Source organism: Cinclus cinclus, chromosome 12 (assembly GCF_963662255.1).
Source record: "Cinclus cinclus chromosome 12, bCinCin1.1, whole genome shotgun sequence".
Classification (NCBI taxonomy): Eukaryota; Metazoa; Chordata; class Aves; order Passeriformes; family Cinclidae; genus Cinclus; species Cinclus cinclus.
The window spans coordinates 12,006,827-12,150,343 of NC_085057.1; the positions used below are offsets into that span (position 1 = coordinate 12,006,827).

The 143,517-nt window shown below is 47.1% G+C and overlaps 3 protein-coding genes across 6 annotated transcripts; 1 reads left to right on the forward strand and 2 right to left on the reverse strand.

The window, feature by feature from the left end:
• Positions 1-9,085: 9,085 nt before the first annotated feature.
• Positions 9,086-18,187, reverse strand: ABHD6 (abhydrolase domain containing 6, acylglycerol lipase). The gene is made up of 8 exons (XM_062500692.1): positions 18,066-18,187; positions 14,613-14,769; positions 14,104-14,217; positions 13,722-13,854; positions 12,323-12,480; positions 11,465-11,519; positions 10,921-11,021; positions 9,086-10,211 (listed from the first exon to the last, which is right to left on the reverse strand). The coding sequence occupies exons 1-8, from the start codon at positions 18,182-18,184 to the stop codon at positions 10,035-10,037; spliced, it is 1,014 nt and encodes a 337-aa protein (XP_062356676.1). The 5' UTR covers positions 18,185-18,187; the 3' UTR covers positions 9,086-10,034.
• A 12,282-nt stretch (positions 18,188-30,469) lies between these two features.
• Positions 30,470-36,105, forward strand: DNASE1L3 (deoxyribonuclease 1 like 3). The gene is made up of 8 exons (XM_062500685.1): positions 30,470-30,625; positions 32,061-32,149; positions 32,781-32,873; positions 33,189-33,301; positions 33,814-33,926; positions 34,244-34,401; positions 35,249-35,345; positions 35,569-36,105. Exons 1-8 carry the CDS (start codon positions 30,488-30,490, stop codon positions 35,683-35,685), a joined length of 918 nt encoding a protein of 305 aa, XP_062356669.1. The 5' UTR covers positions 30,470-30,487; the 3' UTR covers positions 35,686-36,105.
• Positions 36,106-46,744: 10,639 nt separating this feature from the next.
• Positions 46,745-116,528, reverse strand: FLNB (filamin B). Of its 4 annotated transcripts, XM_062501006.1 has the most exons (47): positions 116,180-116,486; positions 92,517-92,765; positions 91,428-91,525; positions 90,404-90,551; positions 87,152-87,270; positions 86,342-86,419; positions 85,405-85,567; positions 83,943-84,140; positions 82,117-82,254; positions 80,854-80,980; positions 80,189-80,325; positions 79,629-79,822; positions 79,203-79,316; positions 78,549-78,692; positions 78,087-78,210; positions 77,673-77,833; positions 77,041-77,131; positions 76,633-76,802; positions 74,493-74,610; positions 73,503-73,765; positions 72,287-72,884; positions 71,895-72,068; positions 71,354-71,516; positions 70,808-70,968; positions 70,004-70,171; positions 69,314-69,403; positions 68,408-68,531; positions 67,982-68,138; positions 66,244-66,433; positions 64,171-64,418; positions 62,332-62,406; positions 61,524-61,626; positions 60,497-60,637; positions 58,839-58,967; positions 58,206-58,379; positions 57,894-58,052; positions 57,318-57,521; positions 56,570-56,722; positions 56,135-56,257; positions 55,293-55,559; positions 54,916-55,053; positions 54,710-54,825; positions 52,761-52,893; positions 51,587-51,763; positions 49,034-49,252; positions 47,884-48,087; positions 46,745-47,157 (listed from the first exon to the last, which is right to left on the reverse strand). In XM_062501006.1, the coding sequence occupies exons 1-47, from the start codon at positions 116,469-116,471 to the stop codon at positions 46,970-46,972; spliced, it is 7,902 nt and encodes a 2,633-aa protein (XP_062356990.1). In that variant the 5' UTR covers positions 116,472-116,486; the 3' UTR covers positions 46,745-46,969. The 4 variants fall into 4 exon arrangements, with proteins under 4 accessions (XP_062356990.1, XP_062356988.1, XP_062356989.1 ...); XM_062501004.1 differs by lacking the exon at positions 69,314-69,403 and having other exon boundaries at positions 116,180-116,528; XM_062501005.1 differs by lacking the exons at positions 62,332-62,406; positions 69,314-69,403 and having other exon boundaries at positions 116,180-116,528.
• Positions 116,529-143,517: the final 26,989 nt, after the last annotated feature.

Genomic DNA, 143,517 nt, shown 5'->3' on the forward strand with positions numbered 1-143,517 from the left:
TCCCAGCATGGCTATGCCCTCACTAGGACAGGATGCTGTCACTGCACATACTTCTTAGAAGGTGGTTGCAAACCAAGAGCTCCAGTTTGGCAACATCAAACTGCCAAAACCATTCCTTCAATTACAGAGTCCTGACATTGGGCTGAGTGGCATCTAAAAATATCAAAAATACCAACTCACCCTTTAAGGCAGCATTTAGCAGAGAGAGCCACCAGAAGAAACCAAAGCAACAACAAGGGAGGCTTTTTCCATTGGGAAAGCTCATGGAGTCACCATGTTCTCCTCCAAAATGCTCCAGTGAAACCATAGCTTTGGAGGGGGTCAGACAGCTTCTCTATGGCTGCCTATTCCCTTTGCTTCATCTCCCTGCATTGACCCTGGGGCACAGGGTCCCAGCAGGGTCTGGGAAAAGTGAGAGGATGCCAGAGGTCCGGCCAGACTCATCCCACAGGGTGCCAGTGCCTGTAGTGCTTATATCTTATATTTGCTTTTAAATTTTGTATTTCCTTTCTGATTATGCAGAGGTGATGATATGACTGTGTTTGGCCACATCTGGAATGATTTCAGCAACAATTGCCTCAGGCGGTGGTGACATGTGTCATACGGGACCAGGCCCACAGCTGAGACAGGGTAAAGCAGTGGGCAGTTGCAAATAAAGTTTCAAAAAGGCTATTTCTGGGCAACGGTAACACTACATGGTGCCAGTCAGCACAGCCTGTGGCAACAGAATTGCTTTGCAAGTGCATGGGAAGGTTTAATGGTCAAAACTTGGTTATGCTGAAGGCACACTGGCAGGGCTGCAGGGGGATGGGTGTCCAGCACCATGTCTTGGGGTTTGTCAGTTCTGGCATGGGACCTGGAATTACTTTGGGGCAGATCTCTGAAGGAGATGATGATCATTAAGGATGGGAGGTGGTGCAGAGCCTGGAAATGGGGAACCAGGTGGTGACAAAGCTGGAAGAGTCATTCCAGTTGCAGCAGTGGTCCCAAGAGACTAATCCCCACCCACAATGACTAAATCTTACACAAACTGCTTCTGATTTCCCCAAAAGAGCTCTGAGAACCTTATTACTGCTGGTATTTGGGAGGGAAACAGGGAGGCCCAGCTCTCACCACCCACCAACCTTTGTCCCTCCACAAAGGGAAGGGGACAGGACACCAGCTTTGACCACAAACATGCTGCAGAGGAACACCAGTGTCACATCCATCCCTGCAGCCTGGGACTCAAAGGCACATCCCAGGAGAGATCCTGGTTGTGGTTCGGCTTTTGATTTATGGCAGCTCTTATCAAGAAATCTTGCTGTGCTCTTTATAATGGGGAAGACACAAATAGGACTGTAGAAAGGTTCCTGCCACTCTTTCAGTCCCTCCCAGCACCACCATTGAGAGGCTGGCACTTTCCAGGGCTCCTCTCACACTTGTCTCCCCAAGAGTTTCTGCTCTCCAAAGCAGTGGGATGTTCCCATCCCAGGAGCTGGCTGATGCCACTGCAGTAGTTTGTTTCATTTCCTGGGTATCCCTCAGTTTCTTGAAGCAACACAAATAACTCCAGCTGAACCCACTGGCACAGTCAATAACCTTCTTGTTTATAGGAGCAACTCACAGCCCCCGTGCTGACACACACAGTTTTAAATACATGGTCCCGCCTGCGCAGCCCTGAGCAGGCAGGAGGGTGGTGCCTGGGCACACTGCCTGTCAGCCCTTGGTGGCCTTTTGCCCACCAGCCTCCCTCGGTCATCAGGACAAGATACGGGGCTCCCTGCTACCCTGCCTGGCACGGGATTGCACTCAGGAATCTGGAGCTGACCCTTGAGCTGATCTTTGGCAGGCACCTTGCTCATTCAATTAAAGGCAAACCCAGAGAGAGCAGTGTCCCGGAGTTGTGATGAAGTCAAGTGACAAGTGTTTGGTTTGTGATGTGCCCGGCACAAGGGCACAGTCACCTGGCTCCCGCAGACCTTAGCAATGACCTAAATAACAGCATGAAAAAACTTTTTGCAGGCAGCTACTCACTGGAGCTGCATTTCACTGGTGAGCTACTGGCATGGTGGGAAGGGCTGGAGGCAGTGAGAGGAGAGCATTCCTTCCCCACAGCATCCATCCAAGAGCAAGAGGCCAAGGAGAACACCTGTCCCATTTCACAGCCCCTCAGTGCCAGCCACACACGGGTCACTCTGCAGCTGGTGATGCCACCAGCTCTTGGTGTCCAGCGCATGGAGATGGGGAGAAGGTTTCCCTGTACCCCACTGGTGACAGAGCACCTCAGCCCAAGAATGGCACACATGCCAATGGAACCATTAGCATGTGGGCTTCATCCCTCAAGGGCCAGGGTGCCAGGTTCCTGCCAGCATTAACAGCCTCTCCAGGGCTTGTTTTTCCAAATGCTGTCCATGCCCTGATGCCCTGTGAACCATGGACAACATGTCAGCTGTACATCTCTTGCCCTGGACCCTGGATTTTGCAACTTTTCCCTGTTTTGCCCCTACACATCACAAACAGCTTCACTTTGGAAGCCTCAATGCCTCCACCCTACATCTCCGTGCCTACCCTGGGAACCACAAGCAGAAACACAGTGGAATCGGGGGTACACACAGAGAAAATGCCTGAAATCCAGTAAATACGGGTTTTGCTAGAAAGGTGCTGGTTAGACTACAGTGCTGTGCCTTACTCCTGTCCCCAGCTTCACCCCAGGACCAGCGAGGAGAGGACCAAACTGGAAGTGGGGAGTAGGGAAGTAGCATTTGGCACATTCCAGAGCAGAGTGGAGCTTACATCTCAGTTCTGTCTGGCCAGGAGCCTGAAGCCCCATGGTCAGGGCTCACATGGGGCTGTACACAAGTGGGATGAGATCAGCTGTCCCTTGCCTCCAGCACAAGGTCTGGAGCAGGGGCACCAGTACCCAAAGCCCAGGGCCCTGTGCAGGGGATGGGTGAGTGGGCTCATTCATACCCAGGGCTGAACAATTACATAAGACACACATGCAGGCTGCCAGGCAAAACTGTACCAGATGTATGCTGGAACCAGGATCCCAGTTCCAGAGCCAGTGGGACTGGGGAGCTGTGCTCAGGGGAAGCCAGGGCTGGGCAGGTGAAGGCACCTGGGGTTGGGCACAGGGAGCTCCTGGGGCAGGACCCAGCACTTCAGGGCAGGCTAGGCAAGGTTCATGCCCCCTCTCAGCCTGTACTATTTAAATTCCTTGTTTGTGAAAGCAAGACCCAAAACAAGCAAATAAATATTAACTGAAAAAACAAAAGCCCTGACAAATCTCCCAAAAATTCTCTACGTAGGCTGTGCAGCAGTTGCACAACAGGAAGAAGCTGTTGATCCCATTTCTGTGTGCTGGCGCCGCTCTGGCCTCCACCCAGAGCTGCCTGCTTGGGCTTCAAACACAGCTAAACCAAAGTCAGGCAGTGAGACAGAGAATACTGCCAGGTAACCAGGTGTGTCTCCCACTAACTGAGGCCAGGTTGGTAGCTGTTGAGCATTGCAGGGGAAATTGCAGGAGCCCTTCTGACCCAGCTCTCTGGTTGCTTGGATAGGAACTGCTGGCAGGGGAGTGGATTCTGAAGAGAAATGCAGGGAGGAGAGGAGAATATTGCATGGGCTCTCCCAAGCCATGTGGGATGGGAGGCCTGACATAATTTCTCCAAGGACAAAGAGGGTAGATACATACCCCCACCTCCTCCAGCCTCCCTAGAATGGGATGCATGAACTGACACTACTCCCAGCAGTGGAGGTCTGACCCATCACCACCTCTTTTCTTCTTTCACATCCCTCATGTCACCCCACCTCTGAGCCAGAACTCAAGACCAACATTTGTGATCTGGCAACAGCATCCCCAGGAGCACAGGGGTTTGCTTGCAGGCCAAATTGAGGCTTTTGAAAAACAGGTTAATTATTTAACTCCTCAGAGGACTGACTTGCCCTTAAACTTCAAAGTCTGATCATCTTATGGAAGGAGAGAATTTGACCCCAAGAGCACAAAGTCCCAAGCATGAGACAAGAGTGCTGGGCTTGGCCCTTGGATGGGTAACATATGGCTTGGGGATGCATGCAGGACCCAGCTCCCATAGAGACCAGACCCTGCCCGGACATCAGCCCCAAGCCACGAGCTGAACCCCATCTGGGCGCAGTTTGGAGCAGGGGGTGCAGCATTACTGCTCTCTCTGGTCCCCTCGGAGTGCGGCAGCAGCTCCCCATGCTGGTCCCTTGCTGCCACCTGGTGCCATCTCACCACAAGTGCTGGGGAGCTGGGATGTTGAAAAGCACCTGTGAGGTCCCCATTCTCAACATCCATGGTCTCAGGCAACCCCATGTCCTCCAGCCTTCACCTGGATCTGCAAACAAGCCAGTGACCGCTCCTGCCTACAGGGTCAAAGGCAGGACTCCAAATATTTCCCAACTTCATAGACACCACCAAGGGTTATTTACGTTGAGGCAAATATGTTCCAGGCATTTGATCCGGTCTCCATGGCATCCCTGAACAGCTTGGGAATGGATGTAAAAGCACCTAGAAATGGTCAGGGCAGTCAATAACAAGAATTAGTCATGTTACTCCAAATCAATTTTCTTTTGCAATAGGGCAACAGGGCCCGGAAGCAGAAAGAGCAGCAAGGACTGTATTTCTTTAGTAGGGTTTTTGTTCAGCAAGACTGTATCATTCCCACTGGGGAAAAAAAGAAACTCAATATTAACTCAAAACACAAGATGGCTGCAAAACATGCAGCAAAATTCTTTTCATTAGTTACCCGTGGTTCCCTGTGGCAGGGGAGGAGGCAGTAGGTTATTCTCCACAGCTCCATCTGTGCCTCAGCTGAGGGTGCCCCAAAGGGATGTGCTGGAGGACTGTGGTAGAATACAGATGATCTTGGCAAATAGACAAAAAAAAGGGGTGGGCAAAGGAGGATGTAGTTTTGGAAAGGCTTATGCAGTATTCTGCTTCCAGGTATTAATAACCAGTGTGCAAAAGCAGGTTGGGGATCAAGGTCGCAGGAAAGGGTGACTCAGACTGAGCCACCTCATTTGGGGTGGTGGAAGGGTTGTTTATTTATTTTAAACTGAACTGGCTGGGGTGTTTGCCCTTAAAACACTGTTACAAGATACCCGCTGTTTGAACCCAGAAAAGTCTAAGCCTGGATCTTGTGCCCAGCTGCCTGCATTATCCCTCCAGGTACAAGAGCAGCTGGCATAGCCTGCAGGATTTTATTCTGGACACAGGAGATCTGTGAACACCAAAGAGGGAGCTGCAGGGAGCTGTGAACACTCTTACAGCATCCCATGGGAACAGGGGAAGTTATAAGCTTAAATTTCAATACAGTTTCAGGCTATTCATTAGGATGCCCTCTGAACCGATCAGCTCCTGGGGAACTGTGGTAGAGTGTCCAAGACCAGTGGGAACATTCAGGGCTCATGCAGAAGATTGATCTAACGATGGCTGGAAAGTCTCTGAAGATTTCTCCCAGCACTACATTACCACTGTCCCATGAAATAGCTCTGGAGCAGCATGGGCTGCTCCCTCAGTGCACAGACACTGACCTGGTACTCAAGCTCTCCTGGGCATTCCCAATGCTTGGGTGGCAAAGGCAGAGGCCATGGCAGACCTGAGTGAAGCGTCCCCTGCAGCTGAATGTTCCTTGAGAAGACTTTGTGTTATCCAAGCAGGAATGCAGGTCACCTCCACAGAGATGACTCAGAGCCCAGGCCAAGGAACGCTCTACAAACCCACGGGAAGCACAAATCCCAGAAACTGTTACCAGAAACCTGCCCGCTCACCCAGCACTCCTGTGCAGCTTTCCCAGAACAGAACAAAACAAAACAAATAAAATCAACAGAGCAGCACACCAGGGTGTGTGTCCTGCTCTCCAGAGCGAAACGGAGGTTTCTGGGAAAGAGTGGGATTCTGACGGAGGTGAGATGGCACTGTTTGCTGTGTGCCTGACTCCTGGCAGCCGCCAGTCACCTTGTCACAGCACCCTGCTCGTGGCTATTTGCTCCCACCACAGACCTGGATGCTCAGCAGCAAAACGGCTTGTTCAGAGGCAGTATTTGATTATTTTATTTTCAAGCCAGCCCTGTAGTGTTTTGCAGCCTCTTTTCAGGATATAGTGAAACAGCCTTAGCAAGAGTCATATCAGCCTAGGAGCCTGTCTTCTCACGAAAGGGAAAGGAGGTTCGCTCTCCGAGTCCGGAGCTGCGGGCAGAGGCAGCAGACAGGCAGCGCTGTGGGGCTGGCAATGGCAGGGAGAAGTCACCGATAGAAGAGGCTCAGCGAGTGCTTAATGAACAATCCCAAGCCGCCCTCAAGAGGCTCCTGCTTGGAAAACGGCCTCCCAGAAGGAAAAACAACCAAACCCGAGCCCCCTGCCTGACCCTGTATGTTTTTCTTGCGTTCGCTGCAAGTATCAGCTGGAGGGTCCTGGCAGGGCACCCATCGTGTCACAGCCACAGGCAGCACAGGGAACAGGTGCCTCCATCACTACAGGAACAGGGGTTGGGGCTCTATAGTGGGTGAGGGGAGCCGTGCTTCAGGGCACTCTCATCCAGGCTTCCATGGAAAAATAATGTGTCTGAGAGGACTGTGACACACATTGAGTCAACGAGAGGTTCAGCTGAGTGGTGGCCTGGCAGAGTGGGGAATGCCCACGACAGCACCCAAACCATAGTGCCAGACCTCCTGAGCATCACTCTGCCCTTCAGAGGATGCTCTGTGCAGACCTGCACTGCTGAAACCCTCTCATAAAGCAGAAAATGCTAATTAATCTTTCCTAGGGAAAAAGGCTGAAAAGACTTTTATTTCCACTGCAGACAAGCACACCTGTCTGCAGCTGTGTGGAACAGAACCCATCCCAGGTTTCCCTGAAGGTCCATGTTTCAAGGCCATCACATTTTCCTTTTCAACATCAACTGGGCACACACCAAGTACCCAGGTACTTGGCTGCCACCAGCTCTGTTCCTCCTGCTTCCCATGGCACTCCAGGAGCAGGTACCACCACGGACTTAGATGCTCAGCAGCAAAACAGCTTGCTCAGAGGCAGTATTAGATTTATTTCAAGCCAGCCCTATTTTGTTTTGGAGACTCTTTTCAGGATACAGTGCAACAGCCTTATCAAGACCTACAACAACCAAGGGCCTTTGTGAACCCTTACCTCCATGAGCCTCATGACCCAGCCCAGCACCAGAACAGGCCTGGTTTAGCCCCATGGGTACAAGGAAAGCAGTACTTATACATGGGGCAACAAATCTAAAGTGTACCCCCTCTCTCCTGACACACCAGGCTGCTCAGGCCCAGGTTCCCTGGGCTTGCCACAACTGGCATCCAGTAATTTCCTCATGATTCCATCAGTTCTGCCCTCAAGACACAAAAACCCACCAGGAGGAGCTCTAGCCTCTGCCCCTTCCCATAACCAGCCTGGAGTGAAAGAGCTTACCTGGATGGTGACCAGAGTTCATTGGAGGGTCAGTGCCAAGGGGACAGCAGCCAAAACCAAGGGAGAAAGCCGTGTTTGATGTGGGGCTTTTTTCTGGCTCCTAGCAGGAAATGAGGGTTAATGGGAGCAGCAGCCAGGTGTGTTTGCAGGTGCAGGCAGCTAACATCCCTGCTGGGCAGTAGGCTCAGCTGCTGTGGGGCCAGTCTGGGCCCCCTCCGATATAGACCTGAGGGGTTTTATTGCTGAGCTACAAGAAGCTGCAACATGTGATGCAGATGCCCTGAAGCAGCACAACCTCAGCCCCTACTGGTGGGGAGAAGCCCCCACCCACTTCTGTGCTGTGATCATTAGGGCCACCTTGATCCATGCATCACTGCAGCAGTGGCAGGGCACAGGTAGGGAGATCAGAAACCAGGAAGATGCTCCTCAGCACTCCCTGCAGCTCCTCTTGCAAATAATGCAGCTGCTGAGCCTCAAGAACCTTCTGGGGAAAGGAGAAATGAAAATACTTTTGCCTGTAAATTGAAGTAATGCTACTCCTAGCACAGTATATGAATTTAGGGATTTAGTAAGACTTGCAATAATAGATGAAATTGATATTTAACATGCTTGCAAGGGTTTTAAGAGGAATATTGGTGCTTAAAACCTATTTCCCTTGTCCCTTGAGGTTTTATTTTCCTTCTTGAGTGTTTGGTACCAACTCCTCCTAATAAAATGAAAAAAAGGAAAATGTGTGTTGCCATTGAAGAAATGAGACTTGAGCCTTCTGGATCTTTGATGTCTCTCCTTCCATTACGAAATATTCCTTGAGCCAAAACCTGCATCTCCCAGAAATGTGGGGAGGAAAGAAGCAGCAGACCAAGACCCCTGTATCATCCCACACCACGGCCACCTTCTTCAAAGGAAGAAAAAGTCACTGCACCATGGACTCCTTAAATCACTAGATTTTAATAGCCATATAAATCCTTTGCATACAGCAATCTGTGGCATGAGAAACCATATAGATACTGAACAATTTTTTCTGGCTTTTACCACATAAAGCTATCAGCAATTTTGGTTTTAAATCAACTCCTGTAGTAGAAACAATAACCAAGCAATTAACAGCAAATTTCTAGTTTTCTAAAAGAACAATGTGTCTTCTCTTAAAAAGACCCAAGAAGCTGACAGGGAGTTTCAGATGTATGTACAGATCTGGGTAGCTCAGGAAGCTGTCAGCACCACAAGTCTGTGTTCCCAGTCAGGGATGGGGGGGGGGATGACACTCTAACAGCACTCACTGTCACCTCCTGAGGAGGGCTGGGGGTGGCTGAGGGGTGACAGCCACCTGCTGCTTTGCCTTTGAGGCACCACACACCACCTTGCCCTCCAGCACCCACTGGTCCTGCCTGACACCGGGACCAGCACTTTGTCCCTGGGACAGGCAGTGAGGGACCACACCTGGAGAGGTGCAGGATCCATCCCTGAACATCACCTTGCAGGCTGTAAAGTGCAGATTGCCTGTATTACTTGTTTCTACCTAGACCTTCCCTTGGTCAGGAGTTGTAATCATGGAGAGGATGCAGAAGTACATTGTACCTTTCCCCACCACTGCCCAGCACCTTGTGGGTGAGCTGGCCCCTCCTCATCATTCCCTGTGCTGGTCAAACACACAGCCCCCTCCCACCCCTCATGCCTGTTCCAGTGGCATTGGCTTTTGCAGAATTCACAGAATTCATTAAGAAAATCATTATTTACATCCAGGTGTTCAGCAGCACGATGTGATAGAGGAGCTGAGACAAGAGTTCACCCAAGGTGGCTGAATCACATCCTGGCCATGGGCTTATTGCTGACTCAGGCTCAGGGGCCAAATCACCCCGGGCAGTTCCCATTGCCCCAGGTCCACAGCGGTGGCAAAGCTGCTGCCTGCACCCCATTGTCCCTGGCTGTGTTCACCCTCAGGTAGAACCAACCCTGGGCAAGGTTCTGCACAGACACCACACCCTGGGCAATGTTAAGGCATTACAAATACACAGGAGCTATTCAGAGATTTAGAAAACCCACTCAGAGTGTAAACATTTTTTTTCACATACAGTCATTGGACTTCCACACATGAAGTTTTCTGCTGTTTTCTGCATAAATAATGAAATAAGGAGCTACACAAAAAGCACTCAAGCAGATGCCTGGAGCACTTGGGGGTTCTCTTACAGCACAACAGCATGCAACACGATAGACTCAAAGTAGTAAAAATATTGTAAAGTCTCAGTCCAGGATTTGAGATATCTTCCTACATTTCATATATAGTTTAGGTAAATGCCATGAACAACTACGTGCTGGTAACCCAGGTAAGATGAATGGCTGTGTGATGAGCACTGGGTGATTTCAGCTCATTTCTACCTTACCTCTAAGTAGAAAAGGGAGATACTCTGCTTCTGTTCCTGCATCTATGGAGGTTGCTCAGTGACCCCAGGTTGCTGAGCCAGTGGTGCTATAGGTTTAGGTATCAGTGATTCTGCCTTCCTCAGGGACTTTGGCACATTGACCCCAATTCGTACAAGATCCCTGAGAACGTATCAAAGCTGCAGTACTTAACAATTTAACCTGGCATGGGCACTCGGCTCCCTGCCATGCTCATGCCTGCTTCTTGTTGTTGTCTATGCCGTGCAGCAGCGCCAGGAACTCCAGGATGAGGTTGGCTGTCTTGCGGGGCCGCTCCACCACCACGGAGTGCCCACAGTTCTCCAGGATGTACACATGGCAGTCTGGAATAGCTCCTGCTAAAACACTGGCACCAGAAACATCCAGGACCTGGACAGCAGGGAGAAAAACAGTCACTGCCACAGTCAGAGATGGGGTTTGCTGGATGCTGCAGAAACCCTGCTGGGGTCCGACTGAGACGTGGAGCAGGGATGCAGACACAGTCCTTGTGATGCCAGTGCCCTGCCTGGGGACAGGGCAGGGAGGCTGCATAGTCCCAGTCTCAGCATGCAGCAGGGAACTCTCTTGTATGCTTTGGCTGCTGTCTCAATGCAAAGGTATCATTGCAAGCAAACACTTGCATTTTTGCATTTACAGAACTCTCTGCATGCCTGCAGCTTGCTTCCTCCCACATCTTCCCTCCTAATCCTGCCTCTGAAACAAGCCCTAGGATTTTGCCTCAAAGCCTGCCCACAAAGAGCATGTCTCTTCTCAGTTGCCAGGACAACCCTCTTTGCTCACACTTTATTCTTCTTCCCAGCCCTTGCCTGTTTCAGTGCCAACACCCACCCCCCCACCTGCCCCCTAGCAGTCCCCAGCACTGGCAGTGCCCTCTCCTCCCTCTGGAAAGCTGGCCGTCAGCTTTCTGCCCATCACCCTGCTGAGCCCCTGTGTCTAACCCACTGGGGACCCAGACACACGTGCCAGCTCCCTGCAGAGCAGTGCAGAGCTCAGCAGCACAGCCCCCACCCTGCCCCCGTGGCTGGGCACAGGCAGAGACAGAGACAGGTCTGTGGGGCGTGTGCAGGGGGCTGCCTACCTGGTCCTGCTTTCCCCAGATGACCTGTGTTGGTGCTTTGATCTTGCTCATGTTCTCATGGAGAGAGTTCCTGGACTTTTCATCCACAATTTCTAAAAACACTAGTGGAGCAAGAGGAGAGTCAGTCCTACAGGGAGATGTTTTGCATCCCCTTCTCAAAGGGGGCCCCTGTGGGCCAGTCCTGCTAGAATCACCCCACTGGGAAACGCATGAAGAGATGATGGGCTGTCTTTGCCCTGCCACCAAGCCCTTAGAGAGGCCCTCAGCCAAACCACCTCCTCTTAGGCACCTGTTAACCCAGATGGAAGGGCGAGGGTGAAGCAGCAACACTGTCACCAGTGGGGGTGGCAGCGCATTTCTGCCAGTGACCAAGGTGTGTCCCCAAATCTGTTAATGACATTGCTCTCTCCCACCCTCAGCAAGACAGCATAGGATGCTGGGGCCCACCCATGTGCTGGGGACACAGGGGCTGGGAACATCTTGTCCCCGCACCCCGGGGATCCTGCTGGAAAGCCAGGTGAGGAGGCTGCCCCCCTGCACTTACGTTTCCGGTAGAATTCATTGTGTGGAATGCGAACATCAACGAGGCCCTGGAGGATCTGCAGGGAGAGCAGAGCAGAGCTGCTGGAGGGGACCCATGCCCTGCACAAGGCTGAGCATGCCCAAGAGCACTCAAGAGCAGTCCTTGTCTCCCCAGCAAGTCTGGCCCCAGCATAAGCTTCTTCCTAAGCACGTGGGGCTGTTGAAACCATGCTTAAGCAACATATATTTCAGCAACAAATAATATTGTCTTTTGTGGTGCAGACCCGATTTCTGCCCCTGGCCAGCAGCCACCTCAGTCATGACTGAACTTTTCTTCCTTATTGTATTATTTTGGCAAAAACACAAAAGGTCTTGGCATTAGCTTACATATTTTTCTGACTCTCCAATCTACTCACTCCAGACTTCCTAAGGAAAACTAGTTTAGTAGTCAGCCCCTGACCAAATTCCTCTCGCTTGACAATGATGCAATTAGCATTTCCATCACTTCTACTTAAAAAGCAGCAAACAATTCCCCCCCACATCAGACAACCACTGCCTTAGTTATTTAATGCTTCCTGTCAGCCATATTTACTAAAAATCCCTTCTACATCTCAGCCTGCTGCCAAAAACTTCACGGGAGGAGAAGTTCCAGCACAGATTGCCAGAGAGCTTGGAAAGGAGGATTTGAAAGGAAAGTGCTGGAAAAAATGCTGGGAGTGGGGCTGGGTGTGTCTCACCTGGGTGATGGCAGGGTTGGCAGCTCTAGCTCTACTCCCAGCATTGCCCCAGTTGCCACCATGGAGGTGCAGGGAGAAGCAAACCTGCTCACCACCTCCAAGCCTCCCTTTTCCAGCTGCCATAACCAGAGTTGGTTTCTCACCTGCTGTGGCACCTTGAAGCGAACGTAGGAGCAAAGCTTCAGCATGTCTGCCATCTCCTCGGGTGTGGAGGGGATTAAAGGGATCCTGTCAATGCATTTGGACTCTTGCAGCTCCCGGAGCTGCTTAATGAACTTGCTGTCAGTGGTACTTAGCAGGCCTGGGTGAAATGAGAACGGGTGAACAAGCTGAAACCCAAATGAGATCCCCTCAAACAGCCCAAATAAAAAAAAAAATCCTTGTACTGACTTCCCTCATCCCTGCCTCTGGCTTCCTGCTTGCTCAGTCTTTAAAAAGATTTTATTAAAAGTGGAAGAAAACATCTGTATATACAGCCACACCAATATGCATCCAGAGATACCCAGCCTCCCTCCTGCTCCAGAGCTTGGCACGACCAACCCCACAGGCTGGCATGGCACGAGGTGTAGGCATGCATAACTACTTCTAGAAAAGTTACAGTGCTTATTTTTTACATGGTCATCAGATGCAAACACTAGTGCCCAGGCTGCCACTGCAGAGGATTGGACAGAAAATTTCAGCAGCCCCATCTGCATGCACTACTGAGGAAAATTTCCCCAGCAACTTAATCCTAAACCTTTCTGCAGCCCCCACACAGAGGTTTCATATCCAGAAACAGCCAGAGAGGCAGTCGGAACTTCTCCCGGGGGGAGTGGGAGCCCGACGCCCCCAGAGCCTGGTAGCTAGGTAACATTTGCTTTGTTTCATTCCTTAGTGCTTATTTGGAGCAGCTTTCCTTGTGTGGGAGGGGAAAGGAGCTGCTATGACAACTGGGATGCAGCAAAGCCTCCCTGACAGAGAAGCTCCCTGTCCGCTCTGCCTCCTGCAACATGGCGCGCCCAGGTTTCCCTGAGCCCCCTGTCCGGGGGTGCTGGGGATGGAGGGGATAGAGGGGACACCCTGCTGACCTGTGCCCAGCCCTGAAGTGCTCTTTCCACTCAAGGCACCCAAAGGTGGGAGGTCAGAGCTCTCCAGCTCCCAAAGCCCCTGGCCTTCATCACACCAAGGCTTTCAGGAGGTCAGAATGGGGAAGCTATTCCTGTTGCAGTCTTGATTCCCTCTCCTGAGCTGATAGGCTGCAGACATGCTGTGTAAAATGCCTGCCATCCCAAGGGAAAAGGCATTTTCCTCCAGGGCAGAACTTGTCCCATTGGCCCTAGTCCTGACTCTAACCAAAGCACAGTGGGGCAAACGCCAAACCGCTGGAGAAGGGTAGTCTGCACAAAGCTGGGATTTTCTCTTGTGCCTTTCCAGACATTTCCAGAGTGTAAATACAAATTATTTCTACATGCTTTGCACTACACTGTGCTGCCTCCAGCGACACCCTGGGCTTTTGCACCGGGCTCTGCTTGCCCTCTGTCTCATCTCCCCTGCCTTGCCCACCTGCAGGGCAGATGAGGGTCAAGCTGCAAATATCTTCTGGGTACAAAGCAGCGTAGACACCAGCAACGTTTCCTCCCATGGAAGTGCCAACCAGATGAAAGGGCTTTTTGTTCAGCTTGATGCACTCCACGAACTGGCAGAGAGCAGAAGGAGCGTTGTTAGAAGAGAGGAAACAACAGCATGGGGTCAGGTCATTAGAGAAGTTCAAATCAAAAGCCTGAGGCTGCTGGCTCTGGTTGCCTGGGCAGGGAGGGAGTGAGGCCACATAAGGCAGACTCACGGGGCTTAGCATCCCTCATGTCCCCAAGTCCCTTGAATCCCCACATCCCCCACGGCCCTACATCCCTCTGCAGAGGTGATGTGATGCTGGAGCTTTCTTTACCTGGTGTATTCTCTTAGCTTGCCCACTAATGGAGTAATCATCCAAGTCCGAGCGGGTCGTGCCCTCGTGCCCAGGCATATCCACACATATCAAGTGCAGGTTCTTTGGCAGGAACTGAAGAAACAAACCAGGGTGGTTACAGAGCAGGGAAACTGCTGCAAAGCCCAGGGATGGCAAGTGGGGAGTCTGTGTGGGGGTCACTCTCCTCCTGGTAGCCCAGGTTGCTCGTGCACCAGGCTAAGTCAGCTCATGTACCAAGGATGACATGATGAGACAGCATGGCCAAGACTTTCTTCCCATGGAGGCAGCAGGTGTGTACTGCTCTTCCCCTGCAGCTCTGCATGTTATAGGGATGAAGGGATGCAACAAGCAATGGGCATGGAGTTAAGCAGCATGTTCCTAGCATGTTCCAGCATTCATTCCATCCTATGCATGCAACCACTGGGCCCCCCACACTGCCCCCAAGCCCAGGACCATCAGTTCTCAGTAAGGAGCAACATGATACCCACCTTGACTATGGACAGCCACATGTCTTTGTGGGCTGAGAATCCATGTAGCATCAGGATGGACGGTCGGTATCCAGGTCTTCCTCTATAGGAATAACAAAACTGATAGTCATCGTAGTTTGCATATCTAACCTGCATGCCCAAGGCTCGGCGCCAGTACCTGGAAACAAGGAGAAAACACCGGTGAGAAAGACAAGACCAGGGCCCAGCCAGGATATAAGCCAGGTGACAAGTCTGAAGGCAGCCACAGATTTGTTGGCTCACTAAGACCAATTAGGTTGGGCTCTCACTGGTGCCATAATGGGACTACTGGGACTAACCCTGTGCATCTGGTCCCTGGACAGGGGTAGTACTAACTGCTGGCTGCACTGCAGATGGTTTGTGGAGACACTCTGTTTGTTAAAAGCTTTTAAAAGGTACCCTAAATTAATCATTTAGCAATCAAAATGGGCAAAAATAACAATGTTAAAAGAGAAAAATACCCAAAAGCTGGTATGAGGACACAGACTCAAGAGAGAGGGGCAGCACACATAGCAAGGCAGCGCACAGGATGGGCAGGCCAATGGAGACAGTTCTCCCAGGTGGATAAGGTGGATCTGTCACAGGGTTATTTGGACACAGTCCTGCATCAATGGGAGTACATCACCCCCACAGACAAGCACATCAGTTCCCAGCCAAAACAACCATGTCACCTTGGAGCACCACAGAAACTCAATTCCCATGGAACAACTAGACAGCCTTTAAAAATGTATTTATACGCACACAAAGGACTGGAGTGGGCCAACCTTACACTGGGTTTAGCACCCCAGAAGGTAGCAGGCTAACCCCAAAGCTGTTCCTCTAAAAGCAGAGGCAGACAGCTCCTGCCAACATATGCTTGCATCCTGCTCAGAGGATGCAGCAAAACTGCTGGCCAGAAGGACCTGAACAAAGATTATCGGTGACACTTTGGACACATGATGTGTACGTGCAGCCCAAGGCAGAGAATGGGTTTTCTTTGTCTGTGTTTCCGCTGTGCTCAGGTATAACCCTTGTCAGGACAAGTACTGGGCTACTCCTGGTGGCCGAGACACCGGCAAGAACTTTTATATGCTGTATCAGAGTTTATTTAAGACACAAGAGCAAGGTCACCAACACTTCAGGACTGTCATACCTCTCTGCCCACTCAAAGCTTATGCATAGTGAAATCCTCTTTTAGCATAATCTCTTTTTTGAGGGAGTTAGCGGGACTTAAGCAGCATCTCAGCTCTGTGCTGGTCCTACAAGGAGAGGTGAATTTCTCCCTAATAAGTGTCTTAAGAGTTCCTTGCCTCAAAGGCACTGGTGTGAACTACCAATGGGCAAGATGATAACATTTTTAGCAACTGATCCTAATGGATCAATTCAGTAGAAGGCAAAATAATCTGTGCAAAGCTGAACTGATCCCTCACAAGGTGCTAACTCACTTAGTGGCAGCAGCTAAACTAATTAACCCCTATGGCAGCACGGGCAGAGCGGATGCAGGGCTGGGGTCAGTGGGGCAGCCCTGGATATCCTGCTAGGCAGGAAGGCGCATTAGTGGCAGGGAAAGCAGTGAGGCTGTGGGTGAGGGGGGCCCAGCATGACCCTTGACTGCACCAGCTGAGGACACACAGACTGGCAGTGAGGAGAAGGAGGGAGCAGGGAATTATGGAACAACGGAGAAGCTTTCCCTGGGACCTCCCAGGAACAATGCCACATTGCTGCACTGGAGCTGCATGGTGCTGAAAGAGGAGAGCAACACGGCATGCTGCCTGCATCTCTCCTGCCTCTGCTGATGGGGAAACACAGTAATTTCACCCCTCAAAAAACCCAGCTTGGAAATAAGCCAATAGAAGATTAAGGGCAGACCCACACTTCTTGTCCACTGTTCCTAAGAAAAGAGGTGCCCATTACACACAGTGCATTGCAATTACTCCTGCAAGAAGCCCATACTGACAGAAATGCTGGAAGAGAGGGAGATGGGGGGAACCACACCCTTCAAAAAAGACAATCCTGACCCCTACTCACATGCTCCCTCCCTCACCCAAACACAGACCAACCTACCTACAGTGCATTTTCACTCAGCTCCTTATCTGCAACCCCAGAAGAACAAAGGCAACAGGGCATTCTCTGCCTTCCACTCAGCCTGGCTCCTCCAAGCTCCCAGCATCAGACCCTGCACCTCCTTTGCCCTGTCCTGCCACCCCTGCCTGTGGCTGCTGAAGGCTTCGCCCAGACCACACTCAATCAACAGTGCTTTTCCAGGGATCCTCCTCAGAACCTCAGTCTATCAGGGTCCTCCCTGACTTCCACCATCTCCTCACATATCCAGAGAAACAAACCACTTTAACTGTCAAACCCAATACCACCCAGACACCCATGTGGCAGCAGAAGGCTGTGACACTGCCTGCTCTCCTTTGCAGAGTGATGATCCCATCACTGGGGTTTTCATCCCATGCTCCCTCCTCTCTCAGATGCTGTGAATAAAAGGCTGCTAATTAAAGTGCCTTCAGAAACAGGCTTCATCCCATTGTTGCACCTGTGTGCTGTGATGGACAAACAGGTTCCTCTTGCTGGAGGTCACCTGGATTTGGAAACACCCCTGAGCTAAACTGCAGGAGCCACCCTCTACCAGCGGCACATGAGAGCAGCCTGACATGCTGCCTGATCTGCCTGTATGCTGCTGCCTGCTCCATGCTGGGGGATGAGACTGCCCTGACTTCTGAAGGGAGTTATTCCAGCTTTTCCCTGCAACAAACCCAGAGAGGAAAGCTGCCAGTGGGCTTATCACCAATTTCCAGGGGCAAAGGAAGACTGAAGGATTTAGTCCTTGCCTCCTGGTATCAGAAAGAAGATTCAAGGGGATAGGGAAAAGCATCCCTTCATCTTCTCTGATGCTCCATTCCAGAAGAAAAAGAGAGGATGAGAAAAGCCTCATCCATAACTACTAGTGAGGGGAAAACACTACTACTGCTGAGCAGGCTGTCAGCTGGGATGGAGCATGTGAGCCCAGGTACACCTACACCACAGCCACATTGAAGAGGTGGGAGTCCACCAGACTGCCATGACTGCCAGGCCAGGCTGCACCAGCAGTGCTTTTCCCAGTTGCAGTCCAGTTCTTGGGAAAAGCAACCCGAAGTGGTTTGGAGAGGTCTTGCAAGCTGGCACTGCAGTGGCAGCCTGGCCAACTGCCCCTTGGCTCAGTCAAACCCCCGGGACAGCAAGAGGCCTGACAGACATAGCAGCAAAATGCAATAGGAAAATGCCATTTTCTTCTCCCAGGCATGCTTACAGCTGCACACAGCTGGCATGGCCCTGGAGGACCTCAGGTCACCTGCTGTTATTGCCATCAGGGGCAGGAAGATCCAGCTCTGTTCACACCACTGTGCCCTGTGTGTGTGGGGGGGTACAGGTTCCCCCCCACCACTCTGGCAGAAGTGGGGCTCATGCACTCACCAGTAGTAGATGCGGATGAGCGCCGAGGGCCAGAGGAGGAATGAGGCCACGAAGGCCAGGATGGGGATAGCCAGGGTGCCACCAGCGATGACAAACATGTTCAGCATATCCAGGTCCATGCTGCTCTTCACTACTCAGCTTCACCTGCCTGCATTTAGGGAAAGTTCTGAGGTTAAGCACATGAAATTATGACAAGTCATTGCTAAATGAGAACTCTGCTGCCAGATGAGGAGGAAAGCAGCTCTGCAAGAGGCAGATATCACTCAGGAGCACAGCAAAGTCTCCTTCAGTTTTAAAACCCACATATTTCTTCTGGCTCCTTAATGGATCTAATTACTGCAATGTTATCCTCTCCGGAAAGCACATCTCAAACGGGCAACGAGCCTTCTAAGAGGCACGGAAGTTGTCCAGGGTGACATGGCCCTTGGGACACTTTGCAGACACAGGAAGCACAGCCCCCCAAGGGATGCAGGCAGCCTTTCCCCACCATGAGTGCAGGCAGCCTTTCCCCCAATAGGTGCAGGCAGTGCCAGCTTCAGGCAGGCTCCACGCTTCTTTTTGGAGGCAGGGGTCCAGCTCTGTCTCCTTCGTCTCCCCCTGCCTGATTCCAAATCCCCAGCACACAACCACTGACCTAGAACTGATGGGTTGAGCCCAGCTCTCATTACTGCTCTACACAGGCACCAGCTAATCAAGGAAGCAGAGCCTATTAATGGACTCGGGAACAGAAGGAAACTACTTGGCAGGGCACGCTTTGATGTCCAGCCCTTATCAGAAACAAATTTATCCCCACCCCCATATCCTCACTTCTGCTCCACATTTTGCACTTGCTGTGGACAAGAGGTCCCCATCCCTGCTCTGAAGCATCCTTCAGACAAGTCTCAGGGACAGCAGGGTGGAGGACACTGGGAGCAAGGGCAAGCTCTTGCACAATGTCATATTTGTCCCTGAAATCTTCCTACCACAGGAAGCTGGGATGTATTTTTCTCATTAAGAGATTAAATGCTGCCACACACACATGTCTAATTCCCTCTGATAACCAACTCATGGCTCCCCCTTTCCTTGGCACTTTTGTCCCATATTCGTAAAATGAAACATCCTCACTGCCTGCTCTCCCACCAACCACTCACCCCCCATCACCACCTCCACATTTCTCCGTGTCAGGACAGCCGGATTTTTCACAGCTTCCTGCAAGACTCCCAGTGGTGTGTGTGTGTGTGTGTGTGTGTGTGTGTGTGTGTGGTATGTGATGCCATGAAACAGGAACGCAATCACCACAGTCCCAGCCTCCCGCCCCCAGACGCTGTCACATTGGATCACATTGGACCCCCATGTTAAACACAAGCCAGAGAAAAGGTTTACAGAACCTCTGAAGCATCAGACAGATTTGCCCTCTTCCCCCAGGGAAAATAGGAAGAACTGAAATTTGAGGAATACTGTAAATATTTCCACCAGGCACCTCCTTAACAAAGCTAAACCTCATTTCCGTCTTCAAACCTCAACAACGCGTCGTTACTCATTTAATTAGCATTTTGTAGAAAGATCCTTGATCTCAGCATGGCTTGTTCATAGATAAACGCTTTATGCAACCGATAAACCTTATCCATACGAGCAGGGCTGCGAGGGAGCCCACCACAGCGCCCTCACTGCCTTTTGTTATGTCACTGAAATAGGGCATAAATCAAGCATGGTAAATCGCCATTGTTGCCATTGGTGACCCGTAACGAGAGAAGGCTGCGGGAAGCCAAAAGCGGGATGGTGAAAGCCCCCGTGCTTCCTTGCACGCGGTCACCACCTCTGCCTCCACCTCCTCACCATTTTTAGAAAGCTAAACGAGGAGAAAGCCTTTAAAAAGCCCGGCTTACCTTGCAGAATTCCCCACCTCCTCTCGGCACAAGTCCTGCTCGCTGTGGGCAGCGACAATGTCTGAAAACACTGTCAGAAGAGGAAAAACAACAAGGTCAAAATCGCAGTCCTGCCGTCACTCTTCCCTTCGGGCTTGGCGGCCCGGTGAGTTGGGGGTATTTAAACCATCAGCTTCCCTCCAAGACGTCTCATATTCACCTTCGGAACGACCTCTCCCCTATTTACGTAAATACAGCCTTTTGTACAATAAAGGCCGCTGAGTGCACTTGTTCCAAGCAGGAGCAAAGTGCAAGCTGCCATCGGGAGGGAGCGGGAGCGGCGGGGAGAGCCGAGCCCAGCCGCGCCGGGCAGGGCTGTGCGGACCCAGCGCCGCGGGCTCATGCTCGCCCTTCAGGTGATTACTGCTATTAGAACAAAGCCAGCTAAGCTGCTTGTCATCCCCCTCCTCTTTGTCTTAAAGGTTCTTTTCCAAGCGCTCTCCGTGCCCCCCCCCCCCCCCCCCCCCCGAGCCTTCCCTGTGTGAGGCAGGCTGAAGCGGAGCGCAGCCGCAGGAAATTACAGGGGTGGCAGCAAAACGCTGGCCTGAACTCGCTGGCTGGCAGATTTTGGCTGTGAAAGTCACGGGGGACGATCGGTATGAGCACCGGAGCCACTCGGCGTGAGTTCTGGGGGCTGCTTCAAGCCAGAAAATCCCTGAGAGCTGCCCTTGTCCCTGCCGCAGATCCGGGGGCAGTCGGGGGCTGCTGTCCCCATCACGCCGCAGGATTTTGGCAGGGCCACGGCAGCAGCCCCGGTGCCAGCCACGCACACCCGGCAAGTCCCGCTCAGGGCCCCGCTGGTGCCTGGGGGGTTAAGGATGCTCGGGGAGCTCCATGGTGCTTCCCAACCTCCTTCTGCGTGGGCAGAGCATTCTCACTGATTTCCTTGGCTAGCTCTGGTGAAGGAAAATGACACCAGGCTCAGCCACACAGTCAGGGGCAGCCACCATCACCACAGTCTTCAGCACCCCCAGCCCAATAAAGCCACCCCTGCACCCATCAGTGCTGCAGGGACACCGACTCCCCAAAGCCTCGTGGGAGCATCCACAGTGGTGATGCCCTGCAATGGTGCCTTGTCCATCAGGGAATGATAACCCTCCCTGCTGCAATGAGACCAGGTACCATCGCCCCAGGCTCTGGCATTGTCCTTTGCTACCAGCTAGAGAGTTGCTTTTGGAGTTGCTGTGGGTTTAAAAATAAAACAAGTCCTCCAGTAACAGCCGTATGTCTTCCCACCACAGCTCATCCATCATTCTGAGGTGCCCTCTGACCAAGAGTCACACAGCAAGTGGCCCCAAGTGTTGCTTCTCAGAAGGATCTCCACATACTTCATAAATGAACTTGCAAGCATCAGCTAGACAGCTCTGATAAATGATGTGTGATCACGGTGGTGATAACACCGAGCACGCTGCACACATGGCAGGGCATTGGATACCAAACCAGGAGCACTGGTTCCCGTACTGGCAACAAACAATAACCCCCACAGCCTGCATCCCACCTGGGAGGATCCCAAAACAAGGCACCCCAGGTAAGGGGATAGTCCCAGGAGAGATGCTAAGGGGAGGCTCCATATCACCATTTGTTTGCTACTTCCTCCCCTGTGTCAAATTCAAGTAAGGGTCTCAACACCTGCAAAGAGAGGGGCCTATAGGTGGAAGGGGTCTGTGGGTCACTACAGAGGACAGCATGTTGGGGACACTCCCAAGGCCATGGGACAAAAGTATTTTTCCTCTTTCAAGCTCAGTGTGTCACTCCAGGGAGGCTGGGGAAGACCCAAGAATGCAGGTCAGGTGTATCTTTAATTTTTTTCCAAGCCCCACAAGAGAGGTAGCAGCAGCAGCAGCACAAAACCCACCCCAAGGCAGAACAGCCTTGGGTTGGAAGAGGAAACTGGCAGCAGAGGGACTGGGCTGCCCTGAGGAAGGCCAGGCAGGGATTTTAGAAAACAAGAGTCACATGTATGCCATCACTGCCAACATTCAGGAACAAAGGCTGTATTGGGCTACGCTCCTCAGGACTGGGCTGCGTAACTGCTATTGCACCCAGGGTTTTGTTCAGCCTACCTGCACCCAGAGCAGTCCACGTGTCACTGATCACTGAATAGCTGAAAGCTAAGCAGCACGTTTAGGCATATGATAAATTTTTTAAGATCTGTAAAAAAAATCCCATCAACCAAGTTTAAGATTCCATTGCAGAAATGGGGGGCTTTGAGGGACCTCAGTAAGTGAGGTGTTCCCCCCCCCCCCCCCAGAAGCCTTGACTCACACCATTAACCATGTAAAAAGAAAAACCCAAAACACGCAAGTGAACCCTTTCCCCTGGAAACTCCCTCACCCTTGTATCATCTGCAGCCAGAAAAATATTATTGACTATAAATGATGACATAACAACTGTTATGATTCCCCAGTGGTGTAGTTTGCTATGGGATCCTTTAGGTGCTAATCACAGTGAAGCTGTAATTTAATATCTATTAATATTTGAAAGGTCTCTGTCTATCAGTCAGCCAGCTCTCAATCTTATTATGGTCTCCAGTGAGCCAACAGTAGGAAATGTGCCCTTTCACCTTAATTAGATGGCAGGAATGTGATCATTATTTCTGCAGCAGCGTTTCACAAAACTTACATCTCTGAGCCATTTGTGTCTGTGCAACACAGCTCCAACTCAAGCCAGAGAATGTGGGCTTGTCCCTGACCCTGCTGCTGCAACCCAGGCTGGGAATATGCAGAGACAAGCTATCAGCATCACTGCCAGCCGGCCTGGGGACAAGGTGGATGAAAAGCATGACCCAAGCAGGCTGTGCTGCCAGTCAGCTGCTGGTTTAGATATTCATAACGTGCCCATCCTCCTTCCGGCCCCCGTCTCCATCCTCATCCTGCCGCACACGCACTCAGCAGAGCATGCACGGCACATCTGATGTCACGAGTGCGCTCGGACTCAGCCGTCTCCTGGGGAGGGGGTAGGAAAGAGTTGGGCAAGGATGAGGTAGGGGTATCCGGGGACCACATCTCGGCCCCTTCTTCCAGCACACAGCCCCCCCCCCACCCTCCCCCAAAGCATCTTCCTCCCGCAAAATGACAGCATCCTCCGAACAGCAGCGGCTGAGACCGTAGAATCCTTTACAGTCGTAAAACGGTTTGCTTTGGAAGGGACCTTAAAAATCGTCTTGTTCCAACCCCATCGCCACTAAATCATTAACTGTAGGGGCAGGGGGAGAAATTAAAGGCAAATTAATTTAATCTTTGAATATATATTTTAATGCTTTTCTTGGATTTCGTCTTTGGTCGCGATCTTCTGTCCTCCCCCAGCGATATCACAGTTGGGACTGGGGAGACCCACACGCCGGAACGGCCCCCGCTCCTCTCCCTTCCCCCCCGGTCCTGTCATTGCCACCGTCAGCCCCTCATGCCGCCCCCCCCCCCCCCCGCCTCTCACCGTGCCGAGCCGAGCCGTGCCAAGCCGTGCCAAGCCGTGCCGAGCCGTTTCGGGCCGCGATGGCAGCGCCGGGAGCGGAACGCGGCGGCTCCGCTGCGCCCTCCCCCCGCGCCGTGCGGCTCCGCGGGGCGCCGCGGAGAGGCGGGGATGCAGCTCCGCGGGGCGGGATGCCGGGGGGGAGAGGCGGGACACAGCTGGGGTGAGAGGGAGACGAGAGAGGGGCGACAGCGAGGGTCACAACGGGGTGCGAGCGGGGATGTGATGGGGCTGCCTCGCCGAAGCGACGGGGGGAGACGCGAGTGCAAGATGGCTACAACAGGGGGATGCCGGCGGAGATGCAAGGGGGGATGCGATGAGGCTGCAAAAGCAGTGCTGGGGAGAAGTAATGGGGCTTCCATGGGGATTGCAACAGAGGTGGAAAGGGGAATGCAGTGGGGCAATTCAGTGGAGCTCTGATGGAAATTCGACGGGGTTAAAGTAGGGGATGCAACTGGGCTGCAGTGGAAGGGCAAGCGGTATATAAGGTACAACACGGATGATAGGGGACAATGTGCGAGTACAAGAGGGGACGCAGAATGGCAACAGAGGGATGTGGGGTGACTTTAGTGGGCGTGTAAGGGAGGGGAGCAAGTGGGCTGCAGGGGGTGGGCAGTTACACCAGGGTTAGGGTAAACCTAACCCTGGGATGATTATTCACCCCACCAAGGCAGCGTGCAGTCACTTGTTAGGATTGCAAACAGCGTCATCATGTGAAATGTAAAAGAGGGTATTGCAAGGGACACAAAGCAGGGAGCCAAGAAGGATGCAATGAGAATACAGAACTCTTACAAAGTGATTGCCATGGGGGTGGGACAGGGATAAAAAAGGGAATGTGATATGACAGCAACAGGGTTACAACAAGGAGACCCAAGGGTGGATACAACCTTGTTAAGGGGATGCAATACAATTGCCACAGAACTGCAAAGGAAAGTGCAGTGCTACACCCCACATAGAAACCTCACAGCCTGTTGCATGAGGCCTGGGAACAAGCTTGGGGTGGGGGACTGCTGTTTCCAGGTCTGGGGAGGGCTGTGATAAGGGATGTTCCCATGGAAAGGAAACAGAGGTTGAAATCAGAGCATCTCACTTATAAAAATCGTATTTCAGGTGTAAAAATAAGTCTGTCGCTTGGGTTACAAATCTTTTACCTTCCCAACAGATGTTGGGAATTGAAATGCTGCTCTCAGGAGCTGCACTTCAGCTTGCATTTTAAAATCTGCTCAAAATTTTGTTAAAATTGCCAACGGAATCCTTTTGCTATAAACAAATTTACTTTCATTCTCCCTGGGTCAAATATCAGGCTGGTGTGTACCTTTAAAATATGCCTGAAAATGATGAGAAAACTTAATTAATTTGGAAATTAGTCCAGCTCCCGAGTAAATGCTAATTGGGTCAAATCCTCACTGCACCTGTGGTCTGAAATAGGCTGTCCCTTTGGTCTGGCAGGCTGGGGAAGGTGAGATAATTGGGGTAAAGTATTTTCCAGGTCAGAGTTTACTACAATAACCATAAGCTTTTGATAACATGAACTGTCAGGAGAGATTTATAACAAAAATCCAGGAGGTATAGGTGGCCCGTTGAAGTTGAGACAGCCTGTTTTGGGTTTTCTTTCTCAGTCAAGCTGGGCTAAACAAAGCTGAGCTGCTGCTAAGGTGACCTAAGTAGAATGGGAGGTATTTCACAAGCCTTCCAGCATGGTTTGCAGTCAGAGTTGTTGGTTCATCTTTCTCCTGCACGGCCCCAGGCTCCCACGGGACACCTGCAGGGCAGTGCTGACGAACCAAGGGATGGATTACCCACCCGATGGGTATTCCAAGCCACCTGGTGGGAATGTCCCTGGATACAGACATAGCAAATGATGGCGCTTAAAATAGAGAAGCTGAAGCAGAGACCTGCGGCGGTTTTGTGTCGAAACATGGCATGAGCTAAGCTCATGCAAGCTCAGTGTGCAGCCACAGGGAAGAGTCATTGAGAGTCTCTTTTGGTGGTGATGGGCTCCTCTGATCCAGTCACAGCTTCAGCAGGTCACAGCCCTGCTGAGGGAGGCTCTGCATGCCCCTATCACTTTGCCAGGCAGGGGCTGAGGCTGCTCTTCTGTGCCAGCACAGTGGAGGAGACCTTGGGCATTCGAGATGGCACGGGGGGGATCAGTGGGGAGAGGGCAGGGCACAGCTGGGCTCCCTGAGCCCACAGAGAGCTGATGAGCCTCGGGCTTCAGAGGAAGCCCCAGCAGCTGTGTGGGCACCTCCTTAGGACCCTGCAAGGCCATGTTTGGGGTGGTCGCAATGTGGTGAGTCCAAATTAAAAGCCAGTGCCTGCACTGACCTGCCCCATGAGTTTGTTTCTTTTCTCAGCCCACAGACAACTCATCACACAGCTGTGGCAGCTGGTGGGGACTGAGTCACCCCTGTGTCACCCTCTGAGGCTGCTGGCATTTCAGAACCCAGCGCTGGCTATGCCGGCCCTCAGCCGAAAATTACTTATTCCTAATGTCAGCATCAGGAGCTGGGCTTCTCACAGGCACAGGAGCACAACTTTGATCCTGTGAGCAGGACAGACAACAACCACAGTGAGAAACAAAACTTATCTCTAAATCAGAGCAACCACACGATAAAAAAAACATTAAAAAAAATCGGAATTAGCTGTCGCATGGCCCCAGAAACCAGGACATAAGACTTTTATGTAAACAGTCTTGTTTTCCATAGGAAGGTGGAAGTTCTGGCTGTACCCTGTCCAGGATAGCTGTGGAGAACTCTGGTTTCTGCCTCACCAAGCCAAGAAGCAGCATTGCTCCACTAGGTGAAAGGTTTCCATGTTATTTTCCCCTACTCGGTGATAGATCCCCAGGGCAGGTGCTGAAGCTGTTTGCAATCACAACAAGTGACTGCACGCTGCCTTGGTGGGGTGAATAATCTTGCCAGGGTGCCTTGTCCCCATCTATTTCCACTGGCACAGTGATAGCTGGGGCATGATACATGAGCAATGCCCAGGGCACTGTGGCCATGGGAGAGAGCTGTGCCCCAGAGCCCACCATGGGAGCTGCTACTGGGGAAGGCCTTGCCATGCCCTGAGCAGTGCCACTTTAATAACGTAGAGCTTCCAAAACTCACCCTACAGGACAGGGGTAAAATCTCGCCTCACCTCGGTTTGCAAACAGCAGCTCTGGCTGAGCTCAGGGGTAAAAAACTCCTCTGGGCACCACCTTGAGCAGCCACCCTGTCATTCTTCAAGAGCTTCATTGCACAAACTGGGACAAACACAGGAGCAATGCTCCTGTCTTTTAAAACATTATAAAGCAAGACCTACTTGCCTAATAACAACTACTCAAAGTTAATGCATATATTATATGCATTTTAATTACATCTTTTACTGCTAACAATATGGGTGTACTTATTGGCACAAAAAACTTATTTGGTGGCTTTAATATCTTTATAGAGGATTAACTTCAAAGCCTCGTCTTGCCATGTATCAAAGCCTGTATTTCAGATTACCTCCTGCTCTCCTGCAGCTCAACTAAGCAGCCTCCTTCAAGAAAATGAAAACATCATGAGGCCTTTTCCTTGGACTGCCTTGTAGTGGGCAGACTGTCATACTTCAAACCACTAGCTGAACAATACTGACATAATTAAGTTGAAAAAGAAAACCCCATCAGAGTCCTGGACCAGTAAAGGAATTGTGCCTTGACAGTAATTAATTAAGTAGAACACTTACCTTCCAGAATCATAAATAAAAATTGAGTGTAAAATATTTGATTCAAAACATTCCACATATCTTGCCCACCAAATACTTTTTTCCTGCATTGCACTGAAATGCCAGAGAATCACATCAGAACAACTACTGCCATTATATTGACACTGAAACCACTTCCCAAATAACCAATATGGTCTGCAGCCCAGCTATGAACTTCAGCAATAAAAAATGGCTCAAGTGCTTTGCTACTTATTAACTTGAAAGTCCAGGAGACTGACAAAATACTCTGCCTGATGGTTGTGGTAAGGACACCAAGAGCCCAAAGGTAATTTCATTTGCCCAAAGGAACCTTTTTTTATGGTGATGGCATCTTCGGGGCTGGCCCTTCCTGGACCTCTCCCTGAAGTAGCAGACATTGACAGAGCAGCAATTTGTGTAGAAATGGTAACAATTAAGAAACGAGCAACAGTTCAAAGCCTGTTAGGTAGAAGAGCAGGCACCTTGTCCAGAGAACAGAGCTGCGGTGGCAACTGGGGAGCACCAGCCTGGGGGCGTTGGTTCCCACACTGCCCTTCACACCAACCTCACCTCTGCCCATGCTTCCCCTGGTTCCCTGGAGCCAATCTTGTCTTTGGGGAAGCAGGCTACTGGGGATGTCAAATGGGGTAGCAGGGACACCCCAGAAGACTGGGGCTCAGGTAGACCAGGCCAGTCTTTGCACCCCTTGTTGAAAGGGCACAGCAGCTCTGGTGTCCCCAGCAGTGCCAAACCCCTGACCAGCACACAGACACCACATCTTTCCTACAGAGAAGAAATGAAGTTTCAGCCAAGCCCCAAGCACCCCATGGGTGCTCCCCACTCATGGAACGGGAATCCCGTGAGTCATTGCTGCCCTTCAAGCCCAGAATAGGCTTCCTCTGCCAGAGCAGAGGGGATGTGGGCTGGACCAGCAGTGCCTCCCTGCAACCCTCCCAGGGAGGCACAGGAAACCTCAGAGATCCTCTCAGTCCATCTCTGCCAACAAAAACAATTTTGTAGGTTCCCTACAGGCAGCCAGGGCTGCAGCCAAAAGGAAGCAGCTGTGCCTGAAGGGAGAGGAGAAACTCCCACATGGCTGCAGGACCCTCACACCCCTGCCCCGTGGGGACCCTAAGCAGGCTTGTGCTACAGGGACACATCTCTCACCCCATCTATCCCACTGCACCTTCTGGGGAGCGGGAAGAAGAGGGCAGGCTGAGTTGCTGCTCCAGAGGTAGTGACAGACCAGCCACAGCCTCCATGAACCCAGGACAGGCTATCAGTAAAGCTTCTCCAGAGGGCCCTGGGCATTGCCTTCTCACTGCTCAGAGCTCTTGTCTAAATTGGTTTCTGCCCCTACCCTCAGAGTCCTCAGATGCCCCCAGTCCCCTGGGACCAGGGAGAGGCTGAGGAGGGGATTTACTAATGAATATTCCGTAGGTGCTGCTCAGCTGGAGAGGGTGTCCCTCCCCTGGCATCATTCCAGGTAGGGACAAGAGCTGTGCTGGTTTCACCAGCAGCTTGTTGTGCAAGAGCAGGGCAGCCCTGAACTGTCACTGTTCATCAGGCATGTTTTATGATCTGATAAGGAGCAAAGAGGACATTTACAGGAAGTGCAGTAATCAGGGAGTAAAGTGCTGCAGAAAGGAACATGAGCTGGCTGTGCCACCCCCTACGGGTTGACTGGCTGCTGTTTGTCCCCCTGATAATGCCTGGGGTAACTGGAGGAGAAAGGGGGAACTGATAAGCCAGGAGCCCTGAAGATAAACACAGCACTGACAGCCATGGCTCAGGGTCAGAGCCTTCATGGGCACCACAACAAACACTTGCTCTTTGATGCCAGGGCAGCCAAAACAAGCCTGATTTTGGGGAGAGCTCTGGGTTTAGACTCTGACCCTGAAGCTGCAGCTGCTGTTGCAAGTGCTTGGCTCAGGCACCACTTTTAGCAAGGCTGAGCTGGAGATTTACACCCCTCCAAGGCTGTCACTTTCCCTCCCCTCTCTCTTTATTAGTTTCTTCCAGAGCCTGTCCTGCCTGGGAACAGCTCATGGAAGACCCAGAGCAGAGGAAGCACCACCTAAGCCCTGTTATTTTGGAGGATCACCTGCCCACTGCCCAGGTAGCTGTGTTGGTTGGTAAACACTGGAGTGGTGTGGTGACACATCCCTTGCTGGCAGCCAGCGCTCCAAATTCCAGTAATGCCAAAAGGGATTTGTGGTGCCTATTCCAATGCCTGCAGCACATTCACTGGAGAACTTACTTCCCCAGCAAGCCTAGACCCCACTGCTTTTTGCTGTGCCATGTCTTTGGGAGCTTTTCCATGTGCTGTCCTTTGTGCTGTCTCCATCTGAACCTGTGCAGGTGGTCCAGTGTTGGCAGCCGTGTCCTGGTGCCTCTGGATCTAGACCTGCTTGAGCAGCAGGGTTCAGGCAGGCTGGGTGTTCCTGGAGAAAGGAAGGAGGATATGAAAGCACCCTGTAAGCATGGGGAGAAAACTTCAAGACACTTAAACATGTCATTTAGCATGAAGTCTTGTTACAACTCCTGCCTTCATAACTCAATTGAGGACCAACAAATGTGTCTCTGGCTGAGGGCTGACACATGGTGGAGGATTAATGGGGTGTGGGGGGGATGATTTCCCTGCAAAAGCCACCTCAGTAGATCAAGCCATCTCACCTGCAGCATCTTCACTCAGGTGTTGTTTTAGCCAAATTCGTGTGTCCCCTTCCAGCACACAGCACCAGCCAGACTCTCATGCACAAACCAGGACTCCTGTGCTGGGGACACTTGGCCAGGAGTTTGAAGGGTGGTGCTGGGGTATCATGTATCTTACTGTGGCTGCCTGGCAGTCCCTGGTGTCCTCCAGAAATCCCAATCTTCCCCCTGCTGCTTCCCAGACCACCACCCACCCCATTCACCCCATCCACCCCATCCACCTCCTGGTCTTGACCACTGGCCTGGAATGGCCCAGGGAGCCTGGTCCCAGTTTAGCATGGCCCAGAGTGGTCCCAGCTAGTGCCCAGTCATGGCAAGCATTCCACAGGTGATGTCTCCCTGTAGGGAGGGATGCTGGGTTCTGGTGGAGCCATCGCTCTGCCAGGATTCAGAGGTTGGCTCAGAAGAGCCTGTTTTCCCCTCAGGCAGAAGTTCAAAGTCTCCATACTGCTTTGTGCTGGGAGATGGAAGTGAGGGAAAGGAGGAAATGGTGATTCCTGTTCATGACTGACACAGCTGGCTGCTCAGTTTGACCTCCCAACCAGCCCTGGAGGGACGGATACATAAACACACACACATACATATTTATAGGCACGCTTGCAGCAACTCATTTTGGCCAGGTCCATGAAGATGCTGCTCTTCTTCTTACTTTCACTCTTCCATTTCAACCCATCTCTGAGCCTAAAAATCTGCTCCTTCAATGTGAGGTCTTTTGGAGAAACTAAAATAGCCAGACCTGAAGTCATCGATGCTGTTGTAAAGGTATGTTTGTTTGCCTGGATGAGAGAGAACTGAGCTTTCTAGGGTTTCTTAGATGCACTTTGCTTATCTTTCACAGTTAAATATCAAGTTAAAAAAAAGAGCTTATTATTTTTTAAAATTGTATTCTTATAGGAAAAATCAGCCTGTGGTTGAACAGCATGTATGTTGTTATTTTAGCGTTCATGGGAATATAACAGAAAAACTATTTGCTGTTTCCTTTGGAAATTGTGTTACAAAAGGAGGAAAACCCCAATGCACAGTAAAAATAATTTTAACTTTGAATCCACAAAGCTTTTTTTGTGGTACATTATTCACCTTCCTTATGTGCTAGTTATTCTCAAATATTCTTGTTAAATTAAACCTATTCCCATGACAGCAAATAGCATCTGTCATATTAGAGTCTGGTAGAAATTTGAAAAACCCAATTACCAATTTCTGTAAGCAAACCCTCATCATCAGGTGGCCTCTGCAAAAGCTGAAGATAACCTTGGTTTTAAAAAAAAAAAAACACCTTTTAGACTTGTAACTTTGCAAATGCCCTCCAAGATGCCACAGTGAGGAGGACATGGGGCTTGGTGTCAGTGAGGTGGCTGTGTGTGCAGAATGGCACCAATGAGGAATGGTCATATGGTTGGGTTGTATTCCTTTTATTGCAAACTGGCAGAGAAGAGTGGTTTGCTTAGCTTTGCACTCCCAAACCGTTCTTCCTGTACTGTCATCATTGTGGGCAATATATGCTAAATTTTGGGATTCCTTAGATAACTAAGTAAGTTTCAGGGCATAAAGAGGTTTTGTTGTTTGTTTTTTTTTTTTCTTTTTTTCCTGACAGAAATCACACCCAAAGTTTAAAGAGTAATGAAACCAGGGGCAGAGAATGTTGGGCTTTGGGTGAGCTGGACTTTCCCACGGGGAATCCCAGCAGTAACTGTGCCAGCTGAACCTTCAGTTCCTCTGAGTGTGCAGTCCCTTGGTGTTGGGACCCTGTTTTCAGACAAGGTGTTTGGGCTTCAGGGGCTATTTCAGAGGAATCTGCAACAAGCAGAGACAGGTGAATGCTTGTCATGGGGAAGGAGTGGTGGGGGGCAGAGGCAGCACCCCAGCAGTGGGGGTGATGGTGGAATCAGGCTCACAGGAGGGGCTTTTGCTGCCTCTTCCCCTCTACACTTCCTTTTCAGGGTCAGGGGCCCAAGTTTTTCACTAAATTTGAAACTATTCTGCTCCCGGGTTCCCTCTCCCAGTTCCTGCTGGAGCGTGCAGCAACTCAGAAAGCGGAAAAGTTTTGTTCCAGCCCCTGCTACCCTCCCACGGTCCCAGGCTGCAGCCACTTCTTTCACAAAGGACTTCCCCCCATGCCTGTAACCACTTCTTTCTAACCCCTTCCTAATCCCCTAAAACCAGGCATGTGCAAACTTCCTCCTACTCCTTCCCATTGCAGATCGTTTTCCGCTGTGACATCATGCTGCTGATGGAAATAAAGGACAGCAAGAACCGTGTTTGTCCTCTCCTGGTGGAGAAGCTCACCAGGTAGGGTGGCCATGGGCAAATGGACAATTACTGGGAAAGCTGCTTGGCAAGAGTCTGTGCTTTTCTCTGTGACACTTTCCTGGGGCAAAATCTAAGGATCTGGGCTCTGTCCCAGTGTCAAGGAAGGACCAGACTCTGGTAGCCTCTCTGAGGGACTGGAGCAAAGGCAGTTCCAGATCAGTGTAGAACACATTTTTAAAATCAGTATAACCAAGTTAAATTCAATTTGCTACAGAGAAGTTCCCGAAGGAGAAAAGAAGTAAGGGGAAACACCTTCACCCGGCTGGCATCAGGCTGCAGCAGGACAGCCACTTTCCTGCAGGGTCTGGAACTGTATTAGATTAGGGATTGCTTGCCTGGACAATCCAGACATCCAGAGGAAATAGAAGTGTTCAGCTGGCTGGACATGATACCCAGCTGAAGGAGAGACAGAGGCTGCAATGAGCAGGGAGAGGGTGAAGAGCAAGGGATAGAGCAAGGGTCCAGCTCCTGAGAAGGGTTTAGTGTCTGTATGCACTTGACTCTGAGGTCAGGCAGGCAATGCCCAAACCACAGGGCACAGGCAAAATTATCTCGCTCTCAGCCCCTTGTGAGTGCAGAAATAAACTCAGGAACATCACTTTCCTCCCAGCCAGCTGAAGGGGCCAAAGGAGGAATACAGGTGCGTGGCCAGTGAGAGGCTGGGAAGGAACAGCTACAAGGAGCAGTATGCCTTCATCTACAGGTGGGTGAGCCCTCTTTGCCAACAAGCCAGCCCCTCCCTGTGGCCTCTGGGGCACAGACCCGGAGATGGGCTGGACATGGTGGTGGCTTTGCTGTGAGGGAGCTGGAGAAGTGCAGCCTGTGCAGGTGGGCTGGGCTGTGCCTGGATGTGGGGATAATCCCAGTGTGTGTGTGTGTGTATCCATCCCAGTCTATGGCCTGGGGTCCAGGTCAGAGCATGGAGTCAGTGTTAGACGTGTACCAGTGAGCCACAAGTGTGATATCCCCTGTTTTATGTATATGTTCATATATATATGACCTGTTCTTTCTGCTGCAGGCAAAATCAGGTATCAGTGGCACAAACCTACCAGTACCCTGACACCCAGCCTGGGGATGAGGATGTCTTCTCCAGAGAGCCCTTTGCCATCTGGTGGCAGTCTCCCAAAACCGGTGAGGTGTTTCATTGTCCCACTGTGAGTCAGCACAGCAGCTCTGGCTAGACCCGAGCACATCAGAGGGCAGGCTTGAGAGGCTGCATCCAAACCCCACACTGCTTTTCCTTACAAGAGCAGCATTTTCCCTTCAGGGCTGCTGCCTCTGGGGAATGCCACAGCCCTGCACATGCCCCGCTGGGAAAGCCTCTGCTGCTGCCATGGGCGGTGGGCTGGTGGACGCGTTCCATGCTGGTGGATGCGTTCCATGCTGCTGGCATAACCTGGGAGCAGTTACTGTGTGGGTGCTGGACCAGGATTTGCCTGCACTGGCACAGCTCCTCAGGCCCAGATGAATGCCTGGACAGAGTCACTGTGCAACCAGAGAGATTACCCTGGTCTACAGTCAGAGCAGAATCTGTTTCTTCCTCAGAAAAAAAACCCCCTGCTTACAAGTCAGTCTCTGTTTCTTTGTGACTCATTCTCTGTTTAACCATTACATTTTTCCTGTTCTTCTGCCTTGTTTTGAAGCTGTCAGTGAATTTGCTATTATCCCTCTGCACACCACACCAGGCACAGCAGTGCGGGAGATTGATGAGCTCTATGATGTGTATTTAGATGTCAAACAGCGCTGGAAAACCGAGGTTGGTTGCCACATCTGCGTCACTAACAGGGCTTTGGTACTGAGTCACTGGCCATGTTATTCACTGTTTAGAGCTGAAAACCTTAAACCCTTTGATAATATGCCCCAAGTTTTGAGTATCTCTTTGGTTTATTTTCACTGAGTTCTCCACATTTTATACAGTAAACTTGATCACCTAATAAACTATTATTAACATGCTCTGATGTGCCCAGCAGAAAGGAGAAGCCCCACTACATCCATGGACCATAAAAATCCTCATTGGTCTTCTTTAAAAAAGCTGTACTCATGATTACATGTGGAAACCCTCCTACCTTCCAGAACTTCATCTTCATGGGGGACTTCAATGCAGGGTGTAGCTATGTTCCCCGAAAACAGTGGAAGAACATCCGTCTGAGGACTTCCTCTGAATTCCTCTGGCTAATTGGTGACAAAAATGACACAACTGTGAAGAACAGTACCAGGTGCCCATACGACAGGTAAAGGGCTCACTGCAAACCACCCACTGGATATAACTGTCTGAGAGAAAAATTGTATCAAAAGGTGTCAGTGACCAGCAGAGGAAACAAACCTCCAGGAAGCCATCAGAGATAAAAGAGTGTCCAGGGGAAATGTGATCCAAATGCTTCTAGGCAGGAGCACAAAGCCCTTTGCAGACCAGACTGGGCAGGATTTACACAGAACCAGCCACTGCTGTGGCTCAGGTGGGGATGGATGACAGGACAGGAGACAGCCAGCAGCACTTCTCATCTGCAGGAAGCCCTGCAAACTCCTGGCAGGAGTGTTTGGAGCCTTCTCCATGCCAGCTTTGTACCATGGCTTTTTGCTCTTATGATTGTCATTTGGATTGACAAATGCACAGCAAGGTTCTGTGACACCTCACCTTGCCCTGGACATGTGGCAAGTCCTGCTGCCACTGCAGTTCCCTTTACAGCGACAAGAATACATCAGCTGTTGGAGCCCAGAGTCCTCTTGAAGGATGAGTTTCTGGGTCTGAGCAGGACTTCACTGGTACTCCAATCCTTGTTCTATGATTTTTGTATCCAAAGCAGGGCTTTGAAATTTGCAGCATTGTTGGGTGGGTTTAGGCAGAAGTCATTTAATGTTGGCTTCCAAGGTCAGTGCACACTAAAATATTTATGTGCCTCGCAGCCAAGGAGGCACCTAAAGGAGCTGACATCTTTGGGTGGGCACTCCATGGGTAAGGACAAACCACACATAGCTGTGATTTCATCAGAGCCATCCCTCTGGCCACCAGCTCAGTGCAGTGTGATTGCCACAGGTCAGGCACCCCATCACAGCACCCCATCTCCTTGCTCCTTGCAGGATTGTGGTCAGTGGACAGAAGCTCATCCAGACTGTGGTGCCACACTCTGTCAACATCTTTGATTTCCAGGAGGAATTTCAGATGACTGAGGAGCAGGTAGGCACAGCACAGCCTCTGCAGCAGCAGGGAAGGGCTAATGTGGGAGCACAGAGCCAGCAGTGCCCAGACAGTGCTGAACACACCCCTGGCTGTAAAACCAGGTCACTGGTGACCATCACTCCCAAACTGATGCAATGCTCACAATGCCACCTCCCCACATCCAGGCAGGGCTTGGAGAGAGTGAGGGTGGCTCCCAACCCTCTGTGCTGTTGTCTTACAGGCTCTGGGAGTAAGCGACCATTTCCCGGTAGAATTCGAGTTAAAAGAAAAAGGCGACTTTTTCAACTGGCTGAGATCAAAGTTTTCAAGGAAGAGGAGACCAAAGAAGAGCCACTGATTGAGGTCATGAGCACCAGGTCCTCCTACATGGCATGGAAATACACAGATGCCAGCAGATCTTGTAGAAGTCTGGTGTAGAAGTATTCACAGCAAGTGCAATTGCTTCCAATGTTTTTACCCAATTTAGTGGGTAAAACCCCCCAAATACTACGCTAAATTTCAAATATTTTGAGTGAGAAGGCAAATTAAAACTTCACGCTGCTTTTTCTTCATTGTATATGGAAATAAATCAGCTAGAAGCAGCACACTGTACTTACTGTACTGATCACAAATGTAAGGAGCTACTGCAGTTCTAAAATATTTCTGTGTGCTTTACCTGTAACACCTGAAGGGCAGGGAGCTCCACATGCTACCGTGGGCTCTGGAGCTCTGCCATTCCTCTTCAGGGGCAGAAGGATTAAAAAGACCTTTTGCATGATGTGTGTGTCTCTGTGTGTGTGCTTATGCTTCAGAGCTGCAACCAGTGGACATGAGACTGTGCCTGGCAGTTTGCAATGTAGAATATTGCGGAATTCAGAGTATTTCTCTGTGAGGTGTTTAAATTGGTCACAGCATCCAGGGATTTGGGGAAGACAGAAAGAAAAGACAGAGGGACAGGCAGTAAGAGCCCCTTTTCTGCACTGCCCCAGCTCAGGGCAGCAGGAAGCTGATGGTTCTCACCCCTGCCCACCTGCAGACCTCAGGTGAGACATCCTAGGGATCCCAGGTGACACTGCTGCCAACAGAGTGCCATAAAATTCACATCAAAATCTGATTTCAGCATCCTGACATGGAAGTGAACTGCATCTCCCCTCAAAAAAAAAAAATCTCCATGGCAGCCCAAATCCTCTGATGAACCAGACTTTAATGGTGATTATTTAATGTAATGGTGCAGCAATCTCTTTTCCTAGCTCAGCCCACAGGCTGTATTTAGTGCAAATCAAACCCTGTTACACAGATGGCATCTGGGGAGTGGGAATAATCCAACTGTTAGTAGAGACAAATATTAATCTCCCTTCATCAGTGCACCCCAGGTTGCCTGCTGAAGGGGCAGGGAGAGCTGGTGAGTGAGAGGCTTTGTGGGGAGGAAAACAGTTTGGCCTTTGTGAAACCAACTGTTCAGGGAGAAGAATTTGAGGAAAGAAACTAAATCAAGAGAAAATTATCCCAGGAGGTCGTGTGCAAGGCAGACAACAAATCCTCCAACTTTTGGTAGCAATTAAACTGGAAATGATACATTTCGTATGCTCCCTCACACTGCAGTCAACACAAAGAAAAAAGCCTGATTTAGAACAAATATTTACATTGGGATTTTTATAGAGATGCCACTGTCTGACTGACATCAGTGATGGTTCACATGAAGGCTGAAATCTCTGGCCTCACATCTTGCTTCTATGTAAGCACTTTCAGTCCCCTGGCTTTCAGAAAGGAGCAGTGCACGGAGAAAGAAATCACCCTCCAGAAAGGCAATAATGGATACTGTCATGAAAAATATGCAATTACAACTAAGTTTTGCTGGAAATATTTATCCTTATTTGCAATATTTGGTATAGCCATTTATCCAGCCCTTGAAAATAAGAGATGTGGCCAGAGAGCAGCCTTGGGAGTGATGTCAGTAGTTTCACAGCAGTGTGCTGGGTTTGGCTGGAATAAAGTGAGTTTTCTTCACAGTAGTTGCATGGAGCTGTCTTGGATTTGTGCTGAAAACAGTGTTGATAACACAGTGATGTTTTGTTGCTGCTGTGCAGCAGTTACACAAACTCAAGACATTTTCTGTCTCTCAGCCCACCAGCGAGTTGGCAGGGGATGCACAAGAAACTGGGAGGAGATGCAGAGGATTCCCACTGACCCAGGGGATATCCCCTACCACATGGAGTCCTGCTCAGCACTTAAACCTTGGGGAAGAAGAAGGGTTCATCTTGTAGAGATGCTGAGCTTCTGACCAACAGAGAGACACCTTAATGGATGAGACAGAGATGGCAGAGACAGCATCTGCACTCATGCTGTACGTTAGATAGGGGGTGGGAGGTGTCCCAAACTCCTGCTGTCAGCACAGTCTGTCTCTCTAGATATTCATTAGACAATATTATAATTACATCCTAAAATATTTAACAGTTCATGTCATCTCTAGATTTCCTCCCCTGGGGATCATTACCCAGCTGTCCCAACTGCAAAGGGGATTCTAAGTTGTTCCAGCCTGCAGGAGCCTAAATATATTCTGCAGCCAGAACAAAGTTTCTCTTTTTGATGAATAAGGCTTCTTGAGCTTTATTTATGATCAAACAGAAGTTTTTCACTGGGAATCCAGAATTCCTGGAGAGACTTTGTCTCATGCAAGCCAGATCTCAGATCATGGCTGGGAGAGAAACAAAGAAGCTCTTCAGAAGCAGAAAACTGTTTCCTCCCCAGCAGCCCTGCTCAGGTGAGAACACAGAGTAGAGAGGGTTCAGCTGAACAAAAAGTGCTTAAACCCCAATCTCTCAGGCTGGGGTCCTGGGGAAGCCCTTTTCCAATGCGTGCTATTGGAGGCATCCTCACCTCCTGCAGACCCAAGGTCTCCACTGCCCCACAGAGACACCTCCCCAGCCTACAGAAGGTCCCTCTGCCCCTCACCCCTGACACCTCTCTGCCTGTACCACAGAGTGAGACTCTTTGGCCCAGAGCAAGGCTCTGCCTACCTCCTTTGGCCTCTTCTGAGTTACTGCCAGCAATGAGGACACAGGAGAGCTGGTACAGGACCCCACAGGGACCCACCTGGCTTCTTCTTTCACAGTCTGTACCTAATCTCCAGTCTAAACTTCCCCTGATGCATCTTGAGGCTGTTTCCTCATCCTGTCACTTATTACCTGGGAGAAAAGACCAACCCCACCTGGCTACACTCTCCTGTCAGGTGTTGTGGAGTGATAAGGTACCCCTTGAGCCTCCTTTTCTCCAGGCTAAACACCCCACCTGTCTCAGCTACTCCTCATAAAACTTGTGCCCCAGACCAGATGTACACACGTGCAGATGTTTGGCCACATAAAGATGTGCAGCAAACAACTGAGCTGCAGCCCCCAGAAGGGCTGTGTTACGCTGTCACACGGCAGGGCTGGTAGCACTGACAGCAAAATCAAAGGCGGAAATATCAAAGAGTACCAGTGTGATACCAGCATCTGGCCCAAGCTTGGCTGTGTCACAGCTCCCTCACCCTCTGGAGGGAATGTGGGAAGCACTCGTGCCCCAGGCTGCAGCTGGCCACTCCTGACCAAGCATCTGCCACGGAAAAGGACCACGAGTGGAGCAGGGGCTTCCTGGGGCATGAGTGCTCTTGTGGCACTCTAGGGGAGCTTCTTGTAGAGCCCCTGTAGTCCAGAGCTCAGTGGTCCTACAGGGGTTTTCTCTGCCAAGCTTTCTCCTGCCACTAGTCAAAAGAAAAGCAATTTTAAAAAACACTTTCAGCCCCTCCATCTATGGATCGCCGAAAGCGCCTGAGAGCTCCCATCAGCTCCTGGCCCAGAATAACGCGTTGTTCCTGGCTCTAGGTTCCTGCCCAGCGGAGCAAGCACATCCCAGCCATTATCAGGGCCCCCTCTAGTGGTACCGCTATCCAGAGGTCCCCTCCAGTGGCACTGCTGTACATCCCAGCTATCCAGAGATCCCCTCCAGTGGCACTGCTGTACATCCCAGCTATCCAGAGATCCCCTCCAGTGGCACTGCTGTCCATCCCAGTTATCCAGAGATCCCCTCCAGTGGCACTGCTGTCCATCCCAGCTATCCAGAGATCCCCTCCAGTGGTACTGCTGTCCATCCCAGCTATCCAGAGATCCCCTCCAGTGGCACTGCTGTACATCCCAGTTATCCAGAGATCCCCTCCAGTGGCACTGCTGTCCATCCCAGCTATCCAGAGATCCCCTCCAGTGGCACTGCTGTCCATCCCAGTTATCCAGAGATCCCCTCCAGTGGCACTGCTGTCCATCCCAGTTATCCAGAGATCCCCTCCAGTGGCACTGCTGTCCATCCCAGCTATCCAGAGATCCCCTCCAATGGTACTGCTGTACATCCCAGTTATCCGGAGATCCCCTCCAGTGGCACTGCTGTACATCCCAGTTATCCAGAGATCCCCTCCAGTGGCACTGCTGTCCATCCCAGCTATCCAGAGATCCCCTCCAATGGTACTGCTGTACATCCCAGTTATCCGGAGATCCCCTCCAGTGGCACTGCTGTCCATCCCAGCTATCCAGAGATCCCCTCCAGTGGCACTGCTGTACATCCCAGTTATCCAGAGATCCCCTCCAGTGGCACTGCTGTACATCCCAGTTATCCAGAGATCCCCTCTAGTGGTACTGCTGTACATCCCAGCTATCCAGAGATCCCCTCCAGTGGCACTGCTGTCCATCCCAGCTATCCAGAGATCCCCTCCAGTGGTACTGCTGTACATCCCAGTTATCCGGAGATCCCCTCCAGTGGCACTGCTGTCCATCCCAGCTATCCAGAGATCCCCTCCAGTGGTACTGCTGTACATCCCAGCTATCCAGAGATCCCCTCCAGTGGTACTGCTGTCCATCCCAGCTATCCAGAGATCCCCTCCAGTGGTACTGCTGTACATCCCAGCTCTCTGGGCATCCCTTCTAGTGGCACGGCCTGTCCCAGCTCTCCAGGGATCCCCGTGGAATTCACACCCAGACCCCCCCCAGCATGGCCAACAAACTCAGCCGTGGCAAGGAAAAGGAATTTCACCCTCCTCAGCTTGGAGCTCATGGATCTGCATCCCCACATGTTCTCTTCACTCACTGCAGACAGCCCATGGCTGACCCCAAGGAGTCCCCGGGCCCGCTGGTTTTCTAAATGAGTTTTGCAATTAAAAGGGAGCACTTGGTTGGCTTGAAGTCTGGTTATTCGTTGCCCACTGTTATTTAACTGGGAAATGTGATGTGATGACCCTCACGAGGCAGCCGCAGCTCCCAGGCCCAGGTGCTGGCACGTTACAGGGCACATCCACCCCCTGGACCCCTTGGTGTCCCTGCCATACATGCACCAGAACAAGGGCAGCTGGCTTGGTCCAGCAGTGACCACAGCCTTTCCTGCCTGTCCAGCCCCTTGGGATATCTTCTAGTGTCTGTGCTTTTGCTCTTTGGTGGTTTGCACCTGGTTTTGAGAAAGATGTGAAACTGTTGTGTCACCAGTGCCACCAATCCCGTTTCCAAACTGCAATCAATTCAGATCAGAGGCTCTTTCTGCAACCACAGAATCAGAATACCCTGAGTTGAAAGGGACTCACAAAAACAATTGAATCCAACTCCTGATCCTGTACAAAACAACCCCAAAATTCACATTGTGTGTTTGAGAACATTGTCCAAAGTTTTGTGAACTGTGAGAGGCTTGGGGCCATGACCACTTGCCTGGGGAGCCTCCTCCTGTGTTCATCCACCCTCTGGGTAAAAAAAACTTTTCCTAACATCCAGCCTTAACCTTCCTGAGCTGGGTTTAGCCCATGTTCCTCTCCATCATCCTGAGGGTTCAGGGACACAACCTCTGCCCTCTCACCTGGTATAAAACCACAAGCGCCCTTTCTCTGAGGGCTGCTTTTCCAGCCAGTATGAAAAACAAGGTTAAATACTTTGTGTGTCATTTTAAATATAGAGTCTCTGCTGTCACTGTTGCAGGGGTAATTTTCTGGTAGAGAGAAGACAGATTTATAAGAATTAATTTCCATATTGGCAAAGTAACAAAAAACCTTCCCTGAAAAGCTCTGCAAATGCTGGCATTGAGATATGAAGGCTTTCTGTGCCTCTCTGCTGGGAGGACAGCCTGACCCCAGCCACTTCTGGGGAAGCCAGATGCAAAATCACACACCCCCCAAACAAAACACCCAAGTTGGACATTACTGTCAGAAGGAAATATCCACCCTAGCAAGGCCAGCTCCTCCATGGGGCCCAAAGGACCCAGGCTTCCAGCTCAGCAGGGATGTAAATATTTGCAGTACCAAGGTCCTGCAGAAAGGCAGCTCAGCACAGGAAAGAGCTGTCAAACATACCTCTGGGTCCTGCTAGATCATATTTTCCTATTATTTTTTTTTTAAATCATATATACTAGCCTTTCATTCATGTCATTTAAAGAATGTGCTTTAAATTTCAGTCAAATTAACAGCGACAGGAGCTATAAATTCAACCTGATTTAGTGACAATATTTCTTCTAAACATGCAATATAAATTCACAACTATGCAAATTAACTCTGAAAGTCTGAGAAATTCTGAAAAGCCATTTAAAAGCGTCTTTTCAGGAGGCCCTGGGGAAACAGCCCCACACAAGAGGGGGGACTGGCAGCAGGGCTGTTTTGATAACCTTCAGTGAAAGGGACCTGAGAATATTAACCATTACTGAAGGCTGTGGAGGAAAAAAATGCTGTAGCCCTCCCTGCTGCTTTTCCAGCTCAGATGGTGCTGTGAAGATATAGGACCTGGGATGCCATGTCTTCATAACCTGAGATATCATAGGAATATCTCTAAGTTACTGCAACACAAGGAAAAATTACTTTTAAACCCAAACATTTTGTTTAGAGGAGTTTGATGCTGAAATGTTCAGTGGGTTTAGTCACAGCAAGGCTGTGCATGTTCTGCACTGCTGCTGTCAGCAGCAAAATTCCAAACACTCCTTTCTGCTGCTCTGGATGCAGACAGGAGATGTAATAAATAAGGAAAAAAACCCCCAAGAAATAGAAGATCCTCCAAGCCAGCTGGCACAAAGAACAGATAAACACCTGGGGATACTTCCAGCAGCTTTGCAAGGCCCCATTCCTTGGGTGCCAGAGCTGTCCCTGACCTGGCAGAGGACAAACTGGGCAACCAATTTAATTTGGCTCATGGGAGAGTATGGCACAGCCAGCTGTCTTAATAACAAATGGTTTGGAAAGTCTTTTCTCAAAGAAATAAAAAACACTGTGTAAAAAAGCATTGTGCCATCCCCTGAATTAAATTTCATGCAACTCCATCCCAGTTTCTGTCAAGTGATGTCTGTAACCATTTTGGATAGGCCTTTCCATGTTATTTATACATAGTTTCTTCCCTTTTTTATTCAGGTGAAAAAAGTGCATCGTCTATACTGCAAGTACATCTCAGCGTGGAGTAAAAAAAATTAATTAGAAAAAAAAATCAAGTAAGTTTAAAACAAACAAATGCAGAAGCTAAAAGTGAGTAGAGAAAAAAAGCAGTTTCTGGATTACAAATTTCATAACGTCACTTTCAACAGACAATTAGAGGGAAGAGTAATTACAGGGTTTGCACAATCTGACCAAACCCAGAGCCCTGCTAAGCAGCAGCCCCAGCACCCACATTGTCAATGTGCCTGGCTGATGTCAGAGCAGGTCAGGGCTTTTTGGGGGTGAAGGGAGATCCAGCTTGAACACACAAAAATGCTCTGTACAGGCCCAGGCCTGGAGACTGCAGTCACATGGACAAAAAAAGTTAAGTATACTGGAACATCTTTACATATTTTTTATATATATATATATATATATATATATGTACACACACACACACAGGTATATATATAATGATTCAAGGATTAATTATATAAAGATTTAAAGTATATATTAATTGTGTAAAGATAAAAGAATTTTAATTATTAAAATAAATAGTATATTTTAATAATTTAAATACTATTAAATATTTAAAACAATTAAAGTTACTAAAATAATTTAAATGCATACATTTAATTTATTAGAGATACAACTGCACAAGGCAAAATGCAATTCTCAGTTTTGCATGCAACACCCCAGTATCTGAGGTATTTGCCATGCTGGCTGCAGAGATGGCTGTCAGAAACACAGAGCCAAGGCCCTGGACAGCCAGAGGGGCCTGAAGAGGGAACTCCAACAGCTCCCCAAACCAAAGGAGAAGGCCAGTGGGCACCCAGTAAGATCCCACAGTATGGCAGGAACAAGCACAGCCCAGGGCCAGGGATGGCTGCAGGGCAGACTTGAGCTGTAGGATGAGAAGAACAGGCCTGAGCGTACGGCTTGTGAGGAGCTCCAGGACATCATCACCAAACACCCCTTCTCTTTGCCATTGAGATGTGCATGCATCCCACCAATACCAGGCACGGGGCAGGAAAGCTCTGGGGTTCCCATCCCGTGGTAACTGCTGCGCTGCAGGGACTTACCCTCCACCACCCACCACAACACCCAGTGAACCTCCCAGATGTGCCATGGGTCCCAGCATGTGCTCCCATGGGGCAGTGCCCTGCTCTGGGTCACTGCTCAGCAGCAGGCAGGGCTCCAGCTGGCTGCCAGGGCACTGCCAGATCTAGTGCAGGGCTCGCAGGACAGCTTGGGCCAGCTAAGGAAAGATGAAGGTCCCAGTGGGACTCACAGGTACTAAGTGGCTAAATCCTACTGCAAACCACCACCAAGGAGAGAGACTATAAACAAAGAAAAAGAACTTAAGTTCAACCAAACTGGTAGAAAACCACTTCTATACCTAAAAGCAAAAAGCTGATGCCAGTTCTCTTTCTGCACTGAAGAAAGTGCATCTTGCACCACTGCAATACAGTCTGCCCAGCAGGAGGCACTGGGACACCAGTAACCCGTACACCACACCGCAGCCCCACACGGCCTGCTGAAGCAGCCATGGCACTTAGAAACTTTTGTCGAGGTGCCAAAAGCAGAGAGGAATGTCCACAAAAGCACTGATCTGTGCCCAGCACAGTCAGTCAGTCCTCAGCTGGCAGAGCTGCTGGAGGTAGCTGAATGTTGTTGCCCAAAATCAATCCTGCCAAGAAGCTCTTCTTGTCACCACCACTGGGTGCTTGCTGTCCTTAGGTAATTTTTGTGGCCACTCCTCAGCTGTCAGTGCTCAGGCCAGGGAGAATTGGTCACTTGAAGCAGAGCTCAGTTTTCACTGGAAGTAACCCCAGCCACAGTAGCAACCGGGGCCCATCAACTTCACAGACAGCTCCTGCTAATTTCAGGCAGTGTCATTAAATCAAGACAAGGGGCAACAGGCAGGAGAAAGCCAGACAAGCACAGGGTGGACTGGGACATAGGAGTTACACAGGTGAGATGCTCAAGGTTTACTCACACCAACAGCCATATCCAGGTTTGTTTTTAAAAACATTGAATAGGAGGCTCATGCTGATATACCTACCACAAGGCTAATGAAACACAGTAAACTATAAAAAGGAAATAATCTGATAAGCCTAGGGCAGGAAAGTCCTTGGCAGCCACTGCATCTCAGGTTTCGGCGGAGCTTTCAGCAGGAGAGTGTTTGGGAAAACATCTGCTGGTTTCTATGGCTGTGAGCCTGGAGGGGCTGGCCCCAGGTGTAGGGAGACACCTTCTGCAAACAACCCCAGGGATGCCAGGGGGAGCAGCGGGGGCCAGGAGTGCTCTGGGATCACAGCCCAGATGGCAGCTCCAGGGACACAGCACTGCCCCGGTGCCTGGGCTCTGCACAGGGGCAAACCTGCACAGCTGTGTAATGCTCCATCCACACCGTGCCCACTGCACCCTGAACATTTACACCATACAGCTTAAACTTCTGCCGTTTTTTTTTTTTTTTAAGGGGAAAACCAAAAAAGTTTCAGGGGAAAAAATTAATTGTGTTGAGGTTCTGCCCAAATTTTCAGGGCTACCTGCACAGCCCACAGGCTATTTGGTCTGCCTGAAACTGCTGTGTGAAGCTCCAGTCTGAACTTTACTGACTACATATGAAAAGAATCCGATGTTGTTTTTAACATGCACATTTTAATGAAGCAAACATTTCTATTTAATAAGTTATAAGATACAATTTTACAAACCTGCATTTTAATCCAGTTTATTTTGTTTTTACTTTCTAGTTTACAATGTAGTGAGCATTTCACATTAAGGCACAAAAAAAGCACAGTAAAAAAACCCCAACCTTCTTTTTTTCCCAGTAACTGTGCTGGAGAGTAGTACATCCACACATGATTACAGAAACGTAAGCATGGACTTCTCCCAAGGGACAATGACATGTCAACAGGTTTTCAACAAATCCTACCTTCTCTAAACTGCAGAGTTTGAGCTCATCAGGAGAGTTTACTAAAGCTCCAGCAGCTGACAGCAATTCAGATATGCACCTGGGAAGTAGTACAGAGTAATCTGGGACAAACAGACAAATCACAAGGAAGTTTCCACTCCCTAACCCTCAGCAGCAACGCCTGTTGCAGCACGAAGGGAATTTCAGGAGAGATGAGTTTGCTTCAGGCATGTCCTTGGACTCAGACACAAGAGAACACCTTGCACCAAAGAGGGGTTTGTTCATTGGTATTGCTATTATTGGTATTGCTATTACTGGTAACTTCACAGACCCACCACCCTGTGTCCCACTGCAGATGTGGGTATCAGGATGGCTTCTTTGCCCTGTCTCAGACACTGGCCTGGCCTGCAGCCTCCAGGCAAACCAGTAGTCATCTTCTCAACACACTGTGGTGCTCTGGACTGCAGCGACTCTGGGTCACACAGGTGACAGCCATGCCTGGCTTGGCAAGTTCAGGGGCTTTACTTAACCCACCCAACCCAGGGCTTGTTCCTAAATCAAAAAGGGTGTGGGGGGTGTTACCTGTAAAGTTACAGAAACATCACCAGCATCCCAAGCTCGTTAAAAACCGCATTACTAGCATCATGGCCAAAACGCTACCTGTCTCTAGAGTTACAAAGCATTAACATAGAGAGGCTGAAAGCTTACAGGAAGTAATTTTCAGTCTGCTTTTGGTTTGCTATAAAAGATAAACTTTTTCTAAATGTAAACCATTAGCAAAGCATTTTCAGAAACATTTTAAATTTGAGTGGTAAAGCTACTTATAATAGCTTTTTATAATGTTGAGTATTAAAACTGATCAAGTATACAAAGGCACCTATTATAGTACCAGTTTTACCTCATTTCTTTACAGAAAAGAATTTGAACTGGGGACAGCCCAAGTCATATTCCATAACTAAAATGTAAAGTCTCCAGTCAAATAAAATCAGTAGTTAAGATACCCAATTACAAAGACAAATTCCAGTTTTCAATTAACACCTTAAGTCTTCAACATCCGCAAGGGAAATTAGTGTCTAGTCATCCACATGATTCTCCAAACATTAACAGTGACCCAGACAGTACTACAAAGGTACAATTTGAGGAGATATTAAATAAATTGACATTAGGTTGGTAAGTAGGATAAAAGTGAAATGCTTGTAAAAACAGTTAGAGTTTATGTCTGACTATTGAAGTGTGAGACGTGCATATCTAGAAACTGCATTTTGCAACATGACTGCACTCAGTACAACTCTACATCTGAACTGCACACGCAGAGACCACCTGAGAGCGCATTTAGGGAACGGTGACATGGAAGGGACTCCCAGGAATGTGCTCATCACCCCACTTCACTGCCAGGACATAGTCCCCCCTTTCCTTGACAACATAAGTGACATTGTACTGATGGCTGCCCAAATGCTTGATGGACACCTCTTCACATGGTATTGTAGGTCCGTGGACGCCAACTAACAGCATGTTGGAACCTATGGCAAAACACACAACTGTTAATACCCCTGAGCTTAAACAAGGCAGCATGGTTGCACCATAATATATTGGCTCTTTAACAAATGGATTCTGTTATTTTAATTGACAGAGTGGTATCTGAGCCACACCTCAGATTAATTTGGTACAAGAAGGAATTTTATATTAAAAGCTTTCAACCTCTTAGAGGTGACAGTTTATCTGTGCAATTTGCCAGACCTGACAGGTTACCACTATCTAACTACAGGCTACCACTAAGTAGAGCACAGGAGCCATCAATGCTGCTTGTGAAAACAAGCTGATACTGCTTTACAAGTACTTCATCAGAAGTTAATAGCAGGGGCCAGTGGACACAGCTGGCCTCTAATCCACCCACGAGAGTTCCCAGATGATGATGATGAGCATGAAAGGTTACAGGAACACTGTGCATTGCATGCTACAATGCACCACAAGGGTTGCTTAAGTTCAGCAACCTGTTTGTTCTCATGCCATAACCCTGTGGTTCTTTCAGGTGCACCTGGCTCAGACGAAGCCAGGAGAGGAATTAGCATCTTTACAGCCTCTGTATTAGGACTGACTTGGTGAGCACTGTATAGTATTTAGCATTTTTCTTTAGTACCAAATCATTACCTTAAGCTCTGAATTTTAACTCTCCAAGTTGGTTTGGGGAAAAAATTGCCCGGCTAAACCACCGACCCTGAACATCCATCTGGTTCCTGTATCCATACCTGCTTTGCTGCAGTCCACAGAGAAGGAGCTTTTCTGACCCACAAAAGCCTTTGAGAGTCCTGCTCCCCGGGAAACCACTTTGCTGGCATCCGAGGTGGATTTGGGAATGGCGCTATAGCAAGTTTCAGTTGATGACCTTGTCACTGACTCTACCAGGATGGAAGAGGTTTCATTGGCACTGCCTGGACTAACCAGTCGCTGCCCTGGAAACAGAAAAGGTTTCTGACATTCAGATTCACCCCATCTGAAAAGCATTCACAAGGTTTTGAAACCCTCCTAATGACTAGCATGCATTCTGCATCCAAAAGGCATTTTTGGAGAGGAGCAATTTCCTACTTGGGTATTTAAGCTGACATCTTCCAGCACAGCTGGCAACAATCCCATCCCAGAGCCCTCAAGTGGCTAAAGGACCACAGGAACTTCAGGATTCATTAAGCAAAGCGGGTTGCTTAAGAAGAGTTAATTGTGCTCCAATCACCAAATGCCAAAAATGAGTTGGCAGAAAAGCAGGTGCAATTTTGCAATAACCCATTTTGAAAGCAGAGCATGTCCCAGCCTGGGGGAGCGCAGTCCCTGCCACCCTCTCCCAAGAACATCACCACGCTATGGGCACCACAAGAGGGTTCACAAACTCAGGGGGAGGAGTAGAGATGGGCTTCAGCCTGTGCTTAAACACAGTGCTGGAAAGAGAACAAGCTTCCTTAAACCAGCCTTCCTCACTTCACCTAGGAGCCTCCCAGACATTACTGACCTTTGGCTAGGTGATACCTTCACCAAAATGAGACCAAGAGAGGCAACAAATACTACAGGTGAGCAGGTTTCAGGCTTTGAGGGTGGAGGGGAAATGGGAAAGTAAGTCATATTTCCCTGTGACCCATGCAAGACCCTAGCACTAGATCAGCAGTTAATATTACCCCTTAAAAGCTCTTTTATGGCCCATCACTGAGTCAAGCTGCCAAGCTCCCTGACTACTGCTTTTGTAGCTGCTCCCGAGACCCCTCACACAGGCTTTGGAGGTGATGGGGAGAAATGTTTTGCTTCTCATGGTTTTGGGCATCTAGACCAGAACACCACATTGTCTTGGGAGGAGGTCTTGCTGAATGACATGACCTGCTTCAGGCACGGAGTAAATACTAGTTAGCTTTTTACCTGTAACCTTTGCCTTGAAAGGGCTGCCCACTATGTGGTTAGGTCCACCATATTTAACTCCAATTAAATAGTTTCCTGGAGCCATGGGTGTGTACATGACTTTGTAACCTTCTGGAGTTTCCTGGCAGTCCATTTTCACCTTTGATGGCCCTTCAATTGTAACAGAGAGGGTACCTGGACCAGCCTTGGTCGTGTTAATGAAAAACTCCGACTGCAGTCCTAGAAAGACGTAGCACAGTGAGACACACTCTTCCTCACACCCGATGTTACGCACGCAGCCTCAGGCATTAAATAAGGGGTCATTCGGCACAAGATCAGTCTGCCCAGGGCTGCAGGCAGGGAGGGACACCACATCCACCCCTTGCACAGGCCAGCCCCAAATGGAGCTCTGCACTCCTGGCAGCCTCCCCAGCTTCATCCTGCTCCCGCCTCCAGGTAGGCTATGTGACTGTGTGGGAGAAGGGGTCATGAGAGCCCTTCAGGACTCAAATGGAAGTAATTTGGTATCAAGAAAACTGGCTTAAGAGAGAAAACAAGAGCTTTTCTGCTGGGCATTAGAGTGCACACTCACACAGCTCCAGCATGGCTAGTTTTGGGGGAGCTCAGAACTGCCTCAGTGCCTGGACTGCAAATCAGCAGCAAAGAGCCCACAATAAAGCAAGAGAGACAAGGGGCAGGAGATGGCCTGGAGGAGATTGTGTTTGAACTGCTGGGCAACAGCACTCCAAGCAGTTTGTGGAAACAAAAGCTTGTTTAATTACAGCATCTGGTTAACACAGCTGAATTATTGTTGCTAATACTAAGCCAATGACACAATGCCAGCAACACAAGAAAAAAATTAAGTAAGGCTTTCAGCCCCCGAATAATTTACTGTCAGACTCTGGCCTCAAATATTTATGATCTTCAGGCTGTTACATGAGACACTGTTGAGGAGGAATAAAGTGCTCAGGCACACTCAAAACCAAGATGGCCATGGGAAAGTTTACTGCTGCTGCGATGGAAGCATGAAGATGTGGGAATAAACTCGGAGAAGTTTCTAGCCTCCCCACAAAAGAGGCTGCTGTGTCGCAATGCTGGAAGAGCCCAGCTCCCACAGAGGATTGTCCTTCCAGTGCTCCCATCCCCCTGGCACCACTGGCCCAGGAGGTCAGGCATCAGCCCACAGTACCCTGCTCAACTGGAGAGAAGTTAATTCTCAAAGCCAGAAAGCTTCACAGCAACTCTTCTGGCTAAGAGTTCTTGCTCCAGAGGCACTGCTTTTTCCTGTGCCCCAGATGAAGGCTCTCATTGTTGGAGGCTGCAGACGCTCAGCCCTCCCAGGGGGATGGTTCAGGTGCTCAGCCACTGAAACCCCTACACTGGGTCATTGTTCTGAAATGCTGCTCAGCAGCTCCCAGGGCATGGCACTTTTGGCAGTGGCCAGGATTCAACAACGGGGCACAGAGCAGCTTTGCTGAAATTGAACAGTCTATTTAGATTAAAAACAACCCCAAGCACCTTTATAGATGAAGAAATATTCCCCTGTCCCTGATGCATCACTGGCTGGTATTAATGACTGCTTTTGTTTCCACCTATTAAAGGAGCTCAAGCTACATCTTTATTTTATAGAATATCTGCATGTTTCCAAAACCAACTGCTTGGTTCCTCCAGAACAGCAGAAGCTTTGTCTGGATAACTGCAGTATTTTTTTTTTTTTTTCCACAGGGAGAAAAAAAGTATGAAATGGAGTCCACAGGAGACTGCAGTGGATAGGACAAAATGAACTAGCTACTCCCTTACACAACAAAAGGAGAGAAAAATAATAATTTTACTCTGTTATTTACCTATGTGTGTGGCCTTAGCAAGAACACTAAAAAAAAAAAATCAAAGTGCATATCCTGGAATGTTTTCGTACTTACTAAGGCCACAAATCGTAGAAATGAAACCCTAAACCCTATATTCTCCAGTTGAGAACTATCAGATGAGGCAGCCACAGCAGACAACAAGGTGCCAGATTTCCCAGAAGAGATTGTTCACACTGCATCTAGAGCATGCCTAGCACACTACCAACAGAACAACCCACCTTCTCCCTAGGGTTTACATATCCTACTGCATTTCACTTGACATTCTTGGAGGTGCAAGCACCAAAGGGAATATAACAGGGTACACCCTCATACCCATTTAATTAACACAAGATTCCTTGATCTCTAGACAGCCAACTGGGACGTGGTGTTCATGTGTGGAAGGGAACCAGAGCATCTCTGGAGCTCAAGAGACCACCGACGTGGAGTTAAGCTAACCAGCAGAGCTGTAGCCCAGCTGCTAACCAGCAGTTCAGTGAATGCGTGTTGCAGTTGCTGATTTTTAAGTTTGTTAAGGCTCAGTATAGGCTGCAGACTTGTGAGTGATGGTTATAAGCATGCTAGAAAGCAAAATTAGCCTGCACTCAGGTCTGCAGAGAATGTGGGTTAGTTCAGCTGCCTCGGCAGGTGAAGTAATGTAAAAGTATGCCTAGAAATAGGTTCTGTATGTCTCCAAGCCCAAGCACAAGCAGGTGTGTAGGAGAAGGGTTACCCGTGGTGCCGCTCTCCAGGCCGGATCCGTAGGCTGTGACAAGGGCAGGGTTGCCCGCCTGGCCAGGCTCGCCCACGCGCACTTTGAAAGGGCTGCCCACCACATGGCTCCCGTTGAACTTCACATCGATGGAGTGGATGCCGTTCTCGTGGGGGATGAAGCGAACGGCATATTTATCTGCAACAGAAAAGGGGCTCTTCTGACACAGCAGAGACAACAATCCAACCATAAACCAGCAATGAAACCCAAGGCAGGGCTCATTAGCAATCCATCCGAGCTTCTGAAAGCCTTTGACATATTTGGGTCCCAGTTTAAGTGAGCTCAGCTACACGAGCTGCTCAACTTGTACTTAATCAGGAAAATGCTGTATTCATCACACAAGGTTTTACAGCTTGTGTTTTCACCTTGTTCACTAGGACTTGATCAACTGTCATCTAGTCTGAGAGTTATTTGCCTCACTCATGCACTAAACATGAAAACTGAATCACAGCCCAATCTGTTGGCAGCTGAGGGAGCCGTGTGTAGAAGAAAAGCAGCTGGTCAGAGCAAGCCAAATCTTAGCAGCAAGCTGAGTGTGCTGCTCTGACACCACACCTTTATCTAATGAAGTCATTTAGTAATTTGCTGATATTTCACTTTTTTGATTGCGTGTTAACTCTGAGGCGGGACTGATCTCCCCCAGCTGGACAGCTGCTGTTTGTTCGTAGTACAGACCATAACTCATACAGACTTCAAGTGAAAAAGAAAAGCTCATTGCTGAAACAGGTGTTGAGCTTTCTGTAGTGTTTGCTTATAGACAGCTTCCTTGACATTTCATGTGAAGGAGTGAGTGCGAGTTAAAAATAAACAATTAGTCAAAGATTGAAGCATAGCTTTGACAAATAAACTTCCCTGGTTAAATTCAACAACCATATCATATTTAATTTATTACTAATGTCACTGTACCTTCACTGCTAAGCCAAGACTTGAATACCTCTAACACAAGTTGAGGCTCACAGAAAAACATGCACATAACCCTGACTGAACAGCTCTTGACACCAAAAAGTCCTTTTCCAAGCAACATGCTCATCCCTGGGGTGCATTATTCGTAAGCCAAAGGAACTGAATTCCCTATGTGGCAGCAAGTGCTTTGGAGGTCATGCAATTGTTTTGATCATCATGAAGCTATGCTTACCTGGCTCCAGCTCAGACACATGGCACTCTTCGACAGCTCCGGAGGGGCTGTGGACTTTAGCATCGATCTTGCCCTTTGCCCCATTCAGCCTTATAGCAAAGGATGCTGGCTGATTAACTTTTAATCCAGACTCCTGAGAATGCAACAGTCAGATTATCAATTCAAACTTTCGTTTCAGACAGCACAAGATTTGTGGCAGGGAGATAACCACTTCAGCATGAGGGTTTTTTAGATTTTAACAAAAGGCATAAAGTTGTGACTTGCATTAACTCTCAAATCAGATGCTCTCTCCCTCTTAGGGGGTGGCTGATTTAGGAGTCACCCACGTTGGCTAGGCTGACTTTTCCCATGGTAACAGACTGTTTTTGGAAGCCAAACAATTGTGCCACGTCAAAGAGAGGCAAGTTTACAATACTAGTCCCCCATTATCACTGAGGTCAGTCCCACAGTATTCAGGAACTCGATTTAAAGGATGCTTAAGCTATAGCTTCATTTTCAGCCCTTTCATTCACTCCAGATTCATTCAGGGAAAAGCCTCTGATAATCCTGATAATAAATGTCTGAAAGAGTAATATGCATGTTTATATTTGCCACAAGAGGCTGCATTTAGAACGCCATCAGTAGATGTCTCAAACATGAGAAAGTAATTTAAAACCTGAAACCAGATGTTGTGGCGCTGTCAGGCCATTGGTGGAAGGTGAGGCATCTCCACATTTGAGCCACAGTGGTCCTTGACCAGCACAGCCCATGCAGCTATCCAGCAGTAATCTCTCACGCTTAACATACTTTACCTCATTTTGTTTTCAACTAAATCCTGAAGAGGGAAATAAATGCAACTGAGTAGAACTGAGGTACAATGTATAAACAAGTCCCTGATGTGGGTTTAGTAGAAGTTGATGATGCACAATGGACTCCATTACAGAATACTCAGCTTTATCTGCCTCTCCAGGACTTAATTGAAGTGAGTATTCCTGTCAAAGAGTCTTTAAATGAAACACAAGGCAAACATCAATACCACAGTGACTAATTAACGCCCTTGTAACTCCAGGTTAGAAGAGATACTATTGGATCAGGCTATCATGGTTCATTTACACAGCTGAGGTGGAGAATTCCTGCAGCCCCGGCAAACTCCTGGGGATCACAACTGGGACATAACCAAAAAAAAGCCCTAACTGAAGTACTAATCACCACTCAAGGAGGACTGAGGTACAGTATATTTAGACAAAGATTCTCAGTCTCACATCCAAGCTTCTGCCTTTGGAGATTTCAGTCAGGCCTTTAATGTTACTTGTATTTTAATGCCTCTAACCACACACATACACAAATTATACAGTGAGGTTACCAGATGAGCCTAGAGCAGCTACAAAGCTGTGATTCACTCTGAGATTCACTACCTTTCATGAATCATCTGAGCTGTGACTCTGTGGTTTTGTGGCATCAGGCAGAGCAAATCTGCACCGTGACCTCACAGCAGGGCCAGCTCTGTCTGCCTGGCCAAGCTGCATTGATAGCACAGGGCTGCGTGGCTGGGACATCTCACCCATGGAAATGTAGCTCTTCATGCACGTGCCAAATGAGGAACCTGGTACCAGCATAATCACTGGTGGTTCACCTCTAAATTTCAGTTCTTCTTGTCCTTCCCCTAGCTAATGGCATGGGAAATATGTCTTAGCTCTTCCAATGCTATTTCTGGAGCCTCTCATTCCTAGTCCCCAAGTGTTATCACCTACAACACACTCATTTGAGCCTTCTGCCTTTGAACTCTGACTAGCCAGAGTTACCCAGGGGCCAGCTGCAAAAAATCTCTCTGGCTGCAAGCTGAGCTTGAAAACAAGCACCAACCAAGACAAGGCTATTACTAAGAAGAAAGGACAACCATTTTGATTTTGGAGAACAAGGACGAAATCAGTCTCTGTGGTAAGCTGTAGAGATGTTTCCTTATGTCTCACCTGAAGACTAGTGACAGTGAGCCTGCGAGCATCATCGGAAGGGGCGATGACAGGAACCAGGTAGGGGCTTTCAGGAATGTGCTCATCATTGAACTTTATGGACACCTCATAGTTGCCTGCAGAGAGAAGAGAAGCAGTGAGTGTCCTTAGTTTCTTCGAAAGTCACAATCAGTGTTGTTTCCATGTGATTTGGTCTCAGTATGTACCTGGCTCTTGAACTATATATGATGCACCACAAGATCCATCTTTATGGTCATCAAAGGTGATCTCTGCTTTACTTGGGCCTTCTACAGCAATAGACAGTCCTCCAGCTCCAGCTTCCCGCGTCCATATGCTGAACTCAGCTGTTGAAGCACACAAGAGCACACACAAGAGTTAAGTTTGCTGCTGCTGATGGGTGGCAGCTCCCTCCTAACAGACTGTAAAGTTCCACACTTGACCGTATTTGAAGAATAGCAGCTCATCCCAACATACTGGGAGGTACTACTTAGCAGTTTCTGCAGGAGCTCCTGTTAGCCAAAACACTGCACTGCAGACCTGCACACAGCAGATTCTGGAGCCCACTGAGAGCAGAGGAACTCACCTGGAACACCTGTCTCTCCACGCTCCAGCCCCGGGCCTCCAGCTCTCACTTTATGGGCTCCTCCCTCACCCAGTGGCCCCACGGTGAACTGGAAGGGGCTGCCTGGCACTGGCTGCCCTTTGTATTTGACATCCACAGTGTGGACCCCCATTTCTTGTGGCACAAAGCGGACACAGTAGGTGTTTTTGTCACACTCTACAATTTCAGCATCGAAGTTTCTCCCGGAGGGACTGGTTACCTGAGCTGTCATATCAGCACAATCAATTTCTAGCAAGAAGAGAATAGAAAAATGCAGATTAGAAAGTGACAAATGTTTTGGAAGCAGGACCTGAGCTCAAGTGAAGTGCAGTTGTACCCACTACAAATAACAGAAGAGGTACGCAGATGTTCATTGCATGCTCAGCAACCTGTGTGCTTCTGAGCAGAAAACCTGGCCAGCTGCAGCTTCCCAGGTGCTACAGAAGCAGATGAAGTGTCTGGATAAGTGCAGCCAGCTAAGCCTGGCCTACATGAGTCACAGTTTCCAGACAGCAGTACAAACATTCAACAGCCAACATGATCTTAAAAACCTGGAGCTGGAATGAGCTGTGCAGCCTATTCTCCAGCCTGCTGTACACAGAATAAATTAAATTAAGGCATCAACAGTATTTATTCCTCCATGTGTTGATCATGGTTATGCTTTTTTTTAACTATTTGAAAAGATACATTACCAGTGTTTCTTCCCCAAGCTATGTTTATGAGGATGTCTTTACAAAACTAAAGTTTGTATTTTCCCTGCTTCAAGTACTCCATGCTACACAAGTGCAAGTTGTGGTTTTGAGGATAAGGATGTTGTTGCTTACCTGGGATTTTTAGGTTCAGATCACATATGCTTCCTACTGTTGCAACAGAGGGAGCCCGTCTTGTTCGTGTGATGCTCTCCTTAACTCTTCCTTCACCACTTATCTTCACACTAAATGGGCTGCCTGTAAGTATCACAGCAAGTCATTCTTCCTCTGCTTATTACACATGCCACTGAGGGTCGAAATGAAAGCTTCCTCTGATTTGTAGGGGATTATAGGGGAACTTTTATACCCAACTAACAATCAGGCCCAAGTCAAACACATCCACGTAACCAGAATAATTTTGGACGCATGCTGCCTGGGGAGAACCTCCTCCAATCTTTGGGGCTTATGGTCCAAGCCAGATCACACAGCCCACCCAAATTCCAGAGTACTGGTCAGCCAGATAAGACTTCTCTTGTACTAATCAAAAATTTGCCCAACACTTCTGCTTACCTGGAATATGTTCATCTGCAAATTTAGTGGACACAATGTACACACCAGGCACAGTTGGAAAATAGGACACTTTGCAAGTTCCATCTTCTAGATCTTCAGTTTGGATCTCTACCTTGCTGGGTCCTTCAACCGCCAGTGAGATCCCACCATAACCTACAATACAGATAAGTTAGCCTCAGATTCCCAAAGCTCTACTCTAAATCTGACATAAAATAGTCCAAACCCATAGCAGGCACTAGTTGGTAGGTTTGTATCATAACGGGTACATGCGAGTTGCATGATGCCTTAATGGCATTTCTATACTCCTAATCAGTCAGAAACACAGCATGCATTCAGCTCCTAAATTTTCTGACTGTACCCCTTTTATTTCAATAACGTTGAAAATCTATCTACCAAGCTAAAAGTTATCCAAGGCTCCATTTTAAACCAACAGGGAAATAAGTATCTTCCTCATTTCCTTTTTGTTATACCAAATGATACCAGAGCCAGCACCACCCCAGAGACAGTCCCTGTGGGTTGTAACAAAGACATGAGCCAGGACCTTACAAAACATATTCTAAGTTAATAGTACTGTCTGTGGTTAGTAACTGACAGTGACTGTGTTTAATGGCAGCTGCTGCTTTGCAGCTTGTGACCTGGTGGTTGCATGCTGAGGGAGGCAGTGCCCTCCTGTAGAGTCAATATATATCTCATATGTATCTAATATATATCTCATAGCATCTCATGGTGCCTTTGGGAGGGAACTAACCAGCATCTCTTGTGTCTACAATGAAGTCACACATTTCAAAGGTTCGTCCTTCTACCAAGCCACGTCCAAAAACTCTTGCCCGTCTGGCATCCCCGATCTCAGATTGGACCACCATGATTGTTACAGGGCTGTTTGGTACATGGCTCCCATTTTTCTTGATGCTAACCAGATGTTCTCCTACTTCCCGTGGAATGAATGAGATGCCTACAAAGCAGAGAAATGTGACAAATTTATTCTGTTTTTATTAATGTTATACTCAATTTAAATGCCTTAATCACACCAAGAAATGAAGTACTGGAAGATCAGTGTCTTTACTCCTGTTGAAGTGTTGCTCTCAAGTAGACCACAAGGCCATTCATATATGCTGACAAAACTCACTTCAGCTGTAACCTGGCGTGCCACATGGAAGCTAAGACAGGAGGCCATTCTTCATACTTTTCTGTCTTTGGACAACTGTAGCAAACACTATCAGCTATTTGGTTGGACAGCCAAGAGGGAAGGAGCACAGAAGTCAGTCAGTTTACACAGTAAAGCAAACTGGAGTAAAGGCTATCATAGCAATCTCTCAGAGCTTACCAATGTGGTTATTGGGTAGCCTCTTCAGAAGACAAGGCTCATCACGACCAGATGGGGCTTTAATGCTGGCTGTTAGGAGACTGAGATCAGTCTCATTGATGTCCAACATGAAGTCAGCAGCAGAACCAAGCTTAACCTGAGACCGCCTTCTGTTATCATCTGAATACATAAAGAGAAACGATTCACAAAACATTACAAGGTTAAGTGCAGAACAAGTCAGAGGACTTCAAATTCCTGCCACAAACTAGGCTCCCCATGCTGTCAGAGGTTAATTTTTAATACTAAGTGCTTCCAGAAGTTTAAACTTTATACCTGTGATCTTGGCTGTGAATGGGCTGCCTGGAATGTGTTTGTCATTGTATTTGACCAAGATGCTGTAGTTCCCAGGTAGAGTAGGCAGGTATGTGACTGTGCATGTCCCATCTTTGTTATCAATGCAACTGATCTCTGCTTTTGAAGGTCCTTCAATAGCCAAGTCCAGCCCACCTAGGAAAAGAGTAGAGTGGCACTTCTGTAAATCTTTGTGAACATGAGGTCCAAAGAGAAATATCCAGTACCTGGTACTGAAAATGGAGCTTAAAATGAGCGTTTTCAAAGGACAGCAGCAAAACCAGCTCAGACCAAACCACTAAGGCCACAGTTCTATTCAGTCTTCAGATTTACCCAACAGTGATTCCACACCCAGTCATCTTCCACTAGAGATTTAAGTTGCTTTCAGTTTATTTTTAATTAAACAAATAATTTGTACCATAGGGTACATCTACTGCTCTCAGGAAGGTAACAAACCAGTTTTTACTGCAAGTTACAGTCTGATATTTGCATAAATCATTTGTGTAACATCAGAGATTCGTAGTTGAACAGATTAATGTAAATTAAAGCCAATGTGCATTAAACTACCAAGAAGTTCCTTGTTTAGGGTAAGATGGGTTTAAAGAACTGACTTACCCTCTCCTGCATCTTCTGTGACGATAGTGAAAGTTGCTGGTTTATTTGCAACCCCATAAATGAGGCCAGGCCCATAAGCAGACACACTGCCACTGTTGGGGTAATTGACATAGAACTGCAGAGGGCTCTCTAAAGGGGGAAAAAAACAAGATGCACTTTTAAGGATGAGTGGTCTGGACCACAAGAACTGATACCCATGTTCTTGAATGCCGTTCTCATTACGTGGTATCTGAAAAGACTTATTGTAACTGTAATGCACTTAAAAAACAAATAAGCCTCCATTTCCATCCTCAAAAGACACTTTTCCACAATTTGTGCCACATTCAGTCATGGAAGAGTGTTACTCTAATTACCAGAGATAAGCTTAAATGATGTTGCAATGAACAAGACCCTTTACAAGTTTATTTTTAGCACATTAAATCAGAACATGACTCAGAAGCAGGCTTTCAGTTCAGGCACTGATTCTGAATTTTGGTAGCACAGAATGAGGAACTAGCACAGCACATTGTCTGACTCAATGAACCTGAACTAGCAAATTTGAAGGGTATCCAAAAAATGTATTTGCCAGCCTGAGATTAGCTAAGCTGGTGCACAAGAACAAAAAGTACAGTCACCAACAACTAATAATAGTTTCAAAGAAGGCACAGATAGCTCTTCAGCCCAAAGTTAGATTCTGCAGCTGAGACAGTAAAAAGCTTGATTCATGACAACCTTCAAGAAAATCATTACAGCACATCATCTTTCTATCCCAGCACAGGGTAATGGTCTTAGTGAACCAATACATCAGACAGGTCAGCACCTCTGGGGGTGCTGTGTCCATAAAGTGCTGACGAGACCGAAGCAGCACCATGCATCACATCACTAAGCTCCCTACTTCAGCCTAAGTTATGCTGTGCTTCTGTATGAACAGAACCAGCACTCCCTCTCAGGCAGTGCTGAAGGTATTTTGTCTCATGTCTACACATCCTTCTACAGGTCTGCCCCTTTCTGCCCAGCCCCCCAAAGCCAACACGCCTGGAGAACCACAGGGCAGCTACAGCCTCCAGGAGAGGCAGAGCTTCCACAGAGGAGCTGGTGAAGCAAGGAGAAAAGAAGAGAAACAGAATGAAAGGCAGTGGTTTCTGATTGTTAAGAAGCAGACAGGAAGAAAAAAAAGACTACAGCATAATATGCATGTGTGTTTTATTTTATTGCAATCAGATGGAAAGAATAACTATAGTATTTTAGCCAATCAATTCTCCCCACAGTTTTGAGATTTTTTTTTTGCCAATGCAGTTTTAAGGATAAACACACACTGTAACCAGTAGTTTTGCTGTACACCATGGCAGTAAATTTCAACCTGAAAAACTGGCAGTTAGAAAATTGTATGTTTCTTCTTCATAATAAAATGCCACAAAAGCTAGTTTCCCAAAACCAAAATCCATTTTAAGCCTGGCTGGTGCTATTAAACCACAATGGAAGCTCATATGTCCTGGCACTTACTCCTTTGCTTTAGTTCTCTCTGGTCTGCTTGCAGAGAAGGGGCCACTGAATGATAAAATATGCTGGGCAGATCTTTCCACAGCATGTACGACTTAGCTACAGAACCTCACCAGGGAGCAGATACATCAGCAGGACTCTGCACTCACATTTGCATTGCTTGCTTTGTCAAGACTTACCTGGGATGTGATTTCCCATGTATTTTATGTGCATTTCATGCAGCCCAACCTCAGTAGGAGCATATTTCACTGTTACTGTGCCATCTTTGTTATCCACAATATCTGGTGTATCCGTCTTTCCAGAGGGCATGTGTACTTCCCCTACAAAAGGCCACCATGGGAGTTACAGAAGAAGCTGCCTGCTTCCCCTCTCCCACCCACAGAGAATTGTCTAGCCATTTTAAACAAGCATTTTAAATTGTTAAATTCCTTACCCACAGGCACAAATAGGAGACTAATGGGAACACTAACCAGACATGTTTTCTACTTAAGTTACATGAATACAAGGCAGTGGTAGACATCTGGCAAATGGTCCTGTGAACTTACAAACTCTACAGGCAGGGCTGTTTGCTGCAGCCACAGAGCTTTTCACAGCAAGCCGCATAAAAAGCACTAATCTACCTTGCAGCAAGATGCTCCCTCTTCTGCTGCACTTTTGAAAAGGAAAGGCTGACCCTTCAAGCTGGGACAGGCCAGGGCTTGGGGTGGGATTGCTGAGCTAAATGGCAGAGGGGACACAGCCCTTGTGTGCAGGAGTTTAGTGCAACCATGGTGCTACTGGAGCAGAGCTCTCAGCTGCCAGACCTGTAGAAGAGGGGTCACCTGCTTTGGAGAAGGTATGTAACAGGAATGCAGAATTAACTGCTTTATAGCATCTGCAGAAAAGAAATAATGGAGCTTATCAAGAATGCATGTAGCTGCTCCAGAAGGGAAAAAGCATCAACAAGCCCTACAGTGCAGTAGCTCACAGCCTAGCACTGAAGGCCACAGCAACACCAAGAATCCCCTCATTTAACTCAAACCATTGGAGGGGCATATCCTACTCATCCTCAGGGGGTGCCACTCAATGTGAAATTAAACAGCTACACCGCTGGCAGGATACAAACCTCCCACACACACTGTGGTCTAGACCACCCAGTCTGTCAGCTGCAAAAGGATAAACACACTAACAAAAAACATAAATCTCCCTGAGAGGCACTCCAGGTACCTGTTATTTCTCCTTTCCTTACAGCAAATGGGATAACCATATCAAAGGGCCTGAACCCCATGCCGTTCATGTCTCCAACGGGGACATAAGCTTCTTCTGTAACCTAAAGCAAGCAAAAAGATGGGTCACTTCAAAAAGGCTGGTAGAGCCAAACGTGCACTGAACAACTCCACTGCAAGCACAAGCAGAAGAGAGCGTGCGGTGATTATTGCAGCCAGCCAAAGACTGGGCTCAACCAGAGTAGTGTCTGGTCAAGCTCTCCTTTACAACACCACACCGCAGAGCAGAGCAAATCAAACACGGTGCGGATGGAACACATGCTGGAAAAAAGTGAGAGATAAAAATGGAACACTAAGGGGTGGGAAGACAGTGTACTGCACACAAGACCCAAAGTGGCTCCATCTGAAAGGATTTAGTTGCTTAAGGCCTGGAAGAGAAAGTGATTTTTAGATGGGGCAGAATGATTGCAACACAAAATGGACAAAAGAAACAAGTTTCACAATGCGACTCTGAACTCAAGACACTGATTTTACTGGGAAAACAAAGCAGTGCACTCAGAGTGCTTTTGCCAACAGCAGACATTTCAGGAGTGGAAGCTGTGGGTGCAATGATCCTCTTCATGTTTACATGAATTTATCTCGAGACTCCCTTCAAGCAGCAAAGAAAAAACAAGGTCTGGATCCCAAGAACAATTGATGAAACACAAATAATGAACACAATGACCAGAGCGATCAAGCAGTCCCAAGAAGCAGGCTGTCATCTGAAATGGAACACAGACGGGGAGCTGAAAAATGTAAAAATTGTGTACCCAAGGGCGGAATCCGGGGGGGGAAGCGCCCACTGGCTCCTGCGACTGTGCGGCGACATCATCTGCATCTACAGCCTGGGCAGGGGTAGAGGCAGGTTAGCTGTTACTAGATGTTATTCTGGCATGGAGACATTCCCACCTTCTAACAGTTCAGAACATACTGCTCCTTCCAGTTCAACACTTTTCCTCCCACTGCATAGCCCTCCCAGTCCTCTTGCCATAGCAAAGATCTGCCATTTCCCAGATCCTGTCAGAGAAGCTGGGAAACTGCCCTTACCTGCAGGCACTGGGCTAAGCCATCAGCGGTACAGCAAAGGGACAAAGCCAGAACCTGCCGTTGTTGGATGCTTGGGAGGGAAGCGGAAGGCTGTTCCTGAACACTGGTGGAACTGAGTATCAATTCAATTTGATTTCTTAGTGGACTGGTACAGTGAGGGAAGGGGAAGGTTGAAACCTAAGATGAGAGTCCCTGAGCACTGTGCAGCGCAACATGCCAGCTGGGAGACAGAGGAGCCGGCGGCTGTGGGAACGCTGCTCCAGCTCACGCTCTTGGGTGAATGACCCAGCCCACATCCAGCCATAGCAGCAAAGCCATTCTTCTGATTCATAGCTGGGACTGCGTCGTCAAGACGCCGAATGTGTTTTCTCCCCTGGCGCAGCCGTTCTTCTCACCAGGCATGCCAAGAGCATGACTTGCAAATTCCCATCTCTCCCATTAACCCAACACAACTGGCTGGGACTGACACCCATGCAGGCAGCTCCCCCAGGCTCAGCCATCCCAGCCCCTCCTGCCCATTTACACCGCTGCAAACCACCCTAATGAAATAACCCACTGGAAACTTCTGCATGGATGGACTCCACTAAGAAAAGCAATGCAAAACAGAAATGCTGCTGTTTCAGTGTCCCCAGCTGAGACATCCAAATCAAACACATACTGTATCAGTCAGCTAGGAAGTGGGAATTTTGGCTGGCCAGGACTGGGCTCCCTCACCTTGAGAGGTATTTCCTGTGGTGAACCTTGAGCAGTGACCAAGTGTCATCTCTCTCAAGGAAATCTTCAGACACCCATAGCAATCTGCCAGGCTGACAGGTAGGAAGAGCCAGAGTTGCTGGCCCCAGAGACTGGCCCACAAGCTCCATCTGGACTCAGTACAACAGTACAGTCCTGTGATTTCAGGGACTGAGATGCACCAGAAGCTGCTTGGGCGGAGATTACAAGACCAGGAATTGTTTTGCCAACACAGAGAGATTTCTTCATAAGAAGGGCTTCTGTGAGCCCTGAGAGACACCTAGTCTGCTTCACAGGGGGCTGAAGTACTGTTTGCTAAGTGTGGAGTACTGTACATTGGAAGGAAGATAATTAGAAGGAGGGGAATTTGGCTATAACAGTTTAACTAGCACTTACAAATAATTTTAAAGTGTGAGCTAACAGTCTGCTTCCCTGGGATCTGCAGCAGACTGTTCCTTATTTTGGGATCAACTTAATAAAAAGTGAGAGACAGAGAATGCAGAGCACTCTATCCGACAATGGCCAGCATAATTAGTTGTAGAAGTTGATTGCAACCCTTACATCATTTAGAAAAAGAGCTACATGGTCAGGAAATGAAAAACAAATTTCTTCAGAAAAGCCAAGTCTTCATCCCCTGATGGTTTCTAATCCACTTCACTTAACTGTATTGCCTGCCCAAAATAAGCTCTGCAAGGAACAAGGATTCATTAGCTCCTGCTAGCCTAATAAATAACTGAACAAACATTTACACACAGAGTTAACCTACTGCTGAATAAAACATGGCAGCAGGAATCTGAGTGGGAGGTACTTCTGGAGCAAAACTGGCTTACCATGACAGTGAAAGGACTGTTGGGAATGTCCACCCCACCAAAGCGGACATAAATCACATAGGTTCCTGGTTTGGCAGCAGTGTAGAAGATATCGTAAGTCCCGTCCTCATTTTCAACAACATCTGCTTCAGCTTCTGTCCCATCTGGCGTGAGGACGGTACACGTCACTTTTCCCTTCCCTGCTGATTTGGCGTCTACCACAAAGCCAACCTCCTCACCAGTCTTCACAGTGGGTGCAATTCCAGGACCTACAAGGCAATTTTCATTACAGGAAGTGTTCACAGGACAGTTTTCCCAGGTAGACTGCCTGTGAGGTGCCTGGGGAGCATGGCATCAAGACACTGGTCTCATGGAGCCACAGATGTGGTATTGGGAGCAGAGATGTACAACAGGGGACATTTGTAAAATTGGTCAGCACAGTGGTATGCAAGAGCTGGCTACCAGCTCTTCTTCTCCTATGCAATCAGAGAGGCTGGGTGGGAACAGACAGGAAAAAAGCTAAGTCTGAAGAAAGCAATGCCTTAACCCATACTCTTATCATCCTACTCCTTTAAGCAGAGCCAAAGGCACTTTCTTCTGCCAGCAACTCAGCTGCACTGCTTTAACATAAACCTCCCTGTGTAAGCAGCTATAAAAGGGCACAGTAGCAACCATGGCCACATTTTCTCCACCATTATCCACAAAAGATTTTCCACTGTTCTGCCACACATCCTAAAAAAAGAACATCATGCAACAATGCCAAAATTGTAGCAATCAGCTCTAGCTTGAAGAACACTGTGTTTAAATGAGAACTATTATGTCTTATTTGCAGTAGTGCATATTGAATACTCCTGCTTCTGACCCTCACGTGTTACCAGGTAAGTGGCTCATTTTCAAGTGGCAATGAACCTGCTCGTTTAATACCTTGGCAGCATTCCAGCACTTACTCCTACAGTGATTGTATTTCAGCTTTACAGCACTGAATCAGAACCACTTCTTGGAAACAGGAAATTTTTGCTGGCACCTGGCAGTAATCTCCATATCAGTTACTTTGAATAGTTAGTGACTTGAGTTACTTGGAAAAGTATCAGATTTACCCATTAAGGCATCTTTTAAAGAAACTTTGAGGCAAAGAGGGTATCTCTTTTTTCCTTCCATTGTGTCAGGAACATATTTCTGTTTAAAACAACTTGAAAGCAGCCAGCTCATGGACAGGCTTCAGTAAACTCTAACTGCACAATGCCCAGGTCCAGCACAATGCCCACACACTCTCACAGGTCTACAACAACAGATTTGGTTTCCTTGTTCAATTTGGCCTTGCCTACTTTATTTATTTATTCTACAGTCAAGGGACTTAATGTTCAGTGGTATTCTTGTAACTAGTTCCTGTCACTTCTGCTCCCTGCCACAGCCTCCTGGAAGGTGGGAGCACACCACAGTGACCAGCCCAAAGCCACGTGATGAACGCCCATCCTTAAAACCTTTATGCTCCTACAGCAAAAAAATCTGGAGTTCCCTACACCAAGGCAATGATTTTTTGAGTCATAGTAATATCTCATCTTTAGGGTCTCTTCTTCCCAAAAGCCTGTTCAGACTTGGGCCAATCTTGACCAGGCAGAAAAGCAGCAGAAACCTCCGCTAACACCCAGCCTGAATAGGCTTTGCTAATATAGAAGCACATGACCAGCTATTTATATCCTCAGAATTAATCCTGTTGTAGCTTGCAATAAAAAGCTTCTTGCGACGCTCACTGAGCATAATGCAGTGGACACACGCATTCGTGCTATTTCTAAATCAAATTCACTGAAGTCCTCAGCTAGATTTATTGATGCCAAAACAAGTATCAGACAGTTGCATCTGGCTGTTTATAACAGCCCAGGCAGTCTGGCAGATTATGCTCAGGCTGCAAGAGATCCCTGCTCACCCACAGGGTGGACACTTCTTCATCTTTAGGAACACCACTTCTGTAAGAGCAGCCAGACTACATAAGTCTCAAGCATGTCTTGTACAGCCACCACATCCAACTGTACCATGCTCAGAAAGCAGCTTTACACCCAGAATAAACAACAGCAAAGACAGGAGTCAAACACTCACCTGTGGCCAAACACTTGCTGGCATCCCCAGCTGGAGATGCCCGGATGCGGTAGGGAGAGGCCGGGATATCATCTCCACCGTACTTGACACCAATCGTGTAGCGGCCTGTTTTGTCAGGGACATAGGTGACTGTGTAAGTGCCATCCTTGTTGTCATGAATGTCCACTCTCTTGGGTTTGCCCTCTTGGTCCTGAGGAATGTAAACCAGAAGATTTAAGTACTATGAAGGTTTTGAATTTCCTTAGCTGGGCATAAAATCTGTTCACAGCCATTCTTAGGTGGTCTCAAACAGATACAGAATTGCAGCTTTTTTAAGTTTAAAGATATTTTGCTCAAAGATTAGTTACAAAATGGAGTATTAGGAACAGAAAGGTATCAGACCACTGTAAAATAATCAATGCTATCATTAACTACTCTTTGGTTGAAATGAGAACGTTTATAAGAGCAGCAAACCATTTTAATGAACTTTTTATTAATTATAAGAAGTTCAGGCTTCACTATCATACTGTTGGAAACAAAGAACACTTCCCAGCTCCCTGAGGGACAAATGGGCAGTCACAATGTGCAGCTCTTTCCTGAGTAAGCACTGGGTAGCCTTGGCCAGCTGCTCCCTGAAAGGTCAGAGGGCAGGGGGAAGCATTACTGGAGTCTGCTGTCAACCCTCCTGCATGAAGCTGCTGGCACACTGCAAAGCCTACAGTTAAAAGGAGGTCTATGTAGCCCCTTCAACTACCATTTCTCATCAGCTGCAAAGCTCAAAGCATTTTAGAAAGTCTTCCAAGCCTGCTTACAGGGAATCACATGTTGACTCCATTTTTGTATTTTATGACCTAACACTGCCTGGGGTACAGTATAAACTGCAAAGGACTTGAGATTTTAGGTACAGCACAAAAGACCTTACTTCTTTCATGAAGGCTTGTGAAACACTGGACATTCAACAGCTCAGAATAAGAAGCAAACAAAGACTGGCAGAAGGATCACCAATGCACTCCTGCCAGGACTTGTGGAACTTGATCTTCAAAACCCCAGCCAGGCTGGAAGCTCCGATAAGCATTTTGGATCCTTTAAGAGCACACTTGCATGCCAGAATTAATGGCAACTGCTTTGGTGCACCTGAGCAGGCATTGAGACAGGACAGGACCAAGAATGCAGAAGGGCAAGTACAACCGGGCAAACCATGACCTAGGCATGCCAGAGCTCAGCTCTGTGCTTTATGGTCCCTTAACCAGAAACCTTTTCACTGAGGCCACAGAGTCCAGGCACCAGGAACTTTGGAAAGGGTAGTAACAAAGATAAACCAAAGCATTCCTGCAGTATCTCCTTAAGCTGCTTATGACTTCTGGCATTTTGGTAATTTATCATAACATGATGCTCAGACTGGTCCTTATCTCATGGCCTTGCTGAACACTGCTAGAAGACTGCCTCTATTTCAAATGCCAGTATTTTCATAATCTTACAAGAAATTACTTATCTCTTTTTGGGCATTTGCAGAGTGTAAGGTTAGGCAAGAGCCAAATAGAGCATATCTGATGACCTTAAGACAGAAGTTTCACAAAAGCACTCTCAAGAGCTTCACAAATGCAGAGTGCAAGACCTTCTTGTACCATTAGGGTCCAGTCAGCAGCCCAGTCTCCAGGACACTGGGTATGTTAGGATAAAGCTGCAGACAATTCTGAAAGGAGAGACTCATGCCCACCTAGAAAATACATTTCCTGTCCTGCTTGGTTTTGTCACTTACCGTGATCTGTACAGCCAGAAGTCCCTGCCCAGCATCCTTAGCATCCACAGCAAACTCCACAGGCAGGCTGGCTAGGATGCCATAGGAACTGAGCCCTGGTCCACTCGCTGTCACTTTACTGGCATCATACGTAGGAAGCACCTTCACCTTGAAGGGACTTAAAAAGCAACCCATTATTTCCCCTCTTCCCAAGTCAATGGCTGATAGTTGCTGCAGTACATGCTGAGGTATCTGTGGATACAGCCCTCTTACACTGTCTGCTTCCACAGTGGGCTCAAAACACCATTGAACCCTGAAGTCATGCAAGGAGCTGCACTGGTTAAGTAGAAAGGACCACAGCCAGTCCTTAAATGGTGCTCATGTGCTGGGAGAACACAACTGGACTGTTAAATCTTCAGTTTTCCAAAGTTTCTCTTATCAACTTACCTGCGAGGAATCTCTTCATCAGCATATTTGACAGTGATCATGTAGGGTCCCTCCTGCATAGGGGTGTACACCACGGTGTGGGTGCCATCTCCATTGTCCACCACATTAACAGGTCCCACAACTCCTAAAAAAGCAACATATGATTTTCTCAGCTATGCTATTAAAATCCAGTCATTTGCTACACAAAGCTACAAGATGCACTGCTCATTTACAGCTGGCAGCAAATTTCAATTTTCTTTTTCAATGAAAGCAACAGGCATGAATCAATGATCAGTTTCCCTTATTTTGTATTCAAAGCCATTGACTTGAGATAGATTTTTTTTATCCACTGCTCTCTGGGTTCCCATCTTCTTGCTGTAAACAAAAGCTAGCATGAAAATATTGAAGAAAGGTCTGCTTTTCAGTACAGTCTAGGTCCAGAGCAATTGCTAAAAGTGCACTGAAGATCTTTCAAGACAGAAAATGAATAATGTTTGTAATTGTCTGAACTGTCATTTACAAGATTACTTATTATTACTGGGACCCCCTGTACAGAATTGAGCTCTAAAGCCAGTTGGTGTGCAGCATTCACCAGCTGAGTCTTTCTGCCTAGGCAAGAACACCCTGCAAGCTGCCAAAGACCTAAGAGAGCAGGATCAATTATGTCAATTTGCATTAAGCTAAATCTACAACAGATTATGTGACATATTAGTTCAGATCAACACACAAACCAGTTTACAATTACAAGTTGGCTTTAAAACACAGAAAGGATTAGTAGTAAAGCAAACACAAAAGAAATGTATATAGTTGCCATGCACAGCCTAAAAGCAACACCGTTGGTTCCCACTCCCTCCTGCAGATGATTCTTGTTGTTGCCAACCAGATTTCCAAGAACCAAAACTGCCAGTAGTTAGTGAGAGTTCAAACCTGTCTCAGTGTCACCCTTTGGACCACCTTTAAAGAAATCCGAAATTGCTTTCAATGGGGAGCGCCATCCCTGGGAATCCATCTCATCCGCTAGAATTAAAGAAGTGTTACCTGCAGGGCACCTGCACAGCAAGACCTGACACTCTTGTGGGGAGGCAGCTCTCACCTCCCAGCAAGGTGAGACTTGCAGCCAACAGGTACTCACTGCCAAGATCCTGTGCCACTGAGACACTGCTTTCTAGGTTAATGCAAACACCATTAATGCTAGCGCTCGAAGACCTTGTTGCTCTCTGGGGACCACTAAGCAGTTTCACCATGGTTCAGAGACTCCTGCAATCCACTGATACAGGTTTCCCAAGCCACTGCTCACATGTTAGAATTTGAATTTGCTTTTTGATATCTAAAACTTAACACACAATTATTCATTGGTGATGGTTACTCACATCACTTCTCCCAGCCCTGAAGATTAGGCGGTTAGGCTAAACTCAAAGTCACTATCCAAAGCAGTGCTGCCTAGCTCTCCTTTCAATGACATGTAGGTCAGCTGCCAAGGGGCACATGAGAGATGAAGAGGATCAGAGGGAAATACTCATTCAAGTGGCATCGCCACCATTGCAAGCAGGGCCAGGACCACATTACCTGCCCAAACACAGATATGGGCACAGACAGATGGAATCCTTTGGTTCTTACCTCTGGGTCCTGTCACCACCACTTCAAGAGGTGCTATTCCTGCCTTGCTGGTGTCCACAGTGAAGGACTGGGGGATTTTGGCTCGAACAGCTGTACCCAGACCTGGTCCTGCTATCTTCACCTTGCTGGGATCCACAACATCCTTCACAGGAACCTTGAAAGGACTGCCTGGAAGTTGACACAGTAAGTGTCAAACACCACAAGTTTAATAGTTACAGAGAACAAACGGTCTTTCCTCTCCTCTTTTCCTTAAGCTTTTTTATTACTATCCCTCAGCTGCAGGCAGGAATGGCAACCCCACAGCCTCCACACTATCCCTCTGCTTCTGCAAAAGCCAGAAGTGTATTGATGGTGCTTCCACATTTTCACAGAATTGTTGACAATTCTGTTGTGACTCATCTGTTTCTCACACCTCAGGAAAAAAGCCAAACATGAAAGAAACCAGAAGTGCAAATGAAGCATCATGGAGGCAACATGAGGAAACATCCCCTCTCATTGCAGAACAGGATCTTTAATGCATCCACATATCAAAGGACTATTTTCATGACCTGAAGTATTACACACCACGTGTATATAAGACCAGTTATTTGTCAAGGGTTAGTGTCTTCTTTCCTGTCCTACTCATCTGATCTGTACCTATCTGAGCAAATGCCACTGCCTTTTCTGCCTGAATTCTGAGGAAAAGCAGAAAGCCAAAATCACAGCAACATCCCACAGCACTAGGGAGATGCAGCCAACTGAGAACTCTGAGTCCATGGTTTGACTTCTTCCCTCTTCTGAAAGCCACTGAGAAGGAGCTCTTACCAGGAATATGCTCTCCCCCATATGTGATGTTAACATCGTAATCTCCTGGAACATAGGGAACATACTCGGCACTGCAGCTCCCATCTTTGTTATCTTTACAGCTGATTTTAGATTCTGAAGGTCCTTCAACAGTTATTCCAAGACCACCAATTCCTGCTCCTCTGCAAGACAGAAACACACATTGTTAGAATCACCTGCTTCTAAAGCAGCTCTGTAGCCTTCACATGCTCTGGCTGCATTTTTGTCCTTTTTGGAAATGTGCTATCCTGACTTCCAATGTTCAGCCTTCAGCATGTGCTGCCAGGCAAAGCCTTTCAGCACTACCTCACTCAGATCTTCCTAGAATTTTCTCCTCAGTAACTATCAATCCCTAATGTCAAATGCTTGCAAAGCAGAGTAGATGATGAGGTAGCACATACAGTCATCAGCTGGACACAGCTTGGCCTTTTTATAAATATTTGTACTGAGTTTAACATCCTGCATTGCACACACTACTACATTCCTCCACCCTCAGATATTCCTTCAAGATCGAACAGGCCCCATCACCTGGTGACAACCGAAAAGGCATTTGGCTGATTTGTAAAAGCTTCTATAAGTCCAGGTCCTTCTGCCTTCACACGTGATGGATGGCAGCCCTCTGCAACATTCACTCTGAAGGGACTGTTTGGCACAGGCACACCATCATATGTCACGTTGACTGTGTGCGGACCTGTTAAGAAGAGGGAAACATCTCCTGAATTCCCTAAATATGCTCATCACTTAACCTAATTCTACAAGATGCTACAGACTTAAATGTCAGTATATGGGTGAGAGTTTCCTCTTGCATTTCACAAGACTTCTCTAGTGTTTTGTAACTGATATTCCATCTACATACTGCTTTTCTAAAGACAATTTACCATAAAAGTCAGTTCTTCAAGTTAAAATAGAGCTACTTCCTGCAGAATCAGCTCCTCTACTGGCAGACCTCTTGCAAAGAAGCCAACAAGTTACTGGCAGACCTCAGGAGTTTGCCAAACGAAAGAGGCAGAAGAGCTGCTTGCTCTTAGTTTTCTTCTTTTAAGTAAAATAAAAGAAGCCCTGAGGTTACCCTTTTCAAAAGGCGTGTACTCCACTGAATATGTTCCATCGGCATTGTCTTGGATGAGACAGTCTGTGGGGGAGCCAGATGGGCTCGTGATCTGTGTCCTGATGTGGTCACCACCAGCCTTTGTTAAAGGTCGAGCATCCACAGTGAACTCAGTTGTAGCTTCTCGGAAAACATCTACAGGAAAAGTTTTGAAGAGTCACTTCAAGAAGTGCATATATTCAAACAACAAAACATTTGGTGAAGCAGCATGATAAACAACTTGTTTGGGATCGTGAAACTCCTGTCTGTCCAAGGATCACCACGGAAACATGCAAGGCTTTTACAACTTTCAACACTCAGAATACTCAGAAAGTACTGCCAGTCCTACAAATTCTAGTAATAGTTAGTCTCACCTTTTCCTTCAACTCCTGGCCCAAACACTTTAACTCTGCTTGTGTCCACAGCTGGCTCCACTTTGACCCGGGCTGGGAATTTAGGCACTTGCTCTCCTCCGTATCTCATCTTGATTGTGTACATGCCAGCTAAGAGTGGCACATAGGTAACAACATAGGTCCCATCTTTGTTTTCATCAATCTGGACCTCAGCTTTGGAACCAGTGTCTGACACGATGTCCACCCGCAGGTCCCCAGGACCTGCTTCTGTGCAGTCAACATTCAGAAGCCCTGCCTCGCCCACTTTGCCACGCTCCAGACCTGGGCCTGTGGCAATGACTTTAGAGACATCAAATGGCATTTCTATATCTGCCTTAAAGGGTGAACCAGGAATGTGAACTTCTTCAAAAAGGATGTTTACAAAATACTCTCCAGGCTTTGTAGGCAGGTAGGAGACAGAGCAGGTTCCATCACCGTTGTCTGAACATTCAATTTTAGCTTCGCATGGGCCTTCTACTGTCAAACCCAAACCTCCAGTTCCTGCCCCTTTGGTATCTATTGTAAATTGGGCTGGTTTTCCAACAAGGCCCCCTCGAAGACCTGGACCATGAGCTTTTACCTAGAAGAGAATAAGCAGTTGAGCTAAACAGCCTTTTCCATGTTATTGCCAGAAGACTTCCTAGTTAGACATGCTTGTACATGGAACTCATTTAACAGGCTCTTAAAAATATACAGAAGGCACTGTTTCCTTTACCACTCAGCTAATTTTTACTGTAAAGATGGTACTTCTCCCTCAGAAAGGTTTCTAGGCAAGGATACTTATAATCTCGCCATAGCTGTTTTTATATAGCCATGGGAAATAAAAGGTGGAAACGTTAAAATATTTGATGTCTGTACACATGTTTTTCTTGAAATACATTTCCTTAGAAAAATATCATCTTAATACATCAGAGATGCTTATCAGACAGATTTCTATTAAATTGGGAGCAATATTTAAATTTGCCACACTATGCAGGATACTTGCCATATTTTTGATTAGTTCAATGTTTTTTTTCAAATACAGTGTTACAGGAACGAATTCTACAAGTCATGGAGGCTGCAAAAGGAATCATTGAGCACTCTGAGTAAGGATGTTCCTGAGTATGTTTTGGCCAAGACCAAACCAAGTCTCATGCAATAGCCCACAACTCAGTTTTCAGGTGTCAGCTGCTGTTACAGCCCTACACTGTTCACTTACCTTGGAGGGGTCTGGAGGTAATGTAGCCTCCACAGTGTAGGGGCTCCCTGGGATTGGGTTGCCATCATAACTCACATCCACCACATACAGTCCTTCTTCCCGTGGGATGTATTTTGCAATGCTGCACTCCTTACCCAGAACTGGTTCCACCAGACATGGCACAGCTTTCCTCATAGGACTGGAAATATTAACCTCCAGTTTACCTTGCCCACCAGCTCCTTTGGTATCAATTACAAATTCCTGATCCTTCCCTACTTCCACTCCTGAAAAAGACAAAGCCCGTATTACATTACTTACTTAACATTACTTAACAATGATCTATGGAATCTGCCATGCACATTTCACTGAGGGAGCAGGTACCAGGAGAGCCCTCCCCAGTCTGCATTCCTCTGCAGGCAAAAAACCCTCCCAAGCCAAACAAAATGAAAAAAAGAAACCAACCAAAAACAAATGCTTGTTAATTGACACTACAAAGCTACAGGGGAAAACAAGACAAAGATGTGGTCTGACAATATCAGAGGCTCATTTCAGGAAAGCAACAATATTTCACAGCCTTAAGTTCTTCCACTTTTGGAAACAAAAAAGACTGTATGAATGACACAGTGCATTGTAACAGTTTGGGATGTTTGATCAGGCATTTAGACCTCAGGGAAACAGATTTCATCAGTGAGTGCTCAGCCTGGTGAAGCATCCAGCTCCGTTCACCACAAAGGACCAAAGCTCAAACACATGTTTTCTTCAAATTACTATGTAATCTCAGCAAAAAAAGAAAAAAAAAAAAAAAAAAAAGAAAAATCTAAATTGAAATTCAGTCCTCGAGAGGACCAACTAAATAAGTGTAGTCAAATTCATAAAGTTGGAGCTGGTTGATCCCCAGCTGTAGCAAGTTAAAAAGGAGATTGTTTTGCCTGCTCCTGTTCCAGCAGGACATGTTGGCTATCACCCAGACTCCAGAGACACTTCAGAGGATTCCAGCCCACAGGTACTTACTGTTTTCAAGTCCATTGACTCTAACTTTGCTTAGGTCTAGAGGAGCAGCAACGCCCACTGTGAAAGGGCTTTTAGGGATAGGATCACCACCGTAAGTTACCAAAACCTTCATTGGACCCTAGTTGGAGAATTTATATGTTAGCTCTGTTCCTCACTTGACACAGACATACCAACACCCAAGAAGTACATAACCACATCAACTAATCTATTTTATCTGGCCACAGCCAAATTTACTCGTTTATGGCCACTAAAGCTCTCATGCCACCGCAGCCCTCCAAAGTACTAAAAGGTTTTTATTTAATACAGGAAGAGCAAAAAAGACAGTTGTCTCCAACATTTAATTAGACTATATTCAAACTGCCTGGCAAAGCCTCCAGCTCAGGCTGGCTCCACCCTCCCGGCACTCAGACCCGACAGCTGAATAAATGTCCCACTGCTCCAGACCAGGTATCCCCTTCCACCATATGGAGAGGCCAAAGCTAAGACTGCAAAGAGGCCGTATTATTACAGCATCTGAAATACCAGGGGTTTAAGCTCTACAAGTCAGAAAGATTAATGCTCTTGTGTATTTTGGCTGGAATGCTGCACAGCCACGGCAAGCTCCAGCCCATGATGTGTGTTCCTTTTATTCTCTCCTACCGCAGTCCATATTTTAGCTATATTCACTGTTTGCTTACTTATCATTCTTGGCCGGTTCTGCTCCCAAGTGAAATAATCATGGATGTTTCATGGAAGCTAGCATGAATAGCTTCCATGATTATTTTTAGTTGCTTTTAGAAAACACACACATGGGTAGCTGTAGCAACACCACAAGATAGATAAGGCCAAATAAATAGCATTAAACCAAGGCTGCTCTGCAACTGACGCTGCCCTTCAGGAATTTAACTACCATGCTTCCCCTGCTCTGGAGTCCACAGCCTCATTCATGACTTACTGCTTAGGATCCCGAGGAGGACAGGGTCCAGGAAAGACCTAGGTACTCCCAGCATGGAGGAACAAGGTTACTGTAATTACTGAGCAGTCAATTTTCATCTCTTTTTAACCATTGCTCTCCTGCCACTGCTATCCGCAAGCACCTCCTGTAAGCCCACAGCTCTTCCATGACCCATGGTACTTGTCCATGGATGGAAGACCCAAGTGAAAAACCTAGTTTGGGCATCCTGGCTTCTTTCACCAGTGATTTTCAGGTGAAACACAGCAGTCTGGTACTGCTCATGAACGCCCTGAGTACAGAGGAGTACTCCCTTCTGCATACCAAGCCTGACTAAACAAGCAAAAGCCTCTCCAAACAGGCATGCTAGCCACATCCTGAGATCATGCAACTGCTTTATCAAAAAACAAACTCTATGTTGCTTCCAAGAATTCTGAACCAGCATTATCAGCTAAATAGTACTGCAATCTTCCTTATCAGTTCACTTTTACATAGCTCCATTCAAGGAAGCTGGGGCAGATGACCTAGTTGTGCATTTGGTTGTTCAGAACAAGACCAGCAAAACACTTTCATCTCAGCACCAGAACACTTATGTACTCAAATAAGAGATTTGTGCATTCTGGTGTTTAGTGGCCCTTAAACATACAGGTACAGCATAAGGAAAAATACTTCTAGTTATTAGCAGCTTCCACTTTCACTTTTTTCCTTAATGGTGTTGCTAGAAAGGCACCAGCTTCATCACTTGCCTACTGAGAACTAGTGCAGCATCACCCAAATTCTTTTTGTCCCTGCTCTGGTTGACATTGCAGCTCCTTTGACACCAGCAGCTTGCTGACAGGCAGCACACCACTCCGCAGGACTGTAGCAGCTGGGGCAGCAGTCAGCTCCACTGCAGAGCCTGGAAGGTTTGCCACCTTTCTTCTTCAACAAATAAGGTATGGAAGGACGACGTGAGCTGTGTGTTACTGCATCAGTATCTCTCTTTGCCATAGAAAATAAAATAGTGGCAAGCTATCAATAACTACACCAGAAAAACTGCATTACTGTTTTCCAACTCCCATTGGCTGCAGGCATTAGGGATCCTGGGGAACAGGATACTCTAGCAAGTTTGTTCTGCCTTTTCCTCTGCACACAGGTACTAGGGAGGGAGGTCATTACACTACAGCAACATGAGTTGTTCACTCTTGTACTGACAGGAGCTGGACCTACCTGCTGTATGGGCGTGTACTTAATAGTGTGGGAATAGTCGTAGTTGTCAATGATATCCAGATCCATCACTGCCTCTCCTGGCACTGAGCTGCTGAACTGTACATCCAGTGGTGCTTTTCCAGCTCCCTTGGTGAACACAGTGAAGTGTGTTGGTTTGCCATTTTCCACACCTGAAGAAAAAATGCCAATTCTAATTTACACACAGCTCACACACAGAAACTCTTCTCAAGAAGCATTCAGCGCCAATAAAGCCCAGTCAAGCAAAATGCCAAGGGAAAGGCATTGCTTGCAAGTGCCTGACACCCCACCCTGTTGCTGCATCCCAGCAATGCTCAGCCAGGCTGTGACCATCCTGCAACAGTTCCTCATGATCCAGTACTGATCACACTACATGAACCCAGCTCTCACCAGTTTTGTTCAGGCCAGGTCCTTCAGCTTTCACTTTGCTGGCATCATGTGAGGGGTCCACTTTAACTCTGAATGGGCTGGCAGGAATTTCCTGCAACAGAAACACATCTCAGAAAATAACCAGGTCACTCTTCACTAGACAAAAAAAAACAGGTAATAATTCTAACATAATTCTGCTCCAATTCCAGCATTTTGAGTAAAATTTCACCTCACTTAAGCATTGCCTTACTGAGTAATATAATTTAAAATATAGGGCAAAGTTATCAACTGGATGTTTGTCTCTCTGTTTTTTTATTTTTAACACAAATCTTTTTTCCATATTTTCCCTTAAAAGTCACTTAGGTTTTTTAACTTTAGAAGGCAGTATTGCCCCACCGTGGAGACCACACTCATTATGCCAGCCCAATACATTATAGAAACTTCAGTGTCCCCAACCAACTCCTCTGACTTGCATACATGCAAGTATTACAAAAGGAGTTTTCATTTTTTACACTGTTACAGAAACAGTAACCAAACCAAGTGCATTAGAGCTGAGGTGAAGAGAGCCAGCTGTGAACTGGCAAATGTATGGTGATCAAAGAACAGATAAACAGATTCTTGAAACATCAGGCTGCAAAAAGAAGATTACAAACCTCTCCTGCAAAAAGCACTTTAATAGTGTAGCGCCCAGCGGCAGGTGGTGAGTATTTCACTGTGAATGTATCATTAGCATTGTGGATGATGTCAAAATCTATGTCCTCTTCCTCACTGCTGACCACACGAGCATCACACTTAATTCCAACACTGACATCACCTAGGAAAAGCAAGTGGAGGTTTTACTGCTGGACAGCACAGACATTGCCAGCCAAACAGCCAGACCATTCCCATTTCTAGCTGTCTGAATCACCATGTTAACTAAAGCAACAGATCAGATCACTATGTGCTGCAATGTTCTGCTTCCCAAGGTTTTTCCACTAAATAAGGAAAACTAGCATGGGACAGTATGTTATCCCCTCCTTGTATGACCTGTGATTCTGATACCACAGAGCAGCCCAGCCTCCTTTTACCTTCTCCTGCATCCGTGCAGTCCACAGTGAAGTGGGTCGGCTCACTTGCTTTCAGGCCAGTTCTCTCCACGCCAGGTCCAAACACTTTGACTTTCTGAGGATGACTCCCCTGACCTATTAGGACCTACACAAATTCACAAGGGTCAGAATCACACATCTCTGTCACACTTGAGATGACAGCCAAGTCAGAGCACTGCTTGGAGAGGAGCTACAGAGTAACAGATGCAAACAAATGTCCCCAAATCTCCCAGGCTGCAGCTGGGCTGATAGGAGACCACCTCATAAGCTTGTAAAAACAAAAAGATTTATACAAGTGGATACATTTCTATAAAAAAGAAGCAGAAGGGCACACCTCCTTGAAGTTCACAGAAGGGTTTTATCATCTTAGTTGTACTAAGTAGTAGTTGTGAGCACCAATGTCCTATTTGGCTAGAACTAGGAGCTATTCACGTCTGTACTTACCCTAAATGGGCTATTGGGCACATTGGCTCCTCCCCAGACAATAGAAATTGTATGTTTGATTGGTTTCACTGGCACATAGGAACAGGCAAACACACCATCAGGCTTGCTCTTCATCTGGATCTCAATAGGGTTTCCTTCTCCATCCTAAAAAGCAGTAATACAAGCAGAATGTTCAGTTACTTCAAAAGTGTTTGCATAGTTTGAACAGCCCAAGGCTGTTCCAAAATGTGTCAGGGTTTTTGTTTTTTTTCCAGAACTGCAGCTCAGAAATAATGAAGAAACATGCAATTTACACTCTTGTAAGTCTTCCTCATCTAACACTTGCTCATTCATACACCGTCCTACAACACATAGAAAATCCACATGCTCAGAGACACTTCAGTGCTTCCAAGTGACAACTCAAGGAAATTACACCTTGCTTTGCTGAGGAGACTCCAAGTAAGGAAGCAAAGCCATGTACTTCATACACTTCAGAACAATCACTTTGTCTTTAGTTGTTGCCTGACTACATTACAAGATCAAAGCACAGAGCTTTGACTGAATTACACATGCCCAGAATTAAGTAGTGTGTAAGTAGAAATACTTAAGGCATTTTTCTAAACAGTATTAAGGCCCTTTTGCTGCAGTTTCACACTGCTGCCTTTGGGTTTTTACCTGTGCATACATCTTCAGAGGTGCTTTCCCAGCATCCTTGGTTTCAACTGTGAACTCAGCAGGATTGTTCACTATGCAGCCAGTCCTCTCCAAGCCTGGGCCATAAGCCCTCACCTAAAAGATCAACTCAAGAGTATTAGTTTGCAGTTCAGAAAGAGAAAACTAGAGTGATTTATATATTAAGACCTGCCCCCTCCAAAAACCCCACGAAGCATGCAATACTACGCCAGTAAGTTTTCATTACATTAAATCAAAACCACATCAGTGTTATTAGAAAAAGCTGGGGAATACCTGGCTGGGTAATATCTTGGCAAATTCAGAGCTTAAGCAGAGGCAGCTTAAGAGTCTGCTACCAGAATCTTCTAGAAACATCTCTACTGTAGTTACACCAGACATGCTATGCCATGAGTGAACTCTATGCCTCACCTTATCCGCGTTGAAGTCTCCTGAAGCCGGTCGAATGAAGGCCATGTAAGGGCTGTCTTTTATGTCCTCATCATCACACATGATGTGCACAGCATATTCACCTGGCTCTTTGGGCCAATACTTCACATCACATGAGCCATCGTTCTTGTCATCACACTCAATTTTAGCCTGAGAAGGGCCTTCTATTGCAAAGCCTGGAAAAGGAACAAGTAGGTTCCTCATGTAAGGTTTTGGTAGTTTAACATCACTTCCACAAATAGCTTTTTGTTAGCCCTAACCATGCCTGATCTCTCAGTCACCCTTCTTCAGCAACACAGGAGATAATCCATCATCTATCATTCCCTTCTGGATCTCATCCCACAAAAGCACAGATTAACACTCTCCATCACACACACTCCTTTCTCTAGGACTTGCCTTTGATACTCTGATAGATGTTTGTGTTCAGACCACATCTTACAGACACGGTTTTTTTACTGTTGGGAAACCTATTGTTGCTCACAAGTTCGCTGCTAGCATTGCAAGATACAAATATTTCAGGGAAACTAAGTCAAGTAACATACCAAGAGAGCCAACTTCTGTGCCAATGGACTCGACCACGAAGTCGGCCGACTTGCCCACAACTCCCTCATGCAGTCCTGGCCCCCAGGCTCGCACTTTCTGAGGACCTGCTTCGTGACCCACCTGAACTTCAAAGGGGCTACCAGAGAAAAATAAAGCATGGTATTAGAAATAGGGACAAATACAGCATCCATGTTTTCCCCCAGGCATTTTAATGAGGCTTTACATTGGACTTGCCAATTTAAAAGATACTACCATGTGGTGGCACAGTGCCCAGCAGTGTCTTTCTAGCAGAGAGGCTATCCAACCCATCACCATCTTCCACCACAAATCCTGAGTGTCAAATACTTGCTCTGCTTGCTATAGTTGTGGACACTGAAATAATAGATCCCTTCAAAATCTTATAGCCAAGTCCAAATTGCATGATCCACCACGTTTTATTAGGTTTTTAACTCGTGATTTTGCGTTAGAAAGACTGATGCAAGTCACCCTTCAGAGCTTAGTCAAGTTGCTGCAGCCTGAAGACAGGTTGTTAAAATGTTACAACAATTTCCCAATAACTTGTCTCCCCAGTGCTTCTTCCAAGGTCATCGTTGCTTTAAAAGCCCACCAACTACACAACCCACTGAAGCACACAAAAATGCCCAGAAAGCTACTTTTCACTCACCTTTTTGGGATGTTTTGCCCACCCCATGTAATTGTGACAACGTACTTTCCTGGTGTGGCTGGATAATATTCAAATGCATATATACCATCCATAAAGCCTTTTTGTTTCACCAACTCCTCCAAGCCCTCTGTTGAAAGATCAGTTCGGCATTTAACTTAACAGTTTCCATCCTGCTTTCAATTACTTAGACAAGTTCATGTTTTCTAGTATTTATTTTAGCTTTCAAGAATAAATTTCTTCCACCAGGAAAGAAAAAAAAAAAAAGGTCAGGTTATAAGGGAAGCTAGCTCTAGCTGCCCTCTAGGACAAAGGCAGCAAACACTTCCAGAAGAAATACAGCAGAAAGTATTTTAAGTTACCAGACTTAATAAGTTCCCTTGTGTTTTATTTTCTTAGTCTGCAGTATGATGTGTGTCATATGTTAAAACAAAAAAGCTTAACATTTGTCAGACTTTGTAACCACAAGTATGCAGGGAATGCCTACTTTTCATTTTCTTCAAGATGAAGAATCTAGGGAGAAAAGCTTAATACGCTAAAATTTACATTGATACGTCTGTTGCTTCCCCCCCCAGCCTCACGAAGCCACACAGTCAGAGCTCTGTGTGTGTGTGGAGGAGGTGAAGGCAATACAATGCACCTTTGAATGCTGCCCCAGGTGGGGGGAGGTGGAGAGCTCAGAGTACCACACAGGGACTGCTGCTGGCAGCCGCATGAACCAGCAGCCCCTGTGCTCCCATCCTCCCAGCCCACCAGGCACAGGGTCACATCCAGAGCTCAGGACCAAGGGATGGAACCTCACAGGTGGTCTCTGTCAGCCTAAGGGCTCCTTTCCTCCTCCGCTTGTGTGCCCAAGCAGCTACTGCCACCAGGAATACTGTTTTGAACCATTCCCAGCTTTATGAGGGCAGGTTTCCATCCTGCCAGAGATCCTGGTGTGTGACTTGCTTCCACAGATTGGATGAAGATGCAGTGAGTACCCATAAAGCTTGGAGGGCACAGCAGGCAGATGCATGGATTGCCTCAGTTTTGCTAACTGATGCATTAAAACAGAAAGAAGTAAAACCAGATATAATCTTACCCAGCCCTGCAGATCAAAACCTCCCCAATAGACATAAAGTACCTATAAACCCTTCTGAAATCTGGCTTTTTATACAGACCCCATCAGTTCCATCAGGACAACATCTCCTTCCTGTTCTTCCTTTTCCCAGGCTCTGCTCCTCCTCTGTCTCCAGAACACATGCACAGATTCACCCCAGTACTCACTCGGTCCCTTTATAGTCACTCCAAGATCTCCGCTCCCTGCTGCTCTTGTATCCACCTTGAAGTCGGCCGTCTCCCTGATACGGACACCCTTGGGCTGCAGACCTCGACCAGTGGCACGACACGCATTGGGGTTGCAGGCTGCAAGGCAACTTCAGGCATTACTACTGTCTCTGATCTCAACATACAGGTAGCCTAGCCAGCCCGGGACCACCTTTAGTTTAATGTTGACTCAGGCTAACCAGAGCTTAGCTTTCAGCACAAGGTTATAGCATTAAGGCAGACAGACATGAGTTTGCCCAGCTGCTGCCTGCACCCCCTGGCTTTTAGGCAGCTGGGCAGTCAGTGCAGCCAGGCAACACTGACCCTCTCCAAGACCATTTTTTAGAATGATTGCAAACACGGAAGCCCTGCTGCTTTCCAATTCAATGTCAGTTATCAATACAAGACTTTTACAGAGCTATCACACAGAGATGTTTACCACAGACACAACCTTCCTGATGTCTTTCGCATTGAGGCCCACTGCAGTGTGGGGTGAAGGGTCCCTTTTGCAGATAAACCCCAGTGAACAGTGTTATTCTACTGGTTGTTCAGAAGCACATGACTGGGATAATTGCAAAGCTGAGTTTTGCCTGTGCTTCGTTAAAAGATGTCACATCAAACCCCCCTGCTTGTCACAGTTCACACTTTCACAGAAGCAAAGTCACCAAGCCCCTGCAGACTGAAGCAGGGTGGGGCAGAAGGGTTACACATGGCTTAGGCTTATCTTGGCCTCCTTATTCCAAGCACTTCTCTGGAACTGCAAAGCAGCTACAGAAATTAAATGCACTTAAGAAGAGTTTTCATTTCACAATCCCAGCTGTCATGAGGTTTTTAATGCCGGAGACCTGAGAGGTTTGAAGAGACTTAGAAACAACCACAGCTTCCCAGCACTGTAAACCGAACACGCATTTTCCCCAAGCACGCCGTGCTTACAGCAGGAGCACAAGTCTGCCAAGCAGCTTGATAGGTTTTCACTCATTATACAATGGCTTACAGGTTTTCCCCTCATCCTGCAGCAGCCAACATCACCCCATGTCCTACACTGGACAGTGTGAGTGGGGATTGTGTGCCATCTGCCAGCTCTGAAAGCTCAGTGGGAACACACAGGAGCGTGGCTGACGTGGAGTGGGAACAGCTTGCAGAGCACTTACACAGCTGCGTCAGGCAGCTTGTGGTTAAGCCAGTTTCATTGACTGGGTCACACAAAGCTTCAGTTCACTTGCAACTTTCCTCCCCAACCCCAACAAAACCAAAAATCCTTTTGGCTGGGACAAGCTGCAGGCTAGAAGCTTACAAAAAGCAAACATGACAGAACATCCTGCACACCTCTTACCAACTATGAAGCCATTAGCAGTGAAGTCCAAAATTCCACAAATGGAGGGTAGCTCAGGAGAGATGAGCAGAGATCTAAAAGCATAGGAGCACGTAAGGATGGAACAGAAAGCAAATTAGGTGTCCGTTAAGGAAGAAAACAGTAAATATAGTAATTTGAGGAACAAGGGTGGAAAACAGCAAGACACTGCATAGCTGCATAAATTTCTCAAAAAAAAAATTCAAAGGCCAGCTTAACATTTGTAAGTCTAGGCAGAAAAGAAACTAGCAACAAAAGCCATATTACTGTTAGAGAGCACTGGCTTACCCAGAGAGTACTCAGGTGACCCACTGAAACAAGACCAAGATGTTGAAAGGTACAGAGAATATAAAAGGCATGATCCAAGCATATTCTGTGATCACATCCAAGGAGAAAAGTGGCCATCTACATTTATATGCATTTTTAAAAAACATACCCTCTCCAACAAGAACGGTGCAAGGAGTTTTGGGAATCGCCTCCCCAGCAAAATTCACTTTGACAATGTGAGGACCAGCTTGAACAGGTTTATAGGTGCAACGGTAGACTTGGTTGCCTTTGTCTTCCACTACAACTTCAGCAAGGTTTCTCCCCTGTGGATCCTCCACTTCCACAATCACATCACCCACACCAGCACCTGCAAAGGAAACAAGCCCAGCTGAGCCTTGGCTTCCCCACCAGCAGCAGACAACAACCAGTGGTCTGAGCTCAGGCAGCCACCCTCTGCTGTCAATTCTAGGCACAGCCTCTGCATTCAGCTTTTGCTGACAGCAATCAAACATTTGAGCAGGGAGTGGCAAGACAACATGGTGGAGTTCCACAGAGTCAAACTGACAGGACTCTACTGCTCCAGCAATAGGGTTTCACAACATAGTACTGAATATACTATAACCTGGTCATCCAATAGATATCACCCTGTAGCACCTTTATCATAGATCAGCCCACAGCTGTACCAGTCTGTTCAATCTCTCAAGCTTTGAAGTGGTTTAGATTAAGAGACTGGACAAATGAATGCGGGTCTGACAAAGATCCTCTCTACTGGACTATATGTATTCAGTTTTGTTCAGACACCTGCTCCTCTCACATCTTATTCAACTCATCATACAACAAAAACAGTTTTCTATACACTTTCAGAGGCCAGACATGTCTTTACATGATTCAGCCCACTCCTTCTCCCAATTAGAGGCCGAACATAATACTTCCCTCACTACAACCACATTTAATTTTATTCCTAAACTCCCTCAGGCAGAATGCAATTTCAAATATGCTACTCAGCATATTTTGGTGTCTAAATGCTACAAGTAACTGCCCTAAGTAGTTTCACATTGTTCTAAATGAATTAACATTTGTAGCATCTTATTGACTCATTCCTCTAGGCTACAGCATTGGCCTAATAGCAAGTAACAAATAATGTGATGGAGATGCCTTAATGAAGATAGTAGCCCTATAATAATTACAATAGAGGTTGAAACCAGTTCATCATTGAAGTATGAACTCAGAGTAGCAATGCAGCAGGTTCTTTCTGTACAGCTAAATATAGAACACACTATGCATTTACAGTTTGCTCACAGTTTATCCTTCACATTTATGTTCAACATGTCACATTCCTGTTTAAAGTGAGTCGGGGAAAGAAACCAGCCAGGAACTTGACTACTGCCATCCAGCAAACTCATGGCAAATCTCTGGGTCAGGCTTTGCACCCTCTTGCCCCAGCTCAGCTCTGCACTTCAAATATTTCATATACAGCTGAAGCCTTCTGAGCAGCCTGGCTGTTATTTCACCTCTGAGCTTGATGGGGCTACAAATCCTCATCCACTTCTCAGCTTTTTTATTTCTCCAAGGCTTTGGGTTCTCACATTTAAGGAAACTGCAGGACTTCCATCATCACTCATACTGCTTACCTGCTGTGTAGAGGTCAAAGTAGGTAGGTTTATTGGCAATGTTTCCTGCTGCCTCCAATCCTGGTCCCTTTGCTGTCACTTTGCTTGCATCTCCCTGGGCTTTGTCAACATTGACTTCAAATGGGCTCTTTGAGATGTGCTGCCCAGCGAAGAGGACTGAAACCTAGAGACAGACAGCTTCAGCTTGGACCCACTGAGAAGAGGCAGAGCTCAGATCACCACCATAAAGCCAAGTGCAGGGTCAAGCACCTGTATTCCTAATACAAAGACTCACCCTCAGAGGTGAGGGACCATCCCTCCCACAACCCCCATCACATCCATGCTAACTGCTGAATTCTTAAAGTTCTGTTGATTACAGAGTCAGGCACACCAGCATGGAAACTCAAATCAGGATGCGCCAATACAAGGTGGATCTCCATCCAGCAATAAAGTGGCAGCAGAAGTTGCATTTTGTCTTTTCAGGCTGGCTGTGGGGACCAGGCAGCCTGGGAAGTGTCAAAGCAACAGGATCATCCATCATAAACCTGCATCTATGGGCATCCAAGAACAAAGGGAGGGAGTCCTTCTCTGCAAAATCTCTGCAGTGTACAGCACCATCAGCAAAGAGATACCTCATAGAAACAACCTGTTGTTTTCATCTGTGTCTCTGTGACAACCCTCAAAACTGGCTTTGTGATTTGCACAAAGTGGCCCAGCTGAAGCACTTGATACCCAAACAAAAATGCACTTTCTCGCAATACACACTTCTTTCCCCCTTGAAAAGGGAGCATCCCAAAAGCCAGATGGAGAACTAAGGCCACATCAATTTAACTTCTCTTCAGGATGCCTTGCGTGGCTCTTACCCATCAGTGAACAGGAAGCCCTCAGGGGCTCACGCTAACAACCAGCAGGGCAGCATGTCTAGCAAGAGAATACCAATTATTGACACAAAACCCACCTTGTGAGGTCCAGTAACCCTTGGAACATACTGTACTGAGTAGGTCTTGTTTTTGTCACTGGATGGTGTTATCTTTGCCTAGGAGAGAAAACACATCCATCGTCAAGCTGTGCCTACGCACGCCAGCTGAACTCCTTACTGATACTGCAATCTGTTTCCAGAGTTAGCAGTGGTAGACACTTGCTGTGAGAGCAGGGATCCTTGCTATCCCCCTCTTCTTACACAGAAAAAAATCCCATTGGTTTTGTTTTTACAAGAGAGGAAGCAAGCCACCTTCTTCCCACCCCAGCCCTTTCCTTTGCTGTTAATTGCTCTATTGACACAGGCCAAAAATAAGGAGACAGTAAGTCCAATGTACAGCTGTATTTTTCTGGAATGCTGTAACATGATCAAGTGGAACACTTGGATGAGAAGTTTCTATAAACATTAAAACCAGCATTTTAACTCAAAATGATTCATGGCATCTAAATAGCTGCTTTAGCCATTCTTGCAGAATGAGTAAATGCAGACAGTGATTTAGTGATGTGTGTTATCTAAAAGCAGGTCAGAGTGTACTTGGCCAGTCAAACTAAAGCTCTGCAACTACTGGACACTGGCGCTGTGTTGCTTAGTTGCAGATAGTGACTTTTTTCCAAGGCAATCATGAAGAAAAGCTTGAGGCTTCTTGCACTTTAGATAAAGGGTATTTTGCACTTTCTTTTTAGATGACTTATTTGTTAAGAACTCACTTGTGAAAGATGAAGGTTATCGCAAAAACTACAGTACTCAGACCAGTCTGGTTTTTCCATACAAGACACTTAACATACACACCTCCTCTCTGTTTCCTTCTGGATCTTCTATGAAGACCATCAGGTCACCCTGCCCAGCACTGATGGTGTCCACTGTGAAGATGGCAGGCTGCTTCACCATGTTCCCATGAGGCTCAATCCCTATGAGATGGGCACAGAACAGCACATTAGCTGCTGCCACAAAACCCGAAGGACAGTTTGGAGGCTACCCAAAGGCTGTCCAACCCATTCTCCCTTGCAAGCCATTACAATCAGTTTCCCCAGACTCCTGCACATCATGTCTTTACCCTGTGCCAAGAGCACGATGCTCACAACGAGGCCTTCTCTTACAATATAAAAATACAAGCATTTTTTTAAATTGGTTGAATCATCGTCACTGAAATCATCTTACAGTGTCTGACCAAGTCAGGAACCCAGCTGCTATCTAGATTCAGGTAAAAGCAAGTTACCCTGACAGGTACTGAGGGTCACCCCTGCTGCTGGCAAGTGAAGGGCTGATGCTGACAGCGAAAGGGATATGTACATTAGCTGCTCTTCAGGAGCTGCTCTGCTTCACACAACTAAATGTTTAAGTGTGTTGCATCACAGCACGGGTGACTAGAAATGCAAGAGAGAAATTCTGGGAAGCCTTTAGGTGAATGCATACCCTAGAGCCAAGAGTAAAAGACTTACTTTAAGCAAGACAATTTTTACCTGTACTGCCGCAACTTATTCCATTTTCAAAATCCAGCAATACAGATACAGCCCAGATTTACTATTCTTTGAAATCTGCTCAGACTACCTGGTCAGGGTGCCCACAGCATAAATGGCATGCAGGAACCTCTTAAAACCATAAAAATCTTGCTGCTCAGTGTGGTTTCCTTATTCCCCAGTACAGGGCCTGCTCCAGCATGCATTTACCAGCAGGGTTTCACCATCTCCCAGTACATAGTCCCAGGTCATGACATCTGTCATGGTGGTGTCAGACTGAGTGGGTGGAAGAACTTCCCAAAGTTGCTGATTCCAGACTAGCCCAAACATATACCCTTCCGTCCAAGGCAATTACTCCTTGGCTGATTCATAAAACCGTGGGCACTACTGCTCCATAGCACAATTAGTGGAAAGTGCAATGTCTGATAGATTATAAAGGAAGTGGTTGTGAACAACAGAATTCCTGAACTTGTTTATCTTCAGAAAACAGTAACTTGAGAGTAATGCAAGGAAGATCATGTTTTTGCTAGGAAATCTGAGCATTCTGATAAGGTGCTAACAATTGACATATTCGTTCTTTCAAACTAAGCCTTAGATTATCATCTAGCTGAAGCTGCTATGAATTTGCTCTGTGTCTCTAGAGTCCAAGCCACAAGCATTAGGATATGGTATTCAAGTTAAGTATCCCACCTTCTGCAAGCACAAGAAGAATTGATTATCCTCCTCTGAAGACAATTTCAGCCAGGACACTATTAGTTACAACACTTTCTTAGCCAACACTTCATCTTCTAGATTTTACTATCTTATCAGTGGTCTGCTTTGGATGGTTAAATGAGAGAACTCCTGATGCACCACTGATGACCTGCACAACTGTGTACATCTCCCCTGCAGGCTCATTTCAACCAGCTCTACACGTGGCTGTCCTTGGCACAAATCCCCATGGTGCTCAGGGTGGTGTGCTACAGCTAAGACTCTTATTGAGAGGTTATGAAGAGCATACACGAAAAAGAGTAATAAAAAGAGCTAAGACTGACCCACTTTGCACTTGACAGTCATCTTTTCCTGGAAGCACAAAAACCTGTTTCTCACCTGCCCAAAAGACCCTGCTCAGTCAAGGACTGAGCCCCTTGTTGCTGGAGTCACCTTCCAGTTCTGATATATCTTAGCAGTTAGAATTATCAGTTAGTATATTTAGTGACTTTGTTTTGGCAATTAACTTCAGGAAAACATCAATCTTTCAAGAAGAGCCACTCACTCTAAAGTAATTTCCATTCCAATGGCTCCAGAGCAGAACACACATGAAAGCAGACAACAAAGCAATTTCAGTTTTTGAATTAATAAAAACATGACTAAAGCCAGACTTGACAGATTGAGTCAGGCTGATCAGTCATTTATACATCTGGGGCCTGAAAAATGTGTCTGTGTGTTGTGGTTTGCTGTGGAAGGCACCAACAAAGGACACAAACCCCAAGTCAGATAGGTGCTAAACCCACTCTGACTGTAGCAACTGCTTTTAAGTGCATAAATAAAGTCCATGTCCCTTTGTTCCACTAGTTAACTTTTAATGGAAAATCAAGTTTAAAAAAATCACAAGCAAATTAAAAAAACAGAATAAAAAAAGAAAGTTTTGTTTCTTTCCATTTCACTCTTGTACACCCAATTCTGAAATGCACTCATTCTAAAAATCTTGAAGGACCAACAGCAGCCCACAGAGTAAAAAAAATAATAAAAATTAAGATGGAATGGAGAGCTAAGTGTAATGCTGAAGATGTGTCTTCCAACATACCAACCATATTAAAGGGAAAAATCTGTTCAGTTGTGACTGTGCACCAATCTAGAACAGAACCTCATCAATAGTTATATGAAATTATCCATTTAAAAGGTCAGCTAAAAACAAGAATGCCTACATAGATCTGCAGTTGCATAAGCATCTATGGACAACCAGCAAATTCAGCCTCCAGTCCTTCCAATCAGTAATTAAGGCCTTTGTAACAAAGGCTTAGTACTATTTTAATGTCTCAAGGGCTACCAACTTTGTACAACTTGTCTTTGTACAACATGTACAACTTTGTACATGTGCAAAATATTCAACACTACCAATCAATTTAAGTAAGTAATTTAGAATTAGCCCACTCTAACACACATCAAGCCTGGGAAATGGAAAACTGTCTCTACAGAGAGCCTGCTCAGAGAGACAGTGAGGTGATGAAAGTTTTCTTCTTTTAAGGAGTGCTTTATCACAAGAAGCATTCACTGCTAGATCATCACCCATCTGCAACAATATTGCTGGCCTGAATTCCACACCAAGCTTGTTTTAGCCCCATAGCATGCCATTTCTTCCACCTGTGGATGGGAGGCTGGTAGCTTGCAGAACAGGTTCAGACTGGGGAATTTACATGTTAGAACTAGGAGTGCCTTTTGGACTATATCCATGTATTTCTGAAACCAGGCACCACACCAAGAGAATACAAGTGAAACTTTGAAGTCAGTTACAGTAGGTCTGAAGTTCAACATAAGCAGAAAACCCCACCCAGCTCTCTAAAGAGTTACTGCTCCACACAGCTTCAGCTCACCAAGTCCTTACCTCTGCCATAAGCTCTTGCTTTCTTTGGATTCAGTTTGGGTTTTAAAGGAGCTCCTGGTTTCAGCTTGGCTTTGGGGAACTGGGACAGGTAAGTCATCACAGAGTGCTCATCCACATCAGGGTGGATAATTTCTTCAGGGGTAATAACCTGAAAGACAGTGCAATTAAACATATTGTACCAGTGCTTGGTTACCATGTGTCAACACAGAAACAGAACTGTGACAGAGTTCAAAATCCACACATGTTATTGGGATTTATCACATTTATTTTCCCTTTGATACACACATCATTTATTATCTCAGGCAAGAAAATCAAGAAGCTCATAATTGTCCCAGTGTGGTTTGGGGGCTCTTTGTGCCTTGATTGCTAGGGCTTCTCAGGAGACTGCAACAAGCTTAAAGGTATCAAGGCAAGACAACATTAGTTACATTCCCCTTCAAAAGTGATATGGGGATAGTCCATACTGAAAAAGTCAGTAATTCATAATCCTGTAGGCTACAGGTCTGAACTGCAAGGCTTGCAAAGTAAAACTTGTGACCAGTCTCTTCTCCTGTTTCCACAAAATAAGCTGCTTCAGAGACTTCTGGAACTCTGCACAACTTTATCAGAATGAAAATAATCCAGTTTGTAAATACGTTACTCTCTGTTTGAACATTATCATTGCAGGTGATTTCTTAAGCCAGTAAGTTTTTCTCCTGTGGAATTCAATGCAGCAAAACAAACTCACTCCATGGACTAACAAATCAGGCACCACCACATAGGCCCTTTCCTCCTACATTACATGCTACAACAGCAGCAATCTTCAGCAGAGACACCTACACAAAGTCTTACAACCAGAGCTCTGAAATGTAATAGTGTTTCACTACAGTGCAGCCTTCCTCAGGCAACTCTACATGAGTTAACAGGATCTTTTCAAAGCATCCAAGCAGTTTCACACGTTTTCCTCAATTTAAACTCCAGCTAGTCACAAGGCCAAAGCTGGCCACTGTGCTCCCACAGGTAGCCCACATGTCGGTGGTCTTACCTGCGGCACACCCAGCCAGTCATCCGCCTGCTGCATGGCTTCCCGAGCATTGTCCACGGGCTTCTTCGGGTCCCAGGTCTCCCAGTCAGGGCACAAACCTGCAAGCACATTTCAGTTGTTGTGTGTTATCTGCTAAGGTGCTTCCCTAGCTGAAGAAATCAAGTATAAACTCCGTAACCCCTTGCATTACACTGCTTCACAGAAAGACATTCAGAGCTTCGCAGAAATAACCAAAACAACACGAGCAAATGCTGCTCCCTGAAACAGCTCTAAGACAATAATCTGTATAGACTCAGAATGGTTTAGGCTGGAAGGAATCTTTTAATGTCATCAAGACTGAGCCCCCAGCAATGAGCAGTGACATCTTCAACAGAGTCTTGTGCAACCTGACTTTGAATGTTTCCAGGGATGGAACATCTACCATCTCACTGGGTAACTTGTGCAAGATACCACTCTAAATTTAGTACAAATACATCTACCATCCTTTCTGTTTCACCAGTTCTCTTGCAGCATATTTGGTAAAGAAAATTTCAACTGCTTGCCACAGCAGCCCAGATTGCATCAGATGAGCACCAGCAATCCACTAGCAAGGCTGTTTTATAAGATGAGGAAATTTTGCCTTTTTCGCACTCCATCAAATTATTTGCCTCAAGCAGCTCAGTCTCAGCTTGCTAAACACTAAAGTTTCAGTTAGTGTGCAGCCTCTGGCTGCTCTGTGCTCCCTCTGCAACCCTATTTCAGGAGAACACATGAAGTCTCCCACTGCACCCTGAAGTTGAAAGGTTGTTGGCACTTGCTGTGGGAACAATCCTTTCTTCCATTTAAGAGCCAGCATTTGTGCCTTTGTCCCTTGTACCCACTACAAAGCTTAGAGTGGCGCCTCCCATAATGCAATCACACATTCTGCTACAGGCCAGAATTTCTCTTGGCCAAGAAGTTTACAACTTGCTGCTTCCTGCAGCTGGTCTCTTTGGACTCTTTTGGCTTTCTTGAAAGCCTCATTCCCATCTCAAGCTCAGCAGTGAAAACGTCCCCCCATAGGAAGTGCAGCCACAAGGATAACCCTGGCCATCAGAACAAAGGACTTACCTGGAGCACAGCTGTCAACAAGAGCACCCAGTGCTTTGCCATCCTGCCAGTTCTGATTAAAGTTTGTGATTGGCAAGTAAGGAATTTTGTTCTGGATCCAGCCCAGCAGTCTCTGCTTAGGGGTCTGCTTCTTTGCATCATCATCACCTTCATCCTCCCACACTGGCATAGAAATGGAGTAGTGAAGGATAAGGGTCCATATCAGGCCAAGGATCAGCTTCAGGTTTCCATCAACTATGGCTTTACTATCTGGAAGACAAAAGACATACAGCTGATTATTTGCCATTCTGAAGAAAAGAGGTGTGTTTTTCAAACAGGTGCCTGCACTCATGCACAGGTAATCAAGGGGAAGAAAACTGACCCGGGCCACCGCAGGCATTTGTTCAGGGAGAGACACCATTCCTCACAGGAAGCATTAGACAGGACAAAAAGAGAGGAGTCAAAGGACTCTGTGGTCTCCAGTTATCACTTGCCCTTCAGCTCTACAATCGTATCTTAGGAGAAATGGCAGTTTAAGATCTCTGATATTTTGATTTGGATAAGTAGCACCTGGTATTTTGTAATGGCATCTGTATCTTAGGAAAAAAGCCAAACAGCATGTGATGGAGGTCAAAAAAACCAGCATCCCAATAGGCACGAGACACTCCAGGGCACAGATAAAAGCATTTAGGAAATAGCATTTATACACAGAAACATGGCTCTACACACATCAATAATTTGCCTTAAAAATGGTAGGGAAGAAAATGAAGTGCTGCTATGTAGCGAAGACAAGCAAATGCAGAGTTTGGAATTGGTCTGAATATACCAAGACCTCTGTATGATCAGCAAAGTGGGTAGTCAAGGTACATGGATGATCCTTTGCACCACCACACAAGATATCATCCCTTCACACTTCAGATTCAGAGTTACAGAAAAGAGTGCAGAGTTACAAAAAGATTTGGCTTTTCCATTTCATGCTCCAGCTTAAGAAAAATTTGTCACCAGAATGGTCAGGCTGCTGTTCTGCTTTAAGACACACTATGGAGCTAAGTTTAAGGCTGCTAGTATCAAGATCCCATTTTTGTAAGCAATGTCTGTAGGGGCAGGATGCCTTTCTGTATCAGTTTGGCCTTGTGAAAGTGACCACTACAGTTTTGAGAATTCACGTGCAAGTTACTTTAGCTTTTATGAGTCAGATTGGATGCCCTCTGTTACTTTTGCCTAATTGATTTTTTTTCCCTTATTATCCCTTATTAAGCTTGAAATTTCGAGGAGTGGGCTTCATTTCTCACACCTCCCTCCCTCTGAGCTTGTAGTTGTTACTCAGGTTGTATTACACTGCTAACAGCTCCAGTTCTATCAAGCTCACCCAAACCAGAGCTCTTCTGCCATGTTTCAGGATGCTCAGCCTGACAGTTCCTCTTATGCACAGCAGAATAACAAATTCAATTGTGATTACAGCACCACATTTTTCAGTTCTTTCCTCCATTTCAAGTGTAAACTGTTACAGAAACCCCTTTTCAATCAACAGAAGTTACAAGTGACCTGGAAGCTTTTGTCTGCTCTCCAGCTCCTGCAGCAGATGCTGGAGTAAAGGCAATTACAGCTGTATAAACTCCCTTTCATGCCACCAGAATTATTATACAGGAATCTTACAGACTACTAGCTAGCAAAGTAAAAGTGCTCTGTAACTGGATTGCATTCTCTAGTTCACATTCAGAGCGTTGAAGTCTTACAGGCGAAGTCTTACAGGCAAAATCCTCCCAGGTGACCAACACTCACTGGGCATGTTTTATCTGCTCCTCTTCAGCTGTAGAGACCACAGCAGCAACCCAACACCATCTTAACAACACAAAAAGATCTACTAACTTTCAAAACAAGTGATCATACAGAACAGTGACCAAGAACAGTAATCACCCTTTAACCTAATGCTCAGGCAAAGCAGTTAATATTTACTTGGTTTCACAACAGAGCAGTATGTCCCAAAGAGATAATACTGTAACTTCAGACCTTGAGTGGCATTTGGACTTTATGGGTAGTTAGTGTCTGGTTTCTACTCAGATTTAATTCGTATGGGATTTTTTAACACCAGTTTTGACTAATCTTACAGGATTATGATACATGTTTGCCACTTGACTGCTCACTGCTGATTACACATCCAGTCCAAGATACACAAAAGATATGGGGTGATTAAGCCTTACTGGGTTTTAATTACAGGTTCCAAGGTAAAAGTCTACATCATATAAACAGTGGGTCTCCTAGCAACAACTAAACAAGCCCTAGTTACCCATTTCTGTCCTCTTTCCAGCTGAGCTGCAAACTGGTCAGTGCCTTCCCTCCCAGCAGCTCCTTCATCCCATTCCATGGCACAACCACCAGGTCACACTGTGGTGCAGGAGCACACCAATGGCCAGCCCCTCTCTGCTCCAGAAATGCCTCCAAGCCTCAATTTCAGGTTTATATCAACATCAGCGTTTTCACTAGAGGGACACAGCAATGATTTAGTATGCTACAAGGAAGCTCATTTCAGAAAGCTATCCAGCATTTCCAGGGAGGACTGCCAGCAGGACAGAACCACCTTGAGTACAATGCTACACACACATCACTCGAGATAAAGAATAGCTCATTTTATAGCACATAAAAAATGTCTTTATATGTTTGCACTGTGGTTACTGCAGCAACCAGCTGTGCCTTCAGAGCTTTCCCCGGTACCCCACTGCCCTCTCCAAAGGCACAGCTGGGCTGTGGTCCTTGACCTGAGGAAAAACAGCCTGTACAGGCTTCACAGTAAGAGCAAGACTATCCCATCTCACCAGCCTCAGCCAGAGAGGCTGGGCACAGGGCTGCTGCCCTGAGGACAGGAAAAGGTCACAACAGGAACAGGATAGCTCTTCCTCTCTGGAGTTGGTGCCATTGCCACGAGTGCACTTTGTTAGCAAGTTAGCAAGCTCTCACAGCCTCCCAGCTTCCTGCCACGCATAGGGATCTCATGATGTAATATTTTCCAAGCTAAGGAGGAGGGCTTGTCTGCTTTCATTTGGGGTGGGAAGTAGGGATGGAGAAGAACTCCTGGAAAGGACAGGAGACCTTATCAGCACCCAGCAGAGCTGTCCGCATGCCCTTCTCACAGGCAACCCACTCCCAGCACTAGCTCACAATCTGTATCACTGTATAAAAGAGCCCTTCACATTCAAGAGAAGACTAAAGTCCAGCTCACAGCAGACTTAGCTTCCATGCACTGCTATAAAGTTCAGCTCCACCTGAGCACTCAGCCTCACCAGAAGAGCCTCTGTTTAGCGCTGCCTTTTTCATTAATTGACTAAAAATATTCAGCGCATCTTGGGCTTTAAGATCAAAGTGGCAACCAGGAAGACACACATCCATTCAGGCCCTGTACAGGGAACACTGAACTGGCCCTGAAAACACTCTAAGTACAACCAAATTTGCAAGCATCCCCCACCAGCTCTGAGTGCAGAGTCAGTGTAATACTGCCAAGGTGTTGGGATAGTGGAAAAATAATATATTCCAATGACATTTAAGCACCAACAACCATTACTGCCTGCAGGCCCTGCTTGTACCCCAGCTCAGCTGGCTTGCCACCGAATTCCCTCCATTCCCTGGTCTGCTTCAAGACACTTTCTGGCCATCTCAGGCTGGAAAACCGATTACATAAACAGCAGATTTCCACCACTGCTTTCCTACAATAAAGATTACTTTTAGGCATACTTATTACTTACACAATCAATGCTTTAAAGAGCCTTTAAAGTCATGTTTCTCAATTGCTCCACTGGAGCAATTCACAACACAGAGACGCACACTTGCGGTCAGTGCCTCTGAACGAAACAGCCCAGCCCCTTGACAATTCATCTCCACTACCCCCAGCTGCATTTGGCTTTCAGCTTCAATGAGGTAGGTGGATGGAAACAAATTGCTTGCTTTCAGCTGTGAGAGCATGTTTACTCCATAGCAGCAGCCACGTTTCCGCAGATGAAAGGAGCCCTCTCCATGCAGGAGACAGCCGCTGGTCCCTGCTTTCCTGCGGCTTGGAGGAAGCAAGCCATTGGATCTCATCTGCCAAGATCGTTTAGCAGGGCTGAACCAACTCTTTACAGCATCACTGTAGATAGCTTTAATGTAACCTTTCTTGGAGAAGGAACGATCATCTGCATCATTTGCTCTATTAATGTTTATTCAAGTGCTTATGTTAACATCTGCAAGATGCCAGTACAGGTGTGTCAGAGAGCAATGTTCCCTTGTTCCCAGTAGGAGATGTGTGCTTTGGAGATCAAAGTCCCTGCACAGCTGACTCATACCTGCTGACAGCCACTGGACTTCTACTTTTAAAGGGTACCTTTTAAGGGAAGCAGAGGCATGAAACAGGAATCCATGCCACAGGCCCTCCCTCTTGCGTCACACTAGTAGCTCAACTGGAAACAGGCAACTTTAGAGATAGAATCTAGAAGAGCCAATGGACAAAGGGTTTGGAAATAAATTTTTGTGCTGTTTTTGATGGGTTTGTGGGTTTTTTATTATTATTAGAACTAAGAATTTTGTGGGTGCAATATGCAAGTTCTCCTGCCACTCTTGCTATGGACTCCAAAATTTTGAATGCTGTAAGGTGACCACTTTCAGACAGTCTGCAAGTTCTTATGGCTAGATATGCTGTCCTGAACTAGCAACAAGCAAAAACCACAGAAACATTCAAGTTCAGATTTTACATAAACCTTCCTTCCCACCTACACTGTTCAATGTGCATTTTAACTTCAACTCTCCATCTCCAACTTGCTTTCCTCCGCTAGAAGTACTCGATGACAATCCAACATCAACAAAATAGCAGCAGCCATCAGCAAGATGCAGCCTCCATTAAGCTGCAGGCAGGCAGAAGCTGTCTGCAGGGAAGGGCTGCTGTCAGCCCACTGCTCAGGTCCTGCTGTTAGGGTGCATCTCTCTACATGAAGTACATGCTGACTGCTGGAGAAAACCTGCCAGCCAGACTTAAGCTGTTCTGCAGAATCAACAACAGTATTGAATAAGCAAGCACACACTTTTTTTTTAAAACCACCTATATATAGCCTACAACATTAAGTTTCATGTAGAAGGTATCCTGCTTCCTAGTCAGCTATTAAGTGGCTGCCTAGTAGGGTGAAGAGGAAAACAGGCTCTACCAGAGCTCATTTGCTTCCCCCATCACACCTCTGAGTCTAGATTTTAACTCTTCCACTTTTATTATCCTATTAACTAAGTGGCAACCAGCCCAAAAAATGAATTACAGCAATTCCACAGGCCAGCAGCACATACCACCAGTCTCAGTCCTGAAAAGAAACCAATTTTCAACTGCTCAAACTGATAACTGTTGCCCTATACTAAAATACTAATACAATATGTTACACTTGGACTCCTAAAATCACACTCCTCAAAGCAAAAAGAAAGATGTCAAAGTGCCAGGGCTTCAGCTAGCATTATGACTAGTCTGAGACAGCAGCATGACCATTTTGAGATAAATGGATGTCATTCTTATGGTTTGAGCCACAAAAAACTTCCCAATCCAACCTACCAAGTAGAAAACTGCCAATGCTTGGTCCTCTGCATTTGTGCTTATAGCTGCCCCAGGAGGCAGTGCCAGAACTGAAACCTCACATGGGTTTGAAGCTTGCACATTTATCTACTCCAGCAGAAATCCCTGAATTCTACTTGGAACATATGGCTTGAACAATATGACCTTTATTAGGTCTATAATTCTACAATTAAGAAAAAAAAAGCACCAAACAAAAACAGCAGTATAAACAAGTTTGTGACTAGTATCTTCTGCTCATGTGCAAGTCTGCTCTGCATTCAGATTAAGCATAAGTACTACCCAAATTGTGGCAATGTTCCTTAAACTCTGCCCTACAGCAGAGCTGCAAGTCATTCTCTGCTGGACAATTAGTGGAAACAAGCTACCAAAGCAGACAGCTTCCTTATTAAATCAAGCTAGTCATACAGACTGTGGAAGTATAGAAAAACAAACGAAGGACTGAAAAAGCAGCTTTTGAGTAGGGAATTTTATTTTTTTTAATAGTTTCATGGCTGAGGCTACAGTCAACACATCTTGTTCACTATCTCACAGAGCCATCTCAGAAGCTTTGCTGTTGCTTTTCACACTGAGAAGTTAAACCATAGCCAGCACTGATCTTGGCATCCACCTTCCCTAAAAAGTGGTCTCTGTCAATTTTTTATGTCTTCCATATTTAAACTTTTGTTCTATACATTATATAGGGAGAAATATACATGTCCATTATATGTAGGGAGAAACCAAATCCATGGTTCTTGATACAAAACAAAAGAAGTCTCACCAACAGCCTTTACTCCTTATTTCCAGGCACAGAAGGAATTTTGTATAGTGAAAAACACACAAACCTCATCCCAGTTATGGATCAGTCATGAAGAGCCTGTAGGAATTCTAGACCTCAGTGTCTTTAAGTGTCCAAGTATTTCTCCACATCTAGTTATTGCCATCTACTGTTAAATTTCTATAGCAGCTATGGGACAGAAAAATTAAGCAATGAATAGGGCTTAATCTTCTGGAACAGAGAAAATACCACACTGAGCAGAACCACATGCCAAACAGAAGTATGCAGATGAGATGGAGCTGAGCAAGCTGCCCTAGGAAATTATTTGCTGAAGCATACAGTATGTGTTCACAGGCTTACTGTGCCTGCTAAAGGCATTAACGACATCCTCTGTAAGGATACTATGTCTTTAAATCAATTACAGGAGTTCCTCTGTGCTTTGAGAACATACTGCAACAATTTCCTCCAGTGTCCCTTAAGTCCAGGTCCACATCCCAGCTCCTCAGGGCCAGCACATCACTTGTGTCCTGTGGCATGCAGCTGCTCACTCCACGAAGCACAGGCTGTGCCTATTGCTCAGAGCTGGTGGAACTCGGGCATTTTGTGGATACCTAGCACTGACCCGTCAGCCTCGAGCTGCCATGTGGTCTAGTCCCACTGCATCTCTGTTTCTTAGCAGGCAGTGCTGTGACCTCCAGGACAGCTGCTCCTCAGCATCCAGCTAACACGACTCTCCCTGGGCTTTCAGCTCACTGGCCCCCAGCTGAGCTCCCACACCCTGCCAAAGCACAGCCGCTCCTCAGCTTCACTGGTGATCCTCGGGGATTTTGTAACCTGAGGAAGTGTATCTTCAGGAAGTCTAAGTGATACACCGTGTGCACTCGAGAAATCCACTAAGCTTTTTACAAGGTAAGCTTTCCAGAGGACAAATGTCTTTTCACCGGGGGTTGTAAGAAGTAACTGAGTGGTGATCTGGGCATGGACAGGAAAATAGAAAAGAATAGGGGTTTTATTTTTTTGCAAGGGACAAATATTCTAGGTTTTACCAGGGTGACTGGTTATTTAAAAGAAAAAAAAAAAAGGGGGGGTAAGACCCGTTTGTGAGACAAATCTTTGGATGTGAGATATTAAAGATTACACTTCAGAGGGTTTTAAACTATTAAAATAGCATTTACTTCAACTGGACTTGAAAGCAATTATGTCAGAGAACTTCAGGCCACTGTTCCATCCATCACCCTGTACTGCCTATCAGGGCATGTTGGGCCTCTAAAAAGCAACTCATGAGGTGGAGCTGGCAATTGAAAAAATAAGTTCAAATCCAGCCCTTTTTGTGTAGGTTTGGCAAGAAAAGGTATCACACAGACTTTTAATACAGTAAAGAATAAAAATAATCAAACCAATGGAGCTCTCAGGAGCAAAATACAGATTAAAATAGCTCTGCCCAACTCCTTGGTAGGTACCCAGAGACCACTCATGTCTCACATCCAGAAGAGAAAAGTATAACACAAAGCAGGTTTAAACCAGCAGTATAAGAGCAACAGCAGCCAAACCCAGCTTCTCCAAGAGAAACTGAAATCATCCAAGGCGGCTTGAAGGAAAAGTCAAGAATTTCAAAACTAGGAATTGGTAAGATAGTTGGGGAAAAAAAAGTCAAACTGAGGGTGGCTTATGATCATATTCCTTAATACTTTCAGTCTGAACACACCTAGGTTTCTGCTGCCTGAAGTGCCATATCCCAAGTTGAGATATGAGAAAGTAAACACTCTTAAGTCCAGGATGAGCTGCAGACAGGTGTTAGTGCACATCCAACCCTTGGTGTGAATAGTGTCTGTGAGCACCAGGAGGGCTCCGCGCTGCTGGCACGCTGCTGGGATAGGATTAGCAGCGAGCAAAGACACAATACAGAACAATAAGAGCTGCCATTCACAGTGGCTATTTCAGAGCTCGCTGCTCCCTGCCAAGCAGGTCCCCACTCATAGCTGCGGGACTGCAGCACACATACCCAGCTGAACAGCATACAGGAATGCTGCGCCCATTCTCTGGGATCCTTTTGGGGCGGGAGGGAAGAAAAGAAGGCGTCAGAATGTTCAGCCTTTGTAGAGCAGCAAGTTGCCATCCATGAGTGTCGCTTTGTCTGCGGCCAGCGAGCCCCTCGCCAGGCTGGCGGGGCAGCGCGCCAGCGCCACATTGACCCCAAAACCCCGGCTCGCCCCCAGAACTGGCACGGCTGAGCACCCGGCAGCTGGGGGACAGCAGGCATCACAAGGGTGTTCCCCGATCCTGGAACCCCCGTGCCCCACCTGCAGCTCTCGCCCCACACACGGCCAGCGGCACAGCGGGCTGCGGGCCTGCCACAGCACGCCGCCGCCCATGGCATCGGTGCCAAAACCACTCCACAATGGGCCCTGTGAGCACGGCCCCTGCACCAGCAAAGCACATTCCCGGCTGCTGAGCTCATCCCAAAGCCCCTTGGTACTGCTACCGGCTCCAGAAGTGGCTGGGACACCGCGGCTCCCACATGCCTGTGCTGGGGACAGACAGTGCAGGCATCCTGCACCGCCACTGAACCAGCAAGTGATGTTCAACCCTCGGATGGCAAAGATCCATGTTTCCAGGGACGAATGAGTGGAAGCTGAGGGACAGAGCAGTCAGCCTTCATGCTTCACAATGCAAATGGAGCCCCAGCTTTCATGGGACAATCCTGCTCCCTCATGGGCTCAGGTGGATGCAGCAGCACCCCATCTTCCAGGAAAGCACAGCTGGCAGCATGCCAAGACGGACTGCATCAACCTCACAGACAACAGGTGGACTGGGAAAGCCCTGGACCACCTGGCAGCACAGGATGGGCTGTAGAGAAGGGCTTCAGGATAGCACCCACACAGACAGTCACCCCAAGCAGCCCCAGGTTCAGAGGCAGGAGTTGGGACAAGTTCCAGGAAGCCATGGGGACAGCACAACACAAGGTGCCCAACTGCTAATTAATCATCCAGGAATAACTCGAGAAGGAAAGTCCCTGAAGTGGGGAGTGAACATGCCAGAATCGGATTTCTGTTAAATGATGGAAGGTTGGGGAAGAAGGTACCCTCCTGCTTTTATCACACTCTGCTGAGAAACACTTGGCTCAACTTTTGAAACCAAGTGACATGACACAAACTACACCTCCCTCCTCCAGTCATGAGACACGAAAGACAAGGGAATGATCCTACACCAGGTCTGCGCTCCCCAGGAGTCAGTCCATTCACTGATTTACTGCCATGGCAAAGGAAGGCTTCACCTTCCCATCAGAGCAGACTGCTACACCCGAGTCAGCAACACCACTAGCCAATTAACAGGAAAGGAGTTTCAGTTTAAGCAAGACATTAAAATTTAGTCAGATGTATAACTGTCTACCCCTCATTAGAAACACTTCCCTAAGAGTCCAGTCAACTCAAGGCTGTTTCATTCACATGTGCAAACAAAAAAACAAAAAAAAAAAAAAAAAAAGAAAGCACATCCTCACAACCCAACCTGTGCATACACAACTAGAAAGCCAAGACTCAATCAGAAAGGCTGAACTGAAAAAGACAACTGTAGGGCCGAATACTACAACTGACACACAAAGCTACAAGTTGTCTCTGAAGGTAATCTTAAATCTCACAGGTTATTTCAGGTCTCATCAAGGTCAAAAATCTGTCTAGTTCTTGCAAAGACCTCCCAGGGGCTGGCAGAGGCATTAGGTGGCAAGCTGTTAGCAATGTGCTGTATCTCACATTACTCAATGAATGTTACCGATCTTCAGTGCGAGGGGGACAACAGGAAGGTCCACCCTCAGACACCTCAGGCCTTGGAGATGAAAAAACTGCAAGAGACAGGGCTACCAAAAGAAAAAGCCTCAGCAAGACCAAAGAAGCAACAAATAACACAGATGTTTCCAGGCACCAAAGTGACCTCTGTGCTACTAACAACGTGTTTATTCACACTGGGGGTAGGTCAAGATAGTTATATGAAACAGCATGTAAAATCTTGCCGAGATAAATGAGCCTATTCAGATAGAGCTGTCTAACATCCTCTGTGTAGCAGACGCCAGGCACAAAAGCTGCAAGGGATAGACCTTGTGAAGCCAAAACCAACACATTTGAAATTATCAGAAGTGATTACTGTTTGGGGAAATCCTTGGCCACAACATCCACCAAGATTCAATTTTTCCATTTGAAACCAGAATTGCTACACTGACTCTGATACACTGTGCATAGGGCTGTACAGAGGAAATCCCCATTCATGCATCCCTGTACAACTCAACCCATCTCCACTCCACACTGCAGCACCAAAGTACTAAGGATTAGAGCATATTTTGTGGTCTGGGGTTAGTAACACATCAGAAAGTAAGCTACCAGTTACTTCAGCTTTGCAAAAGATTTGTGGTTTTTCTCAGTTTTGATGATCTGATTCTGAGCACCTATCAGCACTGCTCCATGCAGGCTTGTTTTGAAGAATAGAAGCCCAGGTACCATGCTACAGATGCTCTGCAGCCCTCTGCGGCTTAATAACAAAGTTATTCCAGCTATCTCTGTCCAACCATTTCCCTGAGAAACAACAGGAAAGGTAATTAATTCTAACATGCTCTGCTCAGTTTGGCTGGGATAGAGTGAATTTTCTTCATAGTAGCTGGAATGGGGCTGGGTTTTGGATTTGTGCTGAAAACCATGCTGATAACGCAGGGATGTTTTTGTTACTACTGAGCAGTGCTAACACAGAATCGAGGCATTTTCTGTCTCTCACCCCACCCGTGAGTTGGCTGGGAATGCACAAAAAATTGGGAGGGGACGGCAGATCCCCAGTGACTCAAGGGATACCCCATACTGTATGGTGCCAGAAGGAAGCAGAGGGGGGACATTTGGAGCAATGTCACCTGTCTTCCCCAGTAACCATTAAATGTGATGGATGGCTGAACACCTTCCTGCCCATAGGAAGTGGTGAATGAACACCTTGTTTTGCTTTGCTTATTAAACTGTCTTCATCTCAACACACGAGTTTTCCCACTTTTACTCTTCCAATTCTCTCTCCATCCCACAGCAGGTGAGTGAGCAGCTGTGTGGGGTGGAGTTTCTGGCTGAGCTTAAACTATGAAATGTGCAATTGTACCTTCAGTGCAGATTGGAACAAGCACTTTGGAGTTACCCTCCAAATCTGAATTTCATCAGTTTATTTTGACATTCAGACATAGTACCCACTCAACCCAAACACAGAGCACCAGAAGCAGCCCAACACCCATACGTGCCAACACCAGAACGGTCTCACCAGGCCACTGCCCTTCAGCACTGCTGTGATGATGTGAAACACTCAAAATGAGCCCTGATCCTGTCTTCAAGCTCCAGCCATCACCACAGCATTGCCACATGAGTGTTGAGCAGGAGGGGGTGACACACAGCCAGGCTGCTTTCTGCAGCTGCACACTAAGCAAGGATGTGCAGGACACAGTCACTACAAACATGTGGCTTGGAAAGCACTGCTGCTTTTCCATGACCATTATGAAGATGTCTTCAAGCTTCTGTGTGTGAGCCAGCTAAATTTAATTCCCCATGAGCTTTCACATACAGACACATATCCTCCCCCTTCACTGGAATCCATGACTGGCCCTCTCCAACAAGGAATGGGGTTGCTTTCTTCCTGGAACACCAATTTTTAAGTAAAAAGTATTGTGCACTGCATCTTGAAAGAAAAATGTTCTCCCCCCTCTTTCTTGGGGAAACAATTAAGCTTGAACACGTTTCTGTATGCTTGTGCAACGCAGCCATAAACACACTTCCCTCTGCACATCACACAAGGCTCTCCCCTGCACTGTGTGGGTTTGAGCCCTGTGTGGGTTTGAGCCCTGTGTGTTTAACACCCCACACATGACAGCGCTGTGTTTATACGGTTTCAGCTACAAGCCGCTAACATCAGGAATAGACGCTTGGCTTGAGGCCCAGGTAATTCATCCAACTGTGGCAACCACTATCAGACAGACCTCTTTTGAGAAGAGCTTTCATGACTGGGAACACGGTGCTGAATCTGCAGAGGCACAGTCTGAACGGGTGGTCTAGAGGACCATCTGGGATTAATGGTACAGCTTGAGCACACATTAGCCCCAGCTGTGCAACACCCACTCATGCAAACCATATCCCACCACCTCCCACTCAAACTCACTCCCTGCACAGCAAAGCTTTGCTTCAAATGTGTGGATTTTGCATGGCCCTGAATAGTCCAAGTCTTCATCTCACCCCAGCTGCCATGGGCTCACCAGCCTCAGGCCCCAGAGCTACCCTCCTGCACCATGGGTCCTGTGCCATGCCAGGTCTCTGCTCAGGAACCATCTTCTCACTCTCCTAGCAAAAGGCAGAGGCAGGTGTGCTCATTCTACACCATCATCCTAGTCCAACTCAGTCAGGAGCTGTTCAGCCATAACAGGCTCTGGCTGCTAACAGAGTTTCCAAACTAGCCAGTGCTCAGAGGGATACTACCTTTCCTCTCCAGAGGCTGGACCTCAAATCCTCCAACTAAAGGCTTCACACAAGTCTTTCCAAACTTCACAAGCTTGCAGATCTCTCCCTAGTCTTCAGGGACAGCACTCCATCACACGCATACTGACCAAGAAGGGTGCAAGCAATTACCCAAAGTCTCACCAGCTGCAAGATCCCATTTTTTAATCTGCAGTCTCACATTGTTCACATTTGCAAGCCTATTGTATTTCACATTTTTAAAAGAACACTAAAAATGTAGAGCACTGACTCTAGGGACATTTTTCTAGAGCTGGAATAGTTGCAGAAACTTCACAAGCTACACTGCTCTGTCTCATCTCCCACAGCTCTTCCAGGTTCCTACCACATTTGATGCAGCATTAGACTACATCATTTTTTAGCAATTCCTCCATTTCACCAAGAAATATTTACTGGCATACTATTACCTCCATCCAGACACAACAAAAGCCCCACAGGTGTTTATCTTACTCCCAGAGGAAGTCTGGGCTGTTTCTTTTAGCTTCTACATTTGAGCTCAAATACTCTTGCTAACCAGGTACTGCTTCAGAAGTCTAAGTTACTTTTCTTACAGGTAGAGTAAGAAATATTCTGCAGCTTGTTAAAGCCTATGCTTAAGTAATAAAGCTGGTTAATTCAAATATTTGAACTTCCTCTGCCTTAGACAGTACTTTCAACCAATAACTGCAGCACTATGTGTGAAGCAGTTCATTTTTTCTCTTTACAATTAAAACCTTTCAAAAGGACATAGTCTTCTTCAGTTATTTGTCTATATCAGAACAAATACTTCCTTACTCAAACACTGAACTCAGAGCTAGGCTACAAAACCACAGCTAAATTTAAAGTGTTAAAGTAGGGCTTTATGCCACTAACTTCAGGGGGCTTCCCTGTTTGAGTCAAGAGTCATTCAGCAGAGCTTTCCACCCAGGAAATCCCAGACATCCCCACTGTTTACAGGGCCTGAACTAGCAGCTCCTCAGTCAGGTCTGCTACTCACGGTGCTTTCACAGTAAAGCAAACGTTCTTCATGAGACAAACCTTGCAGAGTAGCTCCAAACCGCCTCCTTCCAGAAAGCAGTAGATTGGTATATACTCCAGTGAGAATCCCAACAGCAATGCAGTTAATTCTCTGGGACAAGGTCTTTGCAATACCCTTATCCAGGAGTAGCACATGCATCTATAACTGCAGATGTCTGCTAGTCATTAGCACACTCAGCAAGGCTCACTGAGCAGCCACATATCATCCTGCGTGACAGCACCAAGGGCAGTGCTGAGCCACCCACTGTACAGTGGCTGTGAGCTGAATGCAATCAGTGTTTCTTCAGTCAAGTTTTTGGAGAGAACCTGGACCACTACAAGACTGTCTCAGGCTCTTCCACGTTTTTTGGACGCAAAAAACATAACTGGCCCCCTGGGAGCCATACCTGCTTCTGCATGGCTTTGGGGAGCCCCAGGGCACCCTGCAGCTTGGGGACCTGCAGGGGCACTCCTGGGTCACCTGACTTTGTGGCCTCCCACCAAGCAGACAACTCACTTGGTCATCGGCACCTTGATGGAGCTGGCAATCCCTGGTCCTGCTCAGCACTCAGCTTAGGCCAGAGAAGCACTATTAGTACAGGAACTGGTTTATCAACATGCAACCTTTGCAAGCTGGAGTCTTCTCCAAAGCAGCTTTACTGGGTTGTAGAAAGTTATCCTGCTCCCTCTGGCCACCCACATTCGATGACACTGTTCAGTTGTCCAGCACATAGGCAGCATCCTCTGTTAATGGCATCAAACTCACATAAGTCAGTACTAAATAGCACAGGAATACATAATCACAAAGTGCTGAGAACATTAAGGTGACACCACTATAGAAAGTCTTGCAGCCTGGCTTAAAACCCTCCATGTCTTTGTCCTGACTTCTGTCAGTGTCAGTAGCAGTGTCCAGCACTGGTGAGCTCAGGCTGTGGCACCATAAGTCACCACCCTTTCAAGTGTCACCACAGATTTTCCTGGCAGTCACCAGCCGAGATTTTCTGCTTCTTCATAGCTGCATTTTTACTACATGCCTAAAAGAGTTACCAAAAGAAATAATCCCCAGAGACAACTAAAGCTGCTTCTATTTGACTTTTAATTAGATCATTGATCTTGTTCTAGCAGTTACACGAGCTATAGCATATTTGCATGCAACCACACTGGTAATCAACAGCCAGAACAAAACTGAAACAACGTGATTAACATCCCAGGTCATCCCACAGATGGTATTTTAAGTCTGCAAAAACACCAATTTGTCCCCCACAAGGGAATTTGATAAGCCATGTCTGAGCAAGTCACAACTGCTGAGAGTCACTGCAACTAGAGTGACATCAGCAAATAGCAGCCCTTCAGGAACATCCAGGAGCTGGAGGAGGCTCAAAGATGGATAGATTTTCAGATTATTTGGGAGACTAACAAGCAGAATCACTTGTAGTTTTGCAGAGAAACCCTAAAGAAATTCAGTCTAGATGTGATGATGAAGCAACACATGATACCTTGCATCATCAAGATGACAGTTAGACACCAATTTAGTTTAGCAAGCCTGCATTTCCTGTTCTGTAGCAAGGATCAAAAGCAGAGAGACAAATCCAGGATTTGTGTCTCACACCATGACAGATATAAGGTGTATTTACTATACTGTCAGTTCCCAGCATGGAAGATGCATCAAAGACAAATGCAGGACCCTTCACATATACCCCAGGTCAGGCTCTTTACTCCTGTAGTCTGAGACCAGGGAAACCTGCTCCTACCACTCACCTTACAACAAAGGGAGGATCTGCACAAAGGTAAAGCTCACCTCCAAGATGTACCCATCAGTGTTTTAGCACTGAGCCTTAAACTAGTTCCAAGGCCTGGCTTGCCCGTATTTGCCTAGGGCAAGTCCACTAAAACTGTTGCACCTACTACTGCAAGGCTGTTGTGAGAAAAGGGAATGCAAAACAGTTAATTACACCAATTAAAGGAAACACAGATACAGCAAGTTAGTATCTAGCCCAGGGGAACAGTATTTCCTCTTCTGTGTTTGAATAACCTTCATATGCACACATCACAGCTGTTTGTTCAGCACAGCTCTGTATGCTGTGCCTTCTGCTGTAGGGCCCCAGAGCAGACATGTACACAGCATAGCTAACCAGTTGCTCAGTTTGGGCCCACCAACTATGATGGTGAAGTTTAATATAGGCTCAGAAATACAGAATGCATTGTCTCCTTACAAGAGAGGCCAAAGTCTAATGAAAACCAGTCACAAGCACACAGGGTAGCCCGACACTGCCGTGGGCTGTAAAGCTGCAGAGGAGAGCAGCCACCAGCTTCCTACTCCCAGGTCAGGCTGGGGCAGCTCCCAGCTCACATGCACCAACACCAGACATGCTCACAGCACCAATGCAAAGGATAGGAGTCGGCATTTCAGAGCAGCATTTAATAGCTCAGCCCAGAGCGCATCACACAGGTTTCAGCACAAAAAGTGGGTGGAAGCACACCAGCCGTGGGCTAGCAGTTACCTCCAGTGCCTTCAGCTGCTGCTCTGCAACCAGGAGGCAGCAAGAGCCACCCCAGCAGCATGGGGAGAGCAGAGGGCAGCTGACAGGCTCTGCTCAGCACAGCATCCACACCACGCCAGTACTGCCTGCAGCACGGTGACAGAGGGATGCGCTGCGACAGCCATTGCCCGTTCGCCCCTCTCAGCAGGCAGACCGAGTGTCAGGACGGCAGTCTGCGCCCGCCTCGCCCTCAGAGGACCCATCATTTGGGAACTGCACTGCCATGCAGCCTGGCCAGCTCATGCTGGAGTAATTCAATGCTCTGACAAATAAATGCGTCATGATTTACAGCATGGCCTGAAGCAAGGGAGAAGGAGCCACAGCCCATGATGTCATTGCTGCCTACAGTAATTTTTGTGCTGTTACTGGGTTACATTGACAGGAGAGTTCATGCAACCTGCTGCTGCTGTTAGATGAAAAGAACTTCTCCCTTTGCAAGAAAGGCCACATCCCAGATGGCCAAAGCTCTGCCACTTACAAACTCACCAGTCTGATCAGTAAAACTTGCTATATTTCAGTGACCCAGACCAATTAACTCTGAATATCTGTTGAATTTATGCTTTAAATTAAGAGACTGCCTTCTGTATTTACCGGTTCCTTCCCATTAATTTAGCCATCTACTACTGCAAGTTGCAAGGAACAGCATAGGGCCATCACCTGACTCGAGGAAGCATCCCAAGAGTAACCAGACAGTGCAGCTGCTTGTGTGGCCATTCTTCTCAGACACTTTAGAGCGACATGGCTGTTTTCTTTCAAGAGCAATATCAGCAGGAGGTTCAAACAGCTTCAACCCATCACACCAGGGGAGACAGGATTCAGCTACCCCACCCTCTGCCCACTCCCAAGCAGCCCAGGGCACTGTCTGCTTACTCACAAGGGAGGATGTGCCAGGCAACCCTTGCTTCCCCAGGAACCGGGGCAAAACTTTATTTGGCTGCTATTTGAAGTGGCCAAGCTTGTGTTCACTAACACAAAAAATCCAGTTTATTCTTGCAGTGGCTGTATCCCAGTTGCCATGTACAAGCACAACAGGAACTAGACATTGCATACATCTCACTATAGATACCAGACTTCAACTACTTACAGCAGAATAGTGCTTATACAAGGATTTGCAATCCATTAGGTGAACCCAAAGCCCACCACAGCAGATCCAATCCTCACTTTGATGCACCAGATATTATGTAGGCATCTTCAAAATTCAAGGTTAGTTGCAGGAGGGACAGAGAGCCAAGGGAGGCTGACAGACAGGTTAGAGACCACATCAGAGCCCAGAGAACCATCTGGCTAAGATACAGCATACACTTACTGCAAGGCTTTTGAGTAAAGAACTGGGATTTATCTCCTAATGACGACCTCGAAGAAAGTCCTCCCTCTTAAGATTACAGAGCACTGGTTCTTTCTTAGGAGGAACACAAACAGGCAGGAGTGCAACTATACAAACTTCTGCCTTATGGGAAACAAAATCTGCGCCAAGTCCCCAGAAGCAGAACCTAGGGGGGAAAACTCACTAGAGTTTCATTGCACAAATAAACAGGCAGAGCTTGCTTAGCCCATTGCACAGAATCCCACATCTCAGTTGACTCAACTCTGAACCCGAGGTCAAGTTCCCAGGAAGAGCAAGGGTAGCTCTACTCACCCCACCCGGCAGGGGGTTGCAAGAGGGTGGGGTGAGTATCCACTTTTACCACACACACACAGACAGACAAGGACAGCAATCAAGAAAAGATACAGAAGCAGCTAGCACAAGTTTCACAGACACAGTATTTCCATCAAACTGCTACTCTTATTCCTCCAAACACTGCCTAAAGACGTATACTGCTCCAGCACTATCTTTGACCATCAGCAGGAATTCAGCCTGCAAGGGAAAGCTGTAGCACACTGCTCAGATCTCCTAACAAGGGCAGGTGGTGCCTTCTCCATGTCTTTTCTAGGTTTATTTTGGGTTCAATTCTTCCACAGCAGTTAACGTTCAGCTACACAGCATTTCCTTCCTCTGGCAGAGACACACTTGGTATACCCAATTGCGTTTTTCTTGCTACATTCAAGTTGATTGCAGCTACTCATCCTCACCTACTTCCACCCACCATCACTACCATGGTACACTCCTCCTCCCCATGGGTGGGTACTCTAGAACAGGACTCACAGTACTATCAGAGGACATAAAAAAAAAAAAAAAGCAAGAAAACTCCACAGGCACTTAAAGTTTGTCTTCAGAAAGCCTGGCTACCTCACCAACAGCCAGCATCACACTCAATGCTTTGTAAGCAAGATCCACTGTGACAGGCTCTTCAGGCACACTGGTATCACACCAGACAGAGCCAGACCCCAGTTCACTGAGCTCTGTGTCTTTTTTACTGTAATGACTTATGAGTCAGGTGACATATTCATGAGCTCACTATCATGCCAGGTAATAAAGGAAGACAGGGCCACCTGATGCTGGTGGCAGGGACCTGGCCATCACAGTACAGCAGAGGTCTGTTCACTCCAGCATGACCAGCAACACACTTTCACTCTGGTGTGCTAGCTGAACATGGATTAGTGGTTTAAACTCAGCAGGCCCTTGTTCAGGACCCAAACTAGCTGCTCATCAAAGTCCTTTACTGAGGGGCAGAGAGAAAACAGAATTCCTCTGCAGCCTGGGGGATTCAGAGACCATTGTTTTACTTCCCATTGCTTGGAGCAGACACAGAACAATGCTGGCAACATAGCAGCATGACCACACACAAGGCTAACCACATTCTTAGGTTACAGTTGTAGGCTAGAAAAGAGTTATCCTAACCCATTTAGGTTTAAACATCCCCATGTAAGTCAATACAGGACGTGGCATTAGAATATGGAGCAGTTAAGATTTCAGTCCATCTTGAATAGCTGGCATAGCCTTCAGGGCCATAAATGAAAAAGCTGTTTAGCACATTAGTCTAACTGGCCTTAAGTAATTTTACCGAAGTTTGATCACTTTACAAGTTTCCGCTCATACGTAAAAGAATGCAAGAATGGTCTGTGTAAGCTACCTTAAAGTCTCCTGTAACTTGGAAGGCATAGTTCAGGCAAAGGCACTTTTTCATTAGACCAGCAGTCCAAGTACTGAAACAGAAGGTCCTGAGGAGACCAAGCACCTTCCAAAGCTGAAGCCACCTCCAGCAAAGAGATCCACTGCCCATCTATCAAAAATTATTTTCAAGAGGAAGGAAGGTGTCATATATCCAAGAAGCAGAAATCTGCTTCCAAGATACACTGGATGTTTTCCAGAAAGCAGCATCCAGGGAAGTCACAGATAAGTGGCAGACAAAATACAAGGGTATTTTGACTACCTCCTTATGATGTGTTAATAGAACATTGAATGAGACAGAAGAACACTTAAATGTACACAGGCTGAAAACACATTTTCTTTTTTCAGTTTTCAAGGACGTACCTCTAAGCATTACAGGATGACACACTTACTGTTTTACAAGAGACTAGTTTTCCCTCTAGAAATGTATGGTTTACTTCGTCACTTTAACATATCAGCAACATAGAGAAGAAACTTTGTTTTCAACTATTTTCCTAAAATGATATTTCTATAAGGTCCTCAGACTCACAGGTACTTCCACCTTACACTACAGACCACAGTGTGTACATCAACTACTTGGTCACCAAAAACCCCACCCAATGCACAGGTTAGGCTTGGTCAGTACTCCTGCAGCTGGGATATGCCACCACCAAATTCTCCATGAGGGAAGTACCAACAGACCATGATTATAACCCCACCCTCTCCTCACCCATCTCCTTCCTGGCATAGCTTAATTCCCTGCAGGCACTGCTGCAGGACACAGAACCACCACAGAGACAAAGCTGTAAACAAATCACATAACTGCAGCCAAGGCTAGCACTGGATCCTATTGCCATGGATACAACAAATGTGCCACTGTCCATCCATTTACATGCATTGCCACTTCACATCCTGTCTTTGTGCGGCAAGCCAGGTTGGCTCACTTACCTGGTGAAAGTGAAGTGCAACCTGGCAGAGAAACCACATTTTCCAGTTTGCTCAATCTGACTGTAGCAGCCCAAGACTACAGTTTTACTCAACAAGGCAGCTTGGCACCCATCTTCCCTCTACAAGTGACATGAGGCTGCTGGGTGAGCGGCAGCCATGAGAACACTGATGACAGGTACTGAGCAGCAGAGTATGCACCTAGGATCTGCTAGCTGCAAACTTGGGTGCAACTTGGCAGGTCTCACCCCAAAACCATTTGCCAGGCTTCAGCCACCCAGCTCCTCTGTTTCTAAGCTACATCAGTTGACTTCTATTGCCAGTTACCAGGGTTTCAAGGGACAAACTCCATGCCAAATTAGCTTCAACTCCCCTTCCTTCTCTGCTAAGTAATCTGTAGAGTCAATCAGCCCCTTCAGCCAAGAGCAAAGCCCTTGTGCTCTACATTCCTGGCATCCTACTCCCAGTGCCTGTCATGCAGCATGCCACTCAGCACCCAGGAATTTTCAATTATCTCAGTCTAGCAGACAAGGAAAAAAGCTAGACTTAACACTTGTTAACACTTGAGCAGCACAACAGCCACCTCATGTTGAGCAAAGGCTCCATGAAGTTACCTGCTCCCATAGGAGCTTTTTCAGAGTATTTTCTCACATCTTGCTGGATGGCACAGAGCACCTATATGCTTCATGGCCTTTTTTACATTAGATCATACATGCAGTCAATTTTGCATTGAAGTGAAGACACTTCATGCCTAGAAGAAAAGCTTCTTGAAACTACCAGAAGACTTTGAGCAGAGACTAAACAAGGGGTAACAGCAACAGGAGAGGCTGGGCTGCTAATGTGCATCCAGAAGGGCTGTGGTCAAACACTGTGTATAGGCAGCCTTATTTAAAATAGACAAGCATTGAATGCCAAAACCTTGCTACTGAAAAGATTTTAAAATGTGGTTGTAGTACAGCAGCAGTAGCTGAGCCATAACACATGGCTTCCAAAATGTTCCTGGAAGTTAAATAATAACTGGAACAGGCACTGCATCCATTTAGCAGAGGTCTGATGGCATTATTAATGCCAGAAGTCCAGCAGGCGCAGCTGTCAGGTTTTCCCAGTTGATTTGGCTCAGAGTTGGCCCTAAACACCCCAGGCCCTAAAGACCAACCTGGTCATAAAAGTCCTCCACCTAAAGCCTTTACTAGTTTATTTTTTTCACTTCAGCTCCAAGGTGTGCAATGCCCCTGGTTTTGCTCAATAACACAAAAGAGACTAAAAAGCAAGAAAAAAAAAGAAAGTCTCAAGTTCTTCAGAATCTGCAGGGCAAAAACACACTAGGGGCAGGTAGTAAACCCAGTGGACACTGCACCTGCAGGACAGGTGCCAAGGGTTTCAGCCCTTCAACCCAGGAAAGGGCTGCAAGGCTCACTCAGAATGTCTTTTTTGGAAAGGGCATTCAGAACACTTTTTCAGGACAGGCTCAGTTTATCCAGGATGGTACAGTAGGGCTCCTGTGCTACTCCTTGGCTCCAGCTCAGGTGGCAGAGCATAGATGGAGCTGTACAGTCCTTTATGCAGAGGCTGGGATATGACAAAAGCATTAGCAGTCATAGTCACTCCATTGCCTCAAAGCTTCAAGTTTTCTCAGGGTTTTGGTTTTAAAAATTTTGGGTTTTTTTAATAGCCAACACAATGCAAGTAAGCTGTAAAACAAATAGACAGGTCTTAAATGATTGCAGACACCCTGCCGTTCAGCCTAACCATGTAAAAGGAGCTGTGCTGCTGCTACAGCAGCATTTCTAGAAAGGAAGTCACTGAAAGCCAGACCTGACTGGACTAGCCTTGATCTCCCAAACCCATCACCCTCGGGAAGTTCCACAGACAAAGAGGAAGGCAGCTGGAGCAACAACATTTTTCTAGGGAAAACAATACAATAGGAGTAGAGTGCTGGCCTGGTGTTGGAGCTAGTCCAGCAGCTGCCACAGAAAGGTGAGCTCTGATGTTAGCAAAAGCTCAGCCCAGGAATCAGCAGCTGCAATTCGAGTCCCACTGAGTGCAAAGGGAATCCAGCTCTAAGTAAATAATTAGCACCAGCTTCATTCCCATTTGCAAGTACATTAGCTGTTCTGCCCAGGGAGGACAATGAGCCACTCGGGACCAACCGGGACCAACAGTCCTCACTTCTTGTCCAAAGCTGCTTTTATACATTAGTAGAGACGAGGAAGAGGGTACTCAGCCACAGCTTTCCAGAGAGGGCCATGTCTCCCCCAGATGTGAGAAGTGTCTATTTTCTTGCTATTGTACTTAAAGCCTTTGAAGAGAAACAGCTTTTACCTTGGCCAAGCATTTTAGACAACTGAGGAGAGCTACACTCACCCAAATTGAGCTGTACAGTTAATGGAGGCCAGAGCAATCAGGAAGCAGTAGTTATGGTTACGCGGCAAAGAACTAGAAAACGTATTCGCATTCCTTCCCAGAGATCTCTCAGGCATTCAAATTACTGCTTTACAGACTAAACTGTGGCCACACCTGAGCTATGGCCTAAGCGGTAACCGAACGCATTCCTGAGGGATCATCCGCAATCCGACGTACATGCCAGCAGCCTTCCAAACCACCAGCTATCAACCAACTGCATGCTCCAGTATGGCACAGGCAGGCAAATCTCATGGCAGCCTGGGTAGCAGTAGCTCAAAGCGCCCATTGCCTGGGCTTAGGGTTCCTTGAGCATTTTCTGACATAACCTACCGCAAGAGAAAGATTGAGGAGAAAGTGCAGTCATGTTCAAAAGCTGCAACTGTGCTTAAGCATCAATGCTAATCTGAACACTGGCATCATCTACTGGGCTGTGGTAAGCAAAATCTTCCCACTATTCTATACTATCCACGGCTGCAGCTATTTCCGCACAGCCGTGAGTCTGGCTCCAGCACCCTGCCAGAGGCCAGGTACGCCCAGCTGGAACGGCATCGTCCAGCCGCATACTCCTGCCGGGCTGCTGGAGGGGTCACTGCCTGAAGGAACTGGCTGCACGGGGAGAGAACACACTCCGGCACTCGCTTTCTTCAGGAGAGACCTGAAAGCAAAGCTTCACCTGTGAAGTAGCGACCAAGAGGGACACTGAGTGGGACAGGAGCTCATTACCAGCCCAGGCAGCCAGGATGTGGGGCAACCCCACGGCATACGGAGCTCTTTAAAGATAGAAGCAGCAGAATCCCCTCAGCTTGCGAGCTCACAGCCCCCACTGCTCTGAGCCCCGTCGTCACGGCTCCGCCAGGCAAAGGTCCAGCGCAGCAAAAACACAATGAAACGAGAAAATAACAAAACGGCCCGCCGGAGACACACTCACCGATGGAGACCAGCTTGATGCTCTCCCGCTCCAGGAACTCGAGGGCCACCGAGACATTCTCCAGCTGCATCTGGCGGAAGGTGGGCCGCTGGTGGTACTTGCGGTACATGCGCTTCTGGCTGAGCACCTCCAGCAGCGCGATCAGCCGCAGCCCGTCGCTCAGGTCATGCTGCAGGTTGCCGATGCGCTTGTTGACGCAGCGCAGGTGCTCGTTGCACCAGCGGGTGAAGGTGTTCTGCTGGATCCGCTTCCAAGGCGCGTCCTCCGCCAGGTCCTTCTCGGTGGCGGGCATCTCGCCGTCGGGATCGGCCGCTCTCCGCGCGCCCTGACCCCGCGCCTGCGTGCTCATGGCCAGCCCCGCTCCGCCTCTTCGATCACGCTGCGCTCCGCCCGCGCCCCGCCCGGCCGCCTGCGGGGAGGGAAGGAGAGAGTGAGGAGCGCGGCGCTCAACAGCGGCCCCTCTCCCTTTCCTGCTGTCACGCCCGCTGCTGCTGCTGCCTCCCCCGTTGCCCGATCCACCCGCTCTGCGCGGCCCCGGGCCGCCGCCCGGCCTTTATCCGCCGGGAGCGGCACGCCCTCCGCCGCATCCACCCCGCGCCCCGCCACATCGGCCCGCTGGGGCCGGCCTGGGCTGGGCTAGGCTGGCCCGGGGTCCGCGCTGTGCCGACGCTCACCTGGCCGAGGTGCCGGGCGGGGCCGGGGCGCGGCCTCCGGGCACGGGCAGGAGAGCAGCTGGCTTGGCGCTAGTGCCCGGCCGAGGTGCAGCCACCTCGCCCCACAGACGAATGAAACTCGCGGTAGGAACAGGAGCGCAACCCCCAACCCACGCGCACAGCCCGACTCAGGCGACACAGGTCAGGCTGCCAGACGTGTGTCGGCCGCGGGTGGATGCAGCCGCGAGTGCGTGACCTCTCGCCGGGCCCGCAGAGCTGTGCGGGGCGGCCTGCAGAACCTGGGCTCTGGGCTGCGGGGATTCGATTCTGCACAGCCCGCGCCGGGAGAGGCTAAGGGTGCTCACACGAGATGCGGTGTGGCAAAGGGATAGCAACCGCCGTGCTGGCACACAATTTTATCGGCCATTTGAGAATAATAGCAGCTTCTAAAATCAGTCGGTTATGGTTCGAATTCTTGGGGGTTCTTTGCTTTCCCCCCCACTTTTGTGACCGATTTCCTGGCGCGCCACTCCCTGCTGACCTACAAGACTGGCTTGCCGCTGACTCATTTGATGACAGCAGAGTCAATAGAACTACTCCAGCTGCCTTGCTGCAGACTGAATTTTTGCAGGTCGCTGAGACATCTCATGACATTACTGGGTCCCTGAAAGCTGCGGTAAGGTGTCCCTGCGTGTCCCTATCCCGAGGGAAACCTGTGCCCACCCTGCTCACCCTTGGGTCCAATCCAGCACCCACTTACGGTCTTGGCTTTGCTACCAGGAGCTGCTCCACTGATTCAAGTGAAGTGTGTTCGTGTCTACCTATTTACATCAAGGCTGCCACACTGAAAGGTGCAGATGTCTGTCAGAGAAAACAAATCCATTAATAAAGTCTTATTTAATTAAATTACTATAGTTGTTCCCGGCTAGAAAATTAGAATACAGATGTCCAACTATTTTCTTTTGAGGGTGTTATTCTAATCCCTTCACTAAACCATCACAGCATCATTTCTCTCCAGTGACCTAATAGATCCTTCCCCCAGACTAATTTATATCTGATGCATTTGTTGACAATAAATTAAGAAAGAAACAAATATGAAGGTGAGGTAAAGTGGGAGTTATGTCTAAACTTCCACTGTTCGCTAATCAGCATTGTTTCCTGTTTTAAAACTATCAAAGAAATCAGATATGATTTAGTATACTGAAATGTTGAGGTGTATCTCATGGCACAGCACTCACTGTGCTTTCCTCAAATTACTTAGCCAAGCAGCAGGAAGCTGCTTTTATTATTCAAGTGAAAATTGACATTAGGTGAGAGCTTTCATTTACAGAGCAAAACCAGTGACAGGACATAAAGATGCTGCAGTCAGGGCAGGTTGTGCCTCTGTGAGCAGCTCTCTGCTGTCAGCACAGGCTAGTCCAGTCCAGGGGAAGGCAGCCTGGAAACATGGAGCTGAGCCTTTTCTCAAGAACTTTTCTCCCATCATCCTATACTTCATCTTTTAATAGATACTAATTGCTTATTGACTTTGGCCTGGGCTGGGACTCCTTAGCAACCATTCCACATCCGGATTAGCTGATTACTTATAATATTTTAATTTCCATTCCTTTTCACTCCCACACCTAGTAATGCAAACTCTTTAATATCATTTTGTGCCAATGCCATGCTGAAAGTTGAAGCTTCAGCCATTGTTTTTTCTGTAACAAGGGCAGTGAACAGGAACTACACAGGAAAAAGATAGAATTAGTATTGGGACCTCTATTTTTAACTTCTGTATTTAGTTAAAATTTTCAATAAAAGTAATTTTTTCCATAGATCCAGTAAAGAAAATTTTCATCCCAACTATATACTGTGCAATGACATGCTCTGCACACATAAAGACAGCAGTTTCTTTGGGTGGCTTTCCACCACTCCATCCATCCATCCATCCATCCATCCATCCATCCATCCATCCATCCATCCATCCATCCATCCATCCATCCATCCATCCATCCATCCATCCATCCATCCCATCAGAAGTACTGAGGCACAAAACCAGATGTGAAGTGCTCAGCAAAGCTTTGGCACAGACATGCAAGCCCAGCTCACCCCATCAGACTCAGGACAAGGGCAATGACGCAGTTGGGGCTGTTGCTGTTGGGACCATGCAGGGTTGGTGGGGTGCTGGTGGTCTGAATGCAGCAGCCCATGTCATAGCTGCCCTTCCCTGCACATCACAGGACTTTTGACCAGAATTCAGCCTTTTGCATCCTGACTGCTTTCATGATTATTGGGAAACAAAAGTTGCTTTATGGAAAGAGAATGAAAAAAGCAAAATAATTTCTGCGCTGAAGAACAGATCTTGTTTCTTTCCTTTATTCCCAGTCACAGACAACCCTCACAGCTATGGTCTGATCAAGATTTCTGGTTGATGGAAAGCAAAGAGGGGTAGCCCCTGCCTGCATGGCACCCCATGACCTTCACGGGTGACTGAGATGAGGAGAGGTGCCATGTCTGGGGCCTGCCTGATATTCAGGTGATATCCAGCTGTGGCAGCAGCTGCAGGACTGGGCATCAATGCCTGGTCTCATCTACTGATGAAAGAATCCTCCTGTACTGCTCTGTGATTGGATTCTTCTTGGGGTCCCATCTGACCTGGAAAACTGTATTTCCTTTGAAATTAAGCTGGAAGACAGTTTAACACAAGTGAACCCATGTTTCAAGTTTCATCAGGAGACAGAAAAATAAAACCAAGCTGACCCATGAATCTGTAATTGCTGGAATACCATCTTGGTACTGTATATTATTACAAATGAATTAATGTATGCCTTGCAGAAATACTTATGTGAATATTTATATGGGTAGGTAATTGTGTGAATGTATGTATATAGGCAGAAAGGGAGGGGGAATTCAATCCTATGCTCTGGGGTGGATACTTTTTTCTTTTGATTTGTCCTGTATGACAAGGATCTTCCATTCCGTCCTTCCTTTACTTGCTAGATGCAGATACAAGGAAGGAAGAACACTGTCATTGCTTTCTTGGTTCTCTTTAAGCAGTTGTAAAAACAGAGCAATGTTTTTTTTTCACTGTTTTAAAAATACCCTTCCTCTATGGTAACTCACTGCAAGGCTGAACATAAAAAGACCCTGTTTAATTCAGCAGCAGTATTCTGCCACATACTTACTGTTTTGTCATGAAACTGCTCAGAATATTTTGTGTTTGAAAATACAGCCTTGACAAATGGAATAATCTGTAAGGGCAATTCATTATGGTATGCTCTATTTTTAGCAAAAAGTCACTGCAGAATGTCTCCAAACCAGAATATGGCATTAAGCTCTCCAAATTCATAGGGAGTTGCTTTGCTGGCAGGATTTTAAAAAATTAGGAGCAGTTTAAACTGTAAAGGTAAATAAAAGTTGGCTGGCCTTTGCCGTCTATTGCTGCTGTTTTTGGGATCATTGACAATCCTTAATGGAAATTTAATCTCATCATATCCTCAAAGGCCCTGGAATGGTACCATGGGGCTCCACGATACACATTTGTCATTAGTTTTTTGGAGTATACTAACAGCAGAGGGAAATGGCAGTTCTAACACCGACTGTTTCATTGAGAAGTCTGTTGGAACCTGGTTTTGCAGAAGCAGAAGGGTGTGGGGAGTGGCGGCATGGGCCCTCACTGACATCAGTGAACAGCACATGATGGGGTGACTAATGAAGTCAGCTCTATTTCAGCGTAATCAACTTATCATAGCCTCATGTGATGATATGTTCTTGGATTCCTCCAAGTCATGGGTCATATATGAGAGATCCCAGCCATTTGGGACACTGTACATGCTCTCTGCTTGATGCATTTTTCAGCAACAGCTTGCTTTGATTGTAAAAGTACAAGAATCAGAATTAATCTCAACTGTTAATCCAACATCTGCACACTTTGCTTAGAGCAGGAATCAGCCATGACTGAGCATTCAGGCTGAATCTTTGCAGGTAAAAGGCTTTTTCTCTGCCCCTGGCAGGCCGTGCTTTAGTTATCACCTCTCTGAGGATCTGTGCAACAGAAATGTCACTTTTTAAAGATTTCGGTAGTGTTGCTAATAAACAAGGAGCAATGACTTTTTCTCCCCCACACTATAACTAACCCCACATAAGTGACTTTGAAGATGCATCATATCTCAGCAGAAATGTGTGGTGAAAAAGCCAGCAGGATGCCTCATTTTTTTCCAAAGGTTCCTGTCAAAGCAGCAGCACACTGAAGGTTTGTACCCCGGAGCCATCAAAACTTGTGAGCTGTCAGGGCAAAGGCTTGGAAAAAGAATAATTGCTCCATGGGCTCTATTATCCAGGTAGCTTTAGAAATTTGTCACGAGATTTTAAATATTTATAAATTTTTTCCACATAATAGTCTTATTCAAACACAGGACAGCATTGTGCATTATAACAAAAGCCATGCATAACAAATGCCATAAAATAAATTGTAGCACATTCAAAACAGTGTGCAGATGCTAATCCTCACATCCCCGTGGGGCAGCTCATCCACTAACCCAGCACCCAGTCAGTAACGCTAAAGATCCAGCAGCTGAGGCTCACAGTAGGTAAAGGTTTGCCTTTTCAGAAGCCTCAGGCACTGTAACTCAAAGGGATTTAATGACTAAGTGACCATAAATGGCATTGCTGCGCAGTTGGCAGCACTGAGCCTGGCTCAGCATCACAGCCAGGTCTTCCCAGCCTCCCATGTCAAAGATTTCCAAACACACTGCTCATTTACTTCACCCGTTACCTATTTAATGGGTTCTGAAAGACAATAGAAGTGTTTCTTCTCAATTGATGAACTAGTCATTATACCTCTCCTTTTGTTACCGTGATCTCTACCAAGTGAAGCTGAACACAGACAAGCCGTTCAAGTCAAAGCATGAATCAAATGAATTGCATCATATGGATTGCATTTTCCTTATTCAGCAGCTCTATGGAAGGCAAAGAAGCTCTGCATTATACAGATTTTGGCTAGGACCTTTGATACAACTTGTTCTGTGTTTTTCCATTTTCTGTTTCCTCCTGTGTTATCCAAGGAAGACAGCAATATGAGAGCCTGCAGCAGTGGTTCAATCCAAATTGGACAGAGGGATGTCATAAGGCAAAGAATTCTCTAGAAATATGCTGAAAAATATAACTTATTCTAGAATTTGCATTGGAATTTATATTTGGAAAGACTATTCAGACAATAGTTGCTTCTAGTAGCAACTGTGTCTGGGGCAATTTTCATCTTCTGTGTCTGGAAGGACATGGGTTTTCTTCGACACAGAGTTCTTGCTGCATTATATATGTGTATATACATGTCTTGCTGCATTATATATGTATCCAGAAGCTGAAACTGGTGCCAAAAGCAGCCATCCATCTGGCAAACACAGTGTTTTGCAAGAACTTGCAGTGCTGCTTTTGCCTTGGGTCCCAGGGAGACTTGCAGCTGGAATTTAAAGGTCTGGTTTTGACACGGGCTGTAAACAGCCCAAGAGCAAGGCTGCTTGTGCTTTTGCTATCCTGAAATCAGAGGAGACAACTAAACTGAAATCCATCTAGCACATACTGGAAGAGCAAGGACAGGGCATTCCCTGGGAGTGTCTCATGCAGGAATTCACCTAATTTATTTGTCCAAAATACCCTTGCTGCTTGTTGCCATGGAAATGTTACAAAGTTCATATCTTTTTCTGGGTTCATCTATTTTTCTGACTGATAAACTGCTGCAGGGCATTTAATTTTACTTTTGATTTGTGAAGTTGATTTTAAATGAAAAAACACATACTCACAGCTATGTATCAGCATCTCTCTTTCCAAAATCCAAACAAGTTGTGTCAGTACCTGAGGACAATGCCTGGCAGTGCAAATGTCCCCACAATAGTGCCTGCTCTCAGCCAGAACACCCCCCAGCATCAGGAATGCGGCAATGGCTGCGCTGTGGGTGTCTGAGTGAAACAGCTTACCCAAATAAATGTGACTTGACATATCAAACATGAAGTTGAAAAATAATTTGAAATAGCAGCTCATTTTTAAAATAACTCAGGATCTGATTTCATGACCTGGGAAGTCAGATCCTATACAAACCCACACAATGGTCCAGTGTGCAGCTAATCAGGGCTTCCTGCCCCTAGCAGATACCGCAGGCACGGGCCTCATTAGGCATTTTCTCTGCTTACTTCCAATCTTACTTACTGCTTGTGTTTGCACTCAGGGTAACCAAAGTTCTCTTCCTAAGATGATACACCCATTTTTCTCAGGATTTGAATTTGTTTTAATGTGCTTTTACTCTGTGAGTTGAAGTTTGCAGGAGTGACCATGTAAAGTTGGAATTAAGCATCTCACATCTGCCAGAGCTCATGGACTGCACAGAATTCCAAGTGTTTCCCACTTACTCTTCAGGAGCTGTTGTAACCTGAGATACAGATGAATAGTTCTGTTTGACTAAAGAGGAGTAGCCAAGCTCCTCCTTGGGGCAGCTGGATGTAGCATAGGAAGGAACGCTTTCCAGGGGAACAGTGTACATTTTTTAAACAAATCAAAACTCTTCTGTATGACATAAACAAAATTGTTGACCTATGTCCAGCCCAAGGGGGAGTTTGTTTGGCTCTCCTGGCACACACCCCAGGATGCAGCACTGGGGTGAGAATGCCAGTGTGCAGAGTGAGTGAAAACACAACATCCCAGCTATTTCAGAGGAAAGGCATGACCCTGCGGTGCTCACTTCTACCATCCCCACTGTAGTGCTCTCATGATGGCGAATAACCAATCCCAACAGCACTTTTAAGTGGATTAGCTTTCTGCAAAAGGCTGAAGTCATGCTCCTTTCTCTTTTTTAAACATTCTCACAAAAATATTCCCAGACAGAAATCTTGCATAATAGAAGCCTTAAGTCTACTGACTCATTTGAAAGCTGCTTTATTAGCCCCTACATGGCTGATAAGCCTTGCCTGCTGCGTAAGGACACAAGGGCTGTACATTGTTCAGCTGCTCAGCTCAGTGCAGTGCTGGCTGCCTGGGATTGATTCAGCCAAGCAATTAGAGAATTTAACTTCCTCCATAAATGCTTGTACGTGTGAGGCATGTGTTTGGGGGCATTCCTCCACTTGAAAGGAATCTAAGGTTTTAAACATGTTGCAGAAGCAGGAGGAATGGCAGAGGCCTCTGTGGACAGCATCACATTGATTTAGGTGAGAATTAGGAATAATAAAAAGCAGAAGAAAAGCACTTGGACCTGGCCAGCAATCACCAGCCTCAAACCACCCTTCCCCCTGCATTAGTCAGTTCTGCTATTAGTGAGTATATTGCAGCATAACAATGTCCTGCAGCTGAGCTCTGCCCAGCAACACCCTAGAAGAGGAAAGGTGGGTGTGTGGGTGCAAGAAGCACCAGCAGGGGAAAAAAGACAGGGTGTTGCTGATGTCCAAGAACAAATGGAAGACACCCCAGGGTGGGCAGAAGGAACGTGACAGTTTGGAAAACCCTGAGATGTGTGTACCTTGCATGAACTAGGGGGCTGGGTGTCTGGGGACAACTCAGCAAGGGTTTGTCCAAAGAAACTGGAGTTCTCAGATGGGAGGAAACAGGGCAGGAAGAAAGCTAAATAGATCACCCACCTCATGGCACAGTTAATGGCTTACCAATTCCTAGGATCTTCTCTGGCTGTATACTTTCCCTAAAAATGTGAGGTTCCCATGGGGGGATTCTCACACTGCTCTGGTACAACCTTTAGCTTGTAGGGCAAAACCTGCAATTCCCAGGTTCCTGCTTTTCTCAAAATGATGATTCCTGGATTTTGTGAAGTGGGCCTAAAATCACGAGCTCAAAAAAAAAAAGAAAATGGACTAAAAGGTATGCTAATGGGAGATGATGGCATTAGAAAGGGTGTTACTTATGGAGCTAGCTGGGCAGCTGGCATCTCTTGCTCTTTGTGTGCCTGGCAGTCCTGAAATGGGAGATAATATTGAGAATAAGCCCAGTCATAAGCTGTCTAATTGAAAAGGACCAAAAAGTAAAAACAGACCTTTTTCAATTAAGGAACTGTGTATTTCAAAGGGCAGTTCAGCCACCGCAGCAGCTGGCACTGCACATCAGCCATCTGGCATGGCACTCCAAGCAAGGAACCTTGTATTTGTAAGTATTGTCACTTCCCTACAGGTTAAAACACCAGCCAAGAGCCTGGTATGACACAGAGGGGGAAAACCAAAGCCCTGTCAAGCCCAGTCCTACTAATCAGAGTGAGCAAGAGCCAAATATAAAAAGGGAACAGGGTTGGGGCATGGTTTAAGAACCCTTTTTGAGGGTGGCTGCTGTGCCTTAGTTCCAACTACCTCATTGCTGCAATAGTGGTTTTAGAGAAGGGGGAGGGAAGAGTGAGTTATAGATGGAGCAACTCCAGGTAAGTCATTTTATCTTTAGAGCCCTGGTGTTAACATGCTTTGCAGCAGGATGGGGGTGATCCAATCCAGCTGGGACCAGTTGTGCTATGTGGAAGCCCCTCAGGGGCCTGTCAGTGAGAATGTCACCAGTGCAGGGCTGCAGGAGCTCTGCAAAGCTCTGGGTTATCACCATTGCCCTCTCAGAGGCACTGGATGTTTGCACAGGCACAGCATCGTGGCCACCCAGGTGCCTCTGGGGGCCCTTGTTTGCTTTTGGCTTCTCTGATGCTCAAGCCTGGGAAGGGAGACGGCAGCAGCTCCTCTAGGCAGCCCCCAGATTGCAAAATGCACTAGGAGGGCCAGGTGCACCCACAAGTCTCCTTCTCCTGCTCTCTGCAGAGCAGTTGTCTTCTTGTGCTCTTTGTCGAACTTTGTATGTGAAATTCTTCCTCTATTCAGCATGGACTTTAGTTCCTTTGGCACAGCCATCGCTGGCTGGCAAGCAGCTGGTACGACTGTGTCTTAAAGCATGGGGCTGAGTGGGGCACATACCAGCATGCCTGTGTTATCTCTCTGGGAGCAGTAGGTGGGAAGACGCCACAGTGAAAATCTTCAATCCTGTGGGAAAAACATGGATCCGGCTGTTAACACACTGGTGCTGCCGGTGCTCAGCTGGCACAGGTCCCGTGACACAGCCACAGCCCAGAGCCTGGGAGCTCCATACAGGCAGATGAGCCATTCATTCCCTGTCCTGTGACAGGCCGGTTCGGCCCCACAGGAGCCTTCCTCTTGCTCCTTCACCAGCCTTGGCAGCGGTGTGCTGAGTTTTCTGCGGTTCTCACAGCAACTGCAAATTTTCCTTCTCCAAAGCAGAAATCCTTTCCCAGGTTCCTTGACAGCAAAAGTTCCAGTAGCGAAGCGGCAGGGGATGATGAGGCAGCTACCAAACTGGTCAAGCACAACTGGAGAACGGCTTCGTTGTCTGAGTTGGGGCAGACCGGTTTCCCTTCCCGGCAGATCCGGCCGCTCTGACAGCTCCTAGGAACACTGATGAAGTGGGCAGGGGGTCCGTGCGGGCACAGCCCGGCTCCATGCCTGTGGCTCCGTGCCCTTGGCTCCGTGCCCCTCAGGCCGAGCCGCCCACAGAGCCCTTGGCACTGCTGCCCCCTGCCGGCCCGCGGGGCCCCGCTAGGCCCGGCCCTCACGGCGGCCCCGCCGCTCCCGGCGCCGGACAAGCCCCAGCGAAACGCCTTATTGGTTTAATTCGATAAAAACCCCTACCGGAAAAGGGGAAGAAAAAAAAAAAAAAAAAAAAAGCCGCGACGGTGAAATAATAGAGCCACGGAATCGTTCAGGCTGGAAAATCCCTCTAAGATCACCAAGTCCAACCATTAACCCAGCACTGCTATGCTGCCCCTAACTCATGTCCCTCAGTGCCACAACTGCACGGCTTTTAAATACCTGCAGGGATGGTGATTCCATCACTGCACTGAGCAGCCCATTCCAGTGCTTGACAGTGCCTTTAGTGAGGAAGTTTTCCTTAATATCCAATCTAAACCTTCCCAGGTACAACTTGAGGCTGCTTCCTCTTGTCCTGTCACTTGTTACACCTTGGGAGAGGAGACTGATCCCTGTGTGGTTACAATCTCCTCCCAGGTGTTGTAGAGCCATAAGGGCCCCCTGAGTCTCCTTTTCTCCAGGCTAAACACCCCCAGCCATTCCCAAAGAGTCTTGTGCTCCAGCCCCTTCCCCAGCTCCCTATCCCTTCTCTGGACACACTGCAGCCCCCCAATATCTTTTGTGTAGCGAGGGGCCCAAAACTGAACCCAGGATTTGAGCTGTGGCCTCGACAGTGCAGGGGGACAATCACTGCCCTGCTCCTGTTGGCCACACCACTGCTGATCCAGCCAGGATGCCACTGCCCTTCTTGGGCACCCGGGCACACGCTGGCTCGTGTTCAGCTGCTGTCAACCAGCACCCCCGGATCTTCTCCTGCCAGGCAGCTTTCCAGCCACTCTGCCCCAAAATAACCCAAAGCCTGCGCAGCCGATGGGTTCATCTGCACTCCCCAGGCCTTGAGAACCACGGCGGTGGGGTGGGAGCAGGGAAGGGGCTGTGCTGCCCCTGCTGCGCCCGGGAGGATCTCCTCATGCAGCAGGAATGTGGTTATGTCATGGTGAGTCCCCCACACGCCCCGCTGCTGCCTCCCAGCCCGCTGCCGGCTGACAGCTCTGGGAAGCATCGTTACTGCTGAAATGGAGGCATAAATTTCTGCTGGCAGGGCTCCTGGCTGTGAAAACTTGTAAGCCGTAACAACCGCTCACTGCGACAAAGTTACTCCAACATTTCCCATGGTCCTGGTCCCATACCTCAGAGCTGGTGGAAGGAAGATGGGGAAAGGTTTTTAAAACTTTTCATTTTCCTTATTTAGTTGAGTGTTACCAGGGGCGATATTTCTGCCCGTGCACGAATCCTTCCTGCTGAACTCATGGGGCATGACGCACCCACAGGAGGGGAGAGCATGCCCGAGACAAGATCGGCTGAAGTACGCTCCTGCTGAGCTGCTCTTTCTGAGAATTTGTATTTCTTTTTCCAGCCGAGGAGTTTTTATTATTACAGAAAGAACATGAGATTTTTATGAGTGATTTTACAAATTAGTTTCTCAAATTATTTGCAGCAGCACAAGAAATGTTGCAGTCATTAAAGTTCATAGAAAGTATCAAATGCTCCATCACCACAAAGTTTCCTTGTGCAAGAGAAACAAAGCAAAGTCTCCCCTGGCATGTTTAGAGGTCTGACTCAGAAATGCTGTTCATCCCCTCTCCACCATAGCATACAGCAACTCATCCTGCCCTTGTGCACATTGCTAGAATGAACCCAGAGCTGAACCAGCACAAACCCAGCTACAAACAGGATTTTGAAAACAAACAACTAATTATTTCCATTCACCTCATTTAATTTGGGCTCATGCAGAAATGTTGTTCATCCAATAGTCCAAAATATGTCACGTATTAGGAGCTAAAGAGTCCAACCCAATGAATGAGTCATCACCCAGTGGATGAAATCCCATATCTTCATGGCTGTTCATAAATAAGACAAGCTCAACTTTATAGTAAGTCATAAGTAAACAATGAACTATATGAAAATCAGACTCAGCTGTGCTACAACTGCATGGGCACAGTGCCCACACAGAAATGAAAAGCGAATGTGATACCATCACTGTTTGGCTTAGGAGACGGAATTTGGGACTGAGACTGTGAGAGGGGTTTTGATGCGTGTAGCAGGGCAGTTGGATGTCCAGGCCTTTGAGGCCAGTGGAGATGCCTGTTTGCAATAAATAACACATTACCCTGGCCATTAGCACTTCTGAATCTCAGAATTTTCTTAAATTATTGTCTGGTATCGTCTTGCAACAGCCCAAAATCTCCAGGCGGTTCTCTCTTGTTCTTGCAGCCTGCTCCTTCATCAGTGCTATTTCCTAGAGGGAGAAGAAGGGCAGCAAAAAGCTGTTCCTTCACCCTGAGATGAGCGTCAGTACATCCTGTGCATCCCTCATAACCATACCCTGGTTGCTGGGCTGGATTCACAGAGCTGGCTGGAGTTTTTGATTTAATAACTATTTGAACCAATGTTGTGAAAGAAGGCTGGAAATAGCAGAAAGTATTGGTCAACCTCTATCTTGTTATAAAATTAAGAGCATATAAAACAGTACTAAGAACTGGAAGCCTGACCACACTGCAGACAGCCCAGCAGAAGGGCCAGGCAAAAGAAGGTGTGTTGACAGCACTGAGAAAGACTCTGGCACATGGTCATGAAGGGATGCAGGGGCAGCTGAAGCCACCTCCAAGTTTGAGCTTCATTGCCACCCCAGGTCCCTGGTCACAATCAGCTCATGGGGCTGCAGCCAGTTTTGCAGGGCCATTTACTCCAATAAAAAACATTTTTCTGCTCCTGAGAAAGAGAAGCATTTTGCTATCTTGTAAAAGACTCTGGGAAATGTCTTATACTTTCCTATTTGTATTCAGGTTAATGGTGCCAGTGGGATACAAAGATCACAGGAAGCAAATCCTTGAATTTTAGGGGAAATTCAAGATGTAGTTAGATGTGCTAGAGGGACAGTCAAAAAGGCTGACAATCTCACAAGATATTCTCTTTATATTTTACTGACACTGTGCAAGTAACCCTTAATGGCAGAGCTGCTATTGTCTGAAGAAAGTGCTCCAGTGACTGATGCCTGACAGAGGAATCAGCTTTGAAGTCTTCCAGGTCTGCATGGGCTTTATGGTACACTCTGGAGCTGTCCTGCTGCTCCCTCACTGTAGCCTTCTCCTCTCAAATACAGTAAAGCAGCTCAGGCTGCCTTTTGGCTGGCAGTGAAGCCAAGACAGTAGTTGTCTGGCTACAGGAAGAGAAGAGACCGAAGCAGCTTTTCCCTGAGAGAGCAAAGCTCCAGCATCTGCCAAAGTACACAAGGACACAGACTGCCTTGTGGCTGTCCCTGCAGAACAGGGGCTAGGGCAGATGGGGATATCCGTTCTACAGTGATGTGTCCAGACACAGGGGAGGGCTTCAAGATGTGTCACAGGAATAGAAGCCCAGAAGAGGCCCAAGCCTGGTCACAGGCACTCGGTCCATCCCAAGGGATGCATGGTCTCATGCTGGGGAATGGGGCCTGGCTCCCTTCCTCCTTCCTGCCCCAACATGGGCGCATTTCTCTAAAAGGCTGAGAACAGTTGTGCCCTCTCAGGATTCCACAGATGATTTACAAGTCCTCTCAGAAGACCTCCAAAGAGCTCCTCTGGCTCCTTGCCTTCCTGATGGTCCTTGACCCAAATGGCTCTGGCACTCAGAGCAGGCTGGGCAATACCACAGTCTCAGCTCAGGCTTTTCCCAAAAAAAGATGCTCTGACTGGGGAAGTTGTTTGATTTTCTCAACCCTCGGTACAGTTGTAACAGGGCAAAGCGCGGATTATATCCAACCAGAGATGTGACTGCCCAAGCCCAGATCACTACTTGCTGTCCAAGCAGAGATCCTCTGTATACATTCTCTTTTTAAATTGGAAAATTATTGTACTTTAATGAAGTTCTATAAATGGATTAATAATTTCCACAAAACTTGTATTGGCACAATATTACTTCTAATCAAATGATCTTCATAATTCTCCAAAACAAGCAAAACTTCATATTTTCCATACATAACCATCTTCATCACCCAAAGTACTTTGTATTCAATACAAATACCAGCTTTCATTAAAGAAAAAAACTCCTTTTGGTGCACAGTTTTTCTGGCATTGCACATCTCTGGTTCACTCACTCAACATGTTTAGAATTAAATCACAAAACCTTAACTCACCCTCTAATGATCTGTTTGTTTCCAGATTCATATTCCCACAATATGTTTGCTGACAGCAGTTGGGCTCTTTGACAAAAATCAAGAAATTTTTCCCAACAATGTATATTTGCTTCATTCTGGTGAATTACAGGGGAAGGGTGCAGGCTGTACAAGCTGTCACCAGTAACGTGACTGTAAGACCAAGTGTAATTTATTTAGTACAAACTAAATGTTTATACTAAGTGTTCTTTGTTCCGAACATTATCACTTCAACATTGAGCTTTTTATTATGAGAGTTGTGAGAAAGGTTGAGCCCTGTTGTGAAAGGATTTTTAAATTTAGCATCACTATGACTTGGAGCCAAAACCCTGATGCATACAGTTCTCAGGAGAATAATGGCAAAAAGCTGTTCCCCTTGGTTTCAGGCACTTCTAAACTGTTTTTTTTTGACTTTGTGTTATGTGTTAGAACTGAATAAAACAAAACCAGTTCTTGAAAGGATACGTTGTTTCAAAAAGAATCCAAAATCCTACACTCCAAATAATGTTCAATGTGGTACTTTGCTATTATTGCACCTTATCCCTTTCTCCCACTCTTAAAATAATCCCTTCAAATGCATATCAATTTCTCAAAGCACTTTGACCTCAACAGAAACAAAACACACAGGGATGAAATCTGGTCCTACCAATATTCCTCAGCCTTTCCCACCTGCCAGCTGATGGATGGGGTCTGGAAGGTGTCCCCACCTTGGTGTCCACACACAGCTGCACTTCAAGTAAAAAACAACCAGCAACCCTCCTTTAGTAAACAAGTTACACCAGTTTATTAAACCGGTGATAAAGCGAAACTAAGTCTGTGATACCTGGAGAGCCCAGGATATCTTTTAAAAGTCAAGTGCAATTTACTCTGCCAGAAGAGTATTGCTCTTTGTCAGCAGCATGAATAATCTCATTCCATATGAACACACTTGAAAACTGCATACCAGTATGATATCTGACACTCAGAAAAGACAAGAAAAAGGAGAGCAGCAAGGAGGATGATGACTATGGCACAGGAAACCCACCTTGCAGTGAAGGGCTTTGGGATCCTGATCTGCTGCTGAGAAGGTCAAGGCCAGACGTGGTGACGTGCTGCAGCACCTGCATGGAGAGAGCAAGGTCAGAGGTGAGGGGTTTCCACTTCCCAGGGGAAAAGTGACTCATGGCAGAAAGCTGCAGCTAAGCAGCCACACACTAGGGAAATATATGTTCAAACAGGAGTAATTTAACTTTGTGAATAGCTAACTGTACCCTTAACTATCTCCTACAGTAGATCCTCCGCCTCTCATATGGAAGAATCAATGTCAGATTTTTCTCTAAAATACATGTAATTTAAGTAGGAACAGTTGAAGGCAGTTGTCCCACCTTACATACTGTTCTTCATCATAATTCCTGTTTTCTTGGGACCAATTCATCCTATGAACAGTGATTCCAAATTTTACTCCTAGAAAGCATTAACATCGTAATATTGCTTCCATTTTTACAGGAACTAGAGTTATCTTTGTTTGCTCATTGAAAAATATTTTAGACACAACAAATAGAATACCTCTGGATTTATCTGAAGAAAGGAAATCCTTTCTGCAGACTCCCCTTTGGTCCCTGCTGAGTTGCCAACTCCAAAGCCTACAGAATGCCCAGCAGCATGCAAGGGTGTTTCTCTGGGGTGTGAACTCTCCTACAGATAACAGCTTCCTGGCACAGGCATTGTTCCTTACCAGTGCCCTGTTTTCACAGGTATTTATTGAATAGGCTTTCAACTGCAAAAACACAGGCTGAGATCAAGAAGGCAAATGACCTTTGTGCTTGCGATTATATGTTCACATAGTTACGCTTATTTTCCTCATTAACATATAGGAATCCCTTTTCTTGTTAATGCACTTTATTTAATTCTAATAGGCTTTTTGTTGTATTTAAAAATCTAGAGGAAAACAGAAAAAAAGTCCCATTGTTCTCCCACATGTTTGTTTTCACTACAACTACCAAGAGGAAAAGCCCTTTACAAAAACAGGATACAGCAGACTTCTCTATGCTATGCACCCCCCTGCACACTCAGGTCATGGCTGCAGTGGTAATCGAGAGTCCATAGAAAGTAATCAGTGATTGAAAAACATCAATGGGAATTTTATTTTCTACTTGGATGAGAGTACTATCAAGTCCCTGCTGAATAAACCTCACCAGCCTGGGCAGGTTCTGCTCCCCTGGGACAAATTACCACCTGCCTTAGCACATTTTATCTGTGACATCACTGATAGAGAGAGGGGCAGATGGGGATGTCTGCACCATTTTGGAAAGGCTTTAAGTCAATGACAAGAGCCATAGCATGCAGCATCCCTTCCCAGCAGTCCTAAGAGACAAATCACCAGGGAACTATGTCATGTCACCTACATCAGGTGCTTCCCAGCCCCAAGAGATGCTCCAGATCCCCCATGGATCTTACTGAGCAGCCACAGGCTGTCTCTGGGGTACTCTCAGGAGTGGGGCTCCCCACTGCATTTCTGCTAATGACTTTTCAAAGCTCCTTTCTTAATGTATCCCACGGCCTCCTTTCCATCCTCTTGGATTATTGCTTGCCCTGACGGATTTTTGGCCAGTCAGCAGAGGGGTTCCTGGCTGTGCCAGCAGCCGTCAGGAAAGACTAGAGCTCAGGCAGGGGAACTCGGTAAGCTGCACTCATTGCACAGCACATTCCTGTGGGTTATTGTTAAGAAGATAATAAAAATTGCTGCTTTCTTTCTCCCCACACGTTAGCATTTGGAAGAATTCATACTTTCAAAGAGTAACACTGACTTGTACTCTGTGATACGGAAGAATAAATCAAATGCAATTACCAGAAGATCTGCATTTCTTTATCCGAGAGCCTCATCTCTGGCCAGAAAGTACCTTGGGGGAATCGAGTTCTAGTGATTTGGAGGCCAGTAAGAGCAATTTGAGCTTTTCTGACTGAAATGTTGTGATTGCACTTCCATTCGCCTGGGCAGAAACTACCACTTAGCAGCCTGGCAACCTCCTTCAAACATCATCCCAAGAGCATTCAGTTTAAAAAAAAAAAAAAAGTCTCAAATTTTAGGGAAATATGTCTTCTGATTTCTTTCTAAGGAAAAACATAAAATGCCATAAGGGTTGAGGATATTCTTGCAGTGAAGGGAACAGAAGACTACTTTGGTTTTAGTTTTACAGGACTGTGGTTCTACTTGTTTTTCTTTTAACTGTGTTAAGTAAGTTTTGTTTCCTCACCAGAAATTATCATGACTTTTGATTTAGCCATGCTTTCTGAACAAGAGAATTCTACCATGTAAAATGATGACATTACAATGTAAATGATATGAGAAATGTTTATGTCTCCTTAAGTAAAACAATACCACTTTATTACTGCAAAATAAACTTTCAGATTACTGACACTTTATCTTTGAACCAGAGAATCTGCTATGGCTCAATAAGGGCCAGGGAGACGACTTAGCACAACAGACTACGCCTGATACTACTTAGAATCAGACCACACTGTTTTCAGTTCGAGGGGAAACCAATTTCCACTTATATAAAAATCTTTCATTGTTTAAAACCGGTAAACTGACATCAGCTGCTTTATGCATCTGTTGTTAAATCTCTGACCATCATCACAGGACAGGATTAAATAATGCATCTGTCATTCCTTCCTCATCAGGGAGAAACAAACCCACAGTGTCCTCCCTCGCTGCATGCAAGGAGCTCAACTACAAAACTATGCTTTCCCCAAACTCTCGGTATCTGCTGACTCGGTGTCCCAAAAGGCAAGAAAGCACAATTCCCCAGACAGTGTCAGGACAAGCTCACTTGGAGCAATTCCTTTTCTGAAAGCAGAACAGGCACAGCTGTCCGGGCACTCCCTCCACCCCAAGGACCCTCGCTCCCTGCCATCGCCCTGAGCCCCAGCCCGGGGTCCCGCCGGAGCCCAGGGCAGGTCCCGCACTGCCGAGCACGCCGCCCCTCGCACCTACCGCCCGCCGCTCCCCGCGGCCCCTCCACGCGATGGATGGACGGACGGACGGACCGACCTGCCGGGCTGGGCTGCGAGCTGCTGCTGTCCCAGCAGCGGGAGGTCACCAGGCTGCTGGTCTGATCTTCAGTTCGTTTTCCAGCTGAAAATTTAACTCCTTCACGCCCTGAAAGGCACAGTATCAGCAAACACCGCGGCAATCTGCTCATCCCTTGCTAGGGACTCCGGGCACACCCTTGTTCCAGGCTGATGACAACAAGGACACGCACCTGAGAGAAACCAGGATATGGGGGTGGGTAGGGGCAGTTTTGCTCTGAGACTTGGGGGTAAGTGTGATGCAAATAAGTCCTTGATGAGATAGTTCTCTTAACAACGTACACGCCTAAGCACTGTCCTGAAGTCTCCTGTATTCCCACGCATTCCTGTGGCTGCCAAATCCCTGCCGGGGACCCCAGGCAGGGGCTTACACTTTGGAAGGGAAGGGGAAAGCCTTTGACAGCATTTTTTGCTGTGTCTCACCAAGCCCCTGGAAAATTGAAAGGGTGTAAAGTGCTTCTGGCAGATGAGATACCCAGATCTGAAAGGGCACACTGAGAAGGGGCCCCAACAATTCCCAGCTCCATCCCTGCTGCCAGGAAACCTCAGCCAGCCCTAGCCTGGCCATACCCATTCCTGGGCACCCATGTCTCTCCTTGCTTTGATCAGAGAGGGGCTCCTGGTGATGGGGTTTTGTGGTCCAGCTCCAGATGCCTGTCCAAAAGCATGAGTAAGAAGTTGTTTCTCCTTTGCCCTCGCAGACCACTGAGTTTCCAGCTCTCTGCACACCAGCCCTAGGCCCTGTATGTGATACCACCAAAAATGTATAGGACACAGTAGTGGCAGCCATCAGGAGCTCCAATTGCTGTTTTTTTTTCCAGCAAGATGTTCAAAATGGTTACGTGATTATGTCAACCCTGACCTCCATGTTCCTCTTGCACTCCTCTGCTGTGTGACTGTTGAGCAACAGAAACACTTTCTGGGTTTCAAGGCACTGAGTCCCATCCTCCATCTCTGGCTGTGGGCTCACTTTCACCCTCAGCCAGCTCACTATCCTCTGCAGCCTGCTCAGATCTGGCAGATGGGAAGTTTTAGGTTCCTCTCCCCCCCTCCTCCACTGGAAACTAAGCTAAATCTGGTTTCTTCAAGCACCACGTGCTAGGCACAAAGTCATGGCTCAGTACAAAAGCCCACTCTTGCTGCCACACACAGGCTGCCCCCTTGCCCAGCTGTGGTGGCACACACAGGAAAGGGACAGGTATGAACTTACCATCCTCCTCCAAAGGAGAATATGCCAGGTGGGCAGGCTGCATGATGTCACAGGAAAGGCCACACATGGCAGGCACAGCAGCGTTTCACGGGGCCAGCAGGAGGGTGGCAGGTCCAAGCTGTGTTGGAGGTTTTCTACCTGAGTGAGGTGTTGCAGTACTAGCCCAGGTGAACTGGCACTTGCCATGCTGAGCCCAGCTGCTGCCCACCACCTCTGTGTCCTTTCCAGTGCACCAGCCCACGCATCCACAGGAACCCACAGGGGTTCTCATCACTGGTGACAAAGTGCTCACAGCAAACAACCAACACAAGTCTCCTGCAACCCAGGGCTCTGCTGCCAGCACATCCCACCCTGCCCCCTGTGGCTGGGCTTCACCTGTGAGCTGCCCAGGCACAGGCTTTGCTGAGAACCTTAAGTCAATCCATTGTATTTCAGCCCAATATAAATAACGTGACCCTCAGCCAACCCCTCCAGAGAGGGTGCACCTGGCAGCGTCTCTTCCTATCCCAAAGGTGATTCCTAAAGGACCACTGGTGCACACCACAGCCAGACCCCTTCAGCTCCCAGGTACTGCGAGTTATGCAAATAGTGACTTTTGTCCCCAATAATAGGAGCCTGAGTGAGGGAGAGCAGGAGGCTGTGACTGCAGTGCTGTAATTCCAAGTGACATGTGGCATCTCTGAGGCTGCAGCACTGATGGGGCATGAGATGGTGGCTGACACATAATCCCTGTGCAGACACCCTTAAGGGGCTGCAGCAGCTTTTCATTCATTCCTGAGATCAGCAAAAACCAACATTTAAGAGAATTTTCCAAAGCTTGCTCTGGAGGGAGGACAGCTTTGGGGCTTTGGATTTCAGGTATGAAAAATGTAATTATGGATAATGATGCCTCTTGCTGTAACCTAAACAAAAAAACCTTTCTGTGTTTCATGGCTGGTCCCTGTGCCCTAAAGTAAAAGAGGGTTTCTGCTTTCATTACAAAACATATTTGTATTTTAACCTGTAAGGCTGGCTCATCTGGGAGCTCTCTAGTGGCCAGCAGTCTCTCCTGCATCTGGTGTTACTTAGCCAGCAATTTTTTTTTTCTGTGCTGCCTGGGGCCAAAAGTACACCCCAAAAGGCAAAACACGGGTTAAAATTATTTAGAGAACAAAACCCTGTTAGAACATTTTATTGGAGTCTGGGGAAATTACTTCTAAAATACATGCACATAATATTAACAGCAATAATAGAGTTTTTAAAAGTTCACTGTAAAAGTAATGATGTTTCAGATGGGAGCCAGCATTTCAAACCCGTCTGTATGGAGATGACATCAGACACACAGCTTATATTTCCACTTGTGGTGGTGTGAAAGAAAATACACTGCTACACATACTTACCTTTAGCTGGTGTGTTTGCTGAACTTGGACAGTTTGGTTGGGCTTAACTGCTTCAACTCAGAAAGCTTCACTTTCACAGAAAGCAAAAACTTTTATTTTTTTTCCCCCCATTTACAAGCTTCTCAGCTTGTATCAAAACCAACCCTCTCAAGCCTCTCTGGGTTCTGCCACTATAACACTTAAATCCACTATTCTACTTAAATTATTCAAAGGTGACAAATTAATCTAGGACGTGGGGAATGCCAGACCTGTCAGAACAGCAAACATCTCACAGGGTTGCATTGCAGATGTTTAGGCTCACCTGGTAGACTTCAACCTTCCGTCTTCCCCAACAGTTCAGGGAGGGGTGGCAGTGCCAGGGTGGACACTGTGGAGCTGCACCCTGCCCTCCTCCTGGGGCAAGGCAGCTCCAGCAGTGTCAGGTAAGCAGCTGCATTAAATGCTGGCAAATTCCCAGCTGAAAATAGAGAGGGTGGGTTATTCCAGGTGCATGTGTTGTGAGCAGGAGCCAGGTCTCATCTCTCACCTGCCCATGAGCAGGAGCCCAGTGTGCTGTGGGCAGTTGTGGGGACAATTCAAGGAGGTGCAGCCTCTGCTGGTTTGGACCCTGCCTAGGATGCACTGGGTCCAAGCACATTATACACTGCTTTTAATTAAGGATACTTGCCACTGATGTCATTTTCTGCCAGGAACAGGAACCCCTGAGGACTGTTCCCATCTGCAGAAAGACACCATCACCTGCACTATAGAGACAGGTAGTGAAGAGGGGATCTGCTAGCATGCATACTCTAAAGCCAGTATGAGATTTCCACATCATCTTAAAAAAAGGGTAAAAAAATCTAAGTGATAAGAACAGAACAATGAAATCTGAGTAAACAGCACTAATGGATGTTTCATAATTCCTTAAGATCCCTCCTATGTTTATAAATGAAAAAGAAACATCCAGAGGTTCCTAGTATGCGATCTCATTTCTTTTTTAATCAGAAATGCCTTGAATACTTCTCAGTTTCTGTTTTCAGATGTTGCTTTCTCACAGAAAGGACCACCTAAAGCATTCATCTTTTTTTTATTAAAAATACATCTTTTCATTAAAAAATTTACATTGGGATTTCATTCTTATTCCAATTCTATGCTTTTCTCTTTTTTTTTTCTCTTTTGACATGGGTACAAGCATTTTTCTAAACTTAAAGAAACCCTTCTCAGAGGGGGGTGGAGATACGAAATGTTTCTAAGATGTAGTTTTCTTTGAATTCCAAAGAATTTTATTCCAGTGCTAGAAAGCTGCAGAAAATAATCCCAGTGAGAGGAATAACCAAGAGCCAGGTTTTTCCTAAGGCTCCAAGACCCTTTCAAGTTGGTCTGAAAACCTCATTGTTAATCAAAATAATTGCATGAGAACCAATCAGGAAATCCTGAAACATTCAGAATGAAACCTTGTCATTACAAATTCACCATCATGGCTAAAAAACAGATTATCTCTGTCAAAAGCTGTGGGAAAGTTTGCTTTGTAGCAGTAGGGGCAGAAGTAAATATTTGCCCAATCTGTTTTGTTTATCCTAAAAACACATATACATGTACAGAGTTTCAATTAAACACTATTTTCTTTTTCCCCATGTGTACATCATTTGAACTGCCCATGTGAGGAGCTTTTAAAGCATCTCTCCCAGGAGTCAGGGAGATGGCTCCGTGCCAGACCCTTACTCAGACCATTACGCCATGGCAGGGCAGGTCAGATTGCTTTGAATTTTAAGCCTCATTTCTTTGGTCTCACCTCTGAGTCCACTTAAACATAGCTGGCCCCTTGCTGTAATTTAAAGCAATCTAAAGCAGATGCACAAAATGCCACTGAAAACATTTCCACAGATGTGTTGGTTTTGCTGGTAAATGCCACAGCTTCCCAAGGCTGGCAATCACGGGGAGCAGGTGCAGGAGGAAGGGGTTCAGGTGTGGGTGGGGTCTGTTTCACCAACATGCAGATTCCCCAGGTTACTGTATTTAAACGACTTAAGAAACTGCATGTTTTCTTGAGGAAGAGTGGTTCTGGGATGTCTGAGCTGATGAAAGAGCTTGAGGGGACACTGGGACAGACCAAGAGTTTCAAAAGAGCTGTTTTACTGCCCTGTGGGGGTCATGAGCCCCTCATGTACCTACCCCAGAACCCTCCATGCTGACACTGCTTTCACAGGGACATGGTCAGGCATACAGATGCAAAAGGTCTCCAGTCTGGGCTGTCCTTTGCAAAAGCTGTTGGCAAAATTAGTTTCAAAACACTTTCTTTTGAAAATGAAGTCCACACTTATAAACATACAATTTAAAAATGCAGTCATAAAAAAAAAGAATAAAAGGGAAAAAATTCCAGCAAGTTCCTTGAACCCTCTGAGTCCTTTTCCTTCTAGCAACAGTGTTAAAATAGGTGAACAGGACAGAAAAACAAAGGCTGGAGAAAAAACAAATGGTCACCACATTTAAGAACACCTGCTGGAAGCGATTGCTGCAAAAAGTTGTTCAGAACATTTTGGAAGTTACCTGAATGATGCCCATAATCCACCTCTGCTGCTGAGGAGGCTGGAGACCTCCAGGCACTGCACCCTGGGACCCTACTGGAGCATCCACTGGCATGCTGATCCCACTGGCATCACATGAAAGTGCAACAACCCTCTGTGAGGTACTAAGATAATATCAAAGTCTCCTCTTGCATGAAACAACTCACAGCAAAACAAAAGTACAGCTTATTTTGTCCAGATTTAGCAAGTCTTAGATCTTTATCATCTCAGGGGATCAGGGTCCTGATGCTTCTCCCACCCAAGTTATTGGGAATGCTGCCACAGGCTCCAGACAGCAACCAGACCTTATCCTACAGGCCCTGTCAAGCTGACACCTCTTAATTTCCCAGCACCTATGGCAACAATAGATTTACCAGAGCTGGACAGTCTCCAGCAGAGCAGTGGAACAGACTCCAGCCTCCTGTGCCTGATGCTCAGTCACGACGGCTGCAGGTCCCTCCCAGCTCAACCCTCAGACCTGCTGCTAAACAAACCTGTGCCGGGATCCCTGTGCTGGACCATGAGCTGGAGGGGGCACCTGGATACCCTCAAACCTCCAGGCCTGAACCTGTGGTTGGGGCTTCTCTTCCCTGGCCATGGATCAGCAGTGCAGGTGAGAGATGTGTCCTAGGAATGAAAAATCTTGCATTTTGGCCCTGCTCTCCAGCTCTCTCTCCAGGTCCTTGCAGTGCAGTGAGGGACTGTCTCACCCCAGAGTGCTGCAGCCAGGACTGCACACAAGTTTGCACATAAACATCACCACTTCCACGTGAGGAAGACAACTGGTTTGACACAATGCTCTGTTTCAGAGTATGAACTGGTTGCAGCTACAGGCTGGTCCCCTGCACTGCTGGATTTAATTTTCAACCCATTTCTGTCAGATGTAGCAACAAACCCTTGTAACATCATGGAAACAGACACATCCTTTGTGCATCCCCTACCAGGACCATCACTTCTGGTCTTGTGAGGTTGTCCTGTGCAGGGCCAGGAGCTGGACTCAATGAGTCCCTTCCAAGTCATGATGGTCTATGATCCTATGACCAGGAGCACTTCCAGCCACCCACCCTCCTATGCTGCAGCACCTCACTGCCATCACAGGTCACTCCTGACCCATCTAAGCCGAATGACAGCTCTGATGGCCTCCACTTACACAGACATGGGTCTGCCTCAGGTGAACAGGCAGAGCAGGCACTGCTGCCAACCAGGCGCCTTTGTCATCCCAGCCCTTGGAAAAAATGGAGAAACCCAAAGGAACTCAAGGACACCTTGAAAGAGGAACAGAAAACAATGGGGACCTACGCTGGGAGGGAAAGAGGCCAAGGAGCAGGATTATAGACGAATAACATGCGCAGTGTAATTAATCTAGATTAGTTTTTATTTGATAGCATTAACAGCCCTCAGTCGCAGCATGCGGAGATCTGGTCCCGGGAGTTCCCAGCCTTCGCAGGGCTGGGCCGGATCGCCGGGGGAGCTCCAGGCAGAGCGAGCAGCAGCGCGCAGGAAGCGGTGCCGGTGACTCAGCGGCTGCACTGCACGCCTGCTTGGAGACTAATGAACTAATTCCGGCACTCCGGCCCTTTCCACGGCCCCCTTCCATTCATCTTAGTCTCTCAAGAGGGAAATTCCCACAAAGCAGAAGGATTTGTGCCGGGAGCCCCCCCCCCCCCGTGCTGACCTCCTGGGCAGCCCTTGCCGAGCCAAAACTCGGGAGCCGCTGGCATTTTGGGCTCTTCCTCCGGCAGCCCTGGGAAGGGAGGTTCGTGTCCCGCAGCGCCTGCTGCTGCTGCGTGCTCGGGATGAGGCTCCTCGGGGACCGCAGGCACAAACAGGACCTCGTTCTGCCGCCGGGCAGCTCACAGACACATCTTTGTTCCCATTAAAGGTTCCCCTTGGCATTTTTTGGCAGATTTCAATTTCTGCAAGAGTTGCCCATCCGAAGCGCTTACAGCCATCCTCACCTCTCTCCCAGCCTCCCCCCACTCAAACCCTGGAGAGCTGGGGTTTTGCTTTCCCTAGATTACAAATTGCTGCATGCTGACCCATTACCAACAGGCACTACCACAGGGCCCACGTGCCAGTTGTGTCTGGAGATGTATTCAGAGCTTTCACAACTTCAAAAAAGTAATGTACGGTTAAAAATTGTTTCTTGAAACTCCTGAGACAGAAAAATTGCAAATGCCACAAACAGCAGGGGAGCAGAGGATGGTGGAGACAGGCAGTCCTGGAAAGCAATGTGTGACAGAATTTGATCTGTGCTCCCCTTTTCATCCAGGACAGTCTGTATTTAACATTGTATCATCATGTGGAAAACCCCTAAATAATTCCAGGGACGACAGAGATCTGCAACCACAGTCTTGGGGAATGGGACAACCAGTGCAACTGGGGACTGGGGGTCCAGTTACCACACAGCTACTTTACTCCATCCTTTGTCTTTATTTTATATTTGTATTTCTTCAATATAATAGAATACAACTTATTGTACATAACGTATACAAACTATATCACAGTGCTTTACAGAGCAAAGCATGAATTACATGGTGAAAACTGGGAGAAAAATGATAAGGTCCTCTGCTTTGGGAAGCCCTTTCTTTTCTCCCTATTCCAGGAGACCTCCCAGGACACCCTCAATCTACTGGGAATCTGCCACCTGACTAATTACTGGCCCCAAGGTGAATTTGGCTCATCACCACTGTGCTCTCCACTCTCCAGAGCACTGGCACGGCTGGTATCCCAAGGAGCTGTCACATTTAACCCCCTTGTTCTTATCTCCTTTTTTCTCACAAGACAAGCAGCAGCTCTTTCTTTTGAACAACATAATTACTCTCAAAGTAATTACTGGAAACTGAGGGAAACCCCCCATCACTCTTTTCTCCCAGGATGAGCTATTTTTTTCCAGAGCACACGGATGGCCCCAGATAAACCACTGGGTTTGGCAATGTTTGCTGCATTTATGAAAGCAGTAAATCCATCACAACTCCACAGTACGAGAGCCAGGGTGGGATGCAGATGTGGCTCCTCCCATAGTCTCTTTGTAGCTGCTTTATGAACACAGCAAGGAAAAAACACAGCATCATTCATTGTACTACAATGATACTGTAAATTACATTGGATTGATGGCTGCCAGGTCTCTGAGATGCAGGAATGAGAGTACTCACAATGGGAAATGGGAAGTTTTGGAAGCTGGGAGAGAGTGGGATTGTGGACAACAGGAGCTGAGGGTCACACACAAAACAGAAATGACAAGGACAGACAGATGGAGACTGACCTCAATGCCAGATGAAAAGTTTTCAGATGGATCCCCAAAGTGATCCCTGTAGGAATCCTGAACACAACACACACTTTTGTGAGTACATGCACATGTAGCAACAAAAGGAAGGTACTGGCCATGGCTTCCCTCAGGGCCTGAGCTACTGCAGAACATCATATTGTGAAACAGGGCACTGTTTTAACACATACTTTTAATGAGTAATAAGAACAATAAACCACCCATTTTTCCATTCTCTAACCTAATGGAATAAATGTAGAAACTCCCAGCATTTGTACAACAGTATCATGTCCAGAATGATCAGGATCCCTTTCTGCAACAGTAAAATAGAACACACCCATGGCAGAGCTGATGACAATGGGCAGAAAAAGAGCAAAGGCAGACACGTAGGAGTAAGTTTTCCCTACAACACTTAGAATAGAAACATAGGTCAAATATACATTTGATGAGTAGGAAAAAGTGAACAAGAAACCAAAGTTTTCCTAA

Coding starts and splice junctions, on each gene's coding strand:
- FLNB (XM_062501006.1), bottom strand. CDS start 116,471: ATGCCCGCCACCGAGAAGGACCTGGCGGAGGACGCGCCTTGGAAGCGG. Junction 72,885..73,502: donor TACCTCCAGACCCCTCCAAG/GTAAGTGAACAG, acceptor ATTCTCTTCTAG/GTAAAAGCTCATGGTCCAGG. Junction 58,053..58,205: donor ATTCACAGCCAAGATCACAG/GTATAAAGTTTA, acceptor TTATGTATTCAG/ATGATAACAGAAGGCGGTCT.
- ABHD6 (XM_062500692.1), bottom strand. CDS start 18,184: ATGGACCTGGATATGCTGAACATGTTTGTCATCGCTGGTGGCACCCTG. Junction 14,770..18,065: donor CTCATCCGCATCTACTACTG/GTGAGTGCATGA, acceptor CCTTGTTTCCAG/GTACTGGCGCCGAGCCTTGG. Junction 13,855..14,103: donor AAGCTAAGAGAATACACCAG/GTAAAGAAAGCT, acceptor GCTCTCTGCCAG/TTCGTGGAGTGCATCAAGCT.
- DNASE1L3 (XM_062500685.1), top strand. CDS start 30,488: ATGAAGATGCTGCTCTTCTTCTTACTTTCACTCTTCCATTTCAACCCA. Junction 33,302..33,813: donor GTGGCAGTCTCCCAAAACCG/GTGAGGTGTTTC, acceptor CTTGTTTTGAAG/CTGTCAGTGAATTTGCTATT. Junction 35,346..35,568: donor TTCAGATGACTGAGGAGCAG/GTAGGCACAGCA, acceptor GTTGTCTTACAG/GCTCTGGGAGTAAGCGACCA.